This window comes from Eriocheir sinensis, chromosome 67 (genome assembly GCF_024679095.1).
Source record: "Eriocheir sinensis breed Jianghai 21 chromosome 67, ASM2467909v1, whole genome shotgun sequence".
In the NCBI taxonomy this organism is placed as follows: Eukaryota; Metazoa; Arthropoda; class Malacostraca; order Decapoda; family Varunidae; genus Eriocheir; species Eriocheir sinensis.
The window spans coordinates 2884217-2999754 of NC_066575.1; the positions used below are offsets into that span (position 1 = coordinate 2884217).

General features: G+C 40.5%; 8 protein-coding genes across 15 annotated transcripts; 4 read left to right on the plus strand and 4 right to left on the minus strand.

The window, feature by feature from the left end:
- The first annotated feature begins 7454 nt into the window (after window positions 1–7454).
- LOC126987940 (dnaJ homolog subfamily C member 8-like) lies at window positions 7455–13935 on the plus strand. Its single transcript, XM_050845586.1, has 6 exons — window positions 7455–7637; window positions 10458–10616; window positions 10815–10881; window positions 11355–11449; window positions 12363–12602; window positions 12867–13935. The coding sequence occupies exons 1-6, from the start codon at window positions 7548–7550 to the stop codon at window positions 12975–12977; spliced, it is 762 nt and encodes a 253-aa protein (XP_050701543.1). The 5' UTR covers window positions 7455–7547; the 3' UTR covers window positions 12978–13935.
- Window positions 13936–16418: 2483 nt separating this feature from the next.
- LOC126987941 (U2 small nuclear ribonucleoprotein A'-like) lies at window positions 16419–20387 on the minus strand. Its single transcript, XM_050845587.1, has 6 exons — window positions 20220–20387; window positions 18673–18820; window positions 18176–18368; window positions 17635–17797; window positions 17090–17224; window positions 16419–16764 (listed from the first exon to the last, which is right to left on the minus strand). The coding sequence occupies exons 1-6, from the start codon at window positions 20299–20301 to the stop codon at window positions 16736–16738; spliced, it is 750 nt and encodes a 249-aa protein (XP_050701544.1). The 5' UTR covers window positions 20302–20387; the 3' UTR covers window positions 16419–16735.
- Window positions 20388–20971: 584 nt separating this feature from the next.
- On the plus strand, window positions 20972–32546 carry LOC126987938 (V-type proton ATPase subunit H-like). Of its 2 annotated transcripts, none has more exons than XM_050845583.1 (11): window positions 20972–21138; window positions 24671–24752; window positions 25175–25361; window positions 26851–27069; window positions 27890–27997; window positions 28564–28664; window positions 29575–29728; window positions 30108–30217; window positions 30381–30608; window positions 31360–31473; window positions 31688–32546. In XM_050845583.1, exons 1-11 carry the CDS (start codon window positions 21090–21092, stop codon window positions 31743–31745), a joined length of 1410 nt encoding a protein of 469 aa, XP_050701540.1. In that variant the 5' UTR covers window positions 20972–21089; the 3' UTR covers window positions 31746–32546. The 2 variants fall into 2 exon arrangements, with proteins under 2 accessions (XP_050701540.1, XP_050701539.1); XM_050845582.1 differs by having other exon boundaries at window positions 20985–21159.
- A 5408-nt stretch (window positions 32547–37954) lies between these two features.
- LOC126987939 (protein arginine N-methyltransferase 6-like) lies at window positions 37955–46082 on the minus strand. 2 transcript variants are annotated; one of them, XM_050845584.1, is made up of 6 exons: window positions 45939–46082; window positions 44747–44916; window positions 43373–43632; window positions 43104–43240; window positions 42239–42404; window positions 37955–41052 (listed from the first exon to the last, which is right to left on the minus strand). In XM_050845584.1, exons 2-6 carry the CDS (start codon window positions 44908–44910, stop codon window positions 40628–40630), a joined length of 1152 nt encoding a protein of 383 aa, XP_050701541.1. In that variant the 5' UTR covers window positions 44911–44916; window positions 45939–46082; the 3' UTR covers window positions 37955–40627. The 2 variants fall into 2 exon arrangements, with proteins under 2 accessions (XP_050701541.1, XP_050701542.1); XM_050845585.1 differs by lacking the exon at window positions 45939–46082 and adding an exon at window positions 45151–45926.
- Window positions 46083–46504: 422 nt separating this feature from the next.
- LOC126987937 (GPI transamidase component PIG-T-like) lies at window positions 46505–58637 on the plus strand. 2 transcript variants are annotated; one of them, XM_050845580.1, is made up of 12 exons: window positions 46505–46955; window positions 48460–48640; window positions 49510–49641; window positions 50211–50316; window positions 50663–50716; window positions 52767–52853; window positions 53130–53312; window positions 54195–54396; window positions 54931–55074; window positions 55463–55712; window positions 56424–56585; window positions 56751–58637. In XM_050845580.1, exons 1-12 carry the CDS (start codon window positions 46754–46756, stop codon window positions 57016–57018), a joined length of 1971 nt encoding a protein of 656 aa, XP_050701537.1. In that variant the 5' UTR covers window positions 46505–46753; the 3' UTR covers window positions 57019–58637. The 2 variants fall into 2 exon arrangements, with proteins under 2 accessions (XP_050701537.1, XP_050701538.1); XM_050845581.1 differs by lacking the exon at window positions 50663–50716 and having other exon boundaries at window positions 46507–46955.
- Window positions 58638–61221: 2584 nt separating this feature from the next.
- Window positions 61222–76944, plus strand: LOC126987943 (protein amalgam-like). Of its 3 annotated transcripts, XR_007741298.1 has the most exons (12): window positions 61225–61427; window positions 62970–63086; window positions 65471–65583; window positions 66878–67013; window positions 68111–68247; window positions 68520–68664; window positions 69377–69474; window positions 69609–69692; window positions 71547–71759; window positions 72755–72944; window positions 73666–73809; window positions 76796–76944. XR_007741298.1 is itself a non-coding variant. In XM_050845592.1 (11 exons), the coding sequence occupies exons 1-11, from the start codon at window positions 61382–61384 to the stop codon at window positions 73755–73757; spliced, it is 1368 nt and encodes a 455-aa protein (XP_050701549.1). In that variant the 5' UTR covers window positions 61222–61381; the 3' UTR covers window positions 73758–74052. The 3 variants fall into 3 exon arrangements, 2 of the variants coding, with proteins under 2 accessions (XP_050701549.1, XP_050701548.1); XM_050845592.1 differs by lacking the exon at window positions 76796–76944 and having other exon boundaries at window positions 61222–61427; window positions 72758–72944; window positions 73666–74052; XM_050845591.1 differs by lacking the exon at window positions 76796–76944 and having other exon boundaries at window positions 73666–74052.
- Window positions 74183–102126, minus strand: LOC126987942 (uncharacterized). 3 transcript variants are annotated; one of them, XM_050845588.1, is made up of 16 exons: window positions 101812–102126; window positions 101448–101535; window positions 100071–101067; window positions 99468–99668; window positions 97121–97275; window positions 92741–92894; window positions 89665–89764; window positions 89062–89156; window positions 86904–87059; window positions 85185–86812; window positions 82983–83118; window positions 80516–80717; window positions 79679–79833; window positions 78424–78529; window positions 77680–77868; window positions 74183–76932 (listed from the first exon to the last, which is right to left on the minus strand). In XM_050845588.1, the coding sequence occupies exons 1-16, from the start codon at window positions 101819–101821 to the stop codon at window positions 76550–76552; spliced, it is 4755 nt and encodes a 1584-aa protein (XP_050701545.1). In that variant the 5' UTR covers window positions 101822–102126; the 3' UTR covers window positions 74183–76549. The 3 variants fall into 3 exon arrangements, 2 of the variants coding, with proteins under 2 accessions (XP_050701545.1, XP_050701547.1); XR_007741297.1 differs by lacking the exon at window positions 79679–79833; XM_050845590.1 differs by lacking the exons at window positions 82983–83118; window positions 85185–86812; window positions 86904–87059; ... (6 more) ...; window positions 101448–101535; window positions 101812–102126 and adding an exon at window positions 80821–81345.
- Window positions 102036–113303, minus strand: LOC126987868 (uncharacterized). The gene is made up of 4 exons (XM_050845330.1): window positions 113159–113303; window positions 111516–111641; window positions 102164–107770; window positions 102036–102068 (listed from the first exon to the last, which is right to left on the minus strand). The coding sequence occupies exons 3-4, from the start codon at window positions 107717–107719 to the stop codon at window positions 102036–102038; spliced, it is 5589 nt and encodes a 1862-aa protein (XP_050701287.1). The 5' UTR covers window positions 107720–107770; window positions 111516–111641; window positions 113159–113303.
- Between the last annotated feature and the right edge of the window lie 2235 nt (window positions 113304–115538).

Below are 115538 nucleotides of genomic sequence, written 5' to 3' on the forward strand. Positions count from 1 at the left end.
GTTTCCATGTTTCCTTCTTCTCTTCCTCCTCCTCCTCCTCGGCAAGGCAGGCAGGGACAGGTCCACTCTCAGGTCAGTCACCCGGATGTGTTGAGCAAGACGTTTTGTGTTGATAGTGTCCCTAAATCATCCATTGTGGCCACGTGTCCCCTCCCACCTGTTACCCCCCCCCCCTCTCTCTCTCTCTCTCTCTCTCTCTCTCTCTCTCTCTCTCTCTCTCTCTGGTAATTCTTTTTTCTTTTTTATTATTTCTTTCTTCTTCTTCTTCTTCTTCTGCTTCTTCTTCTGATGATGATGATGATGATGATGATGATAATTTTTCTTTTTTTCTCTTTTAACAGTATATTTCTTTTCTCCTAAGCCTATGTTTTCTTTTTCTCGTACTTTTTCCCCTTTATTTCTCTATCTCACAAACTGTTCTGTTCCGCTTGGTCTGCTTCCTCTGTACTACCTGTTTCTATTTTCTTACTCTCTTTCCATTTTTTTGCTATTCTTAGTCATCCTGAATTTTATTTTCTTAAGGAGACGCTACTTTTACATTCTAATCACCCTATTACTACTACTACTACTACTACTACTACTACTACTACTACTACTACTACTACTACTACTACTACTCAATGAAGTCTACCACCCACGTGTTCTCGTGTGGTTAGTGGACACCCGCATCGCCTCAGTAAATACTTCCACGTGTATTCTTCTTGTCAGTATGCACCCCACACCCCGGGCAGGTATTCCCCCCCACCCCACCCCACCCCCCCGCCGCACTACATAACGACGGCCGCCCTCACCCCACCCTCCCTTCCCCCCTCTCCCCTTAATACCCTATACCATCTGATACACAATAACAGAACTCGTTTACCATTCCTCTTTCCTCCCCTTTCTTCCCCTCATTCCCCTCCATACCATCCTTCTCCCACCCTACCCACTCACTCCCCTTCGTCCCCCCACGCCTCCCCTTCCTCCCCCTCAACAGACACTCAGCTGAATGGTAAGAGGGAGATTTATTTATTCATTTCTGTCGTTTTGCAGCTATGGCGTATGCTCCCTACGCATGTACTTTACCTTACTGGCGAAGCGTTAATCAGTGGGGGGTATTGATGTTAGTGGTGGAGGGGGGGGGGGGGGAGGATGTTAGTGGTGGTGGTGCCGGGGGGAGTTGGTGTTAGTGGTGGTGAGGGTGTTCTTGTTGTTGTTGTTGTTGTGTTACTCCTGAGCGGTGCCTGAGAGTGAGTGAAGCAACGCGCCCCCGGGCATATCCTCCCGTTAGTTTAGTTAGTTGTAGTAGCAGTAGAAAAAGGGGCTTCGCAGAGATAGGTCGAGCCAAAAGGTATATGGTGCTCCAAAACTTTCTTCCCTTGGTCAGCTAAGACAACTCCAAAACCTAACTAGAACAGAACTTCCAAACTTCTGGCAGATAAATTTCCTGATAAATGGGACTATAGAGCCTTACATATTCAGTTAATTTACCGATCCATAAAAACAGATAACACGATGATATGATAAATATTTCCCTCAAGTTCCATTTTTTCCCACTCCCTTTTGAACAACGCCGCATACCCCCAGGGCCTGCGTATTTGGACAACGCTATAGACTAACCGACCACTTCGTTCATGTCCCCACCTGTTCCTTTTTAATGCCCGATGTTTCCATGAAGTTCTTCCTCATTTCTCTTTCCTCTGTGTTATGGGCCTTGAATAATAAGGTGTCTGTTAGATGTCTTCTGGAGCGTCACTGGCGGGAAGGTGGCTAGCGGCGCGGTGGGTGTGAGGGCTCCAGAAGTTACAATAGACCCATATCCTTAAACATTTCAGGGCTAAAGGGGCTATTACACTGGGCAAATTTTCCGTGGATCTTCAGTCAAACCACGATTTCCGCTAGCGTGATTCTCATTTGTTTCTTGTTATTGCTGATGATGATGATGGTGAGTAATACCGTCGTCCTTTGGTGAAATCTACCGTAGCCTTGGAAGATCGTGGACACGTCAGAAAACCACGGAAATAGGAGAACAACGCCAGCGGAAATCGTGGTTTGACTGAAGATCCACGGAAAATTTGCCCAGTGTATAAGCACGTCTTCCGGAACACTAGGATCTTAAGACCGCGGGATGTCACCACACACAGATTATTTTCTTTAGAGAGAAAGGAAACAAATAGTACGAATGAAATGAGAAACAGTACTGTTAGAAAAAGTCATTACCAATTAGGCTATATGCATCGTTGATAACTTAAGAACATGAACGTGGCATGATTCCTGTTCCTGCTGTACGTTAAAGTATTTACCCCTGTCGGGAAAACTCATTCACACAGACCTTGGCTAGCGCCCTCCTGTGGCAGTGTTCGCAGCAAGGCCGATCACAGCGAATGTCACGGCAAGCGAAAGATCGTTTTAGATTTCAGTCACCTCCGCCATCTTAGCCAAACAACTCCACGGCTTTTCCTCACCATGACAGCCTCGGAGACCCACCCAACAACTATAAATTATACCTTGCATGAATGTTTTGTTTGTTTACTTGTTCGTTTTCAGCAGACGATAGCACCTTGTCACACAGAATTCCTTATTCTACTAAAGATATTCATGGTTATGCAGATGAGCTGTTTCGAGGGATAAAAATGATAGAGAAAGCTGTTGTGTAAACTTCACACCATTCTCATTGACGTTAAGTTTGTTTATGGTTATGGAGGCAAGGAGGAAGGGGCCGAGGGGCGGGGGGCGGAAATGGAAAAAAGGGGAAGGTGAGGCCGGGAGGGCGAGGGACGAACACATTAATATTCCCGCCACAGCCTCGGCCCGGCACTCTCGCGCCTTCTGTTTGCTCGCCGCCGCCACCCACTGCACCTCCGGGACCGGGTGTCATCTAGTGTATATATACCTATATATATATATATATATATATATATATAGAGAGAGAGAGAGAGAGAGAGAGAGAGAGAGAGAGAGAGAGAGAGAGGTGTGTGTGTGTGTGTGTGTATTCAGATGGGCTTAGGGCATGTTGACAAATTACTTACATTGAGCAAGGGTGTAAAAGGACACGTAGCAATGGATACCAGTTGGATACCTTCAAGTTCATGAGGAGCGAGGCAAAAACTGACTCACGAGTAAGGCAGCGGAAGTGACGCAAATCAAGCAATAAGCAGCCGTGTAGTTGTTGCAAATACGAGTGAAATTTTGCAGTGGATCGATGTTAGACAGCTTTATGGATAGGGAGGCAAATGATAAATAAACTATTCGCAGGAGCTGACATGTGTGGCCGAATGGCCTTTTGTTGTCTCCTTGTCTTCTTGTGTTTCCTTGTGCCGTGGTTTTCCATAACTCATCCTGCAGGACCCCCCCCCCCCTCCCAGTGACCCCCGGAGACCCGCGCCCCGCCAGTCACGGCAAAATGAGGCTGACCGGCGCACACATCCGGGTAAAAAGCAGGAGTTGTCTCCAAGATGGATGCTGACTGCTGACTGCCTCCTGAACGCCCGACCCTCGCAGCCCTTCACCCCGACCCCTGACAGCCGCAGCCGGGCACGGGGCTAGGCGGGGCACGGGGGGCACCACGCCGGCCACTGGCTAGGGTCAACACCTTATTAATTTCCAATGGATTATACTGATCAGTTTTGTGTGTAATATCTCAGCTTCCAAATTACCATCACATATGCAATGAAATGTTTGCCGGTTTTGACTGGGAAATGTCTCGTTAATATTCCGAGGCGAAACCTGAGAACAGCAAGGCGAGATTAATAATATTGAATGAGAATGTGAAGGCGCCGGCGGAGTGTTGTGTGCGGGCGTCCGTGCATCCTGGAGGCGGGTCAAGGAGGTGCTGAGGCCAACGAGCAGCTTCCCGCCAGTCACCGCCGCACCTCATCCACGAAGACAAAAAGGTGTGTTTTTCCCATAAAGTTTACTGTTTTATAACGACGCGTCACCAAGCGCTGTGTGTTTTGGCCCCTCAGAGACAGGAGACATTTCATACCTTTTACATTCGAGTTAAATTGATTTTAAATGAACGCTGAAAATTTATGACCTGGGTAAGAAAAATAAAAAAGACAAGATGATTATTGTTACCACCGGTACCTCCGTGGGGGGGGGGGGGAGAGAGAGAGAGAGAGAGAGAGAGAGAGAGAGAGAGAGAGAGAGAGAGAGAGAGAGAGAGAGAGAGAGAAAGGGAAGAAAGAAAGGGAAAAGAGTTTAGATGTTATTTTGGGGTGTTTGTGAATGTAAGGACTTATATCAGGAGCCAGCTGAGCTCATTCACTAAGAGGAGCCAACCTATCTCGACGGCAAAGGTCAATGCATCGATCAAGCGCTCACGTAAATAAGGATGTCTATCTAGATTCATTAGTTATAATTAGTTAGACCAGTACAGTGCTGACGTCTGTATGTAAAGGGACAGCAGGGACAGTGGCGGAGAGAGTTATAGAGGAACAGACTCACATATTACGGCCTGACATTTATTTTGTCAGAAACCTAGACCGTCGGAGAAACCCATAACACACAAGTCACCTCGTTCTCGTAGCATATAGATAGACAGACAGACAGACAGATCGATCGATCGATAGATAGATAGATAGATAGATAGGTAGATAGATAGATAGATACAAAAGTAGCTAGATAAATAGATAGATAGATAGATAGATAGATAGATAAATAGATAGATAGATAGTTAGATAGATAGATAGATAGACAGACAGACATATAGATAGATAGGTAGTTAGATAGATAGATAGATAGATAGATAGATAGATAGATAGATAGATAGATACTTAGATACTTAGATACATAGATAGATAAATAGATAAATAGTTAGTTAGATAGATACATAGATAGATAGATACATAGATAGATAGATAGATAGATAGATAGATAGATAGATAGATAGATAAATAAATAGATAAATAGTTAGTTAGATAGATAGATAGATAGATAGATAGATAGATAGATAGATAGATAGATAAATAGTTAGTTAGATAGATAGATAGATAGATAGATAGATAGATAGATAGATAGACAGATAGTTAGATAGATAGATAGATAGATAGATAGATAGATAGATAGATAGATAGATAGATAGATAGATAGATAGATAGATAAATAGTTAGATAGATAAATAGATAGATAGATAGATAGATAGATAGATAGATAGATAGATAGATAGATAGATAGATAGATAGATAGATAGATAGATAGATAGATAAATAGATAGATAGATAGATAGATAAATAGATAAATATATAAATAGATATATAGATAAATAGATAGACAGACAGACAGACAGACAGATAGATAGATAGATAGATAGATAGATAGATAGATGGACAGACAGATAGATAGATAGATAGGTAGATAGATAGATAGATAGATAAATAGATAAATAGTTAGATAGATAGATAGATAGATAGATAGATAGATAGATAGATAGATAGATAAATAGTTAGATAGATAGATAGATAGATAGATAGATAGATAGATAGATAGATAGATAGATAGATAGATAAATAGTTAGATAGATAGATAGATAGATAGATAGATAGATAGATAGATAGATAGATAGATAGATAGATAGATAGATAGATAAATATAGAGAGATAGACAGATTGATAGATAGATAGATAGATGGATAAGTAGATAGATAGATAGATAGATAGATAGATAGATAGATAGATAGATAGATAGATTGATAAATAGTTAGATAGATAGATAGATAGATAGATAGATAGATAGATAGATAGATAGATAGATAGATAGATAGATAGATAGTTAGATAGATAGATAGATAGATAGATAGATAGATAGATAGATAGATAGATAGATAGATAGATAAATAGTTAGATAGATAGATAGATAGATAGATAGATAGATAGATAGATAGATAGATAGATAGATAGATAGATAGATAGATAGATAAATAGTTAGATAGATAAATAGATAGATAGATAGATAGATAAATAGTTAGATAGATAGATAGATAGATAGATAAATAGTTAGATAGATAGATAGATAGATAGATAGATAGATAGATAGATAGATAGATAGATAAATAGTTAGTTAGATAGATAGATAGATAGATAAAAAGATAAATAGATAGATAGATAGATAGATAGATAGATAGATAGATAGATAGATAGATAGATAAATAGTTAGATAGATAGATAGATAGATAGATAGATAGATAGATAAAAAGATAAATAGATAGATAGATAGATAGACAGATAGATAGATAGATAGATAGATAGATAGATAGATAGATAGAAAAATAAATAGATAGATAGATAGATAGATAGATAGATAGATAGATAGATAAATAGATAGATAGATAGATAGATAGATAGATAGATAGGTAGATAGATAGATAGATAGATAGACAGGTAGATAGATTGATAGATAGATAGATAAATAGATAAATAGTTAGATAGATAAATAGATAGATAGATAGATAGATAGATAGATAGATAGATAGATAGATAGATAGATAGTTAGTTAGATAGATAGATAGATAGATAAATAAATAAATAGATGGATAGATAAATAGATAGATAAGTAGTTAGATAGATAGATAGATAGATAAATAGATAGATAGATAGATAAATAGTTAGATAGATAGATAGAGAGATAGATAAATAGCTAGATAGATAGATAGACAAATAGTTAGATAGATAGGTAAATAAATAGATAGATAGATAGATAGATTAATATGTCGTCCTCTATTTTGTCATTATTACATATCATATTAGTTCACTTGTTCTTTGTTCTACTTCATAATTTAAGTTCCAAGTTCTCGATCTTTCTCTTACATGTTTCTTGTGACTCTTTTAAGGCATTTTCTCCCTCGTACAAGTTCACCATGGCTACGTTAAGGTATTATCTCTGTATTTCCTATGTGTCTTCTATAGATTACAGATTTATTATTTATCAATTGTTTATTATTTATTTATTTATTGACTGATTGATAGTTTATTGTTGCAACCCCCAGGCAGTTATTTTATTTGTTATTTATTTGTATAGACTTATAGATTATTTAGTAGGCCTAGTGCTGTGCGGCGCCTCCATTGTTCCGAGACTTCCATCCTCCCGTGACTTTTGCGAATAGCTTATGGAGAAGACTTGTTAGGTTGTCGCCTCCATATTTTACACGTTAACCTTATCGTCTCCCGTTGCTTTCCAGGGCATCCCACGTTACTTCATATTCTACGGTACATCACGTCATCCATGATATGTGTCCTCGAGAGTTTATGCTGCAGAAGATGGAGTGACGTGGGAAATGAAGGAATGAAAGATCGGAAAGCAACGGGAGAAACCAACATAGTGCAGGAATCTAAGAAATGTGGAGGAGAAAACTTTAAAATGTATTCAGTTTTAAAGCCAATTATACTTTTTTTTTAATTTATATAAATGACCCCTTGCTTCAACGTTAGGTTGTAATTATATTTGTGATTATTTTTTTTCTATATGTTATCATCACCCTTGAAATATGACCTCGTTTACTACACATATATGACCCCTCCTCTCCCCGGCCCGGCTTACACGCGCGCTCCCTGCCCCAGTGTAAACAAGCCGCGATGGCGTCCCCGAAGCCTGGGCCCGGCGGCTCCAATCCAGGCGGCGCGTCGGGGGAGGGCGACCAGAAGTTCGACGTGTTCTACAAAGACGTAAGTGGCGGGCTCTGCGGCGCGTGCTGGGGCGGCGGGCCGGGGCCGGGGCCGGGGCACGCGGCGACTCGGGGCAGGGCGTGCGGCGGCCAGGGGGAGGCAGCTCCTGCTGGGCACCGCCTGGCCGCCGCTACGGCAGGGCGGGGGCGGGTGTGCGGGGCTGCCGGGGCGCACGCCGGCACCGACAAGGGCGTCTGGGGCATGTATCTCAGCAGAAGACAGCCTGCCTGCCAGCCCTTACTTCCACGGAGGGGCCGCCCTGTGGCAGCAGGCAGTCACTGTACTTGTCAGAACAACTATAAGCAAGCAGTGTGTACAGATGCCGTGGTCCTTAACGCCACACTGTGCTCTTAAAACTGTTGTCAGTGTGCTGAAAACAGAAAAGTTATAATAGCTGTGTCTGAAACATGTTTTGTCTGTCATCCATCCATTGCCACAAAACACATCCATATCTAAATGATAACGGACAAGGAAAAAATAAATATTTATTTAATAATGTATGTGTATTACATAATATATATATATATATATATATATATATATATATATATATATATATATATATATATATATATATATATATATATATATATATATATATATATATCTATATATATATATATATATATATATATAGATATATATATATATATATATATATATATATATATATATATATATATATATATATATATATATATATATATATATATATTGCTGAGTGAAACACTTGTAGTTTCAATATCATGCTGTACAGGAATAAAAGTTTTTATGGCATTGTCTATTTGAACACGTCACCAAAAGGCCTAACCTGAGGACTATACCCCAGCCAGAGTCAGACGTCAGTGAATCGCCACACAAGATTCATGTGTGCAGCATCAGTCATTTATGGAGATGAAAGATGTACACCTGCCAGTCTCACTTTGACATTTTTTTTTTTTTTTTTTTAAATATGTCCATTGTATAAGAAGATAAACCACAAAGAATCTATATACAAATAGAAAAAAATGCACACAATATATTGTTCCACTAAAGAAAACAGAGAAATGTCAAAGAGTTGTCAAATTTACTTTTAGGTGTCTTGATTCTCCCTTCCTGAAGAGTTTTAAGTTATGGGGAGGAAAAATAGAGTATGTAGAGGGAAGGCTTGGTGTGCCTCAGCTGGCCATGTCAGTGTGAATGATTCAGCTGTGGACCAACATGTCCACCCACCAGAGGGTTGTGTTATGAAACAGACCACAGTGAACAAACCTGGACAAAGCTGGTGTACTGCGAGAAAACAGTTAAATTCCCTCAAGGGAATAAATCTCCAATGAACCGAAGCTCTGATGCATTCACAGTACGATGACTTTCCTTTGAACCTGATTGTATAATGAGCGATGACAGCTGTACTGTGTGGAGTAAGTGCTGTGATCTAGGCTCTGTTACTGAAGCTCCCTAAAATGATTTACAAGCCAAAAATTCAAAAACATATTTTCACACCTTACCGTCTCATACATCTTCACTTTTCAGATTCTTAATCGCTTTTGTTTAAAATTTTAAAATTTAGGGAAATGGTCTGGAGAATGCAACACAGAAATCGAAGGATTCTGGCAATGGAGCGATATGCAAACTGCCGCTGAGATGAACCGAACTTAATCCCTGATGCCAAGAAGCAGGTGTGACCTTACTGCTGTTCCCTCATCTGTTAACTAATAAATATCATGTTTCAATGCTTCCAACTGTACGTAGGGCAGTCAGGCCTGGGGCATGTGTGAACTTTGTAAAAAAAGGGTAAATATTGACCATGAACAGGGCTTTATTTTTGGCCAAGTAACTTCAAAACAGTGAGTGTGACATGTGAAAAGATGTACAGTTAAATCCATTCTGCTTTCCTCAATTTCAGCAGAAACTTACTGGTAACAAGGCAATTTGAAACATGCTTCATTTTCCACAGCTGTGTTATGTCATTATGGTGTCATTTGAGCTTGCATAGTTTCTGGCATAGCATAGGCAAAGTGTCAATATCTAACCAGACTAAGTGTAGTCTTTATATGTGGCTTATATATTGCATCAGTATTTTGCAATTTTTATAAAGTTTGCCAAAACAAGACTATAATTGACTTTACATTGATCCCATGATCCTATTGTATGAAACTGACATACTGCCCATTATGGACATTAAACAGATTCTTACCAGCTAGGTTTGTGATATGTGTTTGGTTGTCTCTTGAGGCACCTTAGGAGAACTTTCTTATTCCCTAAGACAAGAACACTTCATACTAGAGTGTCTGACATATGTGACGAAGGTGCAAGTCTGAAATCATATGTAAAATGGGGGGGTTCTAATGAATCTTTGAGTCAGATCAGTAGTTGATTTTCAAGAGATTCAAGGTGGATGGTCTACCTCAGGACAGAATGATGGTGTACTCAGACATTAGCCAAAGAGGAATGCTCCTCAAATTGAATTTTGGGTCAGGTGCTATGAAACAATTGTAGCCAGGTGACAAACATATGAAACTTTGTTGTTGGAGACCAAGCAGGACACTCCTTGTAGCTGTCTACATGCCTGATTATTGAATGTTGAGGGTATATACCTATATAATAATAAAAAAAAAACTATGGACTTTGGGATTTCAAATTTATTGTAGTAGTTTATGGACAGAACATATTGAAGCATTTTTAAGTAAAGACATTTTTTGTTATTGTTCACTAGACTACGTTGTTTTCATTAAATGATGGCAGTCAAAAGTATGTTTTACAGTGTTGGTTGAGTTATGCATATATAAGATCATCCACTCACCTTGTGCTGATTAACTTAGTGAAGTGTTTCTGTTTCAGCTCAAAGAAACTGAGAAGAGGGACTCCGTGCTCACCCCCAAACAACAGATTGACCGCCTGTTGCGGCCGGGGGCCTCCTATGCCAACCTCAACCCCTTCGAGGTGCTGCAGGTGGACCCGCAGACACCCATTGAAGATATCAAAAAAAAATTCAGGAGGGTAAGAATAAACTGGGAATTATTACTGTCATTATGGTGTCATCAATATTATGAAAATTAATCAGCAGTCTTTCTTGTCTTACCTTGTTGATGAAGGCATCACTGATAATCTTTTATTCTGCCTGATCACATGGTAGGCCTACTTTTGAAAAAATAATGTCTAAAAAATTTTGCTTTATATAGTTTCTCTTAATTTCAGATGTCCATCCTTGTTCATCCCGACAAGAATCCGGATGACTGTGAAAGAGCCCAGAAAGCCTTTGACGGTGAGTAATTCACTCTGTTGAGCCCCCTGTAGTTCTACATCTTGCATCATCATTGAACATAGTATGTGGATGCATTTTAATTTTATGTTTCTTTTAAAAGACAAGAATTGCCATTTAAGAAATTTTCTAGCATTAGGCTTAGTTAAAGGAAATCCATCCCTGTTTAGTAATAATTTAATTGAACTGAAAATTCCTTATTACATTTTTGGCAAAAAAATTGATCCTTTGACCCCTGCATGTGGTGGTTGAAGTACTGTTTATAACTGCATTTAATGTGCAATGCAAACAAGACCTTAAATCATAAATAAATATAGGACTTCCTAATGATTATCTTTGTCATGTGATTGTGTGATACTTAGTGTAATATTTTGGTACAAGGAAAAAACATGTGGCTATCATATGTTTCTAGTTATCTTAACATTTTTTGCATAATTTTGCTGTAAAGAGCCATTAATATCAACTTATGTTTTCAGAGGTAACCAAAGCCTGGAGGTGTTTAGAAAATGAGAGTACTCGCCAGAAGTGTTTGGACATCGTCGAGGAGGCAGAGGCAGTGGTGGCAAAGCGGGTAAGGAATCCGTTAGCTAAACACTGAGTAGCTGAAGACCCTAACATGGCTGTGATGTTAGAGGGCTGGAGCTTGCCAGTGATGTTGAAAACTGTAGATAATATTGTTACCCGGTGCTAGCAGGAGGGGAGAGGGTTAATCTATCTATCCCATCTATATCTCCTATGCCCTGTTCCCTCATGATAATTTTCCTGAAGGGGTAGGCATGGCAGAAGCATCCTCAACTTTCCATGTTCCAGCACTCCAAATCATTCAGTTCAATCCCTCACCTACCATCTCTCCAGTACTCATCCACTCTTGATCCATTTCACCAGTGGGCTCCCCTGACACTGTGACACCTTCCTCAATCCTGCACTGATATGCTCTCACAATCTCATCCTCATTCATTCACTCACCCATTCAGCTGCTCCACAATCCACTCCCTTCACTGTTACTCCCATAACAAATCTCTCGTACATATTTTCATCACTTTCATCATGCCATCCTGACACACCACATGCAATTTCATGTAGCTCATTTCCACTGCTCATATTTGTAATTACTTTTCTACATTCCATGCCCGTGTCTTTGATGCACATGACATAGTTGGGGGGATAATGCTGTTTCTATCTTTCACCTCCTGCTCACACCTCTTCCTATCATAACTCTTTTCAACATGCCTATTACCTGTCAGCCTTTCACCAGTCTCTGCTTATGCTTCCCATATCATCTAAACATGATTAGCACACAATACTGTTGTTCACAAACTCCTGAGTTTGTGAGTTAAGGCCTCCTTTAGCCTGTGTCACTCTTAAAGCAGGGAGCTAGTGGCACTAACTGTGCCTTCAAATCCTCCTAGCTGCTACTGAATGTAACAGATTGATTGCTTTTTTATCATAGTCTCTGAGTGTGGCATTTTTCTTTTCCTCTCCAGACTGAGGAGCGTAAAAAGCAATTAAAGAAGGAAGGCAAGGATCCACGTGTTGACGAGGACGACCCCGAGAAGCTGAAGCGAGCTGTGTACGTCCAGACCATGAAGCTGTTTGCCGACATGGAACGGAAGCGGCGGCAGCAAGAAGTGCGAGACCAAGAGGAGAGAAAAAGAAAGAGAGATCAAGAAATTGCAGAAGAAGAACAGAAGAAAGCAGAAAAAGAATGGCAGAAGAATTTTGAGGTAATCCATCAGTGGGGAGGAGTTTAGGGAACAGCCTGAGTAGCAGGAGCATCTGAGTACAACTAAAGTTTAAAGTAAAAAATTCTAAGCATAGAGTTGTGTATACTTGGGAGGGGACTTATAATTACAATTAGTCATGTTCATGATCTTTTCTCCTTAGAGCTGTAAGTAACCTGAAGGCAATCATCCTAATATCTTTTATATTGATGCTGAGATGAACGCATTAATGTTGATGTGTATCCTTGTTTTGTTTCCCTCTCACAGGATTCAAGAGTAGATCGTGTCAACAGCTGGAAAGACTTCCAGAAAGGGAAATCTGCTAAAAAGTTCAAAGGATTCAAGCCTCCCAAGCACAAAGCCGAGGCCCGGGACTAGCTGGCAGGTGGGTGATGTTGACAGTGCTGCGGACCCACCTGAGGACCCCCTGTTTTGAGGGGACACTCCTCCGTTTGTCGTGCTGGAGCTGCGCAGTTGACACCTCAATCATGTTGCCCTTCACCTTCTCTCCCTTTTCTTTCCTGTTAATAACTTAAGAGTGCTGAGCTCTATAAAATTTTATCTTTTTCTATCATTTAGTTTTTATATCGACATACTAACTATAATGAGGATAAATATAGTTGTAGGTAAATATAAGTGTGAAGTTTTGTAAAATTTAAAATGCAATTTACTTGCAGTACCTTTCTTGTGGAATCCTTTTGTGTATTTGTTTACTGAAGTCGTAGTTAATATTTGACGGCAAAAGTATTTTATGACTTCATTTGAGGCATTAAAGTTACAGAAATGTAATATTTTGTGTGAAACATTACCTCATTACTGGTAGTTTATAATAAAGATTAATTTATACTGGATTCAAATTTGCCCTCCATTTTCTAAGTTTAAATAAAATTAATAATTAGTTGAAGAGACTGTAGGATGTATCAGTGGCATGAGATGTGTAGCAAGGCAGCAGACAGCATTGTGGCAGTGCATGTTGCAGGGGTGAGACGGCACCAGAAGGAACAGGAAGATTAGCAGATAGTGATGTGTAATATTGAAAGTGGTGAGTGATGGTTGGCGAAGCCGGGTGCTGTGAATGGCCAGTAAGTGTTAGTGTCTTGTGAATAGTGAAACATAGCAAGCTATAGTCAGCAACACTGTTATGTACTATGAACACAAGTTAAAGCTTAGGATATTTGATCATTGTGAGTTAGTTCTCTACCTCTGGCAGTGTATCTCTTTACCTTTGTACCACAACTATCTGAGGTTTTTACTGTTCAGCAGTAGAAACAGGAATAAGGTAAACTACTTTATTCTCATGGAACTTTTCTGATATAAACTTTCCTACACAAACAATTATACCTCTTATTTCATAAAAATATAACCTTTGTGTAAAATAACTAAAGACTGATTAAATATCAAACCTAATTCATTTTGGTTGTTAAAAGCAGCAAGGCATTTTCATAAAATGGCAAAATTTTGGTGAGTATGGCTTGTTAAGTGCATTTTATTCAGAAGCATACACAAAAGTTTTGCATGTAGGTAACAGGGATTAGCATCTTGCAGTAATTCAGATTTGTGAAAGGGGACCAACCAAGTTAGAAATAAAAATATGAAATAATACAAAAATCACCTTATGACATTGCCAGTACCAGTATGAAACATTACAAGTAGAACTTTAGCCATCTGGGTTTAAATAACCATTCAGTGTGCCAGTTGCTTGGTTAACATCACTGAAGGTTGTAGAAAATATTTATGAAAAAAAAAAAAATAGGGTGGAGCAGATTTTTCCTTATGGTGTATGGTAACTTTTGATGAGCAACATTGGTACCTACCTGACCAACACAATACCAAGTTAAAGATTTCCTTCATATTCTATGGGTGTTTTGATACTTTTTTTCCCTACTGTACATAACTCTCTGTTTGCCACTTTTTGTTGACATGCTCAAGACATGAGTGTTGTGGACATCTTGGCCTCCTCCACTGCGGATCGCCTCTGACAGTAACAACCTAGTGTGCAGGGTTGACTTCTGGGTAGTGTGCCACATGCCCAATCAGCTCTAGTTAGCATTCACAGACTATGCACGCAGTAGGTCTTGATTCAGTCTCATGGAATAATCACCACTTTGACAGTCATTCCAGCAGTATCCCGTGATCCTGCTCAAGCACTTATTATTATCAAAAGGATCAATTTGTCTCTTCAGGTCATTGTTTAGTGTCCTTGCCTCAGTCATAGGGGAAGGAAGGGAGCACAAGTAACTTGAAGATATGAACCTTTGTACTCCTACACATCAACAATGTCATGTAGCTGAGTGTGTCCATAACACTAAAGGTCAAGCCAATCTTCAAAATTTCTTGACATGGCCTACTATTGTTCTGCACTGTGCTACCAAACTATGTTCAATTTTCCAATATTGCAATGCCCTTGTCACACACATGAACAGACTCTACTGTTTCATCCAGTCAGCCTCCAAACACCTGTACCTTGGTCTTGGCTCAGGAGACCTCAAGTCCCAAGGGCTGTGCCTCCCTGTGCACTGCCTCAAGAGCCTTAAAAAAAAAATCAGTGACCCAGCAAGGATCATTGCATCATTGACAAAAATAAGGTCAGTGATCCTGGCTTTGCCAACCACTAAATGCTCCACAATGACTTTACTCCACAACTCTGCCTGATACTCAGTCCATACATGTGTGGAAAAGTGATGGGAGTAAAGCAGACTAATCAATAGACCGCAGGAAATCAATGAGTGCCTCTGGTTGCACAATCAAACTCCTTGAGATCAACATGGGCTACAAGCATCCCCTGTTAAAGTTCACAAAATGCTAGGGTGCAGTCAGTTATTGATTTAAGTCATGGACCCGGACTGCTCAGGTCTCTGCAACTTCAGCATTTGATGTGAACCTGCATGAGCATTTTATTTATTTATTTATTTATTTATTTTTTACAGCAAAGGAGACAGTTCAAGGGCATAAAAGAAAACAATAATGAAAAAAAGCCTGCTACTTACTGCTCCTAAAAAGAGTACAGAGGAGTGGCCGAAAGAGAGGTCAATTTTGGGAGGAGAGGTGTCCTGATACCCTCCTCTTGAAAGAGTTCAAGTCGTAGGCAGGAGGAAATAGAAATACAGATGAAGGAAGATTGTTCCAGAGTTTACCAGCGTGAGGGATGAAAGAGTAAAGATGCTGGTTAACTCTTGCATAAGGGGTTTGGACAGTATAGGGATGAGGTTGAGTAGAAAGTCGTGTGTGGCGAGGCCGCGGGAGGGGGGGAGACATGCAGTTAGCAAGTTCAGAAGAGCAGTCAGCGTGAAAATATCGATAGAAGATAGTGAGGCGACATGGCGGCAAAATTTAAGAGGCAGAAGACTATCAGTAAGAGGAGGAGAGCTGATGAGACGAAGAGCCTTAGACTCCACTCTGCCCAGAAGAGCTGTGAGTGGAGCCCCCCCACACGTGAGATGCATACTCTATACGAGGGCGGACAAGGCCCCTGTATATGGATAGCAACTGTGCGGGGGAGAAGAACTGGCGGAGACGATACATAACGCCCAACCTCGAGGAAGCTGATTTAGTGAGGGAGATGTGAAGTTTCCAGTTAAGATTTTGAGTTAAGGATATACCAAGGATATTTAGTGTTGAAGAAGGTGACAGCTGAGTGTTGTCGAAGAATAGGGGATAGGTGTTTGGAAGATTGTGTCGAGTTGATAGGTGGAGAAATTGAGTTTTTGAGGCATTGAAGGACTAATAAATGATCCAGAATCCTTTCCAGGCTTAAGCAATATTATATGTCATTTATTCTTCTTCACAGATATAAAATTTACAGGCACATCAAACAAGACATAAGAAAGGAATCACATTTTTATTGAATTAATTTTATCTGCTTCTCAGCCTAACTGTTACAATCATCATGACAAACACAAGTAAAACAATGCATCAGTGTTGACCCAAACTCAAGTATCTGTTCTTATCGCCTGAGTCAGGTGGATCGGCCCATTATTGCATTATTTCAATAATATTATTTAATATACTTACCAAAGAGGAGGTGAATGCTCATATAACCTAATTACCTAGTCTGCAATGATGATTGTGTAATTACACATCATTTCATATTAACAAAAAAATAATTCGCTTTGCATTCCTATTTGGTGACCAAAATCTCAGTTTTCCTCTTCTTCATCTGGATGTCCTGTAAAAATAAAACAAGTTAATAAAGTGGATAGACACATGAACCAAAAAGGGAAGCCAGGCAGCTCTTGGTAGTGCTTGCCTTGTGGCCAGGACAGTTCACTCTGGGTTATGGCAGCTGTCTAGGCAAAAGGTGGTGCTTTCTTTGCCCAAACCAGATTTCATTTTTGCTTATCCTTTTAATTACTTAATTAAGTTCTCATAAAAGAAAAAAGAATAAATAAGCAACATTTCTGTAAATTAGTAAACAAAAAAGCCAAAGTCTGAATCAATGAACATAACATATCCTCACATCCTTCAAACAAGAGTGCCTGAGTCAGACTTACGTCGCTTGGTGGGCTGTGAGCGACTTGGGATGTTGCCAGTGCGGAGCATGTGCTGCAGGCGCTCCACCTCCTCCATGGAGCGTGCGTTGCTAATGGCCTGACGAATGGCAGCCTGGTCCTCAGCACTCATCTGGGCTGCTCGGAGAAAACGTTTGACATTAACCATCCAATGGAAACAAATTATGTAATATGGTAAACCCTTGATTTGTTGGACTAATATGGGCACTTGGAGAACACAGACCTCTGCCATAAAGAATACAGGAACTCTGATCACAAATCATATAGTAATGACATAAAAGATGTATAGCATTATGTCCTGCACCACCAATGACTCCTTAAGAAATATAAATAAGAACTCAAGTCAAATTCAAACTTGTTAGAATAAATGTACGTACCCAATCCTTACATTTAAAACATCAAAGAAAAGTGGAGGATGTTGGGAAAGACTTATGTCTTGCAGTGGACTAGTTATGGCTACAGATGACAAAGAACCTCAACAGTCTCACTGAGCACCAACAAAAATATAGATAAAAAATAAACAGTACCGAGAGGAGGTCGTGTGTCTGATGAGCCGCCAGGTACTCCCGGTACAAAAGTTCGTACTTTCTTGGCCTCCTTCTGTATCTCTTTCCCCAACTTGCTTTTGAACAGCTTCTTGGCCATCTCCCGCTCCCGCAGCCGCACCCGCCGGAAGTCTACCACTCTAACCTGTTGAGGGCTCATCATCACCACTATGCAAAGTAATACATACAAAGTGCTGACAAATTTTAAAACTTAGTTTTTCAATTAATGCCTTAAATTTATTAATATTTAGTACATCACAGTGATTAATCTCCTTTCTTCAAACTTTTAAGAAAGCAGTCAACATGAACTAGAGTACAATAATGTGACCAATTCAAAAATATTTATCCTACAAAGAAATAAGACAGGTAGTTATATGGTAGCTTGCTTGGAATGTGTTCCAAACACTTGTCTGACGTAACCAGGCAGCACGGCCTTAGGTGTCAATCTAGAGACTATTTACCTGGTACTATGAGGCACTGAGAATCACCCTTCCCCAGAAGTGAAGCAAAAGGTGGTATATACCTGTGGCACTTTGTTGATGAGGTAGAGGCGGTAATGGTCACGAGTGGTGACAGGGTTACCCAACAGAGACACATATTCCAGCTTCTTGAGGCCTGCCAGGCTGTCCAGGTCAGCCAACTCCTGCACCAGGTTATTGGTCAAGAAAAGGCTTTGCAGGTTTGGCAATGATTCTGACAGGATGTCAGAAATTCGCCTGTGGGAAAGAATTGTGCCTAAGTTAATCTACACCTAGTATGCAATCAACCTATCTGGTCATGCTGAGCTTAATCTAAATTATTCACAAACAAAATTTATCATGAACGCTGCATCTAGCATTCAAATCTTAAGTAGAAGTGGTCTCAAAATAACAATATTCATAAAATGAACTAGGAACCTATTTATGAAAAAAAAAAAAATCCTAAAAGTATAAACCAGGCAACATTCTTTGGTCTGTAAGCACATATTCCAAGTAGCTTCCTCTCCAGTAAAACAAGTGGCTGCAGCTAAAATATACTTACACTATTCTGTTGTTGTTGAGGAGCAGTGTCTTCAGACGCTTGAGGAGCGGAAACCCATCCAGCTTACGGATGTCATTGTCGCTGAAATCTACGATGTCAAATTGGTCAAGTGTGGCTCCAAGGTTTTCTATGACTGGAATCTTGTAGCCTGAAAGGTGAACAGTAATATGTGAAAGATGTTTCTGACAACTACTTAACTAAAAAGCCATAAGTCAATTTAAAATCTAGTGCTTAGATAGACAAATAAAAAGCTTATTTACAGTTGGACCAGTAATATAATCACAAACATGTCTACATTGTCAATGGCTCATATCCCCCATTCCCCATGATTTTTTTTTTTTCAACAACCACTCAACTCAAGGTGTTTAAAATTTAAAAGTGACAGTGAGAAATGAATAAATATTCAACAGGAATGGACTCAGATAAAAACTAAGTGGACAAGTGATAACTATGACACCTAAATAGGCAGACACAAATTATCATCCAGTTTATGCCTGTATTTGATTATCAGGTTATTAACTAAAGTAAAACACACTAACATTATGACATTGCAACTACATGAGTAGCAACAGGAGTATTACATCCATGACACCTATTGATCTGAAAAGAACACTTGACATTGAAGTGAATTTCTAACACTGATGCAATGTTTTTTTTCTTCTGTGTAACAATTCCAGCAAATATGTTTTTTATTGCCTATGGTTTAGAGAAGAGGTGCCATCCAAGCTTAATGTGGCTCGGAAGCAAGGCAGGCTACACTTTCGTGAATATTCCCCAATTTCTGCTCACATAACACATTTCTAAAGGCCACAAATGAGATTAGTTGGGTTTTCATGAGCATTTTTCACATTCATGGTACCACTAGGCTCATAAAATGACCCATGAAAATACTAGTGAGTCGCCATGCTGATCGGATGTGCTGCGCCTTGCTCACGAAAGTGCCGCGTCGACATGGCTGGCCGAGCCAAGAGCTTGGGGGATTTCTGTTACATTTGTGTGGATCCCACAGGCGATAAGTGGAAAGGATGTTGTCTGTGCCCTAAATGGTGTCATTGGAAGTGTGCTCATCTGTCTGGAATAAAGTTGGAGAACATACCTAAAATAAATTGGATTTGCAACCCATGCCTTCATAAAGCATCTCTGGGTACCAAAATTGTGGAAAAAATGGATGAATTCAACCGAATTATCTAAGGAAATAGAAGTAAAACAAGACGTTGAGTCACGAGCAGTGAGCGTGAAGGAGGAGCTGGGTGAGGTGGCTGACGCATTGCAGCGAGATAAAGTGAAGAAAACAAAGGAAAAGAAAATAGAAAACCAAAGTGTACAGAGCTCAGGGTATGGTGAAGTATATGAGTGTACACCGTGAAGTAAATAGGAGTGCGTAGTGAAGGACCAGAGCCTGAAACCTCATCAACGGTAAACGGTAAGAAGCGATACAAAGCGGAACAGCTCAAAACAATAAAAATAATAAGGCCAAGGAAGTTAAGTCGTATCTTCCTCAGGCCGCGCCGTTAGGGCAATACAGCGACAGACCGCGGCCCACGCACCTCTCAGGCATAGCTCCCTGTCCCGCAGCGGGTTGATGTGCTGGGATGACTGCTGGATCAACTCCGGGGTCAGCTTCACCATGACGAGGCTGGGAAAGTCAACGAATACAAGAGAACGCACGCCTCGCCTGCCTGTTTGTTTACCTCGCCGCGTGGACTGGCGCGACGGTTCTCTTACCAAGCAAAATAATATGTATAATTGTCCTCATAATCATGTCTAATGCACTAAAATAGAAAAATGATAAATAAAAGAATGAAGTAATGTTTCAAAAGATGACTGGAATTAATATACGGCTCTTTTTTTCCGTGGAGGCGTGACGCTTCCCGCGCCTCATGTGTCCCCGGAGCAAGTCGTCTGCACCACAACATTGCGTCCGGATGCGTGGCTTGGGCCGAGGCAGGGATTGTATTGGACTAAACCGCATATCTCTCATCAATGAATGCGTGCAAAAAGAAATGAACAAGAGTAAACCCTGCTGCAGATTCATAGAAAAAGAAATGATTATGATTTCTATGTGTTTTTTACAATAATGAATCGTTATGTCAATAAAAACGGACACAAGATTTCCATCTGACAGACATAGTGACCAACCTAACAAAAAGGTCTTTACGTTTTAGCATACCAGTATTGTCCATGATTTGAAAATACAAGGCACAAATATGAATATTTAGTTTTAATTAATTATAAAATATACTTGATTGAATAGCAAGCTCAGTGTGTGGATAAAAGGCCGCCTGGTTGGTGACGGTAAGGGTTGGCGGGCCTGAACCTTGCATCCCGTGACTTGAGAGAGTGACTCCAGCAGAAGAAGAGGACTGTCGCCCCTTCCAGTGATCATCCCTTTGTAACCCCTGAGAAGCAGCACCGCCATGGCCCAGAAAACCCTCGCGCCCGCCCTCCCGGAGGACATAGACAGGGGTAGGCCTACCTCACACCAACGTAAGACGTGTTCCCTCTGTCCTGTACTGGGCAGCCTTCCTCCCAGCCTCCTCATTAACATATTTGGCCGGAGCACCGTCATGGGCTGTGGCTGACACCTGCTTTCCTTTCGGATGAACGCCGAAGAGCCATTGCTTGTGCCGTGATACATTTTACCGTTTACCGTTGAGGTTTCAGGTCCCGCGCCACTGCTAGTGCAGCGCTCTGCGAGGGCCGTCAACAATTACGATGTTAGCCTTAATAATAATCCTTGATACACTTATTCACAACGTCGTAGTGAGTGAGTGAGTCTTGATTGCTTTCATGAATAGCCTACTGATGTCCTTTTATAAAACTTGACATCATACCGTTTACCGTTGATGAGGTTTCAGACCCTGCTCCGCCGCTGACGCAGCGCTCTACGAGGGCCATCAACAATTACAACGTTAGACTCAATAATAGTCTTCGACGCACTTATTCTCAAACATCATAGTGAGTGAGTGAGTGCCTTAATTGCTTTCACAAATAGTATCACAAATATCCATAGGTTTATTTTTCTGATATTTTTGTTAAGTATCACAATTAATCTGATGTTTTCATTATAGTATTACAATCTAACGCCCAACTATTATTTCCAACACACTGAACATCTAACACTAAATTTATCTTTGAGTCTCAAACACCAATTAATAGCCATGATCGGTTATGTTATGAATTCTCTCAATTTCAATCTGGAGAACTACGCAACACTGGTCATTGTCACTTGGCCGTGTGGCACTAAATTATTTCCAATTCACTGAACATTTAACACACAATTTGTCTTTGAGTATAAACACTAATTAATAGCCGTGATTGGTTATGTTACGAATTCTCTCAGTTTCGGTATGAAGAAATACACAACACTGGTCATTCGCTGAGTGATTGATTTCAGGCTTCTTGTGTCATGCCCCGGGAGCTTATTTTTCTATCTCCTCTATTTTCCAACACGTCCACTGCGTGTATCGAAACACACGAGAAATTAATCAAGATCAGGGTATTTGCTGGCTGCCTGGGATTGAACCCGCGACCAACGTGACGGGAGAGCCACTCCTTACCGAGTCGGCCAAAGAGGTACCCCGCTGGCTAAGTGGGTTATGGGAGGCTCGTTCATTAGGCATAGTCGCCGCACTTCACTTGTACCTCTCACAATTTATGCATTTCTTCTCTGCCATGGCTTCTGTTGTTTTTTCCTACTAAATAAGTCTTCTTTACTTTTAAGATGCTACACTCTGTATACTATATTCAGAGTGAGGATACACAAGGATAAGTCTATACCACATTTTTGACAAAATAAAGTCAGTGAGGACTTACCCTATAAATGTTACACTCTTGACCCAATACTGTCAAAGTGAAGATTACTTAAGAATAAAGCTACACCTTCCTTTAAAACAAAAGGTTAGGAAGCTTCACTTCCATTTAAAAATAGAGATGCGGACTCATTTAAAGCAACTCCATAAAAATGATTTGGGGGATGGTGCCATTCACTACAATAAAGGTAACCCTGGTATCATCAGCAAAAATTTCTGTAGTCCTAATTCATATCTCAGACTTAAACAGCTCATTAATAATTCTTATTCCTCAAATTGTTCATTGCAATTTTAGAATTGCAATCTTTTGTGGGGAGTGTGTTAGAAATTAAGGGTTGTTTGGGAAGTGTTGGTAATCTACTAGCGAAACGAAGAATTGATAATATCTGCTGCGAGTTGAATGCCCGAACCAAGGTTCTATAAAGTTCCGGAAGGAATGAGTTAACTTCCAAGCTTGCCTCGCGACCAGTCAGCTGATAGACGCCATTCAGTCAGTAGCTTGCCTTCACGCGGTGATCATGGGCAGTCAGTTGTAAACTTCGCCGGTGTAAACACCTAGTCAGCGGTTGCCTTAGTGGCGTCACATATACCAGGCTACTACAACTTAACCCAGCTGCAGGCAGCTACATTAAGAGGGGTGCAAGGGGGGGTCCCTCCTGGGCACACAGTATGTCCTATGGCTTTGAAATCTTAGTGTGTTGTTTGTTGGTGTAAATCTATGACATTCTGTGAATTTTGTGAAATTTGGGTGAATGTGTAGGGGAGACTCAAACAGAGCATAAAATCTTCTTTTTGTTTCACATACTTTATTTTTTAGTTAATTGCTTTGAAAAAAATACCATAGAAACTTTGTGTATATATCTACATTTCTCATTTTGTAAATTTTAGATTTTTTGTTTTGGCTTTGAAAAAAAATTTTTTTTTTTTTCACTAATGATTTTCTCCACTTTTTCTCCTGTTTTCTTTTTACATTTTAAAAAATGTGCAAAATGAGAAAAATTGCCATTTAGTTGTAGTTTATATTGATACCTCACAAAAGATAGTCAGACTTGATTAGCATGAAATCTTCACATATGATTGTTTATACCTTGTTCACTTACTGGAGAAAGATGAGGCATCTGGTCCCCCTTTATAAAAAAAAGTATTATCACTCAAAGGTGGCGGTGAGGTTGGTGTGACGACAAAGTCATGACTTTTGCTTCTAGCGTTGCTTTCTTTCGTGTTTCCTGGGTCTCCATTTTGTTCCAGAAGCCTTTTTCATGTTTATAAATCTGCTCATGGTCACTTTGTGCTTGTACGTCATTGTAAAGACGTTTTTGGGTTGTAGCGCAGCAAAAAATTTCAACGTCTGGGTGAGAACTGAGCAGCAGAGTGCGCCTTTCACATTCGGCAGCTGTCACGAGTGGATAAAGGGATGATGGATGACAAAATTTAGAGGGAAAAAGACTATTTCTAATGTGAATTTTACGTGCGTGCAAGCCTGAGCAATGCCACGTGTGTTGGCGCACTGTGACGTAACAGCGCGGGTCATTTAAATCTCTGAAACCCTCTACAAAAGAGCTAAGTGACCCACTGGTTATATCCTTGTCCTGGGGGCCCTAGGATATGGGATAGGTCAGTGGGCTCTTAGCAGGGTGACCAGCCCAAAATAGAAGGTGAGTCGGTGAGTGTGAGTGCGACCTATGTGTATTACATAAAATTAGCAATAATATAGATCGGCCAGAAAGGAAACTGGAGGTGAAAGTAGAGAGAGAGGGATAGAATTCATAAGAGAAGAGTTAAGAAAGCAAATATTTGTGCCAGACTGTCCAAAACTTTTGAGATGTCTAAGGCAACAGCAAGTTTTATGAAAACTGCTAAGAGATGATGACCAGGGATTAGTTTAGAAGGCAAGGTCACCACCAATAGAACATAAAACACCCTTTGCATAATCTGTAATGTCAATCAAAATTTAGTTTGAAAGTTAAAGCATAGATCCTGAAGAAGTTGGTGTTAAGGATTGTTTCAAAAGCTTTAGTATGATAAGAAAGTAAAGCTATAAGGCTATAGTTTGAAGGGATAGAGCAGGAAGAAGCATCTCATTTGACTCCTTATATTATTAACTTCCATAAGACCATGGAAACAAACACTTGCAAATTTTTTTCCTGGAAGTGTGTGCAAGTAATCAGTTGACGCTTTGGTGGCAGGTGTGGCTGGGGCAACCAGTGTGCTGGTGCAGCGAGCCAATGAGATCCGCCTGCAGAAGGTCAGCTGGCCCTCATACCTCCAGTGAGTATTAGTTATCTATTATTTTTCATTCCATATAAGTAACAAGAAACCCTTTTTTTCTATATGTATTACTATTATTATTATTATTTTTTTTTTTTAAACAAAGATGGCTGGTCAAGTAAAAAAAAGCCAGCCATAGCACTTGTATACTCCTGTAGGCTATCTTGTGGGTAAAAGCTCTCTGTCCCATCCTTTTGGTTGTGCAAGAGATATTGATATATTTCTTGGTGATGTTGACATGCTAGTTATAGTTGTTATACAGTCTCTTCATGAGTTAAGCCATCCAGTGTAATACTGTCTGACATATTCAAGCAGTATTGCCACCTTATGTTTCTTTCCTTAACTTTTTGCTGTTTTTCTTTTTATCATCATGACCGTGAGTAATGATAATAGTAATGGTGGTTGTGATGGCGGTGTTGCAGGTCACTAATGATCAGCCAGGAGGACTATGAGGTCATCATGGGTGTGGAAGCCTCAGGGCAGAGTCGTGCTGTGCTGCTCCAGAACCAGCGTTACCAGGTGGCCCGCACCTTCATGAACCTGCTGGGCCACATCAGCAAGGACCAGACCATCCAGTACATCCTCATCCTTGTTGATGACATCCTCTCAGTGAGTGTAATGTGCTACAGCTATTTTTGCTTTCTTTGTTTTGTGGGGAAGAGGTGCTCATAACAACATGCAGGGCTGGTATACATAAAACTTTTTGTCAGCCTTAACAATTTCTGCTAGTTAACAGTAAGACACTAACAAGTATACACAAAGTGGAACTTGGCAGCTGTTAGCTAGCAGACAGCTGTTTGTTAAGTTTCAGCTCAGGGGCACCAACTGTACCATGGTCTCAACAATGTCAAGTGTTTATATGCATTAATCTGTTGATTTCAATGTCAATATTAATAAAAAACCAAAAAAAAAATATGTTCGCCACCTGAGTCCTGTCATGAGTTTCCGAGAAATTACTGGCTGCAATAGATGTTTTCATCTCGTTTTTATTTTAGGTATTCTTTTGTCTCATGAAATTTCAACTTTCTCTCATGCTGCTATAGAAGAAAACGGGAAATGTTTTAGCATTCACTTACATATCGTATCTGTCAGCAAGGAACTATATTATTTTCTTCATTAATCCAACAAACATCTATGTATCCACATGAGATGTATTTTGCATTAATATTTCATTGATTTTACGCAGTAGAACACTGGCTTTTACTTTGAAATATGGCGAAATATAATACATTTCGAGTGCTGGGATTCTCATTACGCAAATGTTTCTTACTGCTGCTTATAAAAGTATGAATAAGGAATTAGGTCTGCTATAGAAACTATTGTTTGAAGTTGATTTTTATCTTTGAAAAAAAATGTCTTATTTTTTTCATTGACTTTAAATAAAATATATTTTTACTATTGTATAAAAACAAACTATAGCAAGCCTTAATCTCCTATCCTTCCTGCTTAAAATGCTTTTTGAATGAAGAAAAATGGTCTATAAATAAAGGAGGAGTTACAATAAGAACATAAGCCATCCTGCTAACAGCTGTTTGCTAAGCGGTAAAAGTGTTCCCTGCCACTGTTACCCTAACAGTGCTTTGTGAATATCTGTTAGCGCTTAACAGAAAAATGTTAAGGCTAACAGGAATATGTTAGTCTTAACAGCTGTTTGCTAGTGGTAACTTTGTGAATATCTGTTAGCGCTTAACAGAAAAATGTTAAGGCTAACAGGAATATGTTAGTCTTAACAGCTGTTTGCTAGTGGTAACAAATTTTATGTATATGGGCCCAGGTATCCTCTCCATTCCTTTTGTATTCGCAATGAATTCTCTTTCTTTGTATCATTCAAAGAGTAGTGTTACAGATCACTGTGGTAATTTGAAGAAAATGCAAGGTTCAGGCTGATACATCTTATTAATATATGTTTTTATTTTCTATCTGGGGAACATTTTATTCATCAACTGACTTTTCAATAGTTGATTAAAATGATTTTTATTCAGTACGCACATGTAAATTTGTATAACTAACAATCACATAATATGTAACACCTGTGTAATTAATTTCAGGGTCACTTTATAGGTAGTTGTGGATACTCATACATTTTGTTTCCATATAGGAGGACAAGAGCCGCGTGGAGATCTTCAAGGAGTATGCCCGCAAGCACCGTGAGAGCATGTGGAGTCCCTTCCTAAACCTGCTGACGCGGCCCGACACCTTCATCATCAACATGACGGCACGCATCATTGCCAAGCTGGCCTGCTGGTCTCACGAGCCCATGGACGGCTCAGACCTCACCTTCTATCTCACCTGGCTCAAGGACCAGCTCAGGACCCCGGTGTGTATTTACGTAATTGTAGTTTTACAGGGCCTGGGCTTACGCTCGTGTGGTCCCGTCTCCATATCTGTATTTGTCCAACTTATCCTTAAAGTTTTGCACACTCTTCGCTGATACTACACCCTCACTTAGTCTGTTCCAAACCTCGATATTTCTTTGTGGGAAGCTATATTTCTTTTTGTCTCTCAATCATCTTCCTTTCCTCAACTTTTTACTGTGTCCTCTTGTGCTCCTGGTATTCTTTCTTTTAGTAGTAACTCCTCATTATCTACATCTTCCATTTTGCTCAATAATTTTTAAATTTGTATTAGGTCTCCCCTTTCTCTTCTTTGTTCCAATGTTGGTAGGTCCATCTCCTCCTTGATGTGTGTGTGTGTGTGTACCTTTACTGAGATGTTCATGATCAAATTTCAGATAATTTGAACAAAAAGCAAATAAATTAATAAAAAAAAAACAGTTTTGGGAAAAAAAATTATATTTTGGAGTTTTGGTTGATCAGTGCTGATAAAAAAAAAAGCACAGATGAACTGTATATAATTCCTAACAAAAGCTGTAATACAGAATTCCCACTTTGTTTAGAGGGAACTTTTTTGTTTCTGTGTAGTCTAAAATATATAATTAATGTGCACTGAATTTCCCTCTTTAGAAGAATCTGTATTTTAGAAAAATAACAATTTCAATTTTTCAAATGAAGTGATTTTTTTCCAAGAACTAATGAATTCTATAGAAGTAACATAATTATTATCATTTTTATTATTATTATCATTATTATTATTATTATTATCCTTATTATTATTAATTATTATATATTTTCTTCCAGAACAACGAGTACATGCAGTCGGTGGGTCGGTGCCTGCAGATGATGCTGAGGGTAGAGGAGTACCGCACCGTCTTCTACCAGCTGGATGGAGTGGTCACCATTGTCCAGGTGAGGCTGTGGAGTCGAGCGCTGGCAGGTAGTGGTAGAAATGTGGATTATGATTGTCATGTAATGGTTGTGGGATTGGAAATTAAAAGATAGTTTGGGAAAGATATAAAGAAAAGGAGGGAAAACAAGCCAACTACAGGGTAAGGTCTGGAGTGTTGAGTCCTGGGGTTGTACATGCATTTCATGTGACTGGTGTTGCATAATTCATCGCTGCAGCCACACTGGAGAGTTGAAGTCCTGCCATCTGTTGACCTTGTGATGGATGCATCCTTGGCATCACACTACTTTCACATGACGGCTGCCTTTTGCTGTTTATTTTGACTACTGCACAACAATTTATTGCCATTTTATTTTCATCTGAAGATTTATTTTGAAAACTGTGTAATTTATAAGTGGATATATGGGAAAGTTGCTGCAGCAAGTATATCTTTGTGTGCTGTCTCTTGTAACTTCACTTAGTAGTTTAGCACAGAAAATTGGATCTTCTTTTTGTATAAGCTTCTGTTATTCATGTCACTAATTTTACTCTGCTTCCTGCTTGTCACAAACTGGTTATTATTTTTCAGGTTTTGAGCACTGGCAAGCTGAACTTCCAGATCCAGTATCAGCTCACCTTCTGCCTGTGGGTGATGACATTTAATAATGCCATTGCAGATAAGATGAATAAGTAAGTTTAAAGTTCCATACTTTTATCAGTTACTTTCAGACATATTGCAAGAAATGTCATGTCTTGTCATTTAGGTTTGTTCTCTGCATGTAATGGTTTCTTGTTCCTTTCAACCTCTTTCATGAACATTCTAACCCTTCCTCTTGTATATGTAATTGACTCAAATATCAACTGATTGCTTAAAATGACTTTGCAGTAAAAATCATTATCACAAACTTTATAAACATATTTTATGTGTGAGATTGTGAGTTGTGTCCTAGGTGTGCTTTCATATCATCATCATCATTGATTAGCGATTGACTGAAGATCACCCAGATGCTCTCTAGCATTCCATTTACTGTAATTCAATACCTTATGTACAAGGGAGCACCATTCTAACAGCATGACAGCATGAGCCATGAAAATAAAGGGAATTGTGGACACTTAAAATCTGCCTGTGCCACTCAAGGGTTTATACTGACCAGCCATTCACTTCAAAATGAAGGAGATAGCCCAACCATGCTGTAGGTATCAGCATCACTATCATCCCCATTAATATCACTGATGAACAAGTGTAGTGCAGCGACTATGCCTGACGAACGAGCCTCCTATAACCCACTTAGCCAGTGGGGTACCTCTTTGGCCGACTCGGTAAGGAGTGGCTCTCCCGTCACACTGGTCGCGGGTTCAATCCCAGGCAGCCGGGGAATACCCTCTCCTTGTTGTGATTAATTTCTCGTGTGTTTCGATACACGCAGAGGACGTGTGGGACTGAGGGAGTAATAGAAAAAGAGAATAGAAAATCTCTTCATTAAACAAGGTCCACAAGTTTCTAACATTTGCTCCCTGATAACAAAACTCTTCATCTCATTTTCTGGTGAGTATGAGTCACCACGCAGTCATTTAATGTGTGCACTACCCTCCTCCACAGGTACAGTGTCATCCCAACCCTGGCAGACATTCTGAGTGAGAGTGTGAAGGAAAAGGTGACTCGCATTGTTCTGGCGGTGTTCAGGAACCTCATTGAGAAGTCTGAGGATCCTGCCATCGCACGGGAGAACTGTATCCAGATGGTGCAGTGCAAGGTGTGTGTGTGTGTGTGTGTGGATGTTTGTGTATACTTACCTTATTATGATATGCTAAAAGTAAGCTGTACTGGCTGTTCCACTTCAATGCATGTATTAGGAAAGCTGTATTTGTTGATATTTTTTAAGCATCTTGTCTTCTTCAACTTCATTTTATGTCTTCTAGTTGTTTACTCTTCTGATACAAACAAATCTTCTTAGCAATTCTGTTTACTGTCTTCATCATCCTGAACACTCCTATCATGTCACCTTTCCTTCTTCTTTCCTTTGAGAATGGCAGCCCCAACTATTATAATCACTCCTTGTACATCAAATCTGTCAGGTTATTTGGCTGCCCATATAATACATGGACAACAGTTAAGAAACCTCTCCATCACAGGTCCTCAAGCAGCTGGAGATTCTGGCCCAGAGGAAATTTGAGGATGAGGACATCACTTCTGACATTGAGTATTTGAATGAGAAGCTTCAGACCTCCATTCAGGACCTTAGGTGAGTTTCTTCAAGCTGAGGTTCAAATAATGGGGGAGATGTGGAACCTAGGAGGTTGTTGATGATTATTTTCAGAAATAGTGAATACAATAGTTACGTAAAAAAGAAAGAGGCTGCATTAGCATAAAGGAATGTTTAACTGATGAACCACTTGTATTGTCAGCTCGTTTGAGGAGTACTGTTCTGAGGTGAAGTCTGGCCGCATGGAGTGGTCACCCGTGCACAAGAGTGAGAAATTCTGGCGTGAGAATGCCGGCCGCCTCAACGAGAAGAACTATGAGCTGCTTAAGATTCTTATCAACATTCTGGAGACAAGCAAGGACACACTGGTGCTATCTGTGGCCTGTCACGACATTGGGGAGTACACACGCCACTACCATCGGGGCAAGAGGTGTGTGTGTGTGTGTCTTTAGTTAGTAGTGATATGCGGGCAATGAGCTACACTGGTGGCATCTTTGTATGTGTGTGTGTGTGTGTGTGTGTTTGTTTGTTATACATGGAAAGTATAATACAAGGTTCTCAATCATGGACCACAAGTTACCACTACCTCCTCATTTTATAAATAAGATTAAAGTATTAGAGCATTGCTAGGCATTCAGAACATTGGGAGTTTAGTCCAAAGTTTTGTAAACCCACAAGCAATGAAAGTTCTCTAGGTGGGTGTAAAGACATGCTTCCTGGGGACTTTTTTTATATAGACTTTCTGTGAAAGTATTTCCTGCTATCTAGGGCAATCAAAAGAAAAAAAATACTGGAAATTAATTCCTGAAAAGATTCTGGGCTAGTCACAAAATTCCATTTTTAAAAATGGCCCTGGTAAGTTTACTGCTTTATTGATCCTGTTTTCAATTGTTAAGCTGTGTCCAAAAGGTATGAGGCTTAGAGAAAAGAAAGGGCGAACTTGCCAAAGTTTTATTTTGAGAAAAATGCGCGACTTGTAGCCAGCCAGCCACGAGGGGGCCAGGGAAGCTTGATTTGCCTTGCCTTATTTACCTGCTATTTTCAGTAACAAAGAGGTGAACTTACCCTCAACTATAGAGGAAATTAGCGCGTTTATGGTGGTACCAAAAATCCTATTTTCTTTTGGTGGTAAGTTCGACTTTTCTTTTCTGAGCACCTCATATGATATATGTTTGTTGCAGAGTGCTGGAGCAGCTGGGAGGGAAGCAGTGGGTGATGCAGCACCTCACCCACCCTGACCCCAGTGTTCGCTATGAGGCTCTGCTTGCTGTACAGAAACTCATGGTGCACAACTGGTATGTACGCCAGGCTCTATGCCTTATGACTTCACTTTGCAACTTTTTTTATCATTTGCTTCAGAGTAAATGCACAAGAATACATAGATTGACTGCATGCTGTTGTCACTAGGTGATATTACTTATATTTTTTACCATTTTTTATATGCGATTTTCATCTTTGTAATGTAGATGCTGAAAAGTTTAATTGGTTTATGCTCCTTTCCACTCACAGGGAGTATTTGGGGAAGCAGCTGGAAAAGGACGCACAGCAGAGCACACCAAGAACCTGATCAGTTTGTACAGTTTGCTCACCACCACAGGTAACATCAAAGTACTGTCAGGTTGTGTTGCAGATAACATTGAGAGTTATTGTTGTGATGTGTATGTGTCTATTGCAGACTATGAAATAGTGTCATGTTATATAAATCTGTATGATGTATGTTGTTTTACAAATTGAGATTTTATTGTAATTAATGTCTTTTAGACTTTTGTTGTAGAAATGTTGATAACTAGGGTCTCTTATGTTGGGGTAAGGATGTTGGTTGGGGTTATAATAGAGAACGAACATTCCAAAACCAGCCTCAGTATTGGGTTCGGGAAAACACATTACAACAAGGGGGTTGGTGAGCTGATGAACTACACATGTCTTATCATTTGGCAGTGGCAGCAGACTCTGTCTTTTAGCCAGATCTGTTTTCTTATTGATGGCAGCAGACTGAGCTACCTCTTCTTCAGATATGTATACTTAGTAGTGGTAGGTAACTCCGGTGTTTTGAGGCAGATTTGTGAGACCAGTCTTGAGGCACACCACTAGCCAATACTGCAGAAGTACTCCAGGGGGTATGTAGTAAATGTAATTATATCGTGTCTACAGTTGTTTGGCAGTGTTTTGATTCAGGGATGACACAGATTCCATTCATAGTGTTATTGTTAGTAATGCATTTCAACAGGGTGCTGCTGTTCACTGGCTGTAGTCAGCCAACTCCCTAGCCCCAGTGTTGTCTTCCAGAAGTGTGTGTGTATAAAGTACTGTGCACAAAGTGTCCTAGGATGTTAAATTGTGTATATATTACGTAAATTTGTTTAACAACCTAGTGTATTTTGATATTTTCACCCAAATCTCATAAAACAGATGACTCTGCTGGTGGGTTATCAAGTCTTAAAAATGTCTCTTTAAACTATGATCTATTTCAACAGTTTTCATATCAGCTTTTCTTTTATACTCTTTGTTTACTCAGCTTCTGTGGAATTTAATCTTATGCACATGATCTATTGAGAACTTTATTTTTAATACACTTGGCCACAAGGACTGGGTAAGAGTACTTGACAGCTAAGTGATTTTCCTTTTATTGCATAAATACACTATATGCGCTGACTAAGGAAGACAAGTACAGTAATACTTTTGAGGTTACAGTTCAGCTTCACACTTACATGGCACTGTGCAATTGAGATACATTCACTTATTTGTGACTTACATTAGCTACATTCAGAACATTAATACCTTACAGAATCATATGACTAAACATCGACGCCTATGCTGACAGACTACAGTGTTTCCCAGCACATATTAATGGAGCTGCAGTGGTGTGTCATATAGCTAAGGAATAATGAGTATGTAAGGTAATAATGGAAATGGAGTGTACATATATCCTACAATTCATAACAATTTTATAACTGTTTGCACACAGTTGTGGCATACAGTAAGAAGTGAATCGATAAGTTGGATTTTGGAACCTAGCAAACTATCAAGGAGAAAAATGATCCAATGAAAATTAAAGTACTACACCAATAACCCTTCAAGTTTCTAATGAAAATGCAGTTTCTTAGGTTTTTGTTGAACCATTTACTTACAATTAAATTGTTCTGTATGACACACTGAGAATGGGTGAGGTGACCTCGCCATCTAAACAAAAGTGCGATTTTTGGACTCCAGTTTTCTATGAAATTGCTCTATTTGGGAGAAAGAATTTATGCAAATCTTCTATGAAATTGCTCTGTTTTGCGGCAAGAAATATGTGGATCATTCACCTTCTAATGACTGAAATTTAAGGTTAAATGAAAGTTTAAAACACTTGATGCCTGACCTGCTGACCAATGGCAAGGCGAGTTACACTTTGAACCAGGCAACACCTCCCCTTGTGACAGTGTGCCAATCAGAGCCCCATTTGTGGTCCACCTTGGCACAAACAAGTGGATTTGATCAATGCCATCCAGTTTTGAAATGAATGGCCATGACAGTGGTCCTTAGCTTGGAACACCGGGGTACACCAGGGGGTGGGAAAACCATGTGGATGATTGGAGGCAAATGCACACAAGGAAAAAAATGCACCAGACATATGAGAATCTCTTCACAAAGCAACAAATACCTACATGTAGTGAAGGCCCTGCCAGCTATTGTGGTTGTGCTTAAAAAGGTTGGGAGGGAAGCTGTTGGAGTGATTTTCAATGACTATTGGAAGCCTAATTATTATAAACACTTTTTACATGTCTTCACCTATAACAATATGTAGTTATTTTATTTCATGCAAAACCTTATTTTTTGCATTACCGTATATGTTTTTTTAATAATATTTCATTAAAATGTCAGTGCTCATCATGATCATACTTCACAACTTTTTCCTCATATGGATCATATTCCACTTTCAAACATCCTTTTAATAAGACCTCGGAAGAGAACTGGTGCCCATTTCTTGCTTTTATGATGTTTTGAAAATGCACAAACTTCAAACCTATTCTTCTCGAAGCTTGATTGTAGTAGTTTTGACCTTTCTTTACCAAATATCTCATATGGTATACACAGAAAAAATGGTGCCATTAGCACTCCCTTCTACTTTCCATATAAAACTGGGGGGGGGGGAGGGGGGGGTCAAACTCAGGAGTAGTGAAATGTTATGGTCAGAACAATAGGTGTGAGCTACATCTCTCACTTTTAGAGAAAGAAAAAAAAAGCAAAGAACCAATTTCATGCCCAAATCTGTACTGTAAGAGCATACAAGACTGGTTAAATCAAAGAAGTGGTTAGCAATGGGGTCACCACTTCTTGACACCAGGTGAAATAATCTAAAAAAAAGTCACCATTCAAAATAATATCCAAATGGATAATGTCTATTGGGAGCAGAAAATCATCCTCCATACAATTAAAAAGTAAAATTACCTATAGTTTGACATTTACATTAGCAAATGATGGTCCCTTTATAAAATAAGCCACTGGGTATACAAGTATACATACAAAGAACAAGTAACATACAAATTCAGGTCAAGGCAGGCAGCCTCCTGTTTCTAGGAGAAAGCTGGCTTTCATACTTAAGTACATAGCATTGAAAAGATAACAATCTTGGACCCTTACATAGCATGCTTCTGGCACAATAAAAATAGTATGCAGTGAGCACATGTTTTGTATTACTAAGCAAAAGACTTTTTAAGTGACTGGGCAACCCCTATGTGAGGTGGTTGAGTGTATGGCTGGACGCACAAAATTACCCCATCTATATTACATGCATGTGATTATAAAGGATAAATCTATAAAATCAAAGGTCCATTCAAACTGCTCCCAACCTGAATGAACCTACCTATGCCAACTGTAGAAAAATTGGCATTAGTAGAGTATTTCAAGTGAGGTCCATTGAAGTAAAATGATTCAGTGATAAGGCTTTCAGTAAAAATAGTCCTTTGGTTATTATAGGTAGAAGGTAGATATATGATTTAGATTCGTCCAGCCTTTTAGAGGATGGAGGTTAAGGTACAAACAATTTTTTCTCCTTCCTTGAAAAAGGAACTTAAGGAAATTGTTGTGACTGGAATGATTGTTTTGTAATCAGAATGAAAACAAATTTCAATGAATAGCTCCTGTCACTGAACATTCTGTTTTGGCAGTTGAGCTAAATTTTCCCTTCAGAATTTACATTCTCAGCACTTGGGACATGAGGAAGTTGTTGTTTATATCAGCTCCACTATATTGCACAAAGATGGATACGTCTTATAAGACAATAGAAAGAAAGTGGAGAAATTAAATTTCTAAGCTATTTTTTCTCTTAAGATCACATCACATTCTATAGCTTGAGCATCTGAGTGATAACTGGTGCTTTCTCCTTTTCAAAGCCATTGTTGCTCGGTCTTGCTCACACCCAGTGGTACTTGTACTAACTGTCCATGTACATTTGTAAATTATGACCAATGGCAGTGAAGGATAAATCCATTTTTTCCATAACAGCATGGTGACCATTTATTTATGACTAGTGGTATTAGGTTATTGCTGACAGAGCAGCTATTAAGCACCACGTTTGTCAACTCAACATCATCAACACCCTACGTCCCACATCTGCAGGGTGGGAACACACTGCTCCATGGTCTTGGAAGGAAAAACTGGCCACAACCCTTCAGCAGTCTCATCTTGCTGGTGGCTTAATAAAAGGGATAAAAACAAACTGTTGAAAGTTATCCTGGCTTCTTTTAGCACATCATAGTTTCTAATGGTTTCATGTTCATTTCTACTCCTCAGTCCCAAAAACATTTACGATAATGAGCTCGACTGGTATTGACAAGTTTAAAAATATCTATTAAAAAGCTAAGCTTGACAGCATGATCAATAATGAAATGTTTGTTGAATAATGAAGAAATTTATATTATTTCAAGTGAATAATCCTTAATGTCATTTCCTGATGATAAGCTGCCATCACTAGGCATCTGCATTCCAAAGTCTCCAAACATTCATAGCTGTTGTCATGGAGAGGAGTTATCCTTTGCTTTACAAATTGCCACTGTAATGTATGTACCAGAGCATTTCATCACCTCACCTTTCGAATTACATAAAAATCTAATATCTAAATTGGGAAATGGAAACTTTTACAAAAAATTAAATTAATTTTCATTTGTCGCAACTGGAACATGACCCTTAACTATGAGAAATTGTTTTGCTTTGTTCAAACAACATGTCACAGTACCTTTAGTTTCTTGATAAATAGACGCATTTGTGCAAAGTCTACAAAACGCTTGAACATCAAAATCATCAGCTGAAGATGTCTTACATATGCTCTTTGTCTGTTACAAGATTCCTGGTCCCTTCAGACATTCACAGTGCTTCAGTCACTCCTATACAGCTGTTTGTAACATTTGAACTTTCCTACATGTCTGCATGCATTATACATTACAAAAATATAATACAGTTGAACCTCGGTTGTCAAATGACTCAATCAGTTCCCGAATACATTTACTTATCGAAATCTGTTCCCAAATAGGCAAGTTGGCAACCACATACTCCACAGGCTGAAATCCATGATATATGGCAGGAGACAGTCAGATATATTGCAACCTGCACTTAGTGCAATGTCCCTCTCAAATAAACTATATTGGCCATGCACACTGTGCCACACTCAAGCACTCGTAGTAGTGTCTACTATGAAGTACTTTCCATAGTTCAAGTTATAGACTAGTGTCTGCCCAAGGCTAGCCAAGGGATACATGGCCCAGGTGACGCCACCATTCCAAGCCGACGATTTCACACACTTTATTCTTTCCTAATTTCCTGACACTATTATTTGATGTTAAAAACAACTGAGGCCAGCACTGCCATACTGAAAGAAAATCTACATTACATTAGTATAAATTTGTAACTGTAATACAGTAAGTCTGATAATCCAGTGTCCATTACTTCAGAAATCCCGATGGTTCAGAAGTAGCAGCTGAGGGTCAATTTTAGCATTTGGGTGAATATTCAGGAGAAAAATTGAAATACCTAAAAATAGATGAAAGCAGTGCATTGAACTATCACATTCTGCACCCACACCGACACTTGGGAGATTCACCCAGTTCTCAGTGTGTTTCCTCAGCTGGCTGTCAGTTACTCTGTTGTCTCCCAGATTCACTTGGTTTTATTTGCATTCTTTCACCATAATGGCTCCTGCACCACCTTCTATGAGGATGAAGAGGAGACATGATACAATCACCAATGCCAAGAAAATGGAGAATGCTGCCTTGCCCCAGCAGACACATCATCTGTTTGTTAACGTGTATCAGCTGAGCAGCAGCAGCTGCTGCTTGTAGCTATGTAGTTATGATCATTTTTATTACCCGTTTCATATTTTTATTACCTGATTTTTATAGAAGGGAGCATTCATTAGTAAATAATTTGCAGAGTATATGTTTAAGCCCCTTGAACTGAAAAGAAAATAGCAAACACTTCGTGACCACCGCCGACAAGGCATCCTTTGTTGACATGTAACAAGCCTTCAAATAACGTGCTGTAGTTAATCTCTAAGATATGATTCTTGAATGTGCCATAGAGAGTGTGGTAAAAGTTTGGGGCAGGTACTAAATAATGGCGATTGCCAGACCGAGTATGGTAAACGTCTGGGAATGGTGTATTTTGAACATTTTGAGGTCCTCTCCTGGTAATGCGGGAAAATGCTAATCCAGAGGGGTCATGACCCCCAGTGTTCCAGACTAAAGGACTTTTACTGTATGAGAAATATACAAAAATGAGGATTAAGTAAAACAGTGCATAAACATTTACTCCCACTTATTTGGCTTCAACTCCTCACTGCTCAGCAATGATAGCTGGAAGGATTAAGGTGCTTCTGATGATACCCTAACAAGATCAACCTTCATTTTAGTATACTTCTGCTTACAATAGTCACAAATTGATACCAATACAGTGCAGAAAAAAGAAATCATAGCCAACATGAAAATGGCGTTCATGTCACAGGAATGTGTTCGCACGGCGCTTGCCTTACCCCAGTCAGCGTTACCAGATTGTCATAATCAGAACATTGCAGTTATAAGTTTCAAACCCTAAACTGCTGTACCCATGCAACTAATGACATTCAATTAAAGTTATTGTTAAAACAGTTAAGTACTGATGTTTTTTGCAAGTGCTGTGGGTCAGAATCTTGAAAATATATGCTAAGTACGACAATCTGATAATGGTGACCCCAGCCCACCCACACTTCCCCCTCAATTGTCTGTGGAGCTCACGATGTAAACACTGCTCATGCTACAGTTGCTACTTGACCAGTTTGTAGGCTTACAGTCTACTTTACAAACATACAAATACAAATTTATGCATGAAGTACTGTTATAAAGGTTTAAATAAGCCGTCATCTGGGGTTCAGGAACAGATTAATCTATTTCACATTAATTCTTGCAGGGAAAGTGGCTTCAGTTTTTGAACAAATCGGTTTCAGAACAGCCTTTAGGAACGAATTAAGTTTGATAACCAAGGTTACACTATAGATTTAAAGAATGCTGGTTGTTGGAAAAAGAAAGCAGTCACTGAACAATGAAACTGCTAATCAGATAAAACAGTATATAAAATACTCTGAAGCTACAGAGCTTAAACATCAATAATTTTGAAATCTAATTACACTTCTACAAATTAATTCTTAAAAAAAACTTTAATGAACATGCTTCCTTACTGAATGTTCACCAAACTAATTTTGTAAAATGTAAAACTTCACATTTTTGTTACTACAACCATGCATTTTCCTTATTGCATTAAACATACAGAAAAAAAAAGGTAACTGACTGCAAATAATCTTCTCCATGGTATGAAAAGTTTCAGTGATTACTGAAAGACAAGTACTACTTCACTATGTGATAGATGTCTTGTCTGTTGAAATCAAGCCTGAAAATGCTCCAGTACACAATCATGAAAACTAAAAGGATATCCTCATCACTGGTCACAAAAGTACTGCCACCTAGACACTCTCATCACACAACATGGAAATATTCTTATCAATGTTTGACCCTGCTGTAGCCAGGAGATAGGCTGTAGTACTTCAGTGCAACAACATTCTACTGTGGCAATATTGCAAGTGATCATTTTAAAACGAAATATTGTAATTTAGACTTTGATATTGGGCAAGTTCTACAAGTACATAACAATGCATTCAAAACTCTAACATGCTAAAAACATGGAGATTCTCTGGTACTAAATGTTAAAAAAATTTCACCAAGGTTTTGAAAACTCAGCTGTAGCAGGATCAAATGCTGCATACAATTTAAATAAAGGGACTGCATAAATGTTATGCACGTTTCTAGACATTAATCATGACGTATCTGTATGGCCCTGAGATCACCAAGTGAAACCATATTACAGTATCAACATTATCACAAATGCAAGGTATTCAAAAACTCACATTTACCACTGCCTATATATACAATGTACCGTACTGGGTTACACACACACACACACATACATACACACACACACACACTGTACAGCTGTTGCTGTAAGAGTTTTAATAGTTACTCATTTTATATTCATAATAGTCCCACACGACTGCAAACTATGCAACACTTGAACACAATGGAGGAGCAATCATTTAAGATTTATTTTAAACATGTAGACTGATATTGTATTACAAATATTTGACTTCAATATATTCCTTTGTAAACTATTGTCTTCAAAGTTATATAATTGTGCGCCTTTGAGTAAGAAAAGTTGTTCTACATCATCTGCTTCACAGTTTTGAGGTAGCAGTTTTGTGTTCACATCAAGTTGTTGGATCTGCCCACTACTTGCTGCTCCATCCACTACTTATCAACTCTGATGTTTCAACATGTATGGACGGCAAAGTGGCTACATTTGAGTCAAGATCATAAGTTATCAGCTAAAACAGACACATATCATTACAAGAACTGAAAGAGGCAAGTTTAAGGCATTTCATGTGATACGAGTGATTTGTACTTAAAACTTAACCCCCTTGACTTTTGTATACGTATGTTAGCTGACTGGTCAAGATATTTCTTGCAAAACAAGTGTTGTACTGCAGTGAAAGACCACAAGACATCTGTAACACCTGAACTTACCTTAAAAAGGCAGGAATCACAGAACATTTTATAAGTACAAAGTCTTTGGAAGCGAGATCGGATATTTCTGTTACTGGTGCCCAAAGCCTTCCACTAATTTCATAGTATGTGTGCCTCGAGCAGATGGAGAAAAATTGATTAAATGGCAATTTCAATATGGCAGACTTCGAAAGGCAGAGACTTTAAGCTACCGGGTTTAAATCTGTATTTCACAGAGAGCTTCTAAGACCTCTGAGTCCTCCTGGGCCCCCCAACCTTGGGGTGTACTTCTTCCCTTCCACCGGCAATTAATCATGACCTCCTCAACCTGGTCTGGCTTATCTATTGCATGATATGCTACAGTTGGGGAGAGCCAATTAGCCTGCACTCAAAAGTCATTATCATTACAATTGTCATCCATCTTGAAGCAGCGACTGACCTCCTCACCTTTGTCCACCTGATAAGTGAGATCCACATTGAGAAAGCGGTGATTTGTGAGGTCCTGGGTTATGGTGAGCTCTCCTTCCACCTTAGTGTCCTGCTGAAGGGGCACTGTGGCCAGGGGCAATACAGTGTTCTGCCAATGTGTGTCCTCATTATCTGGTGAGGTAGAGAGTTTCAGACCACCAGGGAACCACACATCAAACCATAATACAATGCTATTGAGCTGTCGAGACCCCATGCTGTAGAGGGAGAACTGACGTGAAATGGTGCGCAGATCTTCAGGAGTGATGGTGTTCAGGTCAAGGTCACAAATGGGTGTTGGGAAACTGAGGACATCCTCCTGAGCCACCATATGAACATGAACCACATCTGTAATACATATTGAGCTTCAATACCCAAGAAAACTTAGGGCAGACTGCAGCATTTAAGATAGTGCCCCCATGTCTTCCTTAGCCTGCCTGGTAGGTGGCAACCTGACACTTCCATCCCAACAGCTCTCCCCAATGCCTCACCATCCTCCCTCCTCTTCACATGCCTAAACCACCTCAATCTCCTCACTCTCATCACTGTACTCAGCTCCTTCAATCCACACATTGCCACCTCCTCACTGGACACCCCATCTCTCCATGTGATCCCAGCTATAAGCTCAACATTTTCCAATCACAGCCTTCCAACACATCCTCCAACTTTTTCATCTCTGGGCCATAAAGCAATACTGATCTTATACTTCAAATACTTTTCCTCTGTACATCAGTGGAGTACTCCTATTGATCAGCATGACTGTTCTCTCTCTCTACTTCATGTTGTTTCTACCTGATTTTACTGCTCCTTCCACTCCACCCTCACTAACTAACATATCACCAAAATATCAAAACTTTCACATTTTCTACCATGCCACCATCCACTTCTATAGTTTCTGCCTCTTCCTCTTCTGGCAGTTAACCCCCATGATTCTTTTTACACATGCTGGGCAGCAGAAATATACCACTCTGTTCAGGTCTCTCAGTCCCAAACATCTTTTATGGCACCATTTGTCAAACTTGGTGCATAGAATTTACTCCCACTCCACCACTACACATTCAACAGGAAAACCTTCCCACTCGTATATTTTGCTCTTTTTCTTGCATGTTACCATCACCTTTGTTTTGGCCATATTAACTCTCAAACCTCTGCTCTCCAATGCTTGCTTTTAATCAATAAATTTTCTCTCAACTTCCTCCTTTGCCTCAGCTGTTAAGATTAAGTCACCTGCATACATTTTTACAGTCACTCCACAAAGCTAACATTGCATAGTATGGGAATAAATATTTAGCACTTAAAGCTTTGGCTTCTTCCCTGACATTAATCTGCAAAACTACCAAATGTAAGTAAAATCAATTAAATAGTAAAAAACTACAACAGAAGAATGTACTTGTATCATAAATTATCTTGAAAATCTCATGAATCATGTAAATTCCCTGTAAAAGAACTTTTATAAACAATTATTATAAGCAGTCTCATCATGGATACATATTTCTTTCCTGATAACCAGTACAACAACAATGCAGCAGCCCACCTTTGTAGCGAGAAACAGCATGGTCAGCCAGCAGGGACATGTCCAGGTTGTACACATGGTTGAGGGAGACCCAGAAGTCGTAGGTTCCCTCCTCATACTTGGTGATCCACTGAGCCTCTCCAAGAGCCATGTGCAAAACAGCCCGCTCTGGGTACATCTTGCCGCCCTGGCATCCAAGGTCAAACACACATTAGTAGACAAAAACAGCAACCTCTTACTGTATTTATTTCTTAAGCAGCTTGCCCTTTCCCATAATTGCAAGACACCACGAGGATTGAGAACACAAGTCTATTACCTGAAAATCACATGACTAATGGGAATGAGTGCAGAGGGATGAGAAAATTTCTTTAAATAACTCTTCGTCCTACAAGGAAGCTTGAGGACAGCAACCTTCCGAGAGACATTTCATCATGAATTTATAAAACTAAAATCAGAGAGGAAGCTACATCAGCCTTGACCACAAACATGAATAGGACCGATGTAAATTCATAAAATGCAAGTTTGTGTCTTGGGGTAATGGGTTCTCAATCACCACAGGCTCAAAGGACAATAAATGTGACAGAAATTAGTACAGAGACCATGCGCAACTATGTTGTATTCCCCTAACTTTACCTTTTACCTTTATGTTAACGGAGTGAAACACATCATGAACAAACTGCAACCACAACTGGGGACTTCAAAGCTGAATTTAGGTACTGAGCACCACTGTATCCTGTTTCTGCAAAGGGGTGGGGTGGGGGGGGGGGGTGAAGGACATTCCAAAAGGGGACATGAGTGAAGAACACATGGTAGTAGAAGGGTTAAGAACCACTGCACTAATACATGCCTCAGAAGATCAACTGCAACACAAGTTTGAGTCACTCACCGGCTTCAACCATTTGTCCCGCACGTAGAGGACAGAAGGCAGCATGGTCTCATACAGAAGCATGTAGCCCATCCATTCACTGACAATCACGTCAACTTTCTCTGGAAGCTCCACTTCCTCTGCCTTTCCCTGAAGCACTGGAATATAGGTCTGTTTGATGTTTCCGTAAAAACTTTAACTACTACTCTTATTACTATATACTAGATTTTGAGAAGTTAAGAAAAATCAAACTTTTCTTGGGAACTTGATATAAACCAGTATATTTTTACCTGTGATAATATTACTGAAACCATTTGCTTCTATGAGTTGCTTGGCATGGATTGCAATCTTTGAGGCATCAATGGCATACACCTTTTTTGCCCCAGCCTGAGCACAGAACATACTGAGGATGCCCGTGCCGCAGCCCACATCAACCACCACTTTGTCACGGATATGTTCCTCCATGTTCTGGAATATTGCCTGCTGGTAAGCATTGGTGCGCACACTGTCCTCAATCATAGTGCGGTGCAGCTCAATGTCAGAGTAAGACCTGGGGAACATTATATGATTCATTTGCATGTCACTGTCTTCTAAAGCTAAGCTAAAAGCTATCATGATTCAGACTGAAACCTTTGTATATTAATGTAAGTATGCCATCAGTATTAGGCTAATAATTTTGTATAATTATATTTAATAGAAATGTAATAATTTTAAACATTTATGAACTATTTAACTAAGTCTGTGTAGGTCTGCTAAGGGTTTAAAAAGTGCAATGGCTGAGAAGAAATGCATAAATTGTGTGAGGTATAAGAAGCCCACGAACCGAAACATGGCCAAGTGACTATAATGATGCTATGTTTATTAAAAGGACATCAGTAGGCTATCCATGAAAGCAATCAAAACTCACTCACTCACTACAACGGTGTGAATAAGTGCATATTGAGGATTATTATTGAGGCTAACACCATAATTGTTGACGGACCCTGCGGAGTGCTGCACTGACAGTAGAGCAGGGCCTGAAACCTCATCAACTGTATCAACGGTAACGGTAGTATTTATCCCTAAAAACACCCAACTCACTTTGGTGATTGACATTATATTTTTCTGATTGATCTTATTATGCTATTCGTCTTTCTTATACTCATTTCCATCACAAACTGCCCATTTCTGTGATACTTTTTTCCCTTCACTTAAGCTGGAAGGTTAGGTTACAAAAGTTAGGTTTAGTTAATTTTGATAAATGTTTGAGATTAGTTTCCCCACGCAAGTGAATATGGCAAAGGAGGTGGCAAGGCAACCCACTTACCTCATGGCCTTGCTTATTTTCCCTAATTACTGCGTATGTAAGGATGAAACTTTTATTTCTGGTGAGTTTTCACGTTTCTTATTAATTTGATTTTGGGGGAGCAAAATTTACTAGTACTGGGGAGAGAGCAGAATACAGGAAATTAGTGATTTTAGACAAGAATTGTTGGCACATTAAAAAAAACCATCAAAACTTATAAAGAATAAAGTTTCATCTGCCATTATGAGTTGGATGTTTTTAAGAATATTTACTACAGTGATACCTTTCCCACCAAGATGTTGCATGCATGTCTCCTCCTTGCCCCTCTACTTACTTCCATAAAATCATGCATGCACAAAATAAACTCATGGGCACATACGCAAAATAGCTCTCATCCACACTCTTCTTATCCACTGATCCATTCTTCTTGAGGGTGTGGAGGCCATTCTCCGAGGCTCTGCGCTTCTTGGTCTGCGGCTGCGTTCCCTCACTCACCGGGGCTGGCACCTCCTCCACCCCCACCGCTCCTTCAGGCTCAGACATGATCACCTGCAGGAAGCACACTCCCCTTAACAGTGATGCTTAACTAAGTAACAGTAAAGAGAGCCAAGGCAGTTAGTGATCATAAAGGTACCTCTTCTTTCTCTTTACCTTGGTAGTGAATGCACAAAGGACCGCCTGCAATACTAACATGCTACTTAAAGAGTCTATGGTGAATACACTTATGAGAGCCTATAATGATAATACTCATGAACAATATGAGGTGGTTACATGCAGGATTACCTGCAAAACTAACACTGTCCTTATCAAGAAACTGCGTCACTAGTGAATGCCAGCAAAATCTGAACTGATCACTATGGGTCCTTTCTCCTTGAAAATCTGCAAGATAATGGGAAATACCCATCAAACACATGAGGTTTGGTACATCCTACTGAGGCAACAATACCTCAAGGTAAACAAGATAAAAATGCCGGTGTGTCAGAATGTTCACCCCTGGGGGAATGTCGTCAGCTGCTATATTATGGTCAGACTGGCCCGGCAGGTGATGTGAAGTGTTGGTGTCTGTTGCAACTGAGGGCAGGATTATAAAAGTATCTATGATGTGACTTGTTAACAATGTTTGCATTGCAACTTTCAAGTACCCTTGACAATACTCTGGGCGTCACACCCACAGCCAAGCCTTGGGATAATCCAACATCCTGCTCAGACTTGTAGAGGATCCTTACCAATCCTTGTAACTTTCATGTTTGTTTGTTTGTTTCTTTGAAATCAATGTTTACCTAACCTGACATATTATAGGCCTCTCTGGCAACCCTTGTGCAGCTCTACTATATGACACATGAGCTGTTCAGGCCCAACACACGCCCTGGAACACAACCCGCGGCGGTGCAGGCGAAGGTCAGCGTGGCCGCCGCCTGGCCTGGCCCTGGCCCGGCAGCGGGGCGCCAAGGACTCCCGCCGCCGCCCCGTGCAGCGTATCCTCGTGGGACAGTGTGAACTCTTAGGTCATGTCTGTCGTTACACCAGCAGCCACTAGTACAGTGCAGGGCCGGGCGCGGCGGGCCACTCACCCTCGTGCAGGCCGAGTCCCCGCCGCCACAGCCGTGTTAGTGGTCCCGCGGCGCCACAGCTGATCAGTGGTCACGCCGCCGCCCGCCCCGCCACACTGTCACTGGGAGGAAGGATGGCTTAGGATGCACAGTTATGTAATTTTGATGCGCCCGTGTTTATTTGTTCATGCTTTTAACAGTAAATGTTGAATTTAAACAGCAAAATATCGCACATTTTCCCTTTCGATTGTAATCTTTAGGGGTAGGCAACCGAAACGGGTGTCAGTCACCCCGGGTGAGGAACGAGAGGCAAAGACAGCGTCGAGAGTAGTTCAGCATGCTTCCTAAAGACACATTATCTTATATTCCACAACACACACACACACACACACACACTCACATATTTCCTCAAAATTATCAAAATCAGTTAATCGCCTTGTCAAGTGGCGCTTAGGCTTCACAGCACGGGGGTGACCAAAATGTGTACTATATTTTAGATAAACTCTGCCGCACTAATGAGACTCCTTGATACTAGAGCCTGAGTTAAATGTAGTACCGTTAGGCCAAGGGAACATGAAGGCCCGCCGCCCGTCCCTCGCGTCGGCATGTAAACAACACTGACAGGAACCACATTTTGATGACACGAAAGAAGCGGAACAAATATTAGGTTTGCCTTGACACTTTTGGAGGAGAAAGGAAAGAGCCTGAAGACTGTGACACGATAAAGTTATAAAATCAAGCAACACTGAATAAAAAACGGAAGAAAATAGCCCATAAAGAAGGCGTGCCGCCGTTCATCCGGGAGTGTTATCGCACGCCAGCCTGGCCGGGCGACCATGACCTCCCGGCTCCTCGGCTTGCTGGCGTGGGGCGTGTGGGCGGCGGCGTGGGGCGCGGCGGAGGCTGAAAACAACAAGTTCACCGAGGAGTTGCTGCTGCGGCCACTCGCCTCCGGGCACATCCACTCCCACTTCGAGTTCACGACGACGTGGTACTCGCCGGAGGTCAGCGAGGCCATCCAGCACTACCGCGACTTTGGTGAGCATGGAGGTGTTGGCGCCCTTGCAAGTCACACAAGGGGAGTTCTGTAAGAGGATCACAGCTAGGCCTCTTGCTTGTCTCATGATGATAACTTACATATTACTTTCTGATTTGATCTGAGGTGGTTTCAGGGGATGGCCTTTGCAACAGTCCCCCTGATGTGTCTCTTCGCCTTCATTTGTTGCTGGTCTGCTTTCTCGCTGTCCTTTACATTTTTTTTTTCCTTCTTGTTTTGGTCTGTCAGTTCCCTTTCACCTTTTCTTCGCTTCAACATTTTTAGGTTAAGATTCGTTTTAGTACCGTGCCATTATTTCATTACCTATATACCTTATGAAACATCACTAGCTCTTCATATATCTTTTCTACAAACGTTCAACAATCAAGGAAACGCTTTCAAAATCTAATGGGGGAGCTTGTTTAAACTACTCCAACCGAACTTTACAACCTGCTAACGAGAGGGCTTCGCCACCCCAGTACATATTAGAACTCCATCATCATGATATATTTTGAGTTGAACACAGAAAGTCACCAATTTGCTGCTTGGTAAAACTGCAGTATACTGACCGGAAGATGGTGGACCTGGCCACCTTCAAACCTGTGTGAAAATAAAAAGGACAAACTTGCTACCATAAGAAAATAGGAGTTTAGGCACCACCATAAACATGATAATTTCTTCAATGTCAAAAGCTGGCGAGTTGAATGCTTTGTTTGGTAAAAAAGCAGGTAAAAAAGACAAGTTTATCTGGCTCCTCCATCCCTGGTGTAGGGTAGTGCATATAGAAATGGAGGTTTTTCAAAATTTACTTCTAGCAAGTTCCCCCTTTCTATTCTCAACACCTCAAATTAACATAACAGTAACCTATCATCACTTAGATAGTAAACTTTTGCTGCCAAGGATGATGGCCTATCACTCCAAAAATAGTAACCTATTTACTTGATGCAAGGGACCAAGAAGACAGGAGCAAGCAGAAGTGGTGAGCGTCTGGAGAGTCGATGTATTTTATATTTTATGATAGTTTTTGCCAATGATTTTTATTTTATGCATTTATCTCAAAGTAACACTTGACTAAAGGGTTTCAGTGTGCTCATTCAATTTCTTCACTTATAACTGAGGAATATTACCTCTTTCTACCCATTGGGTCAGTTTACTGTCTACTTTAGAAGATGGTTTGATCATCTTGAGAGTGTGAGATGGGGTAGCAAAAATGGTTTGCATGACTGATGTAGATGACATGAATGAGTGACCTGCAATAAAACCAGAGGGTAGTGTTAATTTAATATTGAAGAGGTTGAGATGAGGAAAAGGCTGGGTCATGTTGAGAGAGGATGAACAGTAAAAATGGGATATCTCTGCTTGGGCCACCCTAATGAATACCCAACTATTAATCTCTACCTGAACTGATGGCTGCAGTATCATTTGGCAACAGAGATATCGTTGTAGTATTCAAGTATTATTAATTGTACTTTGTTAATCTTTCTCAGTTATTTATTTTCTTTACAGAGTTTGCCCATTATGACCTGTTTCCTCGTGCTCTTGGGGAGGTGGTTGAGCGCTATCACGTGCGAGAGTTGCACCTCAGCTTGACGCAGGGGCTGTGGCGGCACCGGAAATGGGGCTACCCAGTGGTGGACGCCCCTCCAGGAGCCCAGCTGTGGGTCTGGTTCACGCCCACTACAGACAAGTAAATGTTTCTTACTGTGGGGGATTAACAAGGGCAAGGCCAAACCCTGAAACAGACTTATACATTTAGGATTAGATTCTTGCACTACTCCTTGAACTTGAAAACAGTGGAGGTCATTGATTTTGACATTTAAAATTTTTTTGTCACAGTCTTAGAAATTAGCAGATATTATTCATATGGATAAAACAATGAGTTAAGCTGTAGTCTGCAGAAATAGGTAATTCTTTTATATTTATTATTTACCTTTTATTAATATATTTGTTTATAATTTTTCAAAATGCAATCCATAATGTTGATTGGCTTTCCTTAGGGGCTTTGGTGGTTGGCCACAGCCGAGTTTTATTTATAGTGGTTGCTGTTATATATGACTTTTCCTGACCTGGACTGACCCCAGGTGCTCCTTTTGACAATAGTTGCTGAAGTTAGGGTTGAATGGTGGACATTGATTATCATGTGGGTAATCTTTGGTCACTCAGCAAAGGTTGAAAATTGGCAGCTGCTTGCAGCTGAACTCAAACCTGGGTCTTCAGGATCATCAAGTCTACACAATGATAATTCAGCCACAGCTTCACCATTAGTTTTATTTGCTATATTTACTAGGAGTACTATAAACAATATTTTCAGAAAAAAAGTAGGTTTACCTGATGCACTGTAAGCTAGGAGACCAGCTCAAGTTTACTTGCCAGGTAATGGGAGCAGGCTTCAGCATCTTGCTGTTTTTATTATTATTATTATTATTATTATTATTATTATTATTATTATTATTATTATTATTATTATTATTATTATTATTATTATTATTATTATTATAACTATTATTATATGTGTTTGCTACCACCTAGATTTGCAGTGCTTCTTTTCCTTCTCAGCCTGGACCAGACCTGGAGAGACTTGGTAAATGCCCTCAGTGGCCTCATATGTGCCTCACTCAACTTCATCGACTCCACCAACACCGTCTCCCCAGAGCTGAGCTATCGGCCGCAGGGTGTGGCTGACTCCTGGTAAGGCATACACAGGGAAGGCTCAGTACAAGAAGGCTGCTGTAGTCCAGATTGTCTTAAGTTTACAGTGTTCTTATAGTAGTGCCTCAGTATGAAATCATAAGGGTATCTAAAAATGTGTAAAAAAAAATAATGAAAATTCTTGCACTGAATTTTAGTATGAATATAGTATGTCTGTTGCAAGACTAGTTTGGTATTTAGTTTTAGATTGAAAACTGCCTGTATCAGAGGTAATTTATGTTCCTTTCTGTGGAGTCATATTAAGAATAGGATAAATAAGTTCCCTGGTAAATGCAGAGGTTGCCATGTCACTTGATGAAACTTACAGAAACTCTCTTGAAAGGAGTTGACTTTACCTGTTACTTGTTCAGCTCTGAAGGGTTAAAACAAAGCTTTGACACTGAGATTAATAGATACAAGATAAAAATAGTGTGTTCAGTAAATTAATTTTTTCTCATGTCTATGGGAATTCATCAAAGTTACTACATCCTTGCTTTTGTTTGAATTACCATTTATTTTCAATTTTTTTACTTTTACTATTTCTTGCTAAATATGAACTGTCCCTCAAGGTATGCCAACAATTCATCGTACATGCGCTACGCTGCTCTTCCTCGGGAAAACGTGTGCACGGAGAACCTGACGCCATGGAAGAAGCTGCTGCCCTGTGATGCTCAGGTATTTGTTGGTTGTTGTTATCGTCCCACCGCTGGGCAGGTCATCTCTTACTATAGGGTATGATTTATTTTGTCTCATATTTAAGAAAAAGAAGTGCCATAATTCGGTCCCTTACCATAAGTTAAAGGCTGCTGCAGTGCGATGGTTAGTGTCCCTGACTATGAACCTGTGGGCCTGGGTTCGAATCCCAGCTTTCGCAGTCAGTATGCAGCCCACCCAGCTGTTCATCCTTCTTTTCAGGATGATTGATAAAGAGGTAACTGGGGAAACCTGGGAAAGGTAACCTGTGGAAACTCAGATGTTGCACTGGCCCTGTATTGTGTTAATGGGTTCTCTCCCACCACAGGCTCAAAGGGCCAGCGGGATGGAAATGAGCACTGCCGCCACACACAGTGATAGCGTATGCTCCCAAATTTACCTTTACCCTTGCCATTAGCTAGAACACGTGTATCATACTGGTACCTATGCTTTGATACTATACTGTAATTTTGAACCTTATATCTTGCGTACCTTGCTTTTGAGACTTTTTTATAATTATTTTTATGAGAGACTTGATACAAGATAGGTATCAAAGCTACTTGTGTTAATTAGTTTTTGTGCTAAATCAAGGTGTTATTCAAATGAGCTTTATTGATGTGGGCTTAAAAGGAACAAATAACTAATGAAACATTTATTGATATACAAAACAATGAAAAAGTAATAAATGACCATTCTGGAAAACAGAACAGAACAGGAGAATGATAAGCAAGGATTCTCTGAGGACAGATTAATGCTACATAATGTGTGCCATTCAGTGTACACTGGCCCTGCTCCATATGGGAGAGTTGCCAGCTGTTCATGGCTGTCCTTACTGTTTCCATTGTCACCACACAGACACACACAAAAAAAACGGCTGCATTGCACCACAGGAGTTACCCTCACACCACCCTAGGCCATGTACACCTCTCATCACTGCTTATTGTTTGGCAGCTACCAGGTCAGGGTAGGTCAGCTTTATTTATTAGCTAGGAATAGGGGAGTGGCCTAAGACTGACTTCATCAGTCATGAGGGTCAAGCCATGCCAAATGTTCAAGTCTGACATGGTAATTTACATAGACTGCATTCCCATATAGTTAACATGGGTGTGTTTCTCTTATTACTAAAACCTCCAAAATTCTCATACATGACACTAAGATTATGTAACATAGACAGAATAAATACATGAAAATATACATGGAAATATGGCAGCCATGACATCAGGCACAATTCCTACCATTTTTCTTTATGATAGCAACAGTTTGGATTCATTGGGATCATTGTCTGTGTCAAACTTACTGAGATTTCATAGTAGGACTGTGGATATTGAGGAGAAAGGAGAAGCATGATTTCACTTCTATCCAGATTTTAAAAAAGAAACTCAATAATGCCATACATGAGGCTCTTTTGAAAGCTGAAAACTAACTACTAACAAACAGAGAGCACGTTCGGGGGTGCATCGCTTCACTCACTCACTGCCTCCTCTCTAAGCGGTCCCCCCAAGCATGCCTCCACATAGCCACCTTGACCATCCCAAGACCCTCATGGCAGGATCGATCAACTTGCCCCAGCCATGAGTTATGTGGGCGTCCCCTTGGTCTCCTCCACTCAGGGTTGTCTAGTACAAAAACAACCCATGTACCCATATAGCCGGAAATGGTGTCCACAGACTAAGCTGGTAACAGGCCTTGATTTAGTTTCAAGTAATAGGAAGTCATTCCAGCAATATCCCATGATCTTGCGAAAGGAGTTGGTACCAAAGGCATTAACACCTCGCCAAGTCACTTTTCGGTGTCCATGTCTCAGCCATGCAGTAAAACAAGGAGCACAAGCGACTTAAAGATTCAAATCTTGACATGCAATCCCTGCCATGTCAACATTGTTTATCAAAGTCCACACCAGAGATTAATTTTCAAATCACACCAGACATCCTGCCAACTAGTGCTGCTGATAGCTAGTCGAGTGGAAGGTTTTGTCTCGGACTTATGCTCACTACCTCCTGCTTCGACCACAAGGCTCATTACTACCATAGCTCAACCCAAATGAGAGTAAAAATTAATATTTGAGCTTATATATGTAATTCCTTTTCTAATGATTATTGTACTTGTATTTGAATTTGTATTTTTACAAATGTATTGTACCCCATCCCTAGTTTGAACAATGTTATGTATAGAGCCACACTTCAGCTGCATCATAACAGTTCTTCCTTTATCTTAAATTTGTAAGTTAACTCTGAAACTGCATTATAAATAACTCGGTACAGCCAAACTGTAGCACCCATAGCCTGAACACTTCCACAGGCTACTGAAGATAATCTAGGTAGTACTGCTTTTCTCATGTCATAGCTGTCCCCTTTCATGCAGCAAAGTATCTGTTGTAGACGTACTAAACATTGTACTAACATTGAACTAATGGGATGTCTTGTGTCTTTCAGAGTGGTTTGGCTTCACTGCTTCACCCAGGGCCCCTCTACACCTCCCATTACCACAGCCTCTCCCTCCACCTCAGGCCCTCGTGCCAGGTAGGGAAAAAAATTACTCCCGTCACCAGTTCTTCCTCACATGTCATACCCATGTATTAGTATTTGTACTTTGATGATTTTGTGGCTTAATATAATTAAATAATTTCAGTTTGGGAAGTATTTACTTTTTAAAGACCCTAACTTCCTTGATAATACCAAACCTTGACAGCAGTCAACAGTGATGTCTCCTACATACATTGCTATATCTCATGCAATGTGCTTATAAATATGCAGCCAATTTTGAGTCTTAGAGTGTGTGCACCAATGTGTTGTCAGGATGCAGAGTGCAAGAGTGCCCAGCTAGAGCTAGTGCAGGCGTTGTCCCTGGTGCAGCTGCCAGACTCCCTGGGGGAAGGTTTCCAGGACTGGGTCCTGCATCACCTCTTCTCTGTGCCTCTCATCTACTCCTGTCCACTGGCCGACATCTCGAGGATCTATGTGGATCTCACTGACAATGAGGTAAGTGCCAGGAAAAGAACAGTGTAACTTTTCCTGCATTTCTTAAGAGACGTACTCTGCTGCAGGTATTACATTTTTTAGCATTGATCTTGGCTTTTGTGTCATGGCACTATATGTTCTTTAGTCATCTTCATTCATTATCATTCTGAACCACTTTTTTTTTAACAATATTGGAGTGCAACCCTCACTACTTAACCTACTTAATAACATATAGGCCAAAGAAAGACAAGTTGATTATATCCCAGTCAGGAATCGAACCACAACCGTGGCGCCACAGTTGTGGTTCAATTCCTGGCTGGGGTTTAATCAACCTGTATTTCTTTGGCCTATATGTCATGAAACCTATGCCGGGGCTCAATTAAAGACGCAGTCACCTCTCTACTGAGTTGAGGTTGGGTGAGAGGCAGGGTGAGTCTCTCACTTTTAACCTCCGTATAGCGGAGGTGGCAGTGTGCGCCATGCATGTGGTTCGAATCCTGGCTGGAATATAATCTACTTAATAATAGAAGAATGCAACTCATCCACTACTACCTTTTTCCTACTGTTAAGTCATTCACTGACATGCTTTAGGCAGTCATGTCTCCTCCTCCCAGTCCCAGTCTTCTTGTCCAGCATCACAGTTCCTTAAATTGTATCATTTGCTTCCTGTGTGGTACTTTTTCAAATTTTAAAAGCAATCTCATTATCATATTGTTATCAGTTTTGAGGATTTGTCTGTTATTCTTGAACATTTCTAACATCATCTCGCCATCTATAGGTATCTTCACTTGTATTCAAGCAACTAATCATCTTCATATTGATAATTCAGGTGCATCACTGCTTTTGTGTTTTAATTTCTTCTGCAGCATTCACAAGACCTAATTTTTCGGCCTTTGTATTCAGGACATGAAGAAATTTACCCTTGATCCGGAGCCCCACTTTGTGGAGGAAAGTGGGAGTGGACCCAGCCATCGTCGCCTGGCAGTGTATGACACCCATGAGGCCCTAAATGGAGACCCCTTCAGCATAGAGGCCACCTACTCAGACCACCACATCTACGGGGTGGTGTCCCCCCCAGTCCTGCATGTGTCCCGCTTCATCACAGGTGCCTCATTATACTTGCCTTCTCTTTTGCATGTAGAGAGAGCAAGAGTTAGTGTCACTTACTTAGTATGCTTGTCTCACTTCATTAGTGGTGCCTTTTTTACCAGTCACATTTATTCTTATCCTTATTGTACGCTCTTCATGCAGGAAGGGAAATACCAAGAGTTGCATAGAAAACAAAATTGTTCTTTGTATTTGTTAGTTTGTATTAATCTTTCTGGTCAGTTAGTAATACTTGTTTGGTATTCCTGTTTTGTGTTTTTACTGAGGTAGGTTTTACATGTTTCTGAAAATGCTGTGTTATATTTCACTTTACTGTTGGTCATAGTAAGGGCAGATAAAATGATAGGTAGTCTCTAGTAGTCACATAATAATCAGACAATTTTTAAGTGTATATTTTATGTTTTTTAATAGAAAACTGTTCACTGTTTTGTTCAGTTTGATTATCACAGAGATTTCTTGTTTTCTATGTGGATTTCATACCATTTTGATTTTTTAAGGATTCTATTTCATATTCTGTTTTACTTTTATGCAGGGTATGGGCAGGAGGGAGGGAGCATCACCGTCAAGTTCACCAACACTGGGTACGAGCCCCTCACAGTGGTGTACCTGGAGGTGGTCCCCTGGTACCTGCGCCTCTTCCTCCACACCTCACACTCTTCCACCCAGCTGGAGTCAAGTATGTCCAGGCTTCGTGGTTCCTTCATGTAGTACTGAACATTGGAAATTCTTAAGTATATGTGCAGACTGATCCATTCAATATTTATCTATTCAGGGATGAGAAAGTATTGCCAATCAAATAATGTTTAGTATAATGTCAGACTGTACTCTGTCTTGTTGCATTTTATTGAGATTGTCATGAATTTGTGGAAAAAAGATATTTTGTTGCTATTTCCACCCTTTTTCACAACTGATGATTTATTCTTATTATCATGTAAGACCTCAGTTACATTCTTTTCTGGAATCCTTGGGAAGTTATTATATTGATTCACAAGTCTGTCATTACAGGAAACTTTTTTCTAACTAAGCGGTATGGGGAGTTGCTGAAGGATTCTTACCCCTATCAGTGTATGTGGCCAAGCTGGTGACAGCACGCGACCGAGAGCTGCCATGGCTGTATGAGGCAGTGCTGGAGTTAAAGCCAAGGAGCACCCGAGAATTGAGTCTCGAGTTCAACCGGGCACTACTGAAGTGGCTTGAGTACCCACCTGATGCTAACCATGGCTTTTATGTTCCTGCGGCAACTGTCTCTACTGTCCTTCCTTCACCACGTAATGTCTCCGTCAACTCCCTCAATGAGTCAACACTAAATAAAAAGTAAGGGTCTCATAAGTGAGTCAGCATTCTGTCAACTGTATTTTTGTATACAGAGTAGAGCACTACCATTTAAATTTTTATGCAGGTGCTGACTTTTCTTTGTGGAGGTACAGTAGTTGTATATTCCTTAATCACAGCTGAAGAATAAGAGACATGCTACAGTTTTCTCCTCCCTGTGTCTTTATTCATACTTTAATCAATCTTTTACTTTCTCTAAGATTTATATGATTATGGGAACTAGCATATAACCTTATGCCTTCCCGTATATACACTGTGCTGTCAGTTAGACATTGATTTTAATTTGACAAATCAATTATTGGTGGAATATTTTTACTGGGCATGGTATACTGTCATATCTGCATTGCTTAAGACAAAGATAGATGATGTCACTGGGTCTTTTATATTTACATGAACTGGTGCATGTGAAAATTGAAGAGATGTGGTTGTTGTAGAGAGAAATGAAAGCAAGGGGAAAAGTAGGTGGGTCGAACTTTAGTTGGGCAGGGTGAAGCAATCAGGGGTAGCAAGTTTGTCTGCAACAACCAATTGGCTATTAACTGAAAGTGAGCGAGTTTAAAAGAAAAGAAAACAAAACATTCTTGCCATCATATGAATTTAGATTTTGCTGAGGTTTGGTCCATCATATAAAAGGATACCAATAACATAAGTTGCTGTCTCTAATGTGATGTGACATGCAGTACATGTGTCCAGGTTGCTTGTGCGTGATGGCGAGAGCTTTGTGCGCATCCACACGGAGACCCTCCTGGTGAGCCTCCCCACTCCAGACTTCTCAATGCCCTACAACGTGATCTGTCTGGCCTGCACTGTGGTTGCCCTCGCGTTTGGCCCAATTCACAACATTACCACAAAGAAGTAAGTTATGGACACATGCACAAGTTAATGCTAATGATAGTTGTATTACATGGCATAAAAGATAGCTGAAATTGAGCTAACCAGATGTATTTTAATAAGAAGTATACATACATATATTCTAGTTCCTACTATTGGATGTTACTATTTCTATTTTCCTGTGACTAGATTGGTGCCGAAGAAAGTGGAAGTCAAGGAGTCCCATCTTACCCGCATGGTCAATAAAATCAAAGGGCTGTTCAGGAGAATTTCCAAAACAGAAGAAGGAGCAGGTAAGACTCCTGCAGCAGAGCCAGTTGTTGTGGAGGAGAACCCACTCTATGAAGACAGGGAAGAGCTGGAGGACATCATGGAGGAAGAGGAGGAGGAGGAGGAACAGGAAGATGAAAAGGGCTCTTGTAAGCCTAGTGAGAGAAACACCAGGAAGGACAGATGAATGGGTGTAAGTATAGTTAGAAACAGGAAAGCTGTAAGATAGATCAGTATCGCGTTGTGATATACCTAAAGGGCATCAGTCATTTTTTCAGTACATTATTATTTTCAAGTGTGTCAGTAAATAAGTTGTGATGCATGGAACATTTTTATTATTGAGATATTTCCACACAATTTATTTCCCAAGGAAGTAAAAGCACCAGTATTGAGTAGGAGTTAGTTAAGGGTAGTTGTAGATGCAGTAGTAGTTGCAGCATTAGTACAACTAACTCTTTATTGTCATGATAGAAAAAGGTTCATTGACCAACTACATGTGTGAGACTTTCCCACCATTCCATCAGTCTCTCCAGCCTTTATATTGATAGAGGAAAGTGATGCTGAACACATTAATGCTTTCCATAAATTTGGGTAAAATATCCTGAAGCTACACGGGTGTAATGGTAGGACCTGATAATGTAACAGAAATGCATTTGAAAAAAATAAGACCCAAGCAGACTGCACATTTGCCTCAGCCACACAGTTACAAAAGTTATGCTTTGATACACATTTAATCTCCTTCAGTTGTTGTAAGGAGTGCACAGAAGTGCTTTACTACTAATAGTGAAACTGATACAGCTTAGGGAGGTTATGAAATTATTATTATTTCGTTTCTGGATGTATGTGTGGCTTGTATTTGAAATATCCTAATTATCTGCCAAGGGAATTTGTAAGATAACTTCATGCTTTAGAGTGAAATATTATTGTGTGTTGTGGAAAAGAGTTTTGCCTTTATACATAAGTACTGCAGCAAAACCTTTCAAATGGTCATGAATATTTCAACACAGTTCAGACCATTAATTGTTCATAAGACACATGATTACTGTCAATAAAACAAAAGGTGGTATCTACGAGGCCAAAGTAACTTCTGTATCCTTGTTCTGGTGGAAGTTGTTCCATTGGAAAGAGTAATGTTAAGCAGGAGCTCAGTGGTAGTACCAGAACCGGGAATTTCTCTTTGTTAATATTCATGATAAGTAGTACTCATTTAAAAGGAAGTGTATACATTGGGCTAGGATTAAGATGTGAAGAGGATGTACTGTGGTATCATACAGTAGATAGGTAATGGGCTGATGTAATAATATTTACTTTGTTAATGCTGCCATATTCCATCATGACCAGATGGTTATTCTTCATGGTCACTCTATCCCTTCTGGTTACTCTTCATGCAGGCAGCCGCTCCCCTGTGCAATGTGATTCATGTCATGTAGATACTTATGTCAGATCTGTGGCAGATCAGCTTTTATGCTAAAATTGGTATCTAATTTTAAGAAAATTAAGATTTCAATACTGTGATTCCTTCATGGGTTTTTGCCTGAAAACATTTACTCCACCAAAGAATCCGGTCATCTAACCCATTTGATGCATGGGGCACTAATGTGTTCAGTACCATGGGGCTCTATGGACCTGGACATGTGAACTTGTAATTTAGATGTATATTTGTAGTTAAAAGCAGTTGTTTGAATACTTAATTTTATATTTGCAAACTAACCATTTTGAAACTTTTGTGTGCCTCTGTATCTGAGTATTTTCTAAGGATAATGTTTAACAAATCAATGCCATTAAAATTTGACATTCCATTTTGTACACTGACTCTTAAATCAACCTCATCAATTATACATTTTGTTAAGTAATAGTAAGGCAATGGTAGGATGATTTATGTAGAATTAGGGCAGAGAGCATGACAGAGTATAAGGTCAGGTTGGGTGAATATAAGATGGAGAGAGTATTTGAAGTGAATTTAAGTACTTAGGGAAGGATTAAATGGAGGGAAAGTAGTGAAGGGCAGACAGGTAATAGGTGTGCTGGAGAGAGTTCTGAAAGACTGGAATGTGAGCATGGGAGAAGAGAAAGGTAAAAGAAATAGCATTATCCTTTTAACTTTGTCTTATGCATTGGACATGAATGTGGAATGTAGCAAAGCAGTCACAAATATTCTCAGTGGAAATAGTGCATGTGAAATTACATTTGTTTCACATAAAACCTTCTTATAAAAAAATTATTAGCATTTACAATGCTCATATAAGAAGCAGGTAAGTGAAAAAATACATTTTATGTATAAAAATGTCATTTTTCACATACACATATTGTAGCATTTCACAACAAAACAGAAAGGAAATTGATAGACTAAAGTGAAAGTAACTCAAAATGCAGAATAACTTAAGTTGCACTATATATATTTATCTTGGTCATGGAATATCTCAGACCAGTATTTTGGTGTAGAATACCTTGTTATGAACATATTTAGACTTTTTTAAGTGCTGCCCATGGCATCAGTAGGCTCTTGAGGGGCCTCTTGAACGACCTCATCCCGTTAGTGGCTTAAGCAAATTTTATTTGAAGTGGCTGCCATGATGTATGATTTGCCTGCCCCATGCTACCCCCGGTGCTCCTCTTGACTCAAGTTGCTGAAATTAGGGTTGATTGAAGGTCCGGGCAGCATGTGGGTAATCTTTTGCCACTCAGCAATGGTTGAAAATTGTTGATATGCATCAGTGGGACTCAAACCTAGGTCCACTCTGTCCACTCACCCACTGCCTCCCCTGACAAATATCTAGCATGTGATGTGATATCATATCATCACAACCAAAAATACCACCACCACCACAAGCTTATTAACAACAAAATAAATGCCATCACAACAAAGAGTACCACTACCACCACCACCACAACCAGCTTACCACCAACAAACCACTGCTCTCACAACTCAAAAGCAGTGATAGCACCTCCCACACTACCAGTTTATCATCAAAACCCGCTGCCCTCACAACCCAATGTATCATCACCACAACCAGTCTACTACTTCCTATATACATTTACTATAGGTAAAACAGACCACACTACCCTGAGTAGGGAAATGAATTGAGTTTACTGTGTTTAATTTAACTGAATAACCAGTGTCATTCACAACCCATTTGTACAAACTTTTTTTTCATCTTTTTAAATATATCCACAGAGTTATTGTGTCTATAACTGTGAATATATCACACCACCTCCTGCACTCCATTGGTCTTTTTAAGACAGCCCAAGGAAAATCATAAGTGAATCAGTATTTTGTTCGAAATTTATTTCACAATAAGAATTTATCTTTTTAATCTCAATGCTGCTTTTTCATGGACGCCATACGCCGGCGCGACCGCAAATATCCAACGTCTGATGGACGAGGATAAACGATTACGCTCCACACAGTGTCTGTTTCCTAGTCATACGTGTTTATATCTTGGCCTAAGGTGATCTTTACTCGTCTTTTTGTATATCGATAGATCTTTCTGGAGTAGCTACTCCGAGTTCACAGAGTATAAGTCTTTCATTATTTTGTCTCATGTTTGAACACATGAACTTGATTAAAACCTTGTATTAACCATTAGTCCTTAAAACATGTCCTGACACACACACACACACACATTGATAGATAGATAGATAGATTAGAGGCGTTGCATGTAACGGGACGTGAGGAGCGGCAAGGACACAATGAATGTTTTTATTTAGATGCGTCTGTGTGAAAAGTACCGCGTGCCTTCAGGGGAGAGACGGGCGGGCACGCGGCCAAGGGAGCGGCGCCGTGACCCAGATGTGGTGGGCGTTGCGTAACAACGTACAGGTGTTCCGGACCGCAAGCAGTGTGCTTCAGGTGGTTCGTAATGCCAATCTCAGCAAAGAGCTAAGATATTCCAGTGCTTTTTATCAAGAAATCAAGCTTTTTGGGGGAAATTAAATGCCGTGCCAGTGCGTGCGTGATATGAATGTTGGTGGGAATTAAATAAGATCACTCATCCTTGCTTTTGGTCCCGCTCCGCATTTTCTTTCAACTGGTTTGTTCTAAATGCGGGTCGTGGTACTGGGTCGGGAGTACCGAGACACTGGGTCATCGGACACGGATAAATACGAGAAGAGACCAATCAGTGTTAGCAGCGCCAATTAAGATCTCTCAATTTTATATTATTTAAAAGATATTGGACAGTGCTATCCATTGGCTTGCAGCGGAGTCATGAGGGTTATAATCAAAGTGGGTCACACTCAAGAAATTTCATGGACCATATTGTTTTGGAGGGGTTGAATGAAAAGTCGTGAGGGGCAATGCAGGTGTTACCTTTAGTATTAAAAAAAGTGTCTTGGCTCGGCAACAGTTCAGGGACCAAAATAGTTGATGTACTCTGGCGGGGGTGGGCGAGGGGGCGTCCCCGACGCGGCGACGCACTGTACACCGGGGCCCACAACGCCGCCACCGCCTCACCCTCACCGCCTGACTGAGGCCGACGAGTGCATAGACCTACTTATAGCGTTATACGTTTTTCCAAAACTAGCTGACTCGGTGATACGCTCGTGACACCATGCTGACGTTTGTCCTTGCGGGCGTCTTGTTGCTGGGCGTCGGGGGTGAGTACGGCGGCGCTCGCTGGAGCGGCCGGGGTGCTGGCCGGGGGGAAGGCTGTCTCACGACCTTTCTCGCATGTAACATTCAAGGGTGCTTATAATTTTAACGAGTTACTATCATGCTTCTTCCTGTGTGAGTGCTGCTATACTTGGTCCTCTGAGCCCATAATATTGAACATGAAAATAAAACTGATGTGGCGGATTAGCATGAAAATTTCAGTCTTCAGAGCTGATATCTGATAGGCAAGGTAAAGGTGGGTGCATACGCTATAGCTGCGCGTGGCTGCGGTGCTCATCTCCAATCCATTGGCCTTTTGCCTGTGGTAGGTAAGAAACCATATACCCCGGGACACGGGCCAGTGTGAAATCCAGGATTGCCACAGTTTATCTTCCCCAGATTTCCCCAGGTATCCATTTATCGACAGCCCGAGAGGGAGGATGAACAGCTGGGTGAGCTGCACGCCGACTGCCCGGGCCGGGATTCGAACCCGGGCCCGCGTAGTAGTAACCAGGCACGCCAACCACTAGACCACGGAGGCGTGATAATAGCCTTAGTAGGGGAGGTGATATCATCCAGTGATCTCATTGGTCCATTAGAGATTTTGGATACATAAGGCATACATAGATTTTCCTTGAAGATAATGATGTCGGTCATCCTGGACGGTGTGGTGATCTTGACTCGGATCAGTCAGTGAACAACCCGCCCTCCGCAGACTCGAGTCAAAGTTTAAGATACGGAAGAAACGGTGCACCACCTTGACCTGTAGGAGTGGCGAGGAGGAATTGGTGAAGTTCAGACGACTTAACTGAATTATTGTGGATCAGTCCTTTAATCAGTTATATGCATGATGTGTGTGTGTGTGTGTGTGTGTGGTCGCGCACGCACCCGCCTGTATATATAGGAAGGTAAATAGGAAGGTAAATACAGGTAGAGGGAAGAGTGAATATGTAGTTAGTTGAATGAACTTTAGGGATAGATAGATAGATAGACAGATTGGTAGATAGATTAACTGATGGATGAATAAAGGAGTAGGCAGAGAAAATAAAATAAAGGGAGTTAAAGGAGGGATGAGTTGATGAATCCGTATTTACATAAATGCATATACATACATACATATATACATACATACATACATACATACATACCTGGATAGAAAGACAACACAAGTCAGAGACACGCCAGTCCTCGTCGACGGACCGACTTGGTCGGCTAGATTTCGATCGCCGATAGAGTCGGTCTGTCGGCACCCTGCTACGGGCCGCCTTTGGCAAAGGCCCGTGCTCCCTCGTGCAGGGAGGGACAAGAGCCCGTTCCCCTGGTGATACTAGGGGATAAATCTTTAAAAAAGAAAGTCTGTTTAAGAAAAAAAAAGGAATGTGTGTGTGTGTGTGTGTGTGTGTGTGTGTGTGTGTGTGTGTGTGTGTGTGTGTGTGTGTGTGTGTGTTCCATTCTTACAACCCCACCCTGACTTCACTATCACCCATACCTTACCCTTCACCACCCTCCTGCTCGCCCATCTGCCCGTCTCACCAGCTGCCCCACAGGTGCCAGCGAGGCCCAGCAAACAGCTCCTGCGTGGCCCCGCCTGGTCACCGCCCCCGGCCGCTACCATGCCCACGGAGGGGAGTCTGTCAAGCTGCCCTGCGATGTCACCAACTTGGGTACGTGGACAAAATGAACAATGGCAAGGCCGAGAGGATACAGCCTCCCCCCCTCCTTTCCTACCTTGTGACAGTGATAATTTGAAGTGTTCTCATGTACTGTATATGTTATGCGTGTGGAATGACATAAAATACTTCTTCATTGGTGTTTATAAAAGTAATTTCTTATATTTCGATCAAGGTGACTAATTCTCTCTCTCTCTCTCCCTTGTGCGAGAAGCGAATTAACACTAATAAAAGCCCACCGTGGTTTAATAGCGAAATTAAACAATCAGTCAATGAGAGAAAATTGTTTTACAGGTTAAAGAAAGAACAAAGCACGCCCGAGAACATTAGACTCTATAATGATGCCAGGCGACGAGTAAAAAGACTAGTAGGTCAGGCAAAGCGTAGATATGAAGAAAATATTGCAGCCAACTGTAAAATAACGAAATCTTTCTTCAGTTACATAAACAACAGAAAGGCGATCAAAAGTGGTATTGGACCTTTAACAAACAGCGACGGTGCACTAGTGACTGACAGCCAACACATTGCAAACCTCTTAAACAATTACTTTTCCTCGGTGTTTAATACTAATAGTCTTCCCTCTCTACCACCAACACCAGTACTATTGTAAATCTCGAGCATGCATTGCCTAATTTTGAAATAACAACCGATGAAGTCCTTAAAGCTCCCATTCACTAAAAAAAAAAAAAGTCCTGGACCCACAAAGTATATCCAACTCTGCTGAAAGAAACGAAGAGCGAAATACTCTCCCTCACAACCGTATTCAATATGTCCTTGCGACAAGCATCGTCCCTTCAGATTTGAAAAGGCTAATGTGACACCGATTTTCAAGAAAGGAGACAAAAAGTACCAGGTAATTACAGGCCCATTAGTCTAACTTCGGTTGTAGGTAAGCTACTTGAGGGCATAATTAGAGACAAAATTGAGTTACCTTGAAAGCCACTCATTGATTGGGGACTCACAACATGGCTTCCGAAAAAAAGATCCTGCCTATCAAACCTATTAACCTTCTATAACGACCTCTTCACTGTTTATGACGTAACCAAATCACTGGACGTAGTCTATCTTGATTTCCAGAAAGCGTTTGATAAAGTCCCGCATCATAAATTACTTTACAAATTAAAGCAAATAGGTATTGACGGTCAAGTAAACCAATGGATCGCGAATTGGTTGAGCAACAGACAACAAAGAGTAGTGATTGACGGATTTAACTCAGAGTGGGCGCCTGTCACTAGTGGCGTCCCTCAGGCTCGGTCCCTGGCCCAGTGTTTTCATTATTTACATCAACGACGTGGATGTTGGACTCAATAACCGCATTAGTAAATTTGCAGACGACACAAAGATTGGTAACTCGGTTCTCCAAGAGGATTTGCACAAAATTTCAGCTTGGTCGGATAGATGGAGATGCCGTTTAACGTAGACAAGTGCCAGGTCCTTCAAGTTGTAACGAGGAATAAGAAGTTCGATTACGAAATGAGCGGCGTTATACTCAAAAGCGTTCAATGCGTCAATGACTTGGGGTTATAAATCGCGTCAAAACTCAAATTATAACAGCAATGCATCGATGCAGCAAATAAAGCGAACAGAATGTTGGGATTCATTAAAAGAAACTTTGTATTAAAGAATAAAGATGTAATAATCCCTCTCTCAAACAGTTTAGTCAGACCCCACTTGGAATATGCGGTACAGTTTTTTCCCCCCACCATGCAAAGGATATTGCTAAATTAGAAGGTGTTCAGCGTCGGGCAACGAAATGATCCCTTCCTTGCGCAACAAATCCTACGAAGAAAGGCTTTCTATCCTTAACATGTTCTCTCTGAGAAACGTCGCCTGAGGAAAATTGATCGAATGTGTTAAAATACTTAATGGTTTCACGAATGTAGACAGATCAACATTGTTTATGATCGATGACAGTCTGCGCACGAGGAACAATGGCGTAAAACTCAGATGTAGACAAGTAAATTCAGATTGCACCAAATTTTTCTTCACCAACGTTGTAGTGCGAGAATGGAATAAGCTTCCACCATCAGTGGTCCAGTGTAACACGATTGACTCCTTCAAAAATAAGCTCGACCGTCACTTCCTTCAACTTAATATCAACTAGAGTAGAAATGCAACGTTTTGGAGTCTTCTGATTAATGTAAAATCACTTAGGTTTAAGGACAGACCACCAAGTCTGGGACCATGGTCTGTGGTCTGATTTTCTATGTAAATCTATGTAAATCTCTCTCTCTCTCTCTCTCTCTCTCTCTCTCTCTCTCTCTCTCTCTCTCTATGTGTGTGTGTGGGTGTGGGTGGGTGCATCAATTAGCCAATCCATCTATCTGCCTCTGTTCCTGTTTAAGCCTAAGCGGGTGCATGTCTCTCCTCTCCGGCAGGGCGCAAGTCTGTATTCTGGCTGAAGGGGGACAGCAGCATGGAGTCTCGGGAGCTGTTGGTGCAGATCCGTGGAGTGCGGCGGCGGCCCGTGGCGGTGCGTCGCTTCCTGCAGGTGAGATATATATCCTTAACCTCCCCTTGACTGCGGATTTCCTACAAGAAGACATCACCAAGATATAGGAATGGAACAAAAACTGGCTGCTACAGTTCAATGGAGAAAAATGTAAAGTCATGCACCTTGGGAGGGGATATACAGCATACCAATACCACATGGGAAACACTCCACTATCCACCACAGACGCAGAGAAAGACCTGGGAGTATATGTTACCAGGCTACAAGTGAAAGACAAATCCGTGACAATCGCAGCGGACGGGTTAAACATTTCGGAGCCCAAGCACACATTTGACAAGGCTTTCGTAGGAGTTGTGTGCATTTCCAGGGGTAGTTTTATGACCCTGGTGGTAGTTTGCCCTTTCTTTTGTAGCCTACCAAAAACCTAAGATAAAAACCCACTCATGAGGACCCGACTGATCAACTTTCTGGCCTTTGAAAATATAGTTGATGTGAGGGATGGAAGCGTCTGAGAATACCGATCTATATATAGGCCTATATTCTCAAACGTTTCCTTGCTCCATGAACCTAACAAAAAAACTCATTAGAACCCGACTGATCTCATTTTTGGCCTTTGAAAATATAATTGATGTGAGGGATGGATGCGTCTGAATACCGATCTATATATAGGTACATATTCTCAAACGTTTCCGGGCTCCATGAACCTAAAAAAAAAACTCATTGGAACCCGACTGATCTCCTTTTTGGGTTTTGGAAATAGTTGATGTGAGAGGCAGAAGGGTCTGAGAATACCAACCTAATATCCTCTATATAACCAGGTAAAATTCTTCATATATCTTTCTTGTTTAAAATGTTTGCACGAGGGACATTGGCTGGTATTCTCAGACAACCCTGCCTCTCACATCAACAATTTCCAAAGGCCAAAACGGAGATCAGTCGGGTTGTAAGGAGTGTTTTTGTAGGTTCATGGTACAGAAGAAGGGTCAAACTACCACCAGGGTTATTAAACTACCCCTGGAAAGCCCACAACTCCTAGGAAAGCCTTGTCAAATATGTGCGCTTGGGCGAGGAAGTGTTTAACAACCCGGCCAAATCGGTATTATAAGATACTTTCCCTTTTCACATCATATATTTCTAATGGTCAAAGAGGGGATCAATCGGGTTATAATGAGCGTTTCTTTAGGTTCACGGTACAGAAGAAAGGTCAAACTACCACCAGGGTCATAAAACTACTCCTGGAAATGCCCAAAACTCCTACGAAAGGCTTGTCAAATATGTGTTCTTGGGCGATGAAATATCTTATAAAACGACCCTTATTTATTTCTCGGCCCAGGATATGCGCACCGGGAAGATGGCCACGGACGGGACCCACCTGATCATCAACAACCTGACGGAGGACGACGCGGGCACTTACACCTGCACCGTGACCTGGGCCGGGCAATCCGTCACCCACGTGCTGGAGGTGACTGGTGAGTGTTGCACGACGCACGCACTCACGCACCACCACCACAGTGAAATAACATATGTTCGACACTTGTAGTATTCTTTAGAGGAAGAAACTACTCTGAAACTGAGCTCAAGTTATCAAGTTGGATTGTCAAATGTTATTCTACCAGTTTTTTTGCCCTCAGTTCGTTTTAGTTTACTTTAGTTACTTTTTCCTTTGCTATGAAAACCAACTGGAAGGGTTCGTACGGATTAGCAAACATGTCCTATTTTTTTTATTTTTTTTTTTTTTTACAGCAGAGGAGTCAGTTCAAGGCCATAAAAAAGGTAACAAATGTAAAAAAAAAAAAAAAAAAGCCTGCTACTCACTGCTCCTAAAAAGAGTTAGAGGAGTGGCCGAAAGATAGGTCAATTTCGGGAGGAGAAGTGTCCTGATAATTTATACAGTTTTCCCTTTCTTTGGTTTAATTTCATGTATGGCGTAACGTCGCCCACAACTTTTCCTGTAGAAGTGCAGCATAACTATAGAGACACGCGTAGGAATATGCATTTCGGGAGGGATCGAGTACATTTAGAGTAATGGGATTGCTTCTTTTTTATGATATCCCTTTAGATTATGAATTTGATTTCTATGCCTGTACGGAACACATTTGTCTAGGAGGGAACAACAGATTTTGACTTTCTCGTCTGCGTTTCCTCCTGCACGCACCCAGCGGATTCTAGAGTTACTGCTGTATATCACATAAAAAGAATATTACGAAGAGACACTTGGTGGGGGGGAGGGGAGAGAGAGAGAGAGAGAGAGAGAGAGAGAGAGAGAGAGAGAGAGAGAGAGAGAGAGAGAGAGAGAGAGAGAGAGAGAGGGCTTGCCTTAGATAAGTTACACAAAAAAATATCTCGTACATTCTTCTCTTTTAATCACGACTATAAGGCACTTGACGACCGTACTCCTTTCCGAGGGCTAGCACATTGACACGGGAGATGATAGTAATTTTATCTGCCGGTGAATAATGTTCGACGGGGTATTAAGAACTTTACCCAGTCATATAGGAATACTAATAGATATGAAAATGTATTCGTTCGCACACATAGGCTATCGTCCTCCTTTGTCGTTCCCCAGATCTAGGGTCGCTGCAGAAGGTGGTGATGGAGTACCTTCCCCCCAGCAGAAGCATGACCGTGGTCGAGGGCAGCCCCGTCACCTTCGCCTGCCACGCTCGGGGGTCACCTCAGCCCTCCGTCGCCTGGTACAGAGAGGTCAGGCTCGAATTAGTTTGTTTTAGTTTATTACTTTGTTTGTTCCTCATGTCCAAGTTTAACGTCGCACTTGGCATTTGTGCAGATGTTTGGATTCAGGTGTGTGTGTGTGTGCGTGTGTGTGTGTCAGGCTTGGGTGAAGTGCGTCTGTCTATAGGCTAATGAATCACCTACAAGTCTATGCACATTATGATATCATAAACCCAAGTACAAGAGCGCAGTTTTCTACCAGAGGCCTCTTCCCATCATGTCTCCCCTGCCCCCTCCCCCAGGGCACTGAGCGGGAGGTGCTGCGGGAGGGGCCGGTGCTGAACATCGCGGAGGCGGGGAGGGAGGACGCGGGCCGCTACCAGTGTCTGACCAGCAGTGGCGAGGATGGGCGGCGGCAGGGCACCGTGTTCACCCTGAATGTGGAATGTACGTGTTTCTTGTTTGTTGGGGTGAGCATAGTGGCCAGGGATACGTATAGATAGATATGTGATAGGTACGGAGGTAGGTAAGGGTAAATATATATGTATCTAGATGTGTTTATTGGTCACATTAACCATGAAATAACATAATGGATGTGTATATAGTATATGGATTTGTAAGATATTAACGGACATAACTGTCCACAGAACTAAATAAGATAACTATTCATTATATGATAAACCAATTTAAATATAACAATATATAGAAAGATGATTGATAGTGTGCATGGTTCATTACTGTCGGGGTGTGAAAAAATGAGGTGAAGGTTTGGTTGAGATGATAACACTATTCAATTTAAGTTAATTAGAAAAAAAAGCAGTAGGCAGACATATACTGAAATTAAACTCATTCGTGAACCAGCGAAACAGCGAGACGAATCCCTTACTAATATTACAGAGCGAATAAATTCAAACCATTCGTAAAGTAAATGGGCGAAGTAGGGAGACAATATTAGTGTTCTTGAATCATGTATTACCACAGATTGTATGGTTTAGGTTAGGTTTAGTTTCCCTCTAAGACCTGTGTACAGCTGTGAACCCCAATCATGAACCAGCGAAGGCAGGAGACGATTGTTGGGTTGTCAGCGGTCATTAGGCTTGTTGACGTAGTGAGTGTGAGTGGCTGTGTAACCCTCGGAGGCGGTGGTGTGGTGTTGCAGACGTGTCGGTGCGGGGGGCCCAGGACAGAGTGGTGGTGAGGAGCGAGTACCCGCGTGCCCAGCTCACCTGCTACGTGGAAGGCTACCCCGAACCCCAGGTGTGTGGAATTAACCTGTGTGTGGTATCTTGATAGTCTCAGTGGATATTATCTTACAGCGTATGCTTCGGCTATTAATTATTATTTGTAACACACACACACACACACACCAACCATCCCCGCCGTCCCCGCAGGTGTTGTGGTACCAGAGCAGCGGGCAGGTGACTGAGGACGCCAGACACAGGTTCGTGGCCGACCGTCATCAACACCACCTACAGGTAAGGCCCAGCAGGTTTTTTTTTTTTTTTTTTGCGGTACAGGAGACAGATGAAGGGAAGAACCCGGTAGATCATCCACGCAACAAGCTGCTCCTATAATATCAAAAGTTGGTAAAAAAAAAATTATACTTAGAGACTGTTCCGATTTAAATAGTTCGAGGTATCTCCGTTCTCCGACCTGCGGAAGGAGAACTCTTGCCTAGTAAAGTGTCTGCTAATTAATGCAACGTTAACATAGCACAACATTACGACCATGAAGAAGAATGTTTAGGTTCTATGTATAAGGAGTGAACAGGGAACGACGCAGTTTTTCATCAGATCATTAAGTCAACAATTTTTGTCTTGGACTTCCAAATGGTTGCAGGGTTCACTGATGATGTTGACGATGTTATAGATAGTGACTACAACGATAATAATAATAATAATAATAATAATAATGATAATAATACATACTACTTCCATCGTCTTCACTCGCAAACAACGGCGTATAATTAACTGCCAGTTATATGATCAATAACAATAAATCTACAAAATTTGTTTTCCGTGATAGAAATTGATGATAATATCTTCTCAGGGTCTTTCGAATAATCTACAAACAGTATTCTCATTCCCTTACGTCAGCGGTTAAGCAAAATCTTTTCAGAGGCGCCGAACCCTCACGAAAACCTCGAGCCGCACACCAACCGAGCTCCGAAAAAAAAAAAAAGCTTCAATCGCTTGTTTCAGCTCCCGTGGTATACTCGTAGCAGTTAATTTTGCGTAAAACTTATTTTGGTGAGTAATCCTGTATTCCTGTTTCGGAGGGCCTTCGCCGAACCCCTATGACTGGCTCACCGAACCCGGGGGCTCGGTCGAACCCAGGTTAAGAACCATTGCCTTAAACCACTGCTTCCCAAACCGTCTTGCACACTACACCCTTTTGGCTACACGAAACCCTGCCCTGTCTTATTTTTAGTACTAAATAATTTATACATACTGGGACGACACAGACACGTAATTATGAAGTCCGTCTCACAACACATACCCGGTTCCCATTTAGGCCTTCTCCCGGTGTGTACTGGGTGGACAGGGAGACTATCCATCCATCTTCACACCGCCAGGGAATCAAACCCCGCGATTCGGTTGTGAGGCGAGCATGCTAACCACTGCCCTAGGAAGCCGAACACCACTCAGTAACAGTCACACGGTATAGGCAGTCACACGTCTGACTGCAACACTGATTGAAAAATTAACCGTAATAAACTGTTCGTGAAGTGAGAATAGGCGTACCTAACAATCACCAAATGGGGGGATATAAACTTGGCGGAGGGACTTTTTTGGCAGCCATAGCCGGTAACGGGCCAAAGAGTAGCCTATCCAGATATTTTGTTTTTAGTTATTAATGATCCACGAGACATCCTAGAGTTAAAACAAAGTATGTGCTTATCTTTGTATTCATTCATACTCACACTGGTAATATTTCTGTGTGTCTGATTCACTTGTTTGAGTGAAATTCTATTGTGAAAAACAGTCACATATTCGTGTCACTAGTAAAAATGAAACAAGTAATGAAAGTAAACATATTGATTATGCAAGACTCACAAAAGGTGAAATGCTTAAAGCAAGCGAACTGCGGTGACTGCTAGACTTAGATTTGCACGGCTGTGAAGAAATTTCAAGCAGTTATTCCTGGAGGAGTTTCACTATACTACGTCTTTTAACTTAAAATAAGTCATTGCATATGGATTCACGCCTCACACTTACCTTCCTCGCACACCCAAAGGCCAAAATCACTTCTTGGATCTATTGTTAAGAAAAAGTGTTAAGTCTTTCCGAGCCGCCACGAGGACACAAGACATTTTTCACCTTCCCCAGATAGAGGACGTGACCGTGGCTGACCTTGGCGAGTACCAGTGTTACGTGCACAACGGGGCCTCGCGGGACCTGGCCACCCTCACCCTCACCGCCGCCCCCAGGGAAGCACGCATCCTGGGGGCCGAGCTGACGCCGCGCCACTCGACCTACAACCTGACCTGGGAAGTGGAGAGCATAACGCCGCTTCGCCTCTACATGCTGGAATACCGCAAGGTGTGTGTATTTACCTAGTTGTAATTTTACAGGGCCTGAGCTACGCTCGTGTGGTCCCGTCTCCATATCTGTATTTGTCCAGTTTTTCCTTAAAGTTGTGCACACTCTTCGCCGATACTACACCCTCACTTAGTCTGTTCCAAACCTCTATGTTTCTTTGCGGGAAGCTGTATTTTTTTGTCTCAAGCATCTTCCTTTTCTCAGTTTTTTACTGTGTCCTCGTGTGTTGCTGGTGCTTCCTACTTCTCTTAGTAGCAACCCCTCGTTATCTACTTCCATTTTATTCCACAATTTCTATTAGGTCTTCCCTTTCTCTTCTCTGTTCCAATGTTGGCAGGTTCATTTCCTTTAACCTTTCTCCATATAACAATCCCTCTAGTTCTGGAACCATTTTCGTTGCCATCGTTTGTATTGTGTATATTTTTTTTCTTTTTACGTGTTTCTTATGGGGAGACCACACAGTTTTCGCATATTCCATCTTTGGTCTAATCATAGTGGTAATCATCTTTTTCATCATATCTTTATCCATGTAATGGAATGCTATTCCTATATTTTTCACCATTCTATACGTATCTTCTAATATCCTATTTACATGACTCTCTGACATGATCTCTCTCCTTGAACTTTTAATATTTCTCCATCTTCCATTCTATATGTCCATTTTTGTCTCCCTGCACTCTTTTCCATTTCCGTTACATGACATTTCTTCACATTGAACTCCATCTCCCATCTGTCTGTGTGTGTGTGATGTATTGAGCATATATAGTGGATTAGTTTTAATTTAGTGTTAGTTCATGTTTATAATGTTAATATTTAATGATTGAGGTAAGTTTAAGGATTATGTAATAGCATTTATACCTGCATACTGTGGTGTTATGTATGTATCTGTGTAGCCTACATGTGTTAGTGAATATTTCTCCATCCGCCTTTCTGTCTCTATTCATCTAAATGTCTGTGTTGGCGTGCTCACTCATCTCTTCCTACCTGCCTCACAGAAGGGCCCAGCGGCAGGCCAGTGGAACACCACCTACGTTGGGATCTCAGACACTCCCCAAGGAATGACCTACGTGCAGAGTGGCTTGTTGACCCTTGACCCTGCCTCCACATACGAGGTGAAGGTGCGCGGTGTGACAGAGGACAACGAGCAGGGACCTGACATGATCAACCCCTTCGAAATTGTTACAGGTGGGAATTTTTGGGAAATGCCTTGATTGGCCAAGTAATTAAAATGCAGAAAACAAATACTACAAAGGAAGAGGAAGGTGCTTGCCATTCAGTCCCCTAAACCAGTGGTTCCCAATCTTTTTTGTCCTGTTCCCCCTTTTCCACTCACTTTTCACCTGTGGACCCCATGACCTCAAGTGGCCCACTCATGACCATTCCAAATTTGTCACGTGGGCCGTAAGTTTGACACCCCTAGTACCGTTAGCTGATGTAGAGCAATTCTAACATTTAAGCATTCAGTTTTAAGGATTGTGTACAGTAGTATGAATTTTATTCTGAGCTGCATGCTTCCTAATTCCAGTATGATAAAATTGAAAATAATTAGATTGGAATCTCTCTGGAACCCTGGTTAGGAACCACTGCCCTAAACCTAATATATAAAAGTTGCAAGGATTATGGAAAAGTACTGATGCCAATTCAGTGCTACTAAATAAAGAAAAGAGTGAGTAGGTCTTGTCCTCAGTAAGTTTATTGGATATATTAGTTAATATGAAAATTTATTTGAGCCCTAGAAAATTACACTTATGTAGAAGAACTTGCCAAACAATGTTATACTTACACATTCCTGGGTTGGGGTTTGTAGGTGGGGGCATGCAGGAGAAGATAGATGTATGGGAACTTGCCCAACAATTTTTATGTTCTAGCACCTATGTCATATACTTTCCGGGGTTGGGGTTTGCAGGTGGGGGTACTAAGGAGAAGATAAGCCGATTCTTCCACACTGCCCTGCCGATCCTGTCCCGCCTGCCCATCCTCGCCAGGACACTCCAGTAGCACAGTACACAAGTCGCAACGCAGCACAGCACCAACAACCCATCAAGTCCAGGTCACTCAAGAGGTCTTTTCTATTTTCAGATGCATCTCTCTTCTAAGATCGTAGTAGTAGTAGTAGTGGTGGTAGTAGTAGAGCCTATTAAGTGTCTGGGTTTTAACAAGAACTGTCTGATTTACTTATATTTTGATCATTTTGTCTAATAAATAGGACAATATAGCTTTTTCTTCCCTTCACAGTTTGTATTTTATAGTCTGCGTAGCTCTTGAAAGCCTAACAAATAAATATACATGGGACCGTAGTGTTTCTTTGACGTTTGAAGTACTGTATATCTTCTCATCATTCATCATCATTTCATCGACGCCTGCTCCTAGGAGCTGTATCACGTGGGCAGTATCCATTTAAGGAGCTAAATGACTAAACCATAAATGAAACCTATTTTATTGGAAAAGAATAGAAATCTATTAACTGGAAATAAAAGTAAAATTCAAATGACAATTACCAAACTGCATTGCAAAAATAGGTTCCTTTTATCAAACATTGTATTAGTAATAATTCAAATTATTGATCTCAACTCGTATATCAACAATTTCCACCATATACATAAGTATATTCTGTGTTCATTAAATGTGGAGGGATTTAGTTGCACTACCAATAACCTAAGTTGAATATCCTTGGGAATGTTACAAATATAGCATCAAACTCATTTATAATGGATCCTTGTTCCTCCTATGTGTGTGTGCATGCATGTGCACATGTAACAGACATACACATTTAAGTGCATGATCAAGAACCCCACTCAGTTTTCTCTGCTCACCCTTCTCTCATTTTTGATTTACAGATACTGTACTCTCTCATTGAATTATCATATTTCTCTATTAACCTGAGCTCTATTTCCATTAGTATGATTCTTTATGTTTGTGAACGGTTTCCTTCGTCAGTGTGATAAATCACGACCACTGTTATCCTATTTGTGATTACTGAAATGGATGCAGCAATATGAGGGCAGGATATACACAATCTGCCTGCTATGTCTTTTTCTCACTTGTCTGCAAGGCACTCCCAAGCTTTTGCAAAAAAGCCATTAAAAATTCAGTTTGATGAGGCAATGTAAAGGAGTTCTTGATAACTGTGAAATGCAAAAGCTGGAGAGAAAAGTTGAAATCAACCATGGGCAATCACTTTAGGTAAAAGCCATTAAATGACTACCATAAGTGTGAATCAATGGTAAATATTAATACCTATTACTAGACACTGAATGCTTATATCACATGAAATCAACAGTTTCATATGTTACTTTGTCTACCAATCATGAGGGTAGGTTATGTAGTTTTACCATCATGAGGGTAGGTTATGTAGTTTTACCATCATGAGGGTAGGTTATGTAGTTTTACCATCATGAGGGTAGGTTATGTAGTTTTACCAGTGTTCATAGCATTACTCCAATTAGTTTTTTGATAATTTTAAAATTAATACACCTGTCCCCTCTCATTCTCTGCGTTAAGGAACATGGATCCCTGTGAATGTTTGTATAAACACTGGATCATAACTGCTAACAGTTGTTCAGATGATAAACATAAAACAAACAGGTCCTGTCAGTAGGGTAGGGCAGGTAATATACTAGTATTGGTACTCACAGTACCAGCTATACAACACAGTAATGGTATCGAACCACTCAGTACCTGTACTGGTGGGCACTGATGGGTCATCATACATACCTACATGTGTGTGTATGAATAGTATCAAGAATACAGAATATTGCACTCTTCTTATTTAGCCGATAATGACTGTACCAGTGCCTCCCCAGCCCTACCACCATGACCTGTTAGTTTTTTGTTTTATCAGCTGAACAGGTGGTTGCAATTATGCTCCAGTGTTTGTACACATTTCATATTTTCATCACCAGATTTTTACAGAAAAAAGTCTTTAGTAGTAAATAATTAGCATGAAATGTTACAGTTAAAAAAGATTTTAAAAATTAAGCATTTGCAAGAAGTTTCCGTAACCTACAGTATAGTCAGTCTGTATAGCAGATGAATAATGATACTAATGATATTCTATGCTGCTTTTTGCATGTATATATCATCCTTTCCTTAAGAATGTCCAAACTGTCCTTGGGCTGACCATGAATGTTTGGAGTGGCACTGCAAAATCTCCTTTGAGGCCACCTTTATGCATTTTTGGGAAGACACAAAGAATGAACCCATGAATAAGGGGAGGTCAGGTGTAATAGCTTATCTACTGACCAAGTGAACAATTACCTAGTAGATTCACAAAAGAAAAATACCCTCTACTCTTGAAACCAAACTAACTAAAAGTAGGTTTTCAATTAAATACTTCATACTGACAACCCAATGACTTACGGGGTTGCAGCTGGCCTTACAATGATTTAACTTAAACACATGTTTATCACTGTTACATAAATGAACATTGAAATTATGTAACAAAGGCAATTATTTAAATGTACAGAAAACTGAATTCTAGTTAAATAAAAAAATATGAAAAATACATCAGCTCTTTTTTCTCAGCTCTAAAAACATATTCAAGTACCCAGCAACTTGAACCAAATAAAATTGCAAGTTTTTCTATGTAAACAATACAAATTCATGGTCATATATCTAACATCTTCGAATATAACAATTTATGTGAACGCTCCATTGTAAGTACTGATACCTCACATAATGAAATTTACCAGAGCTGACCGTACTATACAACTTAATTATGAGGTGATTTGTGTTTTCTATTGAGCATATTAAGTACTGTTAATTGCAGCAGATTTATATGCTTAATCAACTTATTTCCCTCTGAATGCGATCTGACCACACCATTTTCCTCGCTTACAGGCATTTCTTGAAAATCCTCTGAAAGCCCCTCTTTTTCTTCTCATATTTCTTTCGATGCCTCTTGGTAATCTGCTCACATTAACCTCCCACTGACTGACAGGACCTCTTTGATTCATCTGTGGCTGGAGTGGCCTATGCAGATTCTCTGTTGGAACTAATGTATCTACATTGTCTACTATGACACCTTTCTGCCTCAGCCTGCACAGGAAATGCTGGGAGAAAGGGAGGCCCAGACGCTGTGCAGTACTCAGGGTCACAGTAAACTGCTCCATTACTTCAACATCTCCACAAGCTTCACCCCTATTCCATGCTGCCTCAAGTAGACTTGGTAGATCTGGTAAAAGTAACAAAAATGGAATGATGTAAAAATAACAGTTGTATTAAAGTACAACTTCCATCAATTAGAAAAGACTGCATCTGCTGACAAACTTTGGATAAAAAATATACTGGTGCACACACACAATTCCCTTGCACACATTGCACATTTTTGTCAAAAACATTGTATGAAAATGATCTTGTTTATAAAAAATATTGAATAAATTAGGGCAAGGTTTGAAACATTTTGTGCCAGATTATCATCCTTACTCAGTGCTTTGTTAAAATTATTCCTGAAAATTATATAACATGACCTCTGCAACCCACAGTAGTAGAATGACCATACTCCAGATACTCAGAAAAAGTACTATAGCACTGTGCCATCCCACCAGAACCTTTACAAGATAGTTCTTGTTAGGGACAAATTACTTCACTTTCATTTTCTTATTTTTTCACCACCCTTTAATCTTCCCTTCTGGGATTTCTACAATATCTTTGACCACCAATGGATTTTGGCTTTACGTGGGGTAACATGAATGCCATCTTCCTAAGGCTGCGTGTTACCAGTGGTTTACTGGTAACATGTGTTTTATAAACTATTAATTTTTGGTATATTATTTAACGTACATGCAGAACATTAATGGCCCTGTTATTATAAATTAGAGGAAGCTTTTCTATGAACCCAAGTTTGTATAAAATGCAAACAAACTATCCTAATATTCTAGCAAGATTGACACAGGAGAAGCAAAATACTTTGAGTACTGACCAATGAAGAAGTGGTAATTGGGAAGTATACGAAGGTCTTGGTGATAGTAGGTAACCAAGGAAGCAAGGACCCTTCCACTGCACCATAAGATAATCTGGCTGGGTTCAGAATCAAATAGCTGCTCCAGCACCTCAGACAGAAGCTCCAGCCGTGTCCTCACATCATCCATGTTCCCAGACCAGCAAGTATCTACAGTGCACAAAGCGTAAGATAAGTTCCACTATTTTTGGGACATGCAGGTAGAGTATATAAACAGCTTCTGCCAACATTGATACTAAATTTGTTTTTGCCATAAATGAGTAAAAAAAAATGTACTGGTTAACACATTAGTATGGAAAATATATCATTGGAAGTATGGTTTTACTCAACTTTACATCAACTTAATAAAAGGACAGCCAAAATAAACTGGCATAGCCTGATATTCTTAACAGTGGCTTCGTTTTTACAAAAATCTAGAACAAGGTGGGCATTAGTTTTTTTTCTGTTATTTTCATAGGAAATTACTTGAATTAAATATATATGCAAAGGAGTCACTGCCATTCAGTCTCCTCCAGCCAGAGGAGCAAACTATAATGGGTCCTTCTACCCAAAATCAGCCTTTATGTCCCCCATTCATGTTGCAATTTTGTCCTAAAAATTATTATTATTATTATTATTATTATTTTTTAACTTCAAAATTACATATAATCTGATATATAACTTAAGTTACTGAACAAAAGATTTAAAACACATTAAACATCCAACCTTCTAGAATGCTAATGAAGAGCTTGTGGTTTGCCATGTAGTGGAGCACTCTGAGGGCCATGATAGCCAGCTGCTGCTCAGAATAGCTTTCCCCATTCATCACAGCCTGATGAGATAGTTCACTCTTACAATGAGAAACATATTGCAAAACAACCAACCCCAGACCAGCAAGTAACTACAACTCATAACACAAAACATTAGTTCCACTACGTTTGGGAGGTAGTGTGTGTGTGTTTATTTACCTAGTTGTAATTTTACAGGGCCTGAGCTACGCTCGTGTGGTCCTGTCTCCATATCTGTACTTGTCCAGTTTTTCCTTAAAGTTGTGCACACTCTTTGCCGATACTACACCCTCACTTAGTCTATTCCAAACCTCTATGTTTCTCTGCAGGAAGCTATATTTTTTTATGTCTCTCAAGCATCTTCCTTTTCTCAATTTTTTTACTGTGTCCTAGTGTGTTGCTGGTGTTTCTTACTTCTCTTGGTAGCAACTCCTTGTTATCTACTACTTCCATTTTATTCCACATTTTATAAATTAGTATTAGGTCTCCCCTTTCTCTTCTTTGTTCCAATGTTGGCAGGTTCATTTCCTTTAACTTTTCTTCATATGACAATCCCTCCAGTTCTGGAACCATCTTCATTGCCATCCTTTGTATTCTTCCTAGTTTTTTCATGTGTTTCTTCTTATGGGGAGACCACACAGTTTTCGCATATTCCATCTTTGGTCTAATCATAGTGGTAATCATCTTTTTCATCATATCTTTATCCATGAAGTGGAATGCTATTCCTATATTTCTTACCATTCTATATGTATCTCTGAATATCCTATTTACATGACTCTCTGATTGTTGATTATCTTGTGTTATCACTCCCAGATCTCTCTCTTCTTGAACTTTTAATATTTCTCCATCTTCCATTCTATATGTCCATTTTTGTCTCCCTGCACTCTTTCCCATTTCCATTACATAACATTTCTTCACATTGAACTCCATCTCCCATCTGTGTGTGTGTGTGTGTGTGTGTCTTTTCCTGTATTTCACAACTAGGTAAACTATGTAAATACACACACACACACATGTATGTTTACTTCACATTCTAATAAACTGAAGATGAATTTATGCACAAATTTTTATGCTGTAAATCGAAGTACACAATTGCAGAGTGCGTTAGGCTGAGCATTTGCTATATACTTAAAAATAAATGCTCTCCAACTTAGTAATATGAGATTATAACAAGAATAGTGATATTAAGTTACCAAGCTGTTGAAGAAGGAAAACCTCTGTTGATGTAGGGTCACAATGACCAGTTCTGCCTCCCTGTAGATTTTGTGCCATATGCATTCCTTCATGATTTTTAATGCTAAGGCTCCCACCACTTCTTTCTCTTCAGCACTCAAGGCTACACTCCCGTCTGCAAACAGATTTTTTTTTCATAACATTGTTTGCCCTGTTTTATAACCTTTTTTCCTTTTCAACAAATGCCTTTTCCTCCTTTGATGGGTAGTATTTTCAATGCACCATTTACTCTTTGTCTCTCACCTAAACTCTTCTTTCTGATTAAGCATGAAATAGTCTGCAGCTTTCCATTTCTAGACCATAGTTTCCCAATACAATAATGTCTCACATTTAACATATTTGCATTTGGTGGCCCCAATCAAATGCTGCCCTATTTCTCATACGGTGGCTATATTTTCCCATCATTTCCCACCCAGAAACCACAGTCATATTTATTGGCCTTATTCTTGAATCTGACAAATGTTTCCACCCTAAGAAATACTGTAACTATACTCGGTGTATTTCCCTGCCATAACTCATCATTAGAAAATCTATCAAAAATTACATTCCAAGTTCTCGGCTACTCAGCTGCCATGCTGATGACGTGCCAGCTAACAAAATACTTAAAACTATGTAAAGATGAATGTCATAAACATTTTTATTAGCTCATCATTTTATTGGTATTAGATAATGACATTAAAAACTTGGTTTTAACCCCCTTTGGGATGCAAAAAATAATCGCCTGTGGAGGCAACTGAAAATCAGAGCTATAAAGTAGTAGAGAAGTATGTGCAAATCATGGCAGTAATCTTACTCACAAGCTTTCACAATGGCAGTGATTCTAGTGCCCGAGGAGAAGATGTTGTTGCCATCCGTCAGAGCAGCAGCAACTTCTGTGAGCTTCTGTTTCTTCTCTTCCCGGCTATTCATGGCAGCAATTTCATGTAGCACAGACACACTCTCTCCCACAAGGCTGCTTCCAGCATCCAGATGACCATATTCGTCATTCCTCAAACTTATCTGATGATAATAACTCACATGTAAGACACTGACAGGTGTCATGTGTGACAGGTAGTGTGATGTAATGTGTCACAACGTGGCTGCTCAGTTGCCTGCCACATACTTAGGTAAGGTCCAAATGTTGTGAGCTGACTGTGCTCCTTGAGGAATCTGCTGAAGGTGCACTGTCACTGTCACCCCCAGAGACAGCAGCCAGAGGCATTAGACCCGAGGCAAGAGACCAAGATGGGCGTGAGTTTGGTGCCGGGGTTTGGTTACTCCTCACTGTCATTCTGAATTCTGTGTAAAGTTGTGTATGATATATTCCTAACTAAAACAACATCTCTGACTAAACTAACCAGAGGGAGAGAGACACACATTACCTTTGCTGCTCGCCTATATCACCACTCTCACTGGACTTCCATACCACAGTAAGCCTTGCGTTGCTAAAATAACCCACTGGAACACTAACAATCAAGTAAACATGTCCGTGGAATGTGCAATAACAGTGAGGTAATTTGGTGTAAGCAGACTGGCATTGCCACAAACTTATATATTAGAAAAACAGCAACAAACACACCACAATTTCAATACAATATTTACATGGCTAATTTCTGCATAAAGGAAATTCACACCAAGTCTCTTACAAAGAAATGAAAATGGACACCTACCTAATTGAATAACAGGAAAACCAATGAATTTGAACCATATAAATATCCAGACTCTTAAAAAAATTAGAAAAGACCATGAATGCAGTCTGCCTTCTAAGAACACAGGTTTTACAACCCCAGATTTCTCAAAAATAAAGGTATCCTGAGACCCCATGGAGTTTGGGGTGTGACATCAGAAGTTTGTCACTTGGCACCATTTGTGTAGCCATATCTGCCAAAGATAGAATCCTTAACCACTACAGGATGGGGAGCACATTTCCAGTCTGCATTTTGTGAGCATAATTTGATTTTGTTGCAAGGCTTTGTGGGTTAGCATGCTTCCCAGGTTAGTACACAACTCATTCCCTCAGTCCTCAGTCTTCCCACGGCTGAATGTGCATTTTTTGGTCCTGCGCCTGATTCTTTGCCAGAGAGGTCATGGTCAGTGACTTGAATAAGGAGTGCAAAGAAGCTGAGGTGACTCACCACTCCCCACCACCTACCCCTCCCACAGCACTCCAAACACACACCTGTATGTGCAGATAGTTAATCCACTTACGGCTACATGACAACAACTTGACTTAGAGATTTTGGGTTTAAGGCAGATTGAAGAGGAAGGATGGATAAGTGTAATGCTATTAAGGTTAAAGCTATATATTTAAGCAGAGCTGTGAAATTGATAATGGAAACTGAGCACTTTCCAGGAAAATGTCAAAACATGTCCTGTTATGGAGGAGTGCTTTTGCCCCCCATCCCTGTCCGTTAGGGGTTAAGGCTTAGTAAGCACAGCTATTTACACACAGGAGCCCACTAATACAGTATTATCCTCATGGACAGGTCTCATTGATGTAGAGGCAGTACTTGTCCAGGTTGAGGGAGAACTCAAAGATACATCATTAAAAGTGCCAATTACACCCTGTCTGATCTTGCACCAGCCAATCACAGCTTGGTCTCATGAAAACATTAACCAGTGTCATTATCAAATCAGCAGCTCAGGCTGACCAAACACCAGGGCCTTTGAGTGAACTTTGTGTCAGTTGCTTAAAGCTTGAAATTACCTTATGTAATAGATAAAGGACTAAGTATAGTGACCATGATACTGTACGTGAAAAGTGCAGTCACAGCAGGCCAGGTTCTTGGAGTGAGTGCTATTGAAGAGATGTGATGTCGACTGATAACAGTTAAAACACCTTTCTTTGCATCTCACTTGCTCTTTAAAGCTTGAACCTACCTGTTATGATAAAAATATAATAGGGCATAACTAAAGAGGGATTGAAAGCAAGCCAGTTTAAATAATATATGGGTTGAGTGGTGCCAGTGAGGTACAGGGGCTACTGGGGGTACAAGTCAGTTATAAAGTCGACTTATTTCTTACTTCTCAGCTGTCTTTGATGGCTATAGTAAATAGCACAGTTTGTTAGAAAGTACATGAGCACTACATGTTCCCATCTCGGCATGACCACAGAAACAGAGAACACAGCCACCCAAGCAGATGCTCTCTCTTCTCCTCATGTAATCATGCTGTTAACTAACAGCAAGTTCACATGAGGCTGTGAAAGATGACGAAGAATTTGGTGACTTCTTTCAAAATCATTTACCATTATTTTCACTATGTATTCATCATGCTACAACTTACTCTGGAAGACTGATGAGAGGCTGGGCTGCTATGCATGTAAGGATCAGAAAACTCTGAACACATGGAAGATGAAGAGGCTTGAGTGGGGGATGGATGACTGGGATGATTCAATGCCCCATCATTATCTTGTTGAAACCTGGATAATAATACATATTAACACACACACACACACAAGAAATTACACTAAAGCTAAGTATAATGATGAGAGCTTTTTGTCAAAGTATATATTGGTCAAAAATAAAAAATCTGAGAAAAGTACAACAAAAATATGATTACTTTCTTGAAACTTATCATGAAAGTGTGGTAAAGTGGGTACCCTATTATGCAATAAAGAAAAAGAGGGAAAAAAAAAGTGGTTTCATACTAGATGTCTGAAAGCAAACAAGAAAGATACAGCATGGAGAAACTTAAAAAGGAGAAGGAATGCCATAAATAGGGAAAGCTATAGACAAGCTAGAAATGATTATGCCAAAGTGAGGAGAGAAAAAGAAAAAGTATGAAAAGAATATAACAGAAAAATGTAAGGACCCAAAACTTTTTATACATATATAAAGAAATCGAGAAAAAAAGCTGTGAATGAGATCAAAGTGGGTGACCAAGACTATGAGGATACAAAGTAAATCTGTGAAATATTAAGTGAAACCTTTCAGGAAGTATTTACCTGAGACAGAATTTGAAAAGAAGTATGAAGAGAGGTGTCAAGAGAATGGAAAACATAAAAATGGATAGAGGAGATAAAGGGGCTATTAAAATCACTAGATGGTAATAAGGCAATGGGTCCAGATGAAATATCAGGTCAAGTAATAATAGAGTGCAGTGAACACTTTATAGAACCAATTCATGATAATATAAGTTGTTCAATCAAGATCGGGAAAGTCCCAGTACAGTGGAAAAGGGCACATGTGGTCCCATTATATAAGAGCGGAAACAAAATAAAGCCTCTGAATTAGACTGGTTTCTCTAACAAGCGTCATGTGCAAGCTGTGTGAGAAGATAATTAACAGAGTGAGTAGACCATCTAGAAAGAGAGAAGATAATAAATTAAAGTCAATTTGGATTCAGACAAGGTAAATCTTGCGTCACAAATCTATCATGTTTTTCCTCAAGAGTACGTTATAGAGCAGGAGAGACGGATGAGCAGACTGCATATTTTTGGACATAAAAAAGGGATCTGATAAAGTTCCACATAAGAGACTGCTGTGGAAATTAGAAAATAGAGGAAGATTGGGGAGAAAAATGACAATGGATGAAAAATTACCTAGCAAACAGAGAAATGAGAATCGTGTTGAAAAATGAGATATCGGAATGGAGAACAGTCACAAGTGGAGTTCCACAGGGATCAGTGTTAGTGCCTATGATGTTTTTTATATATATAAACAATGATTGTTCCAAATGGAGTGTCAGCTGTGTTCCCCTATGGTTTCCTTCCCTGCCCTTTCCCCAGCTGAGACTACGGTCATGTGACGATTGTTTCATAGTGCAATAGCGCAGGGGGAACTGCTATTGCATTTGCCCACAGCATGAGCTCCACAGCCAACTGAGGGAGAAGTGTGGGTGGGTTTTTGTGAGGTGAACAAGTCAGGACAGCAGAGGAGTGGGGGGTAGGAGGCGTGGGAATGCTGTGCAAACAAACAGCTGCTCTATCCACAGCAGGATATTTGAAGTGTCTACTCATTAGTTAATCTAGCATTACTAATATTATTGGCCTGGCAATAAGTGCGAGTGGTCTTAGGTCGCATATGCATGAGCAAGAGTTATAGAGGGAAATGAAAATGCTTAAAGCATGAGGGGTGTATATGGTTGACAAATTAAGAAATACTGAAGTTCAGGAAACAGAAAATATGGGAAAAGCAAGTAGAGGAAAATTTCATAAGGTAGTATGGGCGTACTGAAAGGATGGATCATACAAGAATATTGGGAAAAATATTCTTGGCAATTAAGATAGTGGAAGAGGTGGGCAAGGATGAAGAAGGTAACAGTGGATGAATATGCATGCAAAACATATTGGAAATGAGGAAAACTAAAGAAATGACAACTGATAAGATTAAGATGAAAGAGGTTTGAAAGGCAGAATGAAGGATATTCTTCAACAAAATTTGTTCCTTTGATCTTGCTTCTCAATTTCCCTTTTCAGTCTATGATGTTTCCAGTACATAAATAGTTAGTATCTAAAGAATAAATCTTACAATAGTTAACACTTACCACTGGTGGTGTTGTGTGTTGCAAGAAATAGATGACATATGAGTAAACTGAGCAGGGAACTGACTTTGCTCATATTCCTGCAGACTCTTCCAAGATCTATTAGTCTGCTGAGCTCTCATATTTCTTGTTCTTCTATAATGGTCAAGTTGTTCCTTCTGGAGAGGATCAGTCATACTGGATGAAGTTTTAAAAACTTTTTCAGACTCCTGAGAAAAATTTTGGGGTTTACCAAACCCTGAATCATCTTCCATGTCCATATAAGTAGTTGAATCAAACGGAGGCAAGTTTAATTCTGGTCTCTGATTTACATTTTGGCCACCATTTCCAATATACTGAGTTGAGGATATTTTTGGGAATCTATTATTTCTTTTCCTTGTTATACGAAACTGTGGAACTTCAACTCCTCCCAATTTGCTATCCTCTCCTGAAGCCTCTAGCAAGTTATGTGCAACCTTCTCAAGATTGCTGACCTTCTTACTAGTTGACTCTGAATCTAGCTCCTGCTTTGTGCACAAGGGGATAGAGGGGGCACCCTGCCCAGTGATATCAGAGCCAGGGTAATACACGGAATAGAGTGATTTAGGTTCCAATACACTCCTGCTTGTGCCAGAATCCTGTCCCCTTTTTTTGTTTTCATGACCTAGTTTAACAGAAGTACCTGTGGATTCTGGGGTCAACAAGAGACCTTTCAAATCAAATGTATACTTCCCGTGGTCAATATTTATAAAAGTTTTGTCTTTTGTGTCAGAGTTGCAAGACGACCCCAAGGAGGGTTGCTGATAACTTGAGTTTTCTACCACTGACTGTTGAGGGTGTTGAAGTTCTCTTCCAGTGGTTGCCCGTTTATTAGATAAAACTGGTCTGATAAGGACTATGCTTTTTGCCTTAGGCTGCATGGGTGGATCATGATTACCTAATGGTTCTGCTAAACCTGATGGAGGAAGGGAAGTGGGGCTTGGTGGCAGGGGCAACTCAGTCAGTTCAAGCATGGTTGACGGTGCACCATCAGTCACCACACTCTGGACTGGCTCATCATCATTTGCTATACCTTTCAGATGATCATTACCCTGAACTTCATGTATCCTTTTTTCATTCTTAATGTTCATTGACCCTACTAAAGAAGTACTGGTCTGCAGATTCCCCATTATGATCTCACTGCTGGTGCTGTCACTAATGTTATTGGCACTGTTGCTGTTGTTATTATTGCTCTTGTTATTGCAGCTGCAGCTGGTGTTGTTGCTTCGGTTTCTAATACTATTGTCACTGCTGTTTTTGTTGCTATCAGGTCTCTTCATGGAGTTACATTCTAATGGGGGTATATTAGAAATAGCTTGGCCTGGTTCAGCCTCATTTACCACCTTAGATACTACTGGAGCTTGTGAAGGATTCAAATTAATCCCAGATTTCCTGCAGTGTTGAATAATTGAGAACTGAATGTGACGGACTGAAGGTTTAGCCCAGACAGTGGCGTTCATCATGTCACTCAGTGAAGGTTGCAATGACACCAGCACTTCCGTAGGGAGCAAGCACACCAAGTTGCATAAGGGTTTCAAAAGAATGGGGCTCCCCTTAAGGCACTCCTCTAGTAGCCGCTTTAAGATGTGCGCTTTTGGTGTCATAAAACTGATCTGAAAACCCAAATGCAAGTATTTAATAATACGCCAACCGTTTGTCATATTTCAAACATGTAAACAAGAGGGGAAACCTGCACTATCCTACCTGCACAGAGATCAGGTTAATTGCTTGATACAAATCTCCAATGTCCATCATGTAAATCTGCAACTGGGTCCACCTCCTCTGCGACATGGGCACACGCAGCTCACAAACCAGCTGGCTCAGTTCCTTCAGGCCCTCAGCAACAGCTGGAACAACTTTCTGTAAAAATGCAATCATTAAAATAATTTGGAAGTGACCCTATTTCCTGCAGATGCAAGTTTAGGAAGTAAACAAAAGTATGATCATTTGGACAAGTGCACAGAGGAGCTAAAATAGTAAAAGGAATCCATACCCTTACCTCAATTTCTTCAAATTCCAGTAATATAATAGCTATGTTCTAGCAGTTACTTCTCTTATGACACTGGAAATATATACTCTTAATTTAATTTCCATATCACAGTGATAACAAAGGATAAATACAGGATGAGTGCAGAATAATTTAATCATCTCAAGCTATAAAGAGAATGATAACATCCAAGACTGTGTTAATTACAGAGTGATAAAGCCAATATCTCACACCATTGAAATCTGGGAAAAAGTGGTGGACAAAAGGATTAGAGAAGAAACATCTATAGGAGAGGGACAGTTTAGTTTTATTCTGGGTAGGGTGACAACAGATAGTGTTTACCCCGAGAGATGATGAAATCTTGAGAAAAGCAGAAAGGACTGCATATAGTATTCATAGACCTTGAGAAGGTGTACAACAGACTGCCATGTTAATAAGTCTGGAGGTGTATCAGAAAGGAATACCAGAGAATTATATAATAATGGCCCAAGATATGTACAAAAGAGAAAGAACACAGGTTAGAAGTATTGTAGGGTTAATGGAATAAGTGTCGGTTCGAGGTGATTTACATCAGGGATCTTCCCTTAACCCATACCTTTTTGATCTGATAGAAGACAGAATACCTGAGGTTCAACAAAGATCAAGACTCCAAAATAAGTATGCAAGGGACAAGGTTAAGGAGTGGATAAATTTTAATAACTACTGGTTCAACAGTGGCTAAGAACAGAAATTTGGAGGAAGAGATAACACAAAGAGTGCAGTCAGGGTGGAATAACAGGAGTAAGATTTCAGGCGTGTTATAATATTGTAGAACCAACATAAGGCTAAGGAAAGAATGCACAAGACTGTAGTAAGACCAGCAATGATGTATGGAGTTGAAATAGCCAGTGAAGAAAGGGCAAAAAAAAAAGTTGGATAAAACTGAGATAAATATGCTTAAATAGATGTGTAAAAAAGAAAGGATATGTGGAACAACAAAACAAAAGTAATGGCTATATCAAAGAAGATACAGGAAAAAAGACTTCAGTGGTATGGCCACAGATGAGAAGATACATATGTAGGGAGGAGTGATGAAGATGGAAGTGCAGGGCAAGAGGAGGGGAGGAAGACCAAGAGGAAGTTGGACGGACTCCATAAAGAAGGATGATAAAAATACAGCTGTCAGAGAGCAATGCACATGATCTGGTTGGGTGAACGAGAGCAGTCAGAATCATTGACCTCACACAAAGGTGGGAGATGATGTTCAGGAAATTAAAGGCTAACAAAGGTAAGTAGTAAACATTCTATAAAGCTGATGGTAGACAGCACAATTAGTGTGCAAATTCTATACTCCATGTCATATCTCTAATCTTGTTACTTTTAGGGTACTGAATGTATGAACTCATTCAACAGCAGCCTGCAGGGAAACTTTAGTCAGATATATTCCTAGCAAAACACCTGATAATTAGGAGACTTCAGCATCTGAGACCTTGGACCCCTTCAGACATCTTTCAGTCATGAAGAAAATAACATATTTGACTATATTCCAGCTGATAAATTGCCTATATATATATATATATATATATATATATATATATATATATATATATATATATATATATATATATATATATATATATATATATATATATATATATATATATATATATATAAAGCAAACTAATAGTGGAACAGCATTGTCGTTTAGTAATGTTAGTTTTTTAAAGTAAAGTTTGCAGTAATTGAGGATTAAAACACATCTATTAATTTCTACAGCAAAGTTGGCAAACTAGGAGAATTGTTAACTCTGCATTCACAAAGTACCAGGATGAACTGTTTGATACTGCAGCCATCCAGTCATTCTTGGAAGAAGACAATCATTTTCTAAAATCTTACCCTGTTGATAGGGAAGAGAGCCGTGAAGATCAAATTACTGTTGGCTCGCAATCGCCGCACTTCCTCCAATACACGGAAGCTCTCTTGTAGCTGTCCTGTTAAAAATACCAAGCATAAAACATCAAAGACCAACACTGGTGGAAGACATTTCACCTATGAGGCCCAAAAAAGTTTTACAAGGCTGTTACAAACAAGACAGCACTGAATTTTTTGACATTTTCATAGTTTCAGGTTGAACATCTGTAAAGTGAAAGTTACCGTACTTGAGAAATGCTTTCAACACAGGCAACATTACAAAATACAAATAGGATTCCCCTATTATGAATATTCTATTGCAGGGTCTACAAACTTTTCGGTACGAGGGCCACGTCCTCTTAATAAAATCTTGCAGTACATAACCTGGTCAAATGAGTTATGTTTAATTATTACTGATTTACTTCCTTAGGAGTGTCATACAAAACTTAATTCATACAATCAAAATTACCACGTTCTATTTTTACAGGAACAGACATATCATAACTTCTAATTGTTTGAGAATATTACAAACATCCCTCTTCTCATATGCCATATTTATCTTTGGAAAATTCCTGCCTCAAATACTACCTTGATGATTGAAGAAATTGATAACTTGACAAGTGATGTTTGTGAAGAATGAACTGGGGGAACTCATAGACTGAGTCAGGTGCCTGTACACATCCCATACCTTAAAATAGAAATCAAAATCAACATCAATAATAATCAAATGGACTAACATTTATTCTTAACACACTCATTAAATACTGAAAAGACATAAATACAGAAGGAAGTGATAGTAAGAGATGTTTAGCTAATAAATGGCAGCTCTGTAAAATAATTATCCTTGCCTCCCTCTGTGTCTTTCAGCTCCCTGCACCTGCTATAGTTTGTTCTGCTCATACACTGCCATATTTGTGAATCAATTTTTGCCCATCTCGGAACCTAAATTTCTTGAACAGGTTTTCATCGGCACTGATCATTATGATTTATAATTAAAAAATTATCAATATCACCTACATTCAACTCCTTTCCTATTATCTTCTTCACTCCCATCTCCCCTTTTTATTCTATACCAGAGTGAAAGAAATCCATGCACAATGTCTCCCAAATACCTGTCTTTTCAGTCATTTCATCTATATTACACTTTCCAACCACACTCAAAGCCATAGCTGGGCACGATAACAGAAAACCTTATTCCCGATAACCGATAATTGATAATGGAAAACCTTATCGGTGATAACCGATATTTGTTAACTGGACACAAATATAGGCGATAACTGATAACCGATACCCGATATAAATCCACAATTCCGATACTAGCTAGCGATAAGTCCAATAGGCGAAAACGATATTATATTGATATTTCAAATAAAAAAAACAATGAATTCAAATTTTCATTATCTGTATTTTAGGAAACTTACAAAACCTGAAAACCACACATTGACACGTACCTATGGACGGTAATACTAGAAACACCTGAACCGTTTGTGAGCATGCCATGGTATTGAAGGCACCCGGTGTTGTGTTATTTGGCATCCCCACCGTCAACGCTTTTGTTTACAAACACTGGTCTCTCATGAACTGCGCATCTCAGACCAGCAAGCGTAGACCTGTACAGTCTCACAAAGCTTTTTAACCGTAATTAAGAGTTGCTGGAAGGCTAAATCAGACATACAGTACCACTACCACCATCCCCGCTGTTTCTAGAATGACACTGCACAAGTTGTATTTATATGTACAGAGTGTCGTTCAGCGAGGATGGTGGTACTGTATGTCTGATTCAGCAACTGTGTTAAAAGCTTTGTGAACAAAATTCAAGAGAAACCAGCGTTTGTATACAAAAGCGCCAGCTTTTGACGATGGGACACCAAATAACACACTGGGTGCCTTCAATACCATGGCATGATCACAAACGAATATGGAATATCAAATTTGAGGCAGTGAACAATAATTTTTTGGGCAAAGTTAAATGATTTTTCTCATTGATATATTGATTTTTGAGTCTAACATAAAAAATAGGCTAGTGTTTTAATGTTGATGATCTAAGTATGAAATCTCTTCACCGAAGATATTTCATATACCGAAGTTTTTTCATACAACACCGGGCTCCCAGGCCACGTATAGGGAGGAGACAACAGGGTTTTATTTCTGAGGCGGAAAAAAGTAGCGATTATCGCAAGTTTGGTTACAAAAGTAATGAAGATACTGATATATATTTAAATAAGTAGCGGATGGCCGATAACCCAATTTTGTTATCAGCGATAAAGTATTGCGATAACTCATCGCGATAACGCCCAGCTATGCTCAAAGCCATTTAATTCCAACCAACTGAAGTATTCATCATGAATTTGAACAATTATCCTTCCTTTGCAAATTCATTAGACATCATCATCAGTTTCAGACATTACTATATTGGTGTCACCAATGCTGGTGCAGTAATTTTGCCACCCAAGGATGTGCAAATATGCAAGGGAGATGCTCTCCTTGCTGACTGGTGTTCCTGATTCGTTTCAATATGCAGCAAATTAAATTTGTGTTCTTCCTGAAATCCTTAATTATATGTAAAACAGTGGGGGGAGTAGTTACACTATCCCTATTTATAAAGGAAAGGGAGATGCACTTGTGTGTGGAAAGTACAGAGGAGTGAGGTTGCTAGAGCATGGACTGAAGTTGTTGGAGAAGATTCTGGAGAGAAGGTTGAGAGATATAGTTAAAATAGAGAAACCCGGTTTGGCTTCCAGCAAGACAGCTCAACTACTGATGCGATATTTGTGATGAGGCAATTACAGGAGAGATATAAGGAGAAGAAAAAGATGTTGTATCGCGTTTTTGTGGATTTGGAGAAGGCGTTTGACAGAGTTCCAAGAGAAGTGATAGCATGGGCTCTGAGAAGGCAGATGGTTCCTGAGAGATTGATCAAATTGGTGATGGCATTGTATGAAAACTCAACAAGTAAAGTGAAGGCTCCAGCTGGAATATCAGAGGAATTTAGAAAACATTGGGGGGGCTATAGCTTTCCTAGCTCCCCCAGAAATTACAGCCCTGTTTTACACAATTTTTATTAACCCCTTCACTACGGCTGGGCCAAAACAGCGCCCTGCGCCGTATCTGGTATCGCTGCGCGCGCCAAATTTCAAATGTCGCTATTGAATATAACAAGTTTTCAGCCATAAACTCAACATAATCATCATGTATTATATATGAAAACATGCAGAATTAAATGGTGCACATAAAGAAACATAAATTAATTGATAATTTTGAGATGTAAGCATAAATATAGATAAAATAACTCGTATATTGGCAAAAGCGAGCCAGGACACAGTATGCGCGTCCTCAGATATGGTACGAGGCACGCAAAGACGCAGTATTCGCGTCCTCGTGTTGAAGGGTTTAAAGGACTGAGCACTTTTGTTTTGCATGTCTATGAATATCGAGAGGATGAAACCTGCTATTCATTCGAGATTTCAGGAAAACGGGCTTTAGAAGTATACTATGAAAACTTTTATTAACAGCAATATGCAAAGGAATGAAATTAATTAAAATATTTGATTAATTTAAAAAATAGTAAATGTCATTTGTCAGTTCAACTTGTAATCTACATCTACTCTTAAGTATTAAATTGTTTGAAATCCTACTTAATGGTTCAGATTCTTTCTTTCCCCACCTTATTGGCATTTTCATCCTGCATGTGAATTCTGAGCCACTCCATGTTCAACAAGTCCTGCAACTTAGCATCACACTCACTGCCCTCCAGCTTCCACAAAGTCACCTTTTCCCATGGGCTCAGCAGCTCTTCTTTAAAATGACTTTCACAAAACCTGCAAGATAAAATGCTACTGAGTTTGAAAATCAACTCAAAAGAAATTAAAATATATGGAATTTCAGTTCTCAATACAAAAAATTAATTAAACTATTCAACTTGTCAGAGGTGTGTGTGTGTGTGTGTGTGTGTGTGTGTGTGTGTGTGTGTGTGAATTGAATTTATTAATTAAGCTCACTTTATAAAAAAGTATGGAGCACAGCTCCTCCAAAAGAAAAAATAACACAATATGTTGTCCATGCAAGTAAATGTCTGGTTATATAACTAACCAAAACAAACACAACAATAATTAAATACATTAACAAAAGTAACAAAAGCAGATACTAAGAAAAAATAATTAAAGGTGTGTGTATGTGTGAATTTACCTAGTGTGATATATAGGAAGTGAGCAAAGCTTGTGTGGTCCCGTCTCTGAGTCTCAATTGGTCAAACTTTGCTTTAATTCATGTTTCTAGTGTGTGTGTTCACGGGCCTCTCTGGAGTTGTTTCTATATTATTTCCCGTAGCTCACCTACACTATTTTGGTAGAAAGAAAAACTCGGTAAAGATTGTAGAACATTAATACATTAGTCAAAACTCGGTAAAACAAAAAATAGAAAAAATATGGCGAGAATAATCAAATGTATTCAGTCCTCCATAGCATGAGTAGCGGCGAGTCTCATGTGTGGCAAGAATCACTGCCATGGAATGCGAGATGTTCGGTGTTTCACTTATATTATGGTTTTATCTATAATCTGTTTACAACACTGTGTTCAGAATGCTTTTTTTCTACCACAATAGCATATCTTGTACAATTGGAGAGCTACAGGAAATAATATAGAAACATAACACCAGAGAAGCCCTGAGACTGAGCACACAACTGGACAGCCAATCACGAGCAGCGCCTGGGAGCGAGGATTATGATCAGGTAGCCTATCACGTGCGTCGATACAAAACCCCGCTAGGAGCCAGATGCACGCTACGAGTGAACAGAGCATAGTAACACCATGTGAATTCCCACAGCCCATCAAGGCCTGAAGCACACAATGGTTCTCAGAAAACAGGAGGGTGCAGCCCTTAACCCGTAGCGTACCGCCCTATGTGATATAAAAGTGGCCCCCAGTACAGCACTGGGAGTAAAAATTTTTATTGGCTAAATCCCTTCAAAATGACCCCAGTAACAAGGAAAATAGGTTCATCCCATTCACCGTCGCCCATAAGTGCTCCGCAGCTACCTACCCCCGTCTGCTTGTGGCTCACCCTTGCCGCGGCCCACAAGTTGCCGTCCCACGCCTTAGTATATATTTTTTTTATATACAGAAGCCCCTCGCCGTTCACGGGTATTTGGTTTCGCGAGATTACCGTGTGTGTGTGTATTTTCCTAGTATTTACCTAATTGTGAAATACAGGAAATGAGTCGTACTAGGCTCGTGTTGTCCTGTCTCCATAACGCTTATTATCCAGTTTGGCTTTAAATTCATGAATCATTTTTGCACTTTTTTTTTTTTTGTGTGTGTGTGTGTGTGTGTGACTGGCTCAAGGTCTCTACTCGGCTGACCACACTATGATTATCGGACCTTTTCTCTTTGTTTCGGACTTGATTTCGTTCGTGTCACACGCCCAAATTCACTTTCCAAGAGGGTCAGCGTCAACCCTGGGGGCATATTGGCCTGGGAGAGGCTATGTTGACTCACAAGTCGACGCTCTGTACCCATATAAGCGTACAGATGAGCACGGAGCGTCTTTCCAATTGCGATTAATTATGGTAATTTGCAAACGCGTCTGATGCGTCAACGGTATATGATTGCAAATTCCTTTTAATGCATGAGACGCGTCAACGGTACTCTACGGGTTAAAGCGCAGATGTTGACAATTGTCGACAGCTGGTGCCTGGACTCAAACCACGGGTGTCGACAAGAGTTGACAAGCCATTTTTTCACTTAACGTGCTGTCAAATTTAATTTGTTTGAAGTCAGCCCGGATACAGGGCAGGGCGCTGTTTTCGCCCGGCTGTACTGAAGGGGTTAAGAGAGTAAGAAGATCGCCAGTAGAACGACCCTTGCGAAACCCATACTGGCGATCAGATAGAAGGTCAGAAGTGGAAAAGTGCTTTTGAATCTTCCAATTAAGGATTGATTCAAAAGCTTTTGATAGACAGGAAAGTAATGCTATAGGGCAGTAGTTTGAGGGATTGGAACGGTCACCATTCTTAGGCACAGGCTGTATGAAGGCGTACTTCCAGCAGGAAGGTGATTTAATCAATCCGTTTGCCACAGGAGTGGCTTGCAGGGAAGGATTAAAGCACTTGTGTACCTACTCTTGGGAAGGTAGATGTTAATAGGCAGAGACGAAAGTTTGACCAGGCAGGATGTCACCAAGAAAGCACAGTTTTTTAAGGACAATAGGAGGCGCTCCATCAGGTCCATATGCCTTCTGAGAGTTGAGGACAGAGAGGGCAGAGGAAACATCATTCTGAAGAATCTTAATAACAGGCATAAAGGAGTCAGAGGAGGGATGAGTAGGAGTCCAGAGTGGAGTTTTTACAGAAAGTGTGAGAGAAGAGTTCAGCCTTAGAGATAGATGAGACAGCGGTGCTGCCATCAGGGTTAACCCGGTAGCAGCGATGGACCAAATTTGTGGCTTTACCGTGTACCAGTGACGGGCCAAATTTTTCCCGTGATATAAGCCCCCAAAATAGATGATGCATAAACTGATCTTAAATGCGTTGATAGGTACATATTATGAAATGGTTTGCGTGAGAGATGATTTTTTCTCATCAATTCGCTTAGAGGGACCTTTAAGAAACATGATCCCCGCAGCTACCAGGTTAAGGACAGGAGGGAAAGATGAAGTAAAATTGGAGGATATATTTTTGGCTAGGTGCCAGAAGACACTGGAAGAATTAGAAAAAGCAAAGTTTTGACATTTCCTATGGATGAAAGAGCTTTTGGTAAGTCGAACTATAGATTTGGCACGATTCCAGGCAGACATGTAAAGATCATGGTTAGCAGGAGTGCGAAGGCTCTGGTAACTTTTGACAGCTGCCTCTCTATCTTGGATAGCATGAGAACAAGCGTGATTAAACCAAGGCTTTTTAGCATGAGGAGTAGAGAAAGAATGTGGAATGTGTGCCTCCATTCCAGACACAATCACCTCTGTGATGCGCTGAACCGAGCTGAAGCAAAATGCCAGAAGCATCGCCTCTTCAGTGGGTCCAGAGGGTGTACAGGAGCGAGAGGACAGGATACAAAAATAAGGTTGTGATCAGAGGAGCCCCATGGAGAGAGCAGTTTAACAAAGTAGAAGGGTTAGAGGTAAATAAGAGGTCTAGTATGTTGGGCCTGTCTCCAAGACGGTCAGGAATACGTGTTGGGTGCTGAACTAACTGCTCTAGATCGTTGAGGAGAGCAAAGTTGTAGGCTTGTTCACCAGGCTGGTCAGTGAAAGAAGATGAAAGCCAAAGCTGGTGGTGAACATTGAAATCTCCTAGGATGGAGATTTCAGCAAAGGGAGAGTGGTGCTCCACTTTAGAGTTCAAGAAGTCAAAGAATTTTACATAGTTAGTAGAGTTCGGTGAGAGAAAAACAGCACAAATGTATTAAATAATAGAATGACAATGAAGTCTTAGCCCGATGATGGAAAATTCAAGAGTCAAGGTCGTGGGAGCGAGAGCAAATGATGATGTTGCGCATGTAGATGCAACATCCAGCTTTGAATTGAAATTTGGGATAGAGATAGTAGGAGGGAACAGAGTAGAGATTGCTGTCAGTAGCTGCAAAGACCTGTGTTTCAGTGAGGAAGAGAAGGTGAGGTTTAGAGGAGGAGAGATGGTGCTCCACAGAATGGAAATTGGATAAGAAAGAGGTCTGAGGAGTTATCAAGACACCTCTCAAGTCGGCAGCCGAAAAGGGAGTCCTCCCTGGGGGAAATTTGTGGTCCCTCCCCAAGGCGAGGACTCTGAGGCAATGCTAATTTTCGCCATTTTGAATTTGTAAAATTTTAAGAGATGGTGTGTATGTTATGTGAATGTAGTGTGGTATGGAGAGAGATTATACCAGCACCCCCCTTGCTTTCCATATATACATCACCGGGAGTGGCTTACGCCCGTTTCGGTAGGTGTCTTCCTACCTACTCCCTATAGTGATCTGATGTAGAGAATACTTGAATGTAGTGGAAACAGTACAAGTGGTTGATTGTATGGACAAAATTGTTCCTATAGGTGAAAAAGAATGTTTGATGACTTACTTTACAAATATGTTGAGAAGGAGCTGGAGAGCCTCTGGTCTTACTGAGGAGTTGAGGTAAGTACAGATCAGCTTTAAGGCAGTCTTGGACTGCTGAGTATCACACAGAGCCCTCACCTTGGCTATGTCCAGAGGGAGGGTGAAGGAACTTGGCACCTGGCATGGAATAAATTTTATTCAAGTATCTAATGAAACATTTTATTTGTTAATATAAACTGTAAAGGCTAACCTCGCTGATTAGAGCTGAAGTCTATTCAGAATGATTATTCATCCATAACTTGTTCAAAACTAATGGTGCAAACCCAATATACTCTAAGACAGCATTTGGTATATGAATGTAAACTCCCTTCATATTGCAAGGTATGCAGTATTAAAGGACCTTGTTTAAACAATATTCAAACAAAATGTACATTCAAAGAAATAAGAGCATTCCACACAGCATATTCTAAGTTTCTGTTGCATGAGTTAAAGTACATATAGGAGTGCTTCATACCATATAAATAATTACAGGTAACTCGATTTATGCGAATATTGTGTCCTTGAAGCGGTCACGTAAATCAAAAACAATGTAAATCAAACAAGAGGTAGGTTTCTATCAAAAAATAAATATTCACTTCATTCAGTGTGTGTGGGGAGAGAGAGAGAGAGAGAATATCCATATCACCGAGATAACCACTCAGGCACTCAGTCTCAGCCTCACTCGTGTGAGGAAGAAATGAGGGACACCATGAGCGACTGGCTAGTATTGGTACTGGTACCGAGCAGTCTGGTACCGATACCATACCATATAGCTGGTACCATTAGTACCGATATTGGTACCGGTACCTGCCCACCCCTATTGTTGAGTAGCGTGGCAGCGTGGGTACTGTATTGTTGTTCAAGTGGCGCGCGGAAAGAACTGAGCTCAGCTGTGTGGCTGCGGCGCCGTGTGAGTCCAGTTGCGTGAGATATCTGGTGGCCACTCCATAAAATATCGCATATAAGTGAAAAAAAACGTGTAAATTAAACATTTATTTGGATTTTGGACCCCGCGTTATTTCAAAAACACAAAAACCAAACTCGCATAAATCGAGAGTTACCTGTACTAGCAAGATCCACCACACAAAACATGCTGTCTTTCAAACACCCTACCATGAGACTAATTTTGAAAGCTTGCATCTCAAATGGGAGAAGTGTTAACCCTTCAGCGCCGGAAAAGTTTTTCTCGGGTGATCTCCCATGACGCAAAAGTCATCGAAAAATACACTTCGAAACTGAGGAGGAGATTGTATCATGTTTTTGTAGATCTACAGAAAGATTGGTTGAATCGGTGATGGGACTAAATGAAGGTACAAAATCGAGAATGAAAACAATGGAGGGAACATCAGATAAGTTCGAAATTGGAGCGGGGGTTCAACAGGGATCTGCCCTTAGCCCGCTCTTGTTTTTAACAGTAATGGAGGAGGCAACAAAGGAAGCTAGAGGAGAGGCACTGTCGGAGCAGCTGTATGCAGATGACTTGGTAGTAAATGCAGAGACTGGAAAGGAAGCAAGAGAAAAGATTAAATCAGGAAAATATCCATGTGGATGCTGTGGGATGGGAGAAGGTTTAAATTCAGTCCTGTGCACATGTTGCAGGCAGTGGTGCCACCAAAGATGCTCAGGCCTCAGAAATTAAGAGGAGTGCAGAATTTTACATACCCAGCTTGTGTAAGGAGACAGCAAGGACAAGAAACTGAGAGGGATGAACTAGAGGTGAATGGAGGAAAGCTGGATGAGGTCAAACATTCTGATATTTGGGAGATGTTCTGGACTGTGAGGTGGGAGTGGAGAGGACAGTGAGAGCGAGAGTGGCGGCAGCGTGGTTAAAGTGGAGGGAGGTGGCTAGTCTACTTGTGAATCGTAGCATCCCTCTAAAGAGCAGAGCAGGGGTGTACCAAACGTGTATTAGATCAGTGATGTTGTATGAAGCAGAAACATGGGCTATAACTAGAAAATTGATGGAGATATTGAGCGCAAGTGATCGCAGAATACTGAGGTATATAGCAGATGCAGCTATCAGATGTGGAGTAGAGGACCTGGAGACAGTGTTCAGAAGGGAAAGACTGCGATGGTTTGGACATTTAAAGAGAGCAGGGGAGAATACAGTGATGGGAGTTTTGGAGAGATTGGAGGCAGAAGGAAGAAGACCAATTAATAGACCTAGGAAAACATGGAGGTGTATACAGGAAGACTTGGCATTGATGGGATTGGATGAGCATCGGACAGAAGACAGAGTAGAATGGAGGAGAGCCATAAAGGGTCCAACCGCTCAGGAAAAAGTGAAAACAGACGTTAAACGAAATGATGATCATGATGATATTACTCACCCTGATGTTGGAACAGTGTCTGTTGTGGCTGTATTTTACTAGGTATTGGGCAAGGGGTAGCAAGAGAGTGACAGCCAAAGGTAAAGGGTAGCCACAGTTGTTAAGATGGGTTTCCAGGAGGTTCCATGCCTGTGCCTCATGTTCCTCTGTTACATGATGCAGGATCAGTACCCCAAGGTACTTCTCACACTCCATTGTTATCTGGCAGACAACAAACAGAAAGAAAATTTATTACTAAATATAATCATAAACAATTTCAAATGGAATCAACAATCTCAAATTAAAATACATACGGTAAAAGCTATTGTTTTCTTTCAGGACCATTGATGAAACTTAAAAGCTGGAAACCTAAACCTTAGCAATCACTGATCACAACACTTACTAATATCACATGTGATTGCCAACAACCTCTTGAAGGTTTGAGGCTAAATAATGATCAGTGGATGCTCCTTTGCCAAGATGCATAAGGGAATGAAAATTCTGGTTATACACATTTTTCAATGAGATTAGTTCTTAATTATCAGAACTGACTAATATTCTATAACCAATTAACAAAGTACCAAATCCAGCAGATAAAATCCCAAACAAGAATACTGATAATACCTTGTGGATGAAGCTGCACTCAGAGCGACTGCAACTGCCTCTGTTCATGAACACAAAACAGACACCAAGGTGTTGAGACAGTACAGGTCGAGGGATGTGTATTTTCTTGCTACCAATGGGTTGTGGTGGTGGTGGTGGTGCTGTAAGGGATTCCAGTGCTGGGTCAATAGGTAGCAGCATTCTCTCTACGCTGGATAACTTGCTAATTCCAAGTGGTGATTGTACTGGGGAAGCCATTATTTGCCTGACTGGAAGCAACATTCCTCCTTCATTGGGTGCCTTACAATTTTTTGGTGGTATTGGTGCTGAAGCTGCTATCATCTGCCTGGGGAATAGCAGGACATTTTCATTTTTGGTTGGCTCATGGAACTTAATAGGATCACAATTGGATTTCTTTTCAAGTTCCTTATAATCCCTTGAACTTTCCTTAACTGACAACCTCTTCGGGTATGAGGTAGTCACTTGTTTCTGGATGGGTTTGTTTTGACATGAAAACTTATCAAATAAAACAACACTGTTTTGTAAACATTGTTCTTTTTCTGTGCACTCCTCGAGAGGACTTTTACATTGTACGAATTGGAAATGGCTTGGCAAGGGAGTTGGTTTATCCTCTTGCTCATCATCTCTGGACACCTTGGCATGGGCTTCACTGTCAATACCTTTATGCATTTCTTCTTTTGTAGAGATGTCATTCTCCAGTTCATCAGTTAAGCTGCATCTTGCATCGTCCTCCATGATACGATTAATAACAGAGGACTCAGAATGGAGACTTTCCACATCAGGATCACTTGATCCTGGACCTACTTCCAGCTCATCAGAGCTATGGTTATATCCAGAAGACTCTTTGTGAGCCTCATTGTTATCATGGGCATCCACTTCTAATTTCTTGGTGTCTGAAAAAAAACTGTCCCTTGTGTCATCCCCTGCACCTTCATCAAAATCCCTTGGGTCATCACTGTCAGACAATCCATCTTCTTCACGACTTGATTTACTGCCGCTGATAGAATGGAACAAAACAGTCAGAATTACTTAGTGGGATTTGTGAATACATCCATATTAGTCATGTTATTTTTTGTCAAAAATCATCTTGAATTTCCTTTAACACCTACGGAACAGGCAATTTGACCACAGACACTTACACAGAGCACAGGGTTTGGGTAAAAAAATAAATGTTCTTTAAGCACTTAATCATACATATTAAGACACAAAAGAGGTGTCATGAAATAGTAAAATAATGTGTAGAAAAGATAAAACATACATGCAAAATAAAGTCAAACCTATAGAGTATTTATTAATTAAATTATATGTCATTGTTTTGCACTAGCTTTTAAGTCATTGATATTCATTATTTATTAATAAAAAAGGGACTACACTCACAAGAGACTGGAGGCACTTGTTAAAATGGAAAGCACATCCTCTTGATCCGAGTCAGCTGATTCTCTAACGCTGGTAGCACTCCACTTATCTAGGGATATAACACAGGGCATGAATTTCATTATTTAACAGTATTCAAATTCCTTCCCTTCTTTCTAAAGTGATTTTCATGGTCAATCATATTGTTCAAAAACATAAAGTTTCATTACCACTGATATCATTTAATTAACTTTGGAAAGCTATACTAAAGCGGACAACCTATATTGATGACTCATTAAAGACACTGAATATGTATATCAGCTACATACAAATGTTATTCTATTTTTTCAAAGAAGCCACAGAAAACACAAAATGTAACTGCTCCTACCAATCTCCATATCCAGGGAAGTGGATCCAGATTTTTGTGATTCCAGGACTGGATGGTGAGATGTAAGGTCAGAGGCAGCAGGAGGTCCAGGGTCTTCTTTCCTTGAGTCAGAGGCAGCAGGAGGTCCAGGGTCTTCTTTCCTTGAGTCAGAGGCAGCAGGAGGTCCAGGGTCTTCTTTCCTTGAGTCAGAGGCAGCAGGAGGTCCAGGGTCTTCTTTCCTGGAGTCAGAGGCAGCAGGTGGTCCAGGGTCTTCTTTCCTGGAGTCAGAGGCAGCAGGTGGTCCAGGGTCTTCTTTCCTGGAGTCAGAGGCAGCAGGTGGTCCAGGGTCTTCTTTACTGGAGTCAGAGGCAGCAGGTGGTCCAGGGTCTTCTTTCCTGGAGTCAGAGGCAGCAGGTGGTCCAGGGTCTTCTTTCCTGGAGTCAGAGGCAGCAGGTGGTCCAGGGTCTTCTTTCCATGAGTCAGAGGCAGCAGGTGGTCCAGGGTCTTCTTTCCATGAGCCACCCTCCACCCCAGCACATCTTTCTGCCTTTAGCTTCTTATTCACAAGGTTTTCTTTTGGTGCAGCACCAAAATCGTGAATGTTTTCCTGCAACTGACAATCTTCTGAATTTTTAAAACTGCTTTTCAATGCTTCAAAAATCTGTGCTTCATTAGGCATTTGGTACACATACTGTGCAGCCATGTTTTCCTCTCCTATGTTTGAATCAGGACAGCTGGAATGATCTAGGGCAGCAGCTTTACAATGGCCTGATAAAACGCTGCCATGTTCTGTTGTATTTTTATCATCAATAGCAATGGACACTGATTGTTCTACAAAACTTTCCTGCAGATTTTCCCCAGCCGGTGGTATGTTGCTAACTAGTTCAGGAGATCCAGTGGTTATGTTTGGTGGTTCACACAAAACTGATTTTTCCTTGGATTCAAAATTTAAAAACATGTCTGTTTCTTCTAAAGACATGTCAATATTATGGATATCAAAGTAGTTATTGTTGCTAACACCATTTAAGGATGACACTAGGTAACTGAATGTATTATCATCATATGTCTGACAATTCTCAGAAAATGTTTCCTCAAGATTACCATCACCATCCAACATCATGTCACAACTCTCGAAACCTGCTCTTCCCTGGGTGTTCTCAACACCTATCATCATCTGAGAGCTTTCTTCACTTATTCTCTCATGGCTGCTGTTTACATATTTACTACTAACACTCTTGTCAGTGCCTGCTGCCATGTGACAACCCTCAACATCTGTACCATTTAGGGTGTTCTCAGCACCTACAACCAACTGGCAAGCCTCACCACCAGTTCCCCCTCGACTTACATTTGAATAAGTGCCTGTTACGTTGTTATCAACACCCATTACCATCTGACAGTGCTCAGTCTCTCTTTCTTGAATGCTGGTTTTAGTACCAACCACCAGCTGATAGTTCTCAACATTGGTTTCCCTTAAGTTCTTTTCTAAGCATGTTTCCTTGTCATGAGAACTTGTCACTGTTTGAAAGCTTTCAGTACCAATTTCTTTAACATCATCAGCACCAACTGCCATCTGACAGGTTTCCACATTGATTTCATTATTACACTTGTTGGCCCTATCCATCTCCTGGCAATCTTTAGCATCTGTGTCTTCAATATTGTCATCAGAACCAATCATCTGGTGACAGTCTTCAGCATCTGTCTCCTCAGTACTGTCACCAGCCCCAACCATCTCCTGGCAGTTATCAACATCTGTCTCCTCAATACTGTCACCAGCCCCAACCATTTCATTGCAGTTATCAACATCTGTCTCCTCAATACTGTCACCAGCCCCAACCATTTCATTGCAGTTATCAACATCTGTCTCCTCAATACTGTCACCAGCCCCAACCGTTTCCTTGCAGTTATCAACATCTGTCTCTTCAATACTGTCACCAGCCCCAACCGTTTCCTTGCAGTTATCAACATCTGTCTCTTCAATACTGTCACCAGCCCCAACCGTTTCCTTGCAGTTATCAACATCTGTCTCTTCAATACTGTCACCAGCCCCAACCATCTTCTGACAGTCCTTAGTAACTGCTTCTTCAATTCTGTCCTCCGCACCAACCATCTTCTGACAGTCCTTAGTAACTGCTTCTTCAATGCTGTCCTCCGCACCAACCATCTTCTGACAGTCCTTAGTAACTGCTTCTTCAATTCTGTCCTCTGCACCAACCATCTTCTGACAGTCCTTAGTAACTGGTTCTTCAATTCTGTCCTCCGCACCAACCATCTTCTGACAGTCCTTAGTAACTGCTTCTTCAATTCTGTCCTCCGCACCAACCATCTTCTGACAGTCCTTAGTAACTGCTTCTTCAATTCTGTCCTCCGCACCAACCATCTTCTGACAGTCCTTAGTAACTGCTTCTTCAATTCTGTCCTCCGCACCAACCATCTTCTGACAGTCCTTAGTAACTGCTTCTTCAATACTGTCACCAGCTCCAACCATCTTCTGACAGTCCTTAGTAACTGCTTCTTCAATTCTGTCCTCAGCTCCAACCATCTTCTGACAGTCCTTACCTTTACCTTCTTCAATACTGCTGTCAGCATCAGCCATCTTCTGGGCATCTTCACTATCTGTTTCTTCAATACTGTTGTCAGTATCAACCATTTTCTGGCAGTCCCCTGTATCTGTTTCTTCAACAGTGTTGACAGCACCCACTATCTTTTGGGCATCTTCAATCTGACAGTCTTCAGAATCTGTTTGTTCAATACTTTTATCACCATCAATAATCTGGTAGCCCTTGATGCATCTCTTTTCAGTATTGTCATCAATATTATCCATCCTCTGAAAGTCCTCAGCACTCTTTCCTTCCACACTTTCAGTAACACCCACGACTGTCTGATAATCCCCAACACTAGTTTCTCTGGCATTGTTGTCAACATCAGCTACCAGCTGATGGTTCTTGACATCAGTTTCCATCAAGTTGTTCCCTATTATTGCCTGGTAGTTCTGAATGCTTGTTTCACTACACTTATTATCATCCTTAAGGATATTCTCAGCACTCACAACTACCGGACTAGACTTGGTACCTGTTCCTTTATGGTTGCACTGAGCACCTCCCACTGCCTGATAATTCATAACCCCTGGTTCCCTCTGGGTATCTTCAGCAGACATTTTCCTGTCTTCCTTCTGTGCTACCCACTCTTGGCTACCATTAATGCATGCCTTTCTGTTGCTGCCATTAACTTTGTCTTCTTTATGTTCATCATCCACATCCTCAATCTTTTCACTGTCATCAAACCTGTCCTGAAACTTCATAACATTTTTAGATGGCAACTGTATCAGTGATCTATCTATGTAGACGGGAAGAGACATACTGGCATCAGCAGTACTTCTGGGCTGCTGTCGTAAAGACCTGGCTTTTGTGACATTCATTTCCAGGTTAGGGAACTCTTGATCCACTCTTCTAAGACAAACAACCAAGTCACTTTTGCAATGTGTGCTAAGGACTGAGTATGTACTCTTGGCTTTGCTGGTTGACAGGCTCTTTCTTCTAAGACTTCTGGTCTCTTTGGACCTTAAATTGTAACTGTGTGCAGGCATATTGGGCTCTTCAGTGCCATGTTTCCCCTTCTTGCCTGATGCACAGGCTAAGATGGCTGAAATAGGTTCTGTTTGCAGATGCAAAGAGTGAGATGTTGTTTTGCAACATGAGGCGTGAGATTCTATTTGCATGAGACTTGCATGAGATTCTTTTGATGAGAGTGGGTTGTGTGGTTCTGTCTGCATTTGCAAGTCATGAGGTTCTTTTGGCATAGGTAAGCAATAAGATTGTGTGTGCATGTGTGAACTGTGAGATTCTTGTTGGGTGGCTTGGGAGACAGATGACTGAGGTTCTGTTTCATTGGTATGATGTACAGATGAATGATCTTCTGTGTGAGTATGATGAGGGACAGAGGAATAGGACATCATGTTTGTATGGTGTGAAGTTAAGGAATGAAAATCTTTTGGGATGTGGTGCAGGGAGTAAGAATGGGGCTCTTTCTGTGCAAGATGCTGGCTACTGGAGTAAGGTTCTGGTGAGGTGTGGTGTGGGACATAGGAATGAAGACCAGTCTCCATTTGACGTGCATCCTGGGAATAAGGCTCTGACCGTGTGTGGTATAAAAGAGAAGTGCAAGGCTCTCCATCTTTGAGGTGTGGGTCAGAGATATGAGACTCAGACAGTGCATGCTGTGGCTCAGAAATATGAGGTTCCATATTTATTTTGTGTGGTACTGAAGAATGAAGATTTGTATCTTCATCTGTGGAGAAAGAGGAATCCAATTTCATCTGCTTGGGGTGAGGAGAGGAATGAGAATTTGATTGTAAATGGTGAGGGGAACAAGACAGCAGTTCTGCCTGTGTGCGGTCTACAACAGGCTGAAGGTTTTGTGGGGAAGAAATTTCAAGTTTGCTTTGTGAGCAAGGTAACTCAAGTTGTTTTGCTGAGGCATGCATAATTGAGGCAAAAGACTGTGAATCTTGCTGGGTGTGGTGTGGGGTGAGAGGTACTGGAAGTAAGGATTCATCGTTTTCCAAAAATCTTCCAACACATTCTTTTTCAGTAATATTATCCATTCTTATGTTTATGTTTGGGCTCAGTACAGTGGTAGGAAACAGTGAAATACTTATGTCCTGATTTTCTCCTGCTGCTGCTTGTTCCACAAAAAAGTTGGTACCTAACACATGACTCTCAGTATTGCTCTCTTCCATTAGAATTTCACTTCTGTGGTCATCAACCTTCAGCTCTGTTAAGTCATCATTTCTAGATGTAGAATTACAGGGCTGTCCAGAATGTTTCTTTAAGGGCGGAGAAGACATGTCGCCTTCCTTTTGCTTCTCAATCTCCTGACCAAGGAGCTGAGAAATGTGTCTGTGGGAGTCTTTGGGAGAATCTTTTAATATGGTGAAACACTTAAACATCTGTTGCAGCAGTGAGTCTTCCCCACATGCCTTCCTCTTAGTGCCTCTCTTCTTGGAACATGCTGGTGTCTTTAAATTTCCTGTACATTTCTTCCCTGACATATCCATGACAGCACTCTTCCCAGACACATTCTTGCCAACACATTTCTCAGACACATTCTTGCTAATATTCTTCCCAGACACATTGTTGCCAACACTTTTCCCAGACACATTCTTGCTAACATTCTTCCCAGACACATTATTGCCAACACTCTTCCCAGACACATTCTTGCTAACATTCTTCCCAGACACATTGTTGCCAACACTCTTCCCAGGCACAATCTTGCCAATACTTTTAAGCTTCCTTGGATTTTGTCGTCTTGTTTCTATCATCATTTCTGTTTGAGTAACATCTCCACCCCTTTTGACACCAGATCTCAAGGATGGCATTTTCTGTTCTTTAGGATTTTGTTTTTCTTTGGATATGATGGAGGGATATAAATTTGGGGTGATAACTAGAGGTGAGGTATCACTGCAGGCTGTTTTAGTTCCCTCTGTTTGTTTTGAGGAAGCAGAAGAACCAACATGATTGTTGGTAGAAGAGGCCTGTGTGGTGTTGACAGGGGAATCTACTAGAGAATTTATTATTTTTGCTCTGTTCCTCTTAACTGCCTCTGAGCCAGTTGAGACAGTCAGGATCTCAACTGTGGTAGAAAATTTCAAATCATTATAAGTGTTGACAGCAAGTTCTTCATCTGGCCTTGTACCATCACTAACCCAAGATTTTTGGGTGTCCAAAGGCAAGAATGATCTCCTTTTATAAATCTCACACTTCTGCTTCACTCTGGCGAGTCTTTTCACAGCATTTTTGACTGATGTTGTTTTGCGACACACCTTATGACATGAAATAACCTGAACCTGGATATTTCTTCCAGATCTGCCGCACTCAGATGCTTGACTTTTGTGTGTGTTGAACACAATCCTCATATATGTTCTGGGCCCCATGACTGAACATCAGATGGGACAGTCCCATGAAGAGCAAAACAAACAGTTAACCTGTGGAAAAAAAAAAAAGTTCAATTACTTCAGTTACCAGTATGAAAAGTGTAATGAGCACATAAATGGAAAAAGGATAAAAGGGTCAGAGTGCATGTACAACTAAATAATTACCACATCTGCCAGCATTGAACATGCTTTTTTTTTCCTGAAAAGAAGTCTAAAAATTAGCTTGTGTCTTGCATGCTGAATGCTGCATCACCTGTAGGCCTATAGGAAGTGTACATATAAGAGGGTGTTGTTATTGTTGAAGGACTGTGATGGTCCAGCAGGCAATGAGGATATATTTACAGCAGCCAATGTTACTGTCTTGGTGTTGGTGTTGCCAACTGCAGGGTGTCTTTGTTCATATTGTATGTTTGGCTGATCATATTATTCTTGTGGCAGGATTGGAAAAAAAATCATGATTTTTCCAAAAAAAAAAAATAAATAAATAAAAAAAAAAAAAAAATAAATAAAAAATAAAAAAATCAATTTCCAGTCGTCCCTCAAGTAGTACGGTTTCGGTTTTATACGGATTGACATAAATTTTGTTAAGATTTTAAAATTTCCCACTAGTCGCACCAAGTAGCCATGGCGTTTTTGGCAACACTGTTCTACCAGACTGCCACCCATGCACATCCCCTAAGTCCATGTGTGTTCACAACATCAGGAACACTGTTCTGCCAGATTGAAACCTATGCGCTTTATCTAAGTCCGTGTGTGTGCACAACCTCAGCTACGCTGTTCCATTACTACATAACATGAACGTGGGACCCAATAGACAAGCCAAAACACCTGCTGAAAGCACCCCAAAGCGTTCGAGAAAGGTGTTCACCTTGCAGAAGAAATCAGATTTAGGAGAAGTTACGTTTTGGTATGAGTTAAGTTGTGGTAGGGAGAGCACACCACGTGAATCAGAGCAGTGTTCACTGTATCAATCATAGTGAAAAAGAAATTCTTGCTGCAGTAACTGCCAGTGCTCCAAGAGTGCTGCAAGAGTGGAGATAAAGGCCATCCTTTTCTGTTGATTCATAAATGAACCTATTATAAACACATAAATAGGCATTTTCTTACCTTAAACAAGAAATTGGTAGGCAGGAGTGTTTCTAGGGGGGCACTAATTTTAAAGATTTTTTAATAGTACGGGGGTCCTCGGTCCCTAACCCCAGTACTATTTGAGGGACAACTGTATTTAATATATACAGCGTCAACCACTTTAAACGGAAAAATTTCAGTGACCTCGACCATCTTTGATAATTCTTTCTTCCATCAATAGTTAGTACTTAGCCTGAAAGTAAAGAGGTGACATTCATTTGATTCACATCTACTTAAAAAATATTTTTTACCTCCATTTTTCACGTGGAAAATGTCCTGTGTCCAGCCGTCATAACAATTCTCATAAGATTGTAACATGTTTCTTTTCATCCAGTGATGCACATACATATATGATAATACACCTCCCCTGAATGTTATTACATGCAATTTCAGTTCTTTCTTTATCTCCATATTTTATTACACTTTCTGTAGATATGGCATATGTAAAAATAATGCTTTCCAACAACCCTAAACCACCCCCAAACACACAGAGACACTCTCAAAGCCTCACTTACGGCCTGACCAGTAGGGTCCTCCATCACACACCTTGCTGGAAGAGTATTAAGCTGCTTGCATGAGGTTGTTAGGTAATGGTTGGTTGTTGGGTTTTAATTGATATCAATAAATGCTTGCGGTGCGGATCGCCAAGGGCGGTGGCGGTGGCGATAATTTCGTACTGAACCAATGCAGGGCCCTAAACTCTTGAGGGGCTAGGGGTGCTATAGCCCCCTCCTCCCAATGGGCTTAATTTAAGGGGAGGTGCCGCCTAGCATTAGTGGAGGGTACATTCATTTTATTTTGATTGTTATAAGGTATTTTTTTCTTTGAAAACTAAAAAGTAAATGCAATAAGATCTGCATGTATCAACGTAATTACTTTAGTGCTTCTGTAGGAAAAAAAATTACAAACGATATTTATTATTTGTAATGATAGCAGAGCTAAAAACGTAAATGGGGGCCAGCATGTTCACTCAATATGTATGATATTTTGTAGTTTTACTTATGAAACCACATTAAAAATTGTCCGCTCAAATTTTTAATGTCTCACCATTCGTGTGCAAAAAAATTACCAAAATCACCATTTTATGTGTCCCATAATTCTATCCCTTTTTTAACCTTCAATAAATCATATCAGCAGTGTTTTTTGTTTATAAAAAATCAGACATAATTTTTTACCATCCATTCGTCTTTCAGCAGATATTTTTTTTTATTATGTTCACAACTAATGGAGTTATTATGCTCCAAAGTACAAAAATTGCACTTTCAAGATATCGGCTATTTTGTGTGTAGATGCAGTTAGCATACAAAGTTATGATTTTTAGGAGATGTTAGAGTGATAAAAAACAACTAGGATACCTATATAGTTTTATATCTGAATGACAATGAATAATATAAAAAATTCTAATCATAATTGGCAACTGTGTGTGTGTGTGTGGGGGGGGGGCACTAGAAATCTAGGCCGTAGTGTTCTGTGGATGCTTCCTGTTTCATCTTCGTCACTTTCTTTTCTTTTGGGATTCTGCTTTTCTTTTCCTGGGCATCCAAACTTGCCAAAGTGTTTTCAGATGCACCAAACCCAAGGTGAGTCGGAAATGATACATCTCTGTATCCGAAGATATGATCTAAGGTGGTAGTTTTTGCCAGAAAGTTGACTCTCTTGAGTCCTGCAAACTTGGTCTTGCTGCATTTTGTTCACAGTTTGGAGTGCAGGCTTTCATTAGGGTTTTGTGTATGCCCCTTGAGACACCTTTCTAGCAGTTCAGTTGATGTCAGGTCGCTGTAAATCTTCAATATTTGAACACGGTTTTCCTTAGGAGTTCTGCTAAGAAATGGTGGCTTTTCAGAATGTGAATGTGGAGTTCCTCCTTGTGCTTGTGCTCTCATATAGAAGCACCACGAATCTTCACTTCTAGAACATAATTGGTGACGTTTAGGAAATTCATCTGACGCAATTGCATGGAAGTAGTAAGTCATTATGTCAGATCTCACATTTGTGACAGTTTTGTTATCATTATCTTTTGATGGCCTTCATGTACTACATCTGAAGAGAGTTGATGACAAAAGAAGGCAAAATGAAACATAGATGAATATTCAATAGAAAAAGAAAGTTTCTGCAGGGGCAGACCTAAAAATTAGTAATACAAATCAGTTAATTTAAAAAGGAAAGAAGTATCGTACAACTGCCAAGCTTTCATAAAATGTGTGTAACATGTTCAGCTATTTTTTTGGAATAACTTTTATAACTTGGTTGGAATAGTCAAAAATACCCATTTTTGGCAGTGCCTCCCCTTTAAAAAAAAATCACCCCAGCCCTGCGTGCTCGCCCCATGCCCCCCCCACCCCCACCCACCCACCCACACACTCATGAACCTATGACGCCCTCTACCCACCCTCCCAAAAAAATCTGCCAAAATTACAGGCCTGAAGGGAAGACCTAACCTACACATGAGCAGCTAGGGAAGACGCGGCACCGTCAATCACGGTGGCTCATGAGTGACCATCACCACGGCATTACTGTGTTGTAGTGACTTCTTTAAATTCATGAGGGGCATCACACACGTCGCGGGACACCACTGGCTGCACCCCCATTGCCACACACGCCCTGCCCCGCGTGGGGCCTCCAGCCTGCCTCCTCCAGTGCATACACCACAGCGCCACCACATACATACTCACTGCAACACGGTCCGTGCACTTCTCCTGTCACTCTCGAGTCTCGACGCCAGGTATCACGCCAGGCCGCGCCAGACACGCTGGTGTGCGCCGACACTGTCACCAGCGAGGCCTCGGGCACGCGCCTGCTGGCCGCCAAGTTCCAGCGGGAAATGAAACGTTTTATAATTTGGATTCCCAAATACTATCAACATTCACACTTGTATGCAAAATAACATTAAAATAAAATATTAATTTACATGCATGATGATCCGACTCACTCCGCGCAGCTCTTTCAGGTACATCAGTGTGCAGAGTGTCGCCCCCCAAGGTGGAAGACAGGGGGTGGATGAATGCAAGGCTCGAAACAATAAGATGGCGACAACGGCGATAATTATCGTACATTGATATAAACATGGCATCAACAAGAAAACATTATAGGTAAAAGGAAAGACAGTCGCATCAAGAGTGGAGGCTCATGAGTCATGAATGAACACCGCCATCCATATTGGCCGTCACTGTAGGAATTAGCTCGCACCTGCAAAATACCTCGCAGAGTTCCAACTTCCTTACTTTTTACAATATTTCACTCACTACTATCGTTTACTTGTTCTATTTCGGCTCCAATACGAGGAACAAACACCAGAGAAGGCTTTATAACAAACGAACAGGGCAGAATTTAGAAAGAATTACCCTCACGTTGATGTTCACTCGGTTCTTACTTGTTCGATCTTGTTTAGTCTGGGATGTTTGTCTTGCGCGCAACATCAACCATCACAAGGATCACAAACTACAACAAAACCAGGCAAATTAAAACGTCTTCCTGCTGTGTATTCTCCAGTTCACATGCGCGGTGGCCATCAGCGCGACTTATTTCTGCGATGAGGTATTTCTTGCAACACGGAGGCAGAAAATCACATCACATCAGTTCATGGTGAAGTGTATAAGTGTGCACTGTGAAGTAACTAAGTGCATGGTGTGAAGTATATAAGTGTTGAGGACCCGAGAAGCGATACAAAGCGGAACAGGTCAAAAGAAGAGTCCTAGAAGGCCCCTCGTGGCACACCGCCCTCATGAACCATAAACCCTTTCCCCTCCCTGTAAGAGCCTTAATACGCACTAACACTAAACTAACTATGCAAATTACGCTTCTTAGTTACGTGACCTATGCAATAAACACGCTGACCAAGCCTTATACGTAGTGACCCACGTGTTCGATCTCCCACACAAAGGGACATTTTTCGGCGCCTAAACACGTGCATGACAAGGCTTTCCTAAGAGTTGTAGGCATTTCCACGGGTAGTTTTATGACCCACGTGGTAGTTTGACCCTTCTTCTGTACCATAAACCTAAAAAAAACACTCAAAAGAATCCGACTGACCTCCTTTGGGCCTTGAAAAATAGTTAATGTGATAATACTGCCCCATATTCGGCACGTATTTGACAAGGCTTTCCTAGGAGTTGTGGGCATTTCCACGGGTAGTTTTATGACCCACGTGGTAGTTTGACCCTTCTTCTGTACCATGAAACTAAAACAACACTTAACAGAACCCGATTGACCTCCATTTCGGCCTTGAGAAATAGTTAACTGGGAATACCAAACACATACCCACACGTTTCGTTCAGTACACGCGCCACAGTTTCTCCACACCCACATACTTACTGAAATATGGTCGGTGAATGTTCCTTTTCACTCTCGACGTCTATTTGTCACGTCCAGCTACGCCAGACACGCTCCTGGGCACCGAAATACGTCAGCAGCGAGGCCTTAACACACTCCTCACGCCGCCATGTTTCAGAGTGAGGTGAGCATTGTTACCAAATTTTGAAGTATCCTTTATATTTACACGTATATGCAAAAGAATACTGTGAGAAAATATCAAACTACGTGTAATTTATGATAAGCTCCATGGTTTGTGGGTTCGTTTAAGGTTTACTCTTGGGAATTTTGGGAGAGTTCGTGATGATCCGTTTCTCGTCAGACGCTTTCGCCTCACACATCAATTATTTATAAAGTCCAAAAAAGGAGATTAATCAGGTTCTAATGACTCTTTTTTTGGTTCATGGTACAGAAGAAGGGTCAAACTACCATCAGCGTAATAAATCTACCCCTGGAAATGCCCGAAACTATGTGATCCAGCAGACACAAAGACCAAAAAAGGAGATTAATCGGGTTCTAATGACTCTTTTTAGGTTCATGGTACAGAAGAAGGGTCAAACTACCATCAGCGTCATAAATCTACCCCTGAAAATGCCCGAAACTCCTACGAAAACCTTGTCAAATGTGTTGCTTCGGCGCCGAAATGTCTCGGTATGTGACCCAGCAGACACCTCGCTGAAAGTATTATCTATTTCCAAAGACCAAAAAAGGAGATTAATCAGGTTCTAATGACTCTTTTTAAGTTCATGGTACAGAAAAAGGGTCAAACTACCACCAGGGTCATAAATCTACTCCTGGAAATGCACAAACTCCCGAGGCACTTCGCTGAAAATATGTTGCACTTTATCATAATTAGACTTAACGCATTGCATCTTACTACTCATATAATGCAGTAATTAGTCAGCTAGATTTGTAAGTAGCATGAATACGACAAACAAAATCAGGGTACATCCAAAGCTCTTCAGCAATAGGCCTATAGAATGGAAATATTTTTGTTCTATTGTTTTCTTTAGAGCAAATGTGTACTTTATCTCCCCCACTCAAAAAAAATCGATTTATGTTGCAGGTGGCCTATCAGCAACATACGTTAATTAATAGAAATGAGAGGAATGCAACCTTTGAATATCACGAGTCAGGGTCGAATCATGGACCATAAAGTAGTTAATTCCTGAATTCGAAATGTATCCTTATTCCTTAGTTGTATAATCACACTCTCTACTGCCTGGGGGTTGGGATGGCATGCTCCTTCCTTCTCCTTTGTTGTTTACTTGCATCAATAAACTATCAATCAATCAAACAATACAGTATGTCATGAAATTTGTCCACAACTAAGAATTGATAGAACTGACTGAACACAATAACATCACGTAATGAACTCACGATTATAGGAATTGATATTTGTGAACTTGAGCGAGAGCAAGATGAAGTAGTTTAGCTCCCTCCCTCTGCTGATGTATACCTCCTTGTGGACTTTAAGGATGGTTAATTGGGACATGCAAATGAAAACTATAGTCTCCAATGGCAATACAAGAGGTCTGTCTAATAAACATTTTTTTTTTAACTTACCTTATGCTCCCACCTCCATAGCTGAAACTTTTCTGGGCCAACCGATAAATGTCAATGCGAGTGTAATAGTACAATTTTATATGAGTTTCTGTAACATCTGGGCTGCCTCCAAGTGTGTCCACCTTTCTATACAGAGCACACTGCAGTCACCACAGCCTTCAATATAACTACTTGAACTCTTTCAAGAGGAGGGTATCAGGACACCTCTCCTCTTGAAATTGACCTCTCTTTCGGCCACACCTCTGAAGGCTTTTTTTATAGGAGCAGTGAGTAGCGGGCTTTTTTTCATTATTGTTTCCTTTTTTTTGCCCTTGAGCTGTTTCCTTTGCTGTAAAAAAAAAAAAAAAAAAAAAAAAAAAAAAAATCATCTGCTGTGTTCACCGCTGTCCATTTAGACACAAAACTATACAAGCTGCAAATTTGGGCCTCACAGTCAGTAGCAGCTCATAAAGATTTAAGACTCATAGTATACACATCCCTTCACCTGGACAAATAAGGTGAATTGAGGCCTTTCATGAAAAACAAGGACAAATAGTTCTGACCTCAACATAAAGAATTACATAGATGTAGAGTCAACACATCAGCAGAGGTTGTGTCTTCATTTGATCTTCAGTTAGTGTCTCCATTTCTGTCCCTTGATATTGCTGGTGGGTAGAAATTTCTTCTTGGCCAGGAGCATTATCACGAGGAAGCACTCCCAGTTTCTAATGGTGCTTCCCTGACTGCACCACCAAGGGAGAGGAAGGACGAGGGCTAACAGGTGCCTCAAAGTATATTCCCAGGGCCCAGAGTTCACAAAAGATAATTATTCAGATCA

Bases quoted from the DNA above. Each gene is read 5' to 3' on its own strand.
- LOC126987940 (XM_050845586.1), top strand. From the start codon at position 7,548: ATGGCGTCCCCGAAGCCTGGGCCCGGCGGCTCCAATCCAGGCGGCGCG. The intron at 10,882-11,354 runs GTGAGTAATTCA...TTATGTTTTCAG, and splicing joins AGCCCAGAAAGCCTTTGACG to AGGTAACCAAAGCCTGGAGG. The intron at 11,450-12,362 runs GTAAGGAATCCG...TTTCCTCTCCAG, and splicing joins AGGCAGTGGTGGCAAAGCGG to ACTGAGGAGCGTAAAAAGCA.
- LOC126987941 (XM_050845587.1), bottom strand. From the start codon at position 20,301: ATGGTGAAGCTGACCCCGGAGTTGATCCAGCAGTCATCCCAGCACATC. The intron at 18,369-18,672 runs GTAAGTATATTT...TCTTTCCCACAG, and splicing joins CTCAACAACAACAGAATAGT to GCGAATTTCTGACATCCTGT. The intron at 17,798-18,175 runs GTATATACCACC...AGCCCTCAACAG, and splicing joins TCATCAACAAAGTGCCACAG to GTTAGAGTGGTAGACTTCCG.
- LOC126987938 (XM_050845582.1), top strand. From the start codon at position 21,090: ATGGCCCAGAAAACCCTCGCGCCCGCCCTCCCGGAGGACATAGACAGG. The intron at 29,729-30,107 runs GTGTGTGTGTGT...TCTCCATCACAG, and splicing joins TCCAGATGGTGCAGTGCAAG to GTCCTCAAGCAGCTGGAGAT. The intron at 30,218-30,380 runs GTGAGTTTCTTC...TTGTATTGTCAG, and splicing joins ACCTCCATTCAGGACCTTAG to CTCGTTTGAGGAGTACTGTT.
- LOC126987939 (XM_050845584.1), bottom strand. From the start codon at position 44,910: ATGTCTGAGCCTGAAGGAGCGGTGGGGGTGGAGGAGGTGCCAGCCCCG. The intron at 43,633-44,746 runs GTATGTGCCCAT...AATGTTCCCCAG, and splicing joins GTGGATGAGAGCTATTTTGC to GTCTTACTCTGACATTGAGC. The intron at 42,405-43,103 runs GTGAGTGACTCA...CTTGGATGCCAG, and splicing joins GGGACAAATGGTTGAAGCCG to GGCGGCAAGATGTACCCAGA.
- LOC126987937 (XM_050845580.1), top strand. From the start codon at position 46,754: ATGACCTCCCGGCTCCTCGGCTTGCTGGCGTGGGGCGTGTGGGCGGCG. The intron at 46,956-48,459 runs GTGAGCATGGAG...TTTTCTTTACAG, and splicing joins CCAGCACTACCGCGACTTTG to AGTTTGCCCATTATGACCTG. The intron at 56,586-56,750 runs GTAAGTTATGGA...TCCTGTGACTAG, and splicing joins CACAACATTACCACAAAGAA to ATTGGTGCCGAAGAAAGTGG.
- LOC126987943 (XM_050845591.1), top strand. From the start codon at position 61,382: ATGCTGACGTTTGTCCTTGCGGGCGTCTTGTTGCTGGGCGTCGGGG. The intron at 65,584-66,877 runs GTGAGATATATA...TTCTCGGCCCAG, and splicing joins CGGTGCGTCGCTTCCTGCAG to GATATGCGCACCGGGAAGAT. The intron at 71,760-72,754 runs GTGTGTGTATTT...CCTGCCTCACAG, and splicing joins ACATGCTGGAATACCGCAAG to AAGGGCCCAGCGGCAGGCCA.
- LOC126987942 (XM_050845588.1), bottom strand. The intron at 99,669-100,070 runs GTATTATCAGTA...GTTGTCTGCCAG, and splicing joins AGTGCAGCTTCATCCACAAG to ATAACAATGGAGTGTGAGAA. The intron at 80,718-82,982 runs GTAAGTTGTAGC...TATTATCATCAG, and splicing joins CCTCTCATCAGTCTTCCAGA to ATAAGTTTGAGGAATGACGA.
- LOC126987868 (XM_050845330.1), bottom strand. From the start codon at position 107,719: ATGGGGCCCAGAACATATATGAGGATTGTGTTCAACACACACAAAAGT. The intron at 102,069-102,163 runs GCTGCCTCTGAC...CTCTGACTCCAG, and splicing joins AAGAAGACCCTGGACCACCT to GAAAGAAGACCCTGGACCAC.